Raw genomic sequence first — 143,755 nt, forward strand, 5'->3', positions numbered from 1 at the left:
CAGTCTAAAAGGGGAGTCTAAAAGGGGGAGTCTGGTGATAATGGCATTTATTAAGCGCTTACTAGAAGAGAAGCAGCAGCGTGGAGCAGTGGGAAGAACTCGGACTTTGGAGTCAATCAATCAATCGTATTTATTGAGCGCTTACTGTGCGCAGAACACTGTCCTAAGCGCTTGGGAAGTGCAAGTTGGCAACATACAGAGACAGTCCCTACCCAACAGTGGGCTCACAGTCTAAAAGGGGGAGACGGAGAACAAAACCAAACATACTAACAAAATAAAATAAATAGAAGTCAGAGGTCATGGGTTCAAATCCTGACTCCACCAGCTGTGTGACTTTGGGCAAGTCACTTCACTTCTCTGGGTTTCAGTTACCGCATCTGTAAAATGGGGATTAAGACTGTGAGCGCCCCCCCCCCCCCCCCACCATGGGACAACCTGATCACCTTGTAACCTCCCCAGCGCTTAGTACAGTGCTTTGCACATAGTAAGCGCTTAATAAATGCCATTATTATTATTACTATGTGCAAAGCACAGTTCTAAGCGCCGGGGGGCGGTGGGGGGGGAGTACAAGGTAATCAAGTTGTCCCACGTGGGGCTCACAGGCTTCATCCCCATTTTACAGATGAGGGAACTGAAGCTCAGAGAAGTGAAGTGTCTTGCTCAAAGTCACACAGCTGACAATTGGCAGAGTCGGGATTTGAACCCATGACCTCTGACTCCAAAGCCCGGGCTCTTTCCACTGAGCCACAATATTTACTGAGCACTTACTGTGTGCGAAGCACTGGGCTAAGCGCTTGGAAAGTACAATTAGGCAACAGAGACAATCCCTACCCACCAACGGGCTCCTCACCAGCCCCCCACCGCCTGCCCCGGGGCATCCCTGTCCCGGCCCTTCCCTGCTCCTCCGCCCCTCCCCACCAGCCCCCTTCCTCCCGACCCCACTGAGCCGGACCCGGGGGGAGGGTCGCGGGGGGCGCAAGGTTGGACCAGACAGACAGCCCCAATAGTCATAATAACGATAATAATTCCGCTACCTGCTAATCGCTTACCGTGTGCCTGACACTGCACTAAACACTGGGTAGATACAAGCAGATCGTGTTGGACCAAATCCCTGTCCCTCGTGGGGCTCACTGTCTCAATCCCCCATTTCACAGATGAGGGAACTGAGGCCCAGAGAAGTGAAGTGACTTCCCCGAGGTCACACAGCAGAACCCAGAACCTTCTCAGCGTGGCTCAGTGGAAAGATCACGGGCTTGGGAGTCAGAGGTCTTGGATTCTAATGCCGGCTCTGCCATTTGTCAGCTGGGTGACTTTGGGCAAGTCACTTAATTTCTCTGGGCCTCAGTTCCTTCATCTGTAAAATGGGGATCAAGACTGTGAGCCCCACGTAGGACAGCCTGATCACCTTGTATCCCCCCAGCGCTTAGAACAATGATTGGCACAGAGTAAGTGCTTAATAAATACCATCATTATTATTATTATTACCAGGGTGCTCTACCTACTAGGCCGTACTGCTTCCCTAACCCACCCTAATCTCTACAAAGCCTACCGGGGCACAGGTACAGGTGGGGAACTCACCTGAAGCGAACTCCTCTGGGAGGGAGGGCTGCCTCCAGAGTTGTGGAACAGGAGAGAGAATTCCTGATCCCAGAGTAGAGCCAGCCCTTCCTTTTCCCCATGGTATTTGTGAAGCAAGCACTGGAGTAGATGGGTACATGTAAACTAATCAAGTCGGACACAGTCCCTGCACCACATGGGGCTCATAGTCTTCATCCCCATTTTACAGATGAGATAATCGAGGAGCAAAGAAGTGAAATGATTTGCCCAAGGGCAAGCAGCAGAGTTCTCCCCCGAGACAGGTCGACTGAGGATGGAAGATGAAGGAGCATTGGCCCAAATGGACCTGAGACCCTGTCCTGAGCTCTTGCTGTGTACCAGGCACTGTACTAAGCGCTGGAGTGGATACAGGCAAATCAGGGGGGACAAAGTCCCTGTCCCACGTGGGGCTCACACTGTCAATCCCCATGTTGCAGATGAAGTCTCCGAGGCCCAGAGAAAAGAAAGGTCACACAGCAGACGAGTGGCAGAGTCAGGATTAGTACCCATGACCTTCTGACTCCCAGGCCCGGGCTCTATCCACTACGCCATGCCACGTGGGTCATGAGGCTGTGGTTCCTGAGATGGGAGAGAACTCAGCAGACACATGGAAGAGGGTGTGAAAGGAGCCAAGGTTTAGCCCACAGGGGCTGGTCTTTTGGCCATCCTTTGAAGTAACTGCCCATGAGATTGGTTGGAATCACCTTCCTCTTGCCCCCGAGAGGTCAATCCTCAGAAGCGGGGTCCAGCTCACAAGGCTAAAGATCGGGTCACTTCGGAGTAAGGATCCAAAAGAACAGATAGCAAACCCCATGGGCACATCCTCCGGAGCTCCCTTAATGTCTGTTTACGGGACACACACCCTGTTTTGGTTTCTGTAGTGCTTTGATTTTTCCCAAAGCACTTTTACATCAATAGTCTCCTTTATATCGTTCCATCATCCCTGTAAGGTGGAGTGAAAGCTAATTAGGGAGGCAAGTGCGATCATCCCCATTTTACAGACGAGGAATCTGAGTCGCAGTGATTCAGTGATGTTCCTCAGGACACACAGCAGGCCAGTGGCGTTAATAATGATAACTGTAATAGTGGACTTTGTTAAGCACTTGATGTTTTCTAAATGCTGGGGCAGAACCAAGATAATCAGAGCAGACCTGGTTCCTGTTCCAAATTTATTCATTCATTCAATCGTATTTATTGAGCGCTTACTGTGTGCAGAGCACTGTACTAAGAGCTTGGGAAGTACAAGTTGGCAACATATAGAGATGGTCCCTACCCAACAACGGGCTTCCACATGGTACCATTTAATGGGGGAGGAAAAACAGGTATTTTATCACCATTTTACAAACGAGGAAACTAGGCGCAGAGAAATTGAGTGACTTGCCCAAGGTCACTTAGCACTCAAGTGGCAGAGTCAGAAATAGAATCCAGTTCTCCTGATTCGCAAACCTGTGCTCTTCTGCCACGCTCTTTCCACTACACTACACTGCCCCCCTAGCTCTTTGATGGCCACATTCTGGGAGCGGTGGGTAAAACTGGGTAGGCTAGATGGAGTGGGCCAGAAGTTACCTGAACTAGAACCCTGGGGGTGGTTTGCATGCTTTTTGCCCTTGATAATCTTTCACACCCGAACCTTCACACACCGCAAATATCGGGGAATTGAAAACTCTGAGAAGGCCTGTTTGTGTGTCTGCTTGGCACTGAGTTGAAACAATCCAGTCTCCCTTTCCCAACCCCACCCCGAGCAGGCTTGGGACAAAAAAACTGTCCCCTTTTACCTGGGTGAGGCTTTCCGGCGGTTGACTCATTTTTCTAAAGGCAGGGTAGGCTGGGGTGAGGCTCTGAAGGGGAATCTGTGGAGGGGCAGCCCCAGGACTGGATTCAAGGTTTTGCAAGATAAAAACAGGCTCCGGGAGACTGTATCCACTGGAAATTTTTCAGTCTCGCCCAGAGACAACTGGTGCAGCCCTCCATGTGAGCGTGGACACAGCAGAGTGGACATACCCTCCTTTCAGAGAGTAGCCCTGACCGGAACATTATCTCTGATGGCAGAGTGCCCTTCCTGTATAAGGTGGCCAGTTGGCTGGATTTTATACTGGCCGGTCTGGTTTGTGGCTGGTCCGTTCCCGATCTGGGACGTACTTTGGTACTGGATGCTTTTAAGCCCGGTGTTTATATTTTCTTCTCTCAGCTTTCCTCCTGCTGCCGAGTTCTGTGGTTTGGGAGCTGGACCCATGTCCACAGGGGAGTGGGAAGGGAGCAAACTGACCTGGAGTGAGGTTGGGGGAGTGAGGTCCCCAGGAGAATCACATGGGGAGACTTGGACTTCTGCTAACTGGTGTGCATGATGCCAGCATGTTATGCTGTGTGTCCAGTGTCATTACATGTAGTATCATGTTTTTCCAAGTGTCTGGTGTGGCAAGCTCTGATGGTGGCCACTCTGTTCTTAGGCCTTTTGCCAGAGTTAAGCTGCCCCATGCACAGTGATGAGGAAGGACAGGAGGCTAGTTTCTTCAGAACCTGGGCACATCAGGAAAGCTGTTTTGGAAGTTTGAAGTGTCCAGAGTGCCCTGGACTCTGACTTGATTTCTGGTCTGGCCTCTGAGGGGTCTAGAATACTTCTAGTAGTAGAAGGACTTTGAACAGTGCTTGGCACAGAGTAAGTGCTTAACAAATACCATAATTATTATTATTACTAATAATTGTGATATTTGTTAAGGGCTTACTCTGTGCTAAGCACTATACTAAGGGCTGGGGTAGAGTCAAGGTATTCAGGTCGGACACAGTCGCTGTCCCACATGGGGCTCACAGTCTAAGTAGAAGGGAGAACAGTTATTGAATCCCCATTTTAAAGATGAGGAAACTGAGGCAACAGAGAAGTTGAGTGACTTGCCCAAGGTCACCCAGCAAGTACTGGGAGAGTCAGGATTAGAACCCAGGTCCTCTGATTCCCAAGTCTGTGTTCTTTCCACTAGGCCATGCTGCTTCTCCAGAAAATGGTCACAGACTACAGTGATTTTTTTATAGTATTTAAGTGCTTACATTGTGCCAGGCACTGTACTAAGTGCTGGGGTATATACAAGACAATAAGGTTGGACACAGTCCCTGTCCCTCATGGGGCTCACGGTCTCAGTAGGAGGGTGAGCATATATTGAATCCCCCACTTTACAGATGAGGAAACCGAGGCCCAGAGAAGTGAAACGACTTGCCAAGGTCCTACAGCAGGCAAATGGCAGAGCTGGGATTAGAAGCCACACTGTGATTTCCATACGCCACACTGCTTCCCAGGCTGATTCTGCTCCACCGTAACCCAGGATTTATTAGGGCACCTTAACATTCGTGCAATGACAGTAGCGTGTCGGGCTCTGTAGAGGACAGGCACCAACTTGGTCTTTGCCCTCTGGGAGTTTCCATTCTAAAAGCAAGCAACAGATCCCCCTCTTCATGCAACTCACCTTTCAAGGCTTAAATGCTTGCCAAATGCTGATCACCTTTCAGGATTCCCTTCAGGGTCTCATTTTGTTTTTTGGGGTTTTTTTAACATTTGTGTTTGTCTTTCTTGCTCAATCAGTGATATTTCTTGAGTGCTTACCATGTGCAGAGCACTGTATTAACTGCTTGGTGTTCAAGGTCTCTGCCTACAGGGAGTTTACCATCCGCTTGGGGGGACAGATTTTAAAACAGATTACAGGTAGAGGAAGCCACAGAATATAGTGATATGAACATAAGTACTGTGGGCAGGGGAGGGGGTGACTAACAAAGTGCTGAGTGGGTTTGGGTCCAAGTCTGTAGGTGATGCAGAAGGGAGGAAGAATAGGTTGGGGAGATGAGCGGTTATCTCTAGGCCTCAGTTCCCTCATCTGTAAAATAGGAATGGAGACTGTGAGCTCCACATGGGACAGAGATTGTGTTTATATTCACCCCAGTGCTTAGTATAGTGCCTCGCACATAGTAAGCACTTAGATGCCATAATAATAATTATTATTATTATTAAGGCCTCCTGGAGCGGGTGGGATTTTGGTAGGACTTTGAAGTAATCATTCATCTCCCTCCTACAATTCCTTCCCCAAATCCTTGGACTAGTTGTCTACACCTGCTGTCTCAAATTCCTCTTCTCCAATTCTCTCCTTGACCCTCTCCAATCTGGCTGCCACCCCCTTCGCTCAACAGAAACCGCCCTCTCGAAGGTCACCAATGATCTCCTACTTGCCAAATTCATTCATTCATTCAATCGTATTTATTGAGCGCTTACTGTGTGCAGAGCACTGTACTAAGCGCTTGGGAAGTACAAGTTGGCAACATATAGAGACGGTCCCTACCCAACAGCGTGCTCACAGTCTAGAAGGGGGAGACAGACAACAAAACAAAACATATTAACAAAATAAAATAAATAGAATAAATATGTACAAATAAATAAATACAGTAATAAATACGTACAAACATATACACATATATACAGGTGCTGTGGGGAGGGGAAGGAGGTAAGGCGGGGGGGATGGGGCGATGGGGAGAGGAAGGAGGGGGCTCAGTCTGGGAAGGCCTCCTGGAGGAGGTGAGCTCTCAGCAGGGCTTTGAAGGGAAGAAGAGAGAGTCAGAGGTCATGGGTTCAAATCCCGGCTCTGCCAATTGTCAGCTGTGTGACTTTGGGCAAGTCACTTCACTTCTCTGGTCCTCAGTGACCTCATCTGTAAAATGACAGCCTCTACTCCACCCTGATCCTCCTCAACTCCTCGGCTGCCTTCGACACTGTAGACCAGCCCCCTTCTCCTGGAAACATTATCTGACCTTGGCTTCACTGACTCTGTCCTCTCCTGGTTCTTCTCTTCTCTTTCTGTCCATTCGTTCTCAGTCTCCTTTGCGGGCTCCTCCTCTTCCTCCCTCCCCCTAATTTTGGGGGTCCCTCAAGGTTCAATTCTGGGTCTCCTTCTATTCTCCATGTACTCCCACTCCCTTGGAGAACTCATTCGCTCCCATGGCTTCAACTACCATTTCTATGCAGATGACACCCAAGTGTACATCTCTAGCCCTGATCTCTGTCCCCTTCTGCAGTCTTGCATCTCCTCCTGCCTTCAAAACATCTCTACTTGGATATCCTCTGTCTCCTCAGAGACAGGACTCTCCCCATCTTCAAAGCCTTACTAAAATCCTATCTTCTCTGACAAACCTTTCCAGACTAGCCTTAGATCATGAACCCCATGTGGGACAGGGACTGCGTCCAACCTAAGAATACGAATAATGATGGCATTTAAGTGCATACTATGTGCCAAGTACTGTGCTAAGCACTGCAACTGATTAGCTTCTTTAACTTGTATCTACTCTAGTGTTTAGAGCAGTGTTTGACACATAGTAAGCATTGAACAAATGCCATAAACAGAAACCTCTCTTTTTCCCTCCTTCTTCAATCTCCCTTTTGTGTCATGTATGCACTTGCACTGCTTGAGCACTTTGATAATTCACCCCATCTCCAGCCCTAAAGCACTTCCTACCATATCCTTGTACTCTGCCACTTCCTCTATCTATAATTCATTTTTTTTTCTGTCTCCCCCACTAGACTGGAAGCTCCTTGAGGAGAGGGATCATGTCTACTAACTATTGTATTTTACTCTCCCATGCACCAACTCCAGAGATCTGCACACAGTATGTGCTCAACAAGTACCGTCACCTGAGCGATCATTGGCTGATAAAACTAAATCAAGTGGATGTGTTGATCTCCAGGGAAACGGAAATAAAATATATGGTGATTGATCGATTTAGAAAAAGCAGAGGAATGGTCCTGTGAAAATAAGGACGGGATCCAGCGGGTAAAAGGTACAACTTGGTTAGGGCAAAAAAACTAACAAAACAAATTCATGTTGGGGATTTTCTACATAAAAGTACATGCTAGAAGCTCATTTATCTTCATAAATGCATAAATCCCCCCTTTACCTGCTATCTAGAAATTATTTTAGTTTCTGTCTTCCCCACATCTTGGTGAAAAAGATCATATCTTCTGACTCTTTCATACTCTCCCAAGCTGTCAGGATAGTGCTTGTTCCACGATACGTGCTATTGATTAACTGAGCAGGTGGAGAACAGGCCTCCAAACTGAATGGTAGTGAAAATAGTCAGTATGGTCCTGGGATGTGGATTAAGCAAGACATGTACAATCCCAGAAGCCATCCTTCAGCTTCACTCTGCCTTAGTCAGACCCTTATTATTGGCTCCATCTTGAGTCATCCTGTTAATCATGGCTCTGTCCCTAGTCTGCTGTGTGACCTCGGGCAAGTCACTTAGCATCTCTCAGCCTCAGCTTCTTCATCTGTAAAACGGGGATGTTATAACTGCTCCCCCCTCTTAGACTGGAAGCACCTTGTGGGATGGGGACTGTGTTCAAGCCGCCGATCTTATATGTAGCCCAATGCCTAGTGCAGTGGTTGGCACATAGCACACGTTTAACAGATTCCCCATGTGTGATTATTATTACATTAAAAAACAAGTGAGGGAACTGGAGAATTTCCAGAGAGGAAGGAAAGCAGGTCAGAGGAAGGAAAATGAAATGGATTGAGATAGTTTGGCCTGGCAAAGAGAATACCATGAGGGTGTATGATGGGTAGGGGTGAGGGAAGGATGCAAGTCAGTTGTCTGTGTCCCCAAGAGGTATTTCATCCCATCTTTGGTGAAGCTCTCCCTCTGCTTACACGACACTAGCCAGGTCAATCATCCCGATTCGATGGGGGAAAAGATGATAATCTTGATGGCTAGATTGACAAAACACAGGGCGCTGTTACAGAGGGAGGTGGCAATGTTTCCTTTCCTGAAGCTTTAAAGATGGCAAACTCTCCGATCTGGGTGAGTCAGGCCTTCACCTGCCCCTGGAGGCAGGGGGCTGGACCAGGTGTCCTCTCTCCAGTCGTTCCAACTCTGGAAGCGGGTGACTGAAAAACTCTGTCAGGCTGGCCCTGGGAAAACCAAGGGGGTGGGCAGGTCTCCAGGCTGAGGTCTGTTTCCTGGGTCTTCCGCACACTAAATCTCCTTGAGGGAACCGGGCACTGGAGAGTCAGGTTTAATTCGGTTCAGGAAAGTGAAGAGCTGCTGAGCTGGTTTCCAGCAACGCTCAACGGGAAAATCCAGTTAGGCCAGGGCCCATGTTTAAGGTGGATCTCATGCCTCCAAAATCTCTCCCTGAATCTCCCTGGTTAAGGCTTTCCTTGAATTCTTTAACCTTCTTCAAATCTTCCTGGTTAAGACTTTCTTCTAACTTTCTTCTAGTAGCAGTCAGTCAATTGTATTTATTAAGAGCTTACTGTGTGCAGAGCACTGTACTGAGCACTTGAACATTGTACTGAGTGAGAGCACTGTATTAAGCACTTGCGCACTGTCCTAAGCTCTTGGGCACTGTACTAAGCACTTGAGTAGCATTTTTTTAGTAGTAGCATTTATTGAGTAGTAGCATTTATTGAGTAGCAGCATTTATTGAATGCTGACTTGGTGTGGTGTATCGTACTTCTCAGCACTTGTCAGCACTTCTCAGAAGTGACACATTCTCTACCCACAAGGAGCATCCTTTCCAGTGGAGGAGATCTACATTGTAAATATATACAACTAGAGTGGCCAAAATCAATAATTAAGCACACATCTGTAAATGAGTGCTAGAGTTGGCTGAAAGGCTGACATTGCTCAGGGTTCCGGGAAATGAATTGGGGAAGACTTTTTTTAAATGGCGTTTGTTCCTTCATTGATTCAGATGTATTTATTGAGCACTTACTGTGTGCAGAGCACTGTACTAAGTGTTTGGGAAAGTACTATATAACAATAAACGGACACATTCCCTGCCCACAATGAGCTTACAGTCTAGAGGAGGACAGACATTAATATAAATAAATTAATCACAGTTTATTAAACATTTACCACATGCCAGACACTGTACTAAGCACTGGGTAAGCACAAGCTAATCATATCGGACATAATCTCCATCCCACATAGGGCTCACAGTCTTAATCTCCGTTTTATAGATGAGTCTCCGAAAAGCGAAGCCCAAGGTCACACAGCAGACAAGTGGCGGAGCTGGGTTTAGAACCCAGGTCTTCTGATTCCCAGACCTGTGCTCTTTCCACTAGTCCACCCCGCTCCTTGTCGGAATAGTTGGGATTTCGGGAGGGATTTGAATGTGTGGAGTGCTTCGGTCTCTCCAATGTGGGGAACGACAGAGTTCCAGGCTGAGGGAACAGCATGAATGAGGGGACGGAGGTGGGAAAGTCAAGCCAGGTTTACCTGGAAGGTTGGCTTGGGTGGAGGAGGAGCAGGGAGTTGGGAAATAGCAAGTGAAGGGAGCAGGCGGGTAAGGTGGGGCCAGAAGAAGGAGAGCCTTGAAACTGATTTGTAAGGCGTTTTTATTTGATGCAGACAGACAAGCACAATGCCTATGCATGGATCTTTGCTTGTGCACTTGGATCTGTACCCTGTAGGCATTTGTTATTCACCCGGTCCTCAGCCCCACAGCATTTACGTCCATATCCATAATTTATTTTAATGTCCGCCTCCCCCTCTATCCTGTTCTCTCCTGTTGGGCAAAGGATGTGTCTAACAGCTCTGTTATACTCTCCCAAGTGCTCAGTACAGTGTTCTGCACATGATAAGCATTCAATAAATGCCACTGGTGGACTGATGGGAAGCCAACAGTGGAGGTGAGGAGAGAGGTTTCAGGAAGGTGATCCGGGCAGCAGCGGTGTGAAGTATAGTTTGGAGGGGGGGAGAGGCCAGAGGCGGGGAGACCTCTGAGGAGGCTGATGCAATCAGCTAGCTTTGGGAAGACCAGAATTTGCCCCAGGCTGGTGAGAGGTCTGGTAGATGGGAGGGGCAGATCTGGGAGACATCGGGCACTGTGGTCCTCTGTGGGAAGTGGTTTTGCCTCGATAACTTTGGGGAACTTGAGACCTTAAGCTCGTCTCTAGACTGTGGACTGTAAACAGGGAATGTATCTTTTTATTGTTATATTGTACTCTCCCAAGCACTTAGTGCACTGCTCTGCAAACAGTAAGCACTCAATAAATACGATTGACCCCAAAAGGACACATCATTTTTAAGTCAAGGAAGTAATTGTTCCCCAAAGCCCTAAAAAGATGTTTCAGATGCCTTGCAATTTCTGGGGCATTTGGGAAAGTGTGACCAAAAGAAACTGATCTAAGTGAGGTAATAATAATAATGATAATTAGGGTAAACACTCTACTAAGTGCTGGGATGGATACAGGATCATCTGATCCCACGTAGGGCTCACGGTCTGAGTCAGATGGAGAACAGGAATTTAATCCCCATTTTGCAGATGAGGGAATCGAGGCACAGAGACATGAAGTGACTTGCATAAAGTCACGCGGCAGGTAGGTGGCAGAGCCAGGATTAGAACCCACATCCTCTGACTCTCAGGTCCTTTCCACTAGGCTAAGGTGAGATTCGGACTGCCTCCGAGCATTTTTCAAACCCCTTTTGGGTGTTTCAGAGAGGGGCACCTCTTCCTGACTGTCCAGTCAGACCTCCTACGATAAAGGGGACTGCATTCTTGAAGAATCCATGTTGCCTAGTGGAGAGAGCACAGGCCTGGGGTTCAGAGGACCTGGATTCTAATCCCGGATCAGCCAATCGCTTGCTCTGTGACCTCAGAGAAGCGAAGTGACATGCACAAGGTCATACAGCAAACAAGTGGCAGAACCAGCATCAGAACCCACATCCTTCCGACTTCCAGGCCCGTTCTCTATCCACTAGACCATGCTGCTTATGTGACCTCGGGCAAGTGACTTCACTCCTCTGTTCCAGGGTTCCCTTATCCCAACTGGGGCTGAAGGCTGTGAGCCCCACGTGGGACATGGACCGTGTCCAACCTGATTAGCTTGGCTGTAGACTAATGCTTTGTGCCGTGCCTGTCGCATAATAAGTGCTTAACATATACCACAGACAAAAAGTCACCCGGTAAGAATGGATGAATTAAAGCTGTTGGGGGTGGGGGGCAGTAGCCGAAAAGCCCTTTAATGGAGCCACAGGAGCTAATCATGGAAACCGTCTGAGTGGTGGAGACCAGGCCCGCCATCCACTCCCGTTTCGGATCTACAGCAGGCACCTGTGGTGCCTCATGGTCTGGATGGGCAAAGGAGCTGTGTGCCCACAGGAGTTTCTGACTCAGCATGAGGTCATGAAGAAAGGAGCTTGGTGGAGGGGGGAGAGGGAGGGGCTGTCCCCATGACATGCCAGCTCTGTTCCAGAGTCATGTCCCAGAAGCCTCCAGTGGCTCCTGCCAACCCTGCAGGCTTCAGGTGCTGGAGCCACCCCTCTGTAGCTCTCCCCACCCACCTTGGTGAGCCCTTCCCCTCGAGGCCGGGAGGGACAGGGATGGGCAAAGGGAGGACATGGCCACAGATCAATCGATTCTCCTTCATGGGTGTGGCGCTGGTTAGAGGTGGGTGGGAGGGAGGATGTCGAAAGGAGGAGTTCCTCACTTCCACGAGGGTTCTTTTTGAGAGCGGTATACTTCCCCAGGCTCTGCCCGTCCTGCCTGCCTCTGGCAGGAGACTGGATGCCACCCAGCCCCACGGAGAGGCACAGAGGGTTCTCAGGGGGATACCTGGGAAGGAAGCAAGATCCTGGGATTGCAGAGGGATTCCTAGCAGGTGAGTTTTCCTGAACCCCCTCTAGACTGTAGGCTTGTGAACAGGGAAGGTGTCTGTTTATTGTTGTCTTGGACTCTTCCAGGCACTTAGTACAGTGCTCTGCCCACAGTAAGCGCTCAATAAATACAATTGATGACTGACTGAACCCCCGTGCCAAACCTGAAGGTAGGGTGACTCTCCTCCTTGGGTTCCCTTCCCACTAAGGAAGGCTGGGCTTGGACGGCGGGGTCAACCAAAAGTTTATTGGGTGCCTACTGCTTGTGGAGTGCTGAACTCAGCAGAGAACACTGGCGGTTGAAGTCACGATCCCTGCCCTAAAAGGGCTTCCAGTCTAGTTAGTGGGTCATCAATCCCAGTGGGAGCCAGGCCGGGGGGCCCTGTCCTTCGGGCTGCTGTCTCCGATGGACATAGATGGACCGGCTTTGACTGACCCTGTGAGGGAAGCAATGTGGTCTAGTGGCTAGAGCTTGGGCCTGGGAGTCAGAGGACGCGGGATCTAATACCGGCTCTGCCATTTGTCTGTTGTGTGATCTTGGGCAAGTCACGGCACTTCTCTGGGCCCCAGTTCCCTCATCTGTAAAATGAGGATGAAGACTGAGAGACCCATGTGGGACAGGGACTGTGTCTTTTTTACTCTACTTCTTATTTTTATGTTATTCATTGACCTATTACTATTTGTCAATCACTGTTCTAAGTACTGGGGAGGTAATTAGTTTGGACACAGTCCCTGTCCTGCATGGGCCCCCAGCCTAAGTAGGAGGGAGATAATTCTATTGATTTATATTGATTCATGTTTACTTGTTTTTATGTGTCTGCCCCTCTCTAGACTGTAAGCCTGTTGTGGGCAGGAATTGTCTCTCTTTTTTGTTGTATTGTACTTTCCAAGCACTTAGTACAGTGCTCTGCACACAATAAGTGGTCAATAAATATGATTGAATGAATGAATGAATCCCCATTTAATGGTTGAGGAAGCTGAGGCATAGAGAAGTTAAGTGGCTTGCCAAGGATAGGCAAGCAGTTGGCAGAGCCTGGATTAGAACCTAGGTCCTTTGACTCCCAGACCCGTGCTCTTTCCAGTAGGCCATGCTGCTTCTCAACTGGATTATCTTGAATCTATCCCAGCACTTTGAACAGTGCCTGGCACATAGTAAGCACTTAACAAATACCCTAAAAAAATAGAAGAAGCCTTAGTTCTTTGCTGACTGCAGAGAAGAAGCGATAGTTCTTCTGCGCTGGTGGCTTTGCTTTTTCCTGGTTCGTTCATTCATTCAATTGTATTTAATGAGTGCTTTCTGTGTGCAGAGTACTGTACTAAGCGCTTGGGAGTGTACAATATAACAATAAACAGACACATTCCCTGCCCCAAATGAGTCTAAAGGGGGTGACAGACATTAATGTAAATAAATAAATTACAGGTATGTACATAAATTCTGTGGGATTTGGAGGGGGGAAGAACAGAGGGAGCAAGTCAGGGTGAAGCAGAAGAGAGTGGGAGAAAAGGAAAGTCAGGGAAGGCCTCTTGGAGGAGGTGTACCTTCAATAAGACTTCAAAAGAGGGAGAGTAATTGTCTGTAGGATTTGAGGATGGAGGGTGTTCCAGGCCAGGGGCGGGACGTGGGCGAGGGGTTGGTGGCGAGGTAGAGAAGATGGAGGTCCAGTGGGAAGGTTAACATTAGAGGAGCAAAGTGTGCAGGCTGGGATGGGGTAGGAGAGTAGCAAGATGAGGTAGGAGGGGGCCAGGGGATGGACTGCTTTAAAGCCAATGGTGAGGAGTTTCTCTTTGATGCGAAGGTGGATGGGCAATGAGGGGTCCTGGTCTTGCCCCTTCTGTCCCCTCTGCCACCCAGGGGGCCACCTCAAAGGGAAGTCCATCCATCTAAGTGGCCACATGGTGTTCCTGAACCCCTTTGGGGATACTGTCTTCTGTCTGATGGATGAGTGCACCTGTTGCAACATGCGGGGGGTTAATATTTCTTAAGAAAGGTTAATCAGACATCAATCTGCCCCAACCTTCTTCCCCCTGGAGGCTTAGCAGCAGGAAGAATTGGGTCCTCACTTTGAAACGACTTGTCAGTGTGGCCCAGTGGAAGGAGCCGGGACCTGGGCATCAGTGGACCTGGGTTCTAATCCTGACTCCGCCAAATTGTTGTCTGCATGACAGGCAAGCTGCTTAACTTCTCGGTCCCTCCTTTTCCCCAACTGGAAATTAGGGATTCCATGCCGGTTCTCCCTCTTGCTTAGACTGTGAGCCCCATTTAGGACAGGGACTGTATCCGAACTGATTATCTTGTATCTGCCCCAGTGCTTAGTGCAGTGACTGGCACATAGTAAGCACTAACAGATACTATTAAAGAAAAGGGGGATTGTGTCCAACCTGATTAACCTGAATCTGCCCCAGCACTTAGAGTAGCATTTAACACATAGTAAGCACTTTATAAATGCCATTATTAACTTAACTAGTGGCTGGCAAACTCTTTGCCGGACCCCCCCCATGAATGAGTTGAGGTAGTAGTTGTAGTGTATTCTTACTGAATGCAATGATCAATCAATCAGTGGTATTTATTGAGCACTTAGTGCAGAGCACTGTACTGAGCGCTTGGGAGAGTACAGTTTGGCACACACATCCCTGCCCACAACAAGCCTACAGCCTAGAGGGGTGCAACACATTTCACTAACTGAAGAATAGGGCTCCCACTGTGGGCAGGGAATGTGTCTGTTTATTGTTACATTATACTCTCCCAAGCACTCAGTACAGTGCACATAGTAAGCGCTCAATAAACACCATTGATTGAATGAATCTTTCCTGACTCTGTCAGTCTTCCTGGCTCTTTGACCCACCTTTTTCTATCATCATCTCCCTCAGGGCTCTGTACATAGTAAGCACTCAGTAAATAACATTGATTGATTGACTTTGGCTTCCCTGGTCTCTTCACTCTGAATCTCACTCTTTGCCCACATTCCCAGGGCTCCTCTTTCTCAGCCTTTTTAGCTTCTGTTTTTTTCTCTCTGCCTCACTCCTCCTCCTCCCTCTGTCTCCCTCTTCAATAAAACAATCAACCAATAGTATTTATCGAGCACTTATAGAATACCGTACGAGCACTTGGGAGAGTACAAAAGAATTCAACTGACATGATCCCTGCCCTCAAGGAGTTTGCAATCTAGCAGGGCAGGTAGACATGAAAATAAATTACCAGTTGGGGGAAGTAATAAAGATATGTATGGAAGTGCACTAGGGATTAGCATTCATTCATTCAATCATATTTGTTGAGCACTTACTGTGTGCAGAGCACTGTACTAAGCACTTGGGAAGTACAAGTCGGCAATATATAGAGACGGTCCCTACCCAACAACGGGCTCACAGTCTAGCAGGGAAGTACCTAAATGCTTAGGTACTTTGAAGTGGCACAGTGGGAAGAGAGGGGGAATAAACAGGAAGTGGAGATGAGTGATTAGTCAGGGAAGGCCTCTTGGAGGAGGTGGGCTTTCAGAAGGACTTTGAAGATGGGAAGAGCAGTGTTTGGGTATGAAGGGCACCAGCAAGGATCAGTGGTGGGAGAGATGAGATTGAGGCAACAGTGAGTAAGTTGCTTTAGAGGAGTGAAGTGTGTGAGCTAGCAGGGGAGAAGAGATATACTGGTTCGGATCTGATTATCTTGTATTTACCTCAGGGCATACTAATGTGCTTGGTACATATAGTAAGTGCTAACGCTTGTTATGGGCAGGAAGCGTATCTACCAGCTTTGCTGTATTGGACTCTCCCAAGTGATCAGTATAGTTTTCTGCATGCAGTAAATGCTCAATAGATACTATTGATTGATGGAAGGAGAGAGTGGGAGAAGAGGACATGAGGGCTTAGAGAAGACCTCTTGGAGGAATTGGGCTTTCAATCAGGTTTTGAAGGTGGGGAGATAGTCGGATATGAGGAGGAGGAGGAGGACGAGGATGTGGGCTAGAGGTCAGCAGCAAGATAGAGGAGCTCGAGGTACAGTGAATAAGTTGGCATTAGGGGAGCAAAGTGTGCGGAGTGGGTTGTTGTAGGAGAGTAGTGAGGAGAAGTAGGAGAGGACAAAGGGACTGACTGCTTTAAAGCTGATGGTAAAGAGTATCTCTTTGATGTGGAGGTTGATGGGATGTGCAACCACTGGAAGTTCTTGAGGAGAGAGGGAAACCTGGACTGAATGGTTTCACAGAAAAATGATCCGGGCAGCAGAGTGAAGTATGGACTGGAGTGGGGAGAGACAGGAGGCAAGGAGGTTGGCAAGGAGGCTGATGCAACAATCAAGGCAGGACAAGATAAGTGCCTGAATTAACATGGTAGTTTGGATGGACAGGGTGGATTTAGTGATGTGGCGGAGGTTGAACTGAGTGGATTTGGTGACAGAGTGAATACATGGGTTGAATAAGAGAGATGATCGAGGATAACACCATGGTTACAGGCCTGTGAGACAGGGAGGGTGGTGGTGCTGTCCACAGTGATGGGAAAGTCAGGGAGAGGACAGGGCTTGGGTGGAAAGATAAGGAGTTCTTTTTAGGGCGGATTAAATTTGAGGCATCGGCGAGATGAGAGATTTCCCGAAGGGAGGAGGAAATGAGAGAGTGCAGAGGGGAAGAGAGAGCAGAGCTGGAGATGTAGATTTAAGAATCATCTGCATGGAGGTGCTAGTAGAAGCGTTGGGGGAAACTGGCTGCGTCATACTGATTCAGCCCCGACTCTCTGTGGGTCCCTGGATGGTCAGGTGGCTTCTCTGGGCTTCATGCCTCATTCCTGTCACCAGCATAGCACCGCCTGCTCGCTAGGCTGACCGAGGTTGTGGATGTCTGAGACTCTTTGGAAGTTTCCACAATTAGTGTGAAGTGCCCGGCCTGGCATAGGGAAAGCCAGTCTGTCCATGCAAAGTCTAATTATTAACGGTAAACCAAAACCCTGGTCCCCACCCCTGTGGCCATTTTCTAAAGTGCAAATGAGTTGAAGTAGGCTCTCGCGAATCTGACTTGCAGGTGGGAAAACAGAGGGCAGAAGAGTGAGAGATTCGCTGTCTACCCAGTCTCTGATCTGGGACCCGGAGGATGGATGAGCCACTGATAACTAATCTGAGATCGGAAGGGAGAGGCAGCATGGCCTAATGGAAAGAGCCCGGAGAGTGGGAGACAGAAAATCCAAGCTCTAATCCCAGTTCTGCCACTTACCTGCTGTAGGAATTTAGGTAAGTCACTTCATTTCTTTGGGCCTTGATTTCCTTATCTGAAGAATGGGGTTTCAGTACTTGTTTTCCCTTCAGTCATTCATTCATTCAGTTGTATTTATTGAGCACTTACTGTGTGCAGAACACGCTACTAAGCCCTTGGGAGGGTACAAAAAGAAAAATAAAGAGAAACATTCCCTGCCCACAACAAGGTCACAGTCTAGAGGGGGAGACGGACATTAATATAAATAAATACATTATAGATATGTACATTCTTAGCCTGTGAATCCCACGTTGGTTGGAAAAATAGTAATAACTATTATCATGGTTCTTCTTAAGTGCTTACTATGTAGCAAACACTGTTCTAAGCACTGAGGTAGATTCAGGTTAAACAGGTTGGACACAGTCCCTGTCACACCTGGTACTCACAGTCATCATCATCATCATCATCATCAATCGTATGTATTGAGCGCTTACTATGTGCAGAGCACTGTACTAAGCGCTTGGGAAGTACAAATTGGCAGCATATAGAGACAGTCCCTACCCAACAGTGGGCTCACAGTCTAAAAGGGGGAGACAGAGAACAAAACCAAACATACTAACAAAATGAAATAAATAGGATAGATATGTACAAGTAAAATAAATAAATCCATAAATAGAGTAATAAATATGTACAACCATATATACATATATACAGGTGCTGTGGGGAAGGGAAGGAGGTAAGATGGGGGGGATGGAGAGGGAGACGAGGGGGAGAGGAAGGAAGGGGCTCAGTCTGGGAAGGCCTCCTGGAGGAGGTGAGTCAAAGTATAAGGGAGTAAGATTTAATCTTCGTTTTACAGATGGGGTAACTGAAGCACAGAGAAGTGAAGTGACTTGCCCAAGGTCACACAGTGTTTACCAACTGCTTAGCACAGTGCTTGGCACACAGAAATGGAGTCAGTATGGCCAAGTGGAAAGAGCAGAGGACTGGATCCAATCCGATAAGCTTGAAGCCACTTCAGCCGAGTCCCAGTTCTGCCATTTGCCTTGCTGTGGAACTTTGGGTTAGTTGCTTAACTTCTCTGGGCCTCAGTTTCCATGCCTGTGAAATGGGGATCCAATACCTCTTTTCATTCCCCTTTAGCCTGTGAGAATCCTGTGGAACGGAAATTGATTATCTTGTGTTTACCCAGCGCTTAGCACGGTGCTTGACACATAGGCAGTGCTTCATGTATGCCATCACTATTCTCAACATGTACCCCCATAACACGCTCTTGATAAATGGCAGTGAAAAGCACACCCCTGAAGAAAAGAGGAACCAAGGGAGGGGATTGGAGGGCTAGCTGTCTGGGAATCTCCCCACCTCTGCTACCCAAGACACCGTGCCCCCAAAAGCTTGAATTGAGCCCTCACATCCAGGGGAAGAGAGAATGAAATGCCAAATTCCAGATGTGCTGGCCGGTGATAGATCAACTCCATATTTGGGGTGGGGATTTGTGGGGTGGGGATTTGTAGGGTGGGGGTTGGGGAGGGGTGTAGAATGGGGAAGTCCCTTCCTCTGAATAAAAGAACTAGGCTGAGGCTACACATTCATGGAGTTGATTTCAAATGCCCCTAATTTCCTCTTTTCGGAATTGGCGATTAATGCATTTTGCCCAGATTCAGTTATTGCAGGAATAAATGACCTATCACAAATCAATGATTCCGGGCTCTCCCCATCTAGACTGTAAGCTAGAATGTGGGCCAGGAATTTGTCCATTGTAATAATAATAATAATGATGGCATTTATTTAGCACTTACTATGTACAAAACACTGTTTTCAGCACTGGGGAGGTTACAAAGTGATCAGGGTGTCCCACGGGGGGCTCACAGTTTTAATCCCCATTTTACAGATGAGGTAACTGAGGCCCAGAGAAGTTAAGTGACTTGTCCAGAGTCACACAGCTGACAATTAGCGGAGCCGGGATTCAAACACATGACCTCTGACTCCAAAGCCCGGGCTCTTGCTGCTGAGCCACGCTGCTTCTCTAATGGGGACTGTGTCCAACCTGATTAGCTTGTACCAACTCCAGTGCTTAGTACAATGCCTGGCACACAGCAAGCACTCAGTCGATCCATTGATTAATCTGCAACTCCCTTTCAACGCCTGGTCTAGAAATACCATGGTGTCTGACTCAGACCACAGTGTGGGCTGGGGAGGCGCTCTGGATTGTGGGCTTTTACCAATGACCAACTTTCGATTATCCAGCGGGGAACCCTATTGCTCTCTCGTTCGGCTCTCTGCTACGATTGCTCCTTTTGGCCAATTCCCTCCTCATAGGCTCTTCCATCGGTGGGGGAAAGGCAGTCCTGGGAGAGGGGTGAGAGAAAACTCAAATGTTGCCTCTTGGGATGGGATTCTGTGGGGAGAGGAGGCTGAGATGATGAACTCGGTTTTTGGGTTATCTTTGGATTTGCATTATCCATGCCTGTAGGGTCTTTGAAGGGAGGGAACCATTTATCCTCTGTGGTGGATCCCAGGCACTACTCAGTCCTGTGCTGTGCCTGCAGGGGGTGTTCAATAAATAGCCATTGGTTGAGCTGGTCTCTCAGCCTGGCCACTCCTTGCCCCTTACAGCTTTCTGTTGCCTAGATCATCATCAAACACCATTTGGTATTCAGCCAATCAATGATATTGACTGAGTGTTTCCTATGTGCAGAGCACTTTACTAAGCTCTTGGGAGAGTACAACATAACAGAGTCAGCAGACACTTTCCTTGCCCACAAGGAGCTACTCTCTCCACCCATCACCCATCTCTCTCACATCAAGTAGGGATTCCTCACCACTGGCTTCCAAGCTCTAATGGAACAGTAATAATAATGTTAGTATTTGTTAAGTGCTTACTATGTGCCAAGCACTGTTCTAAGCACTGGGCGGGGGGGATACAAGGTAATCAAGGTTGTCCCACGTGGGGCTCACAGTCTTAATCCCCATTTTCCAGATGAGGTAACTGAGGCACAGAGAAGTTAAGTGACTTGCCCGAAGTCACACGGCTGACAAGTGGTGGAGCCGGGATTAGAACCCATGACCTGTGACTCCCAAGCCTGGGCTCTTCCCAATGAGCCACGCTGCTTCTCTAATGGGGACTGTGTCCAACCTGATTAGCTTGTACTGACTCCAGTGCTTAGTACAGTGCCCAGCACATAGTAAGCGCTTAACAAATGCCATAGTTATTATTATCGTAGACTGTAAGCTCAGTCTGCTATGGCAGGGATCTTGTCTGCTAATTCTGTTATATTGTGCTCTCCCCAGTGCTTGGTACAGTGCTCTGCACGTAGAAAGCGCTCAGTAAATATGATCGATCGATTAATGGGGCTCCTTCTTCAGTGATTAACGGGGTTCTCTCAGTCTGGGGTTCATTGCTGCACCTCCACATACCCTTCTCCCCACTCTGGTCCTGTCAAAGGGGCTTGGAAAGCTGTTACTGGTGGGGGGTGGGGAGGGAAGAGGAGGATGAAGGGAAGGAGGAAGGGGGTCTGAGAACTGCCCCCATTGTGCTCGCCCAGTGGCAGGGGTCTGCAGCCCGGCTCGTCAGGTAGTGTTGGAGGAGGATTGTGAACTCGTTGTGGGCAGGAATGGTCTGTTTGTCGTTCTCTTGTACTCTCCCAAGAGCCTAGTATGGCGCTTTGCCCACAGTAAGCGCTCAATAAATACTATTGGATGAACGAATGAGGATGGGTTTGAATGTGTGGAAGGCTGTGGTCTTGTCTGATGACAGGGAGAGAGGGAGGGAAGAACTGCAAAGCAGGAGGGAAGAGCGTGAGCAAGGGGATGGAGGCGGGGGTGTCGGGAGAGAAGGTTGGCTGAAGATCAAGAGATCGAGAGTCTTCCTGCTCACGTTGCTGGGAAGCAGAGTCCCAGCAGGGCCGTTAGCCAGAGATTAGATTTGCCACAGGACCAAACCAAGTCAACCAATCTCCCATCCCCACCCCTGACCCCACACCCCAGAAAAGACCTGGGGTTGGATCCAATATCTTGGCCTTGGCAGGCACCTCACGCCAGTGAGTCGTAGAACCGAAGTCTGGAGAGCAAGCTCAGGGATTCTCCCCGGGAACAACCTCTCTCTCCGGGGTCTGTCCCAGGAGATTGAGGGGTGGTGGAGAGCAGCAGGCCTCAGAGACAAGAGGGTGACCTGTCCTCCTCTTACATTCTGGGTGAGGGCCATCCAGCTGTGGGTCCATTGTCGAGGGGCCCGGAACTTGTTATTTCTTCTCTGCCCTCTCCAAAGACCTCTGTCTCTGTTTCCCAGCCACGCTCTTGGCAGCGCATGTAAGCATTCCTCGGCTGGCGAGGTGGCCTGTGAACAGTCTGCCCATTTCACGCCTGGGAAGACCGAGGCCATGATGGGTGACTGATGTCCTCTCCCGGCTCCATGCTGGAGCACGCAGGTCAAGAGCACACCCGGACAGCTGGGATTCAGGGTTTCCGCCTCTCCGGCAGGGACCCTGCCCAACAGGCCACCTTCCCAGCCTACCTCCAGCCCTTCACCTGCCAGGCCGGAGCCTCCGGAGGGTCCTGAGGGGTGGGCGTGCCCAGTAGCTATTGCCCAGGCTGCCCTGTGGCTGGTGACAGAGAAGCAGCGTGGCCTAGTGGATAGAGCCCGGGACTGGGAGTCAGAAGGACCTGGCTTCTAATCCTGACCCTGCCAATCGTCTACTATGTGACCTGGGGTGAGTCACTTCACTTCTCTAGGCCTCAGATCCCTCATCTGTAAAATGGGGATTAAGACTCTGAGGTCCATGTTGGACAGGGACTGTGTCCAACATGATTTGCTTGTATCTACCCCGGTGCCTAGTACAGTGCCTGGCACATAGTAAGCACTTAACAAATACCATTCCCAAAAAGACCTGCTTCCCATCTGGACCATGTGTCCTTGATTCCCTCCAGTGGATCCTTACATTGCCCTCTCCTGTGCTCAGAGAAGCAGCGTGGCTCAGTTGCAAGAGCCCGGGCTTGGGAGTTAGAGGTCATGGGTTCTAATTCAAGTTCCGCCACTTGTCTGCTGTGTGACATTGGGCAAGTCACTTCACTTCTCTGGGCCTCAGTTCCCTCATCTGGAAAATGGGGATTAAGTCTGTGAGCCCCACGTGGGACAAGCTGATCACCTTGTGATCAGTGCTTAGAACGGTGCTTGGCACATAGTAAGGGCTTAACAAATACCATTATTATTATTATTATTATTATTATTCTTCATTCAGTCATATTTATGGAGCACTTACTGTGTGCAGAGCACCGTACTAATCACTTGGGAGAGGATGATACAATAATGAACAGACACATTCCCTGCCCGCAACGTTGAATGAATGAATGAATGACTGATGGGGGAGAGAGGACATCCAGACCTGTCCCTTGCTGGAGACTTGGAGAGCATGCCCCATCCCGGCTGGCAGAGGACCACCTCTCCCACGACCCTCCCCCCGCCGTCAAACCCTGGCCTCGTTGTCTCCCAGCTGGGGACGCTCCGTTCTCCTCCCACAATGGCCCTCTCTGTCCGCCGCTCGGAGATCTGATTCAAACCCGCTGATGCGTGGGTGGCAGAGGCGGCTCACCCGGAGCCCCAGACTCACAAATGGGTCCCACGGGCTCAGAGTCATAGGTCGGGATTGTTCCTGTGGGCCCAGGCTCCTCCCCCAAGCCTGGCATCCATACCCAGTCCGGGTGAGTTCTCTGTCCAGGTCCTTGCTACTAACCCAGCTGAGCCTGGCGCTGTGACAGCCAGGCCGCTGACTGAATTTTTGTGGAGATTGTCGCCGGTCCTTTAGAAGCCAAAGGACTTCATCCATCATGATTACGGTGAATACGTTTGAGCTTTTAATTATTAATAATCCCCAGATAATGCTATAGAAACACAAATATTAGACAAGCTAATCGGCTCTTAGTAGGTGCTGGGCAAACACGCAGGCTAGGTTCGGGCTTTATAGCCATTATTGTTACTCAGAAGTACGTCCTAGCTTTCAGGATGTATTCACTAGACCCACTGAGATCTACTAATGATTGGGGTATTTGTGATGTGCTCCCTATGTGTCCAGCACCGTGCTCAACCCTGGGGTGGATGCAAGATAATGGGATGGCACAGTATGCTAGCCGCCTGACCCTTGGGGTCCCAGGGGTGGAAAGCCCATGTGCCCGCTGTCCTCCATGGAGAAGCAGAGTGGCCTAGTAAAAGCACGGGCCTGGGCATCAGAGGACCTGGGTCCTATAATCCCAACTCTGCCAAATGGTTGCTATATGGCCTTTGGCAAGTCACTTCACTTCTCCACGCCTCAGTTCTCCTATACTTCCTCCTTAGTCTACGAACCCCGTGTGGGGACAGGGACTGTGTCCAACCTGATTATCTTGTATCTATCCCAGCACTTAAAACAATGTTTGACACATAGTAAAAGCTAAACAAATGCCATTTAAAAAGCCAAAAAACCCAAAAAACCCGGTCCCCATCTCCCAGGAACTTCACCATCTAAGGGGGAGGGAGGACAGGTTTTGCAACACCATTTTGCGAATGAGGAAACTGAGGCCCAGAGAAGGAAGTGACTTGGCCAAGGTCACCCAGGGAACAAGCGGCGGGTGCAGGTGGGATCAGAAGTGGGGTCTCCCACCTTCCAGGCCCGAGCTCTTACCACTAGGCCGTGTCAGTTCCTGCCCCCACGAGCTGGCCCGCGCTGACCCCCGACTCCCCGGGGCTGGGGCAGGGGGGCGGGCTGGGGAGGGGCGCGGGGCCTTGGGAGTGGCATGGTCCGTCCCCGGGGGCCGCAGCCAGCCTCTGGGAGTGCACACAATTGCGACGTTGTTCCCGCAGCTTTCTTTCCCTTCCATTTACTCATAATTATGCAGAGCGGCTCCGCCATCCGTTTTACAGCAGACCAGCCTCCCCTGCCTTGCCTCCGTGCCGCCAGGCCCGGGTAAGTCAGATTCTGGGTAATCATTAACGGCGGAAACGTTTCCCACGAATTGGAACGGACGCCCCGGACGGGCGATGATCCGCGGCCAGGAGCGATGCCCCCCGTCCCTCGCCGGGTCCCCCTCTCCCAGGGGCTGGCGGCTGGCCTGATTCCCCGGGGAGCGGAGACCCGGGTCCTTGGTCAACCTGGTCTGGTGCAGCCCACTGAGGGGCCTCAGTTCAACGTGGGGATCCAGTCCCTGGGGCAGCCAGATTCCCGCGGCAGGTGAGGTGGCTAAGAGAAAGTGGCCCGGGGCTCCGGGTCCACTGTGTCAATGGCTTCGACCGGCCCTCATGCCCACTGGGGCCCAGGGCTTGGGGTTCACGTTTCAGGGACCTTGGTTGGCCCTCGTGCTCACAGGGTACCGGGGCTTGGGGTCCATTGCTTTGTGGGCTTCGGCCAACTCTTGTGCCCACCAGGGCCTGACTCTCAAGGTTCACTATGTTGGGGGCTTTGGCCAGCCCTCATGCCCACCGGGGCCTGGGGCTCAGTGTCCATGGTATCTGGGGCCTCGGTTGGCCCTCCTGGCCACTGGGGTCCAGAGCTTGGGATCCACCATACTGGGGGTCAGCCCTTGCACCTGCCAAAACCCGGCTCTCCAGGTCCACCATGTCGGGGGCTTCAGCTGGCCCTCACGCCCACTGGGGTCTGGTGTTCGGAGTCTGCCATTTTGGGGGCCTCAGGGGCCCTCATACCCATTGGGTTCCAGTGGTCGGGGTCCTCCATGTTGGGGGTGTTGGCTGGCCCTCGTGCATGCCAGGACTGCAGCGAGGTGGGCAAGGACAGGCCATGGCCTCAGGGCTCTGGGTGGGTAGGGAGACAGAGTGCGGGGCCCGGGGCAGGGTGAGGATCAGCTTGTCACTGATCTGAGGGAGCCACCAGATGGATGGGTGGGCCCCTTGGGCACCGCCTGACCCCGAGTGGGAGCCGAGCCCACCAAATCAGCCTGGGCCTGGGAGTCAGAAGGACCTGGGGTCTAATCCCGGTTCTGCCGCTTGTCTGCTCAGGTGACTTTGGGCAAGTCACTTAACTTCTCTGGGCCTCAGTTGCCTTGTCGGTAAAATGGGGATGAGGACCTTGTCCAACTTGATTAGCCTGTATCTACCTCAGCGCATGGTACGGTGCCTGGCACACAGAAAGGGCTTAACAAATACCACAGAGAAAAAGGACAGAGGTGCCATGCTGCCCCACTCCCCCCGCCTGGGCTTTCCACAGAATTCCAGGCGGCTTTCCGGTCTACCTACTGTCCAGCTGCCCCTCCCGGGCATTTCCCCTTGCTTAGTGGGCCTGAGGCCACACCCCTTCCCCCAGCTCAGTTCATTCATTCATTTATTCATTCAATCGTTTTTCTTAAGTGCTTACTGTGTGCAGAGCACTGTACAAAGCAGTTGGGAAAGAACAATACAACAATAAACAGTGATGATCCCTGCCCATAATGAGCTCACAGTTTAGAGGAGGGGAGACAAACATCAACACAAATAAATAAAATTACAGATATATAATTGCAATAGCGCTGGGTTGGTGGGGAAGGGGAAGAACAAAAGAAGCCAGTCAGGGCAGTGCAGAAGAGAGTGGAAGATGAGTAAAAGTGGGGCTCAATCTTGGAAGCCCTCTTGGAGGAAATGTGCCTTTCATAAGGCTTTAAAGGTAGGGAGAGTAATTGTCTGGTGGATTTGAGGAGGGAGGACGTTCAGGCCAGAGGGGTGAGACAGGTGAGATGGAGGGACATTGAGAAGTTTAGCACAGGAGGAACTGGGTTGAGGGGGGAAGGTGGTGGACTGCTTTAAAGCCAAGGTTGAGGAGTTTTTGTTTGATATGGAGGTGGATAGATAACCACCGGAGATTTTTGATGAGGGGGGTGACATGTCCTGAACATTTTTGTAGAAAGATGATCTGGGCAGTGGAGTGAAGTATGGACTTGAGTGGGAAGAGACAAGAGGTTGGGCAGTTAGCACGGAGACTGACTCAGTAATCTAGGCTGGATAGGATGAGTCATTGTTATTAACCTGGTAGCAGTTTGGATGGAGAGGAAAGGGTGGATTTTAGTGGTCCTGAAGGTGGGACCAGCAGGATTCAGTGACGGATTGAAAATGTTGGTTGATTGAGAGAAAAGAGTCAAGGATAACGCCAAGGTTACGGGCTTGTGAGTCGGGAAGGATGGTGGTGCCGTCTACAGTGACGGGAAAGTCAGGGAGAGGACAGGCTTTGGGTGGGAAGATAAGGAGGTCAGTCACAGCTGTAGCCGTGACAGGGTTTATCAAGCGTCTTCTGCTCTCACAGCAGCTCTCAGTCACTCAATCATATTTATTGAGCACTTACTGCATGTGGAGCACTTTACTAAGCACTTGGGAGAGTACACTGTAACAGACACATTCCCTGCCTGCAATAAGTTTACGGTCCAGAGGGGGAGACAGACATTAATATAAATGAATACATTACAGATATTTACAAAAGATCTGAGAGAGAGGTGAATAATGGGAGCAAATCAGGGTGACTCAGAAGGGAGTGGGAGAAGGGGAAAGGAGGGTTTAGTTGGGGAAGGCCTCTTGGAAGAAATATGCCTTCAATAAGGCTTTGAAGGTGGGGAGAGTTGGATATGAGGAGGGAGGGCTTTCCAGGCCAGAAGCAGGACATAGATGAGAGATCAGTGGTGAGATAGAGATAGCTCTCCACAGAGGACACGCAAGGGGCTCACGCTCTAATAGGGTAGATGGACAGCGCAATCTCCACAAGGAGCGGGATCAGAATCGATTTGATTGGAGCGGAGACAAAGTGGATCCGAGCTCAGCCAAGAAGTGGCCTAGAGGCGATCAAATCCACGAGAATGAATTTTCTCCTCCGAACTGTGCAGTGTTGCCTGGTGCAAGTGTTCTGCTGAAATAATAATAATGGTGGTATTTGTGAAGCGCTTACTGTGTGCCAAGCACATGACACTGGGGTAGATTTAGACAAGATCCCATCCATGTCCCACACGGGGCTCAAAGTCTAAGTAGGAGAGAGAACAGGTTTTGAATCCCTATTTTCCAGATGAGGAGATGGAGGGGCAGAGATGTTAAGTGACCTGCCCAAGGCCACATAGTCAGGTCTTCTGGCTCCCAGACCCATGCACTTTCCATAAGGTCATGCATCTTCTCCAAAGTCTCATAATGCACTGCTTCCCCCTGGTTTGCAAAAGCTCCTTGGCTGTCCACACCAACCCGGGCAGCTGGGCAGACTGACACTTCGAAATGAAAGAGAACATGCCCCTTCCCTCCCCAGCTGAGGGGAGGGAAGGAGGATGGCAGTTAGTGAGTCAGTCAGTTGTATTTATTGAGTGCTTACAGGGTGTAGAGCACTGTTCTAAGCACTTGAGAGAGTACAGTATAACAAACAGTGGCAACCATATAACAGTAGTGGTATTAGAAGTAGTAGTAGCAGTAGTAGTAGTATTTACTAAGCACCCACTTTGTGCAGAGCACTGGATTAAGTGAGCGGGAGGAAGGAAGGCCTGGGCCCAGGGGGATGGGAGGGTCAGACATAGTCCCTGGCCCTCAGGGGCTCACAGTCTAAGGCTGTGAGGTGACGGTGGGGAGGATTGCCGACGAAGCAGGAGGAGACCCAATAAAACACTAAAACAGCATAAAAGTCGGGGGCAAGTACACAGAGTCGAAAGAAAAGGCAGTAATGTACTGCCAGAGGAGCAGAAGCACAGAGTGAAAGCCAACTAGGGCCTGGCTACTGACCTACCTAGTTAGGCCCCAGCTTTGGCCTCCTCTTGGTTGAGAAGCTTGTCCCTCACATGGGCTTTGGGGTCTGGGTGAATTGGACCAGACAGGGGCTGGAATCCCCCTGGGTCTGCTAGCATCCCACCTATTGAGGCTGTCAGTCCCCTCAGTAACCTTTGTCCTTTGCCCCCTGACCTGTGCCGGGCTGGAGCCAGATGCGATTCCCTCAGCCCGGTGGGGCTTGATGTGGGAAAGGGACAGGGGGAAGGGACAGGGGAGTGCTCTCGGGACCACCCCTCTGCCCCCCAACCCCGTCCCCACCGCCCCATCCACCACCACCAGAGAGAATTCCGAGTTCACCGATGAATTAGGCAGGAGGCGTCTTCGCAGGTTGAACAAATCGGAGCCGGGCCAAGTTTATGGAAAAACTCAGCACCGGCTGGGACTGGCTGCGACCAGCCGAGACCGGCCCTGCCCCAAGTCCTCTAGTGCGCTCCTCAGGGAGGCTCCTTCTGGAGCAGGGAGGAGCCGATGGGACCTAGACTCCCCAAATCCCTTTGGGCTTTGCCTGCCCCAGTCAGGTAGATTTAAAAAAAAAGCTTGGCAGGTGGAGAAGGGGAGATCTCAGGAGGGGCTGGAAAATATTGGGTTGTGGGACAGGGTAGCTTTTGCAAACGTGAGAGGCTGTGTTGCCCAGTGGGGAGAACACAGGACCAGAATTCAGAAGACCCTAGTTCTAATCCTCGGTCCACTACTCACCCGCTGGGTGACCTTGGTCAAGTCACTTGACTTCTCTGAGCCTCATTTTTCTCATCTGGAAAATGGAGATTCAATACTTTGTTCTCCTCTATCTCTCGGGCCGTGGTCCCTGAGTGGGACAGAGACCCAGTCTGATCTGATTGTATTGGATGGTACTGAGAAGCAGCAAGGCCTAGTGGCAAGAGCCGGGCCTGAGTGTCAGAAAGACCCTGGTACTAATTCAGACTCTTGTAATCATAATCATCATTATTATTGTTATTATTATTATTATTATTATTATTATTATTGCATCTGTCCCAGTGGTTGGTACCAGCCTAGTGGATAGAGGATAGGCCTGGGAGTCAGAAAGGCCTGGGAGTCAGAAGGACCTAGGTTCCACTCCCAGCTCCACCACTCGTCTGCTGTGTAACATGGGCAAGTCACTTCACCTCTCTGGGCCTCATTTCTCTTATCTGTAAAATAATACTACTACTAATAATTATATTTGTTAAACTCTGACTATATGCCAGGCACTGTACTAAGCATTGGGGTGGATAAAAATTGGGTTGGACACAGTCCCCGACCCACCTGGAGCTCACAGTCTTAAACCCTATTTTCCAGATGAGGTAACTGAGGCCCAGAGAAGTGAAGTGACTTGCCCGAGGTCACACAGCAGGTAAGTGGCGGAGCCGGGATTAGAACCCATGAACTCCTGACTCCCAGGCCCGGGCCCTATCTACTATGCCGTACTGCTTCCAGTGGCACAGAGAAGTTAAGTGACTTGCCCAAAGTCACACAGCTGATTGGTGGAGCCGGGATTTAGCCAGGGCAGATCTTGACTCACTTGGGTCCTGAAAAAACAGGTCAAGCTTTGTCCTGCTCCTATGTTACACTCCCGGTGCCTAGTTGAGCATGTACACACAAGCACACGTGCGTACACCCCCCCACAAATGCCCACTTCCCAGTTTAAACAGAATGTACCAGCCTTCCCTGGGCTAAAGCATGGGACATGGCAGAAGAAAAGCGTGACCTGACAGGAGCGGTTCATCTTCTGTAATCTAGAATGAAATCTCAGGGACTAACCAACTGGTAATGAGACGACCAAGATTACTTAAATTAATGTCTTACAGTCTAGAGGGGGAAACGGACATTAATGTAGGTAATCTATAATATATAATTTAAAGATATGTACGTAAGCAAGATAGGGAAGAACCTGAATGTTGCACAACCACATCACTTTGAAAGCCCTCCCCAAAACTCACCTCCTCCAGGAGGCACCAATCAATCAATCAATCAATGGCATTTACTGAACACTTAATGGTGCAGAACATTGGACCAAGCCTTGGGAGAGACCAGTGCAATAGAGCTGGTAGACATGATACCTGCCCGCAAGGAGCTAGCGGTCTAGAGGGGGAGAGAGACATTAAAAATAAGGGTAGGGGAAGCAGCAGAGTTGAACAGAAGTACTGTGGGGCTGGGGAGCAGAGTGCGTTACAAAGGGCTAAAGGGGTGCATGGGTGATACAGAAGACAGGCGAATAGGGTGGGAGATGACAGCTTAGTCAGGGAAGGTTTCTTGGAGGAGATGTGATTTTAAGAGCGCTTTGAAGATGGGGAGAGCCATGCTCCATTATAAATGAAACAAAATGTGGAATGTGAGCAGGGGGTTGATGGAGAGAGGGGAGACAAGACTGAGGAACAGTACGGGGGTTGGCTTTAGCAGACTCAAGCGCATGGGCTTGGTTTTAGTGGGAGATGAATGAGGTAAGGTAGGAGGGGAGAGCTGAGTGACTACCTTAAAGCCCAAGTCCAGGAGTTTCCGTTTGATGCGGAGGTGAACTGGAGTTTCTTGAGGAGTGGGGAGACGTGGCCTGAGTGTTTCTGTAGAAAAATGATCCGGGCAGCGGAGTGAAGTATGGACTGGAGTGGGGAGAGACAGGAGGCGGCGAGGTCGGCAAGGAGGCCGATGCAGTCGTAGAGACGAGATGTGATAAGTGCTTGAACCAGCGTGGGAGCAGTTTGGGGGGAAAAGAACCGACGGGCTGAACTCCAGGGAGATTTTGACATCCTCTCCGCCACGAGATGGAGAAGGTGTTGCTTGCCACACGTGAAATTGCGTCGCAGGGTGAATGAGCTGATGGTCAAGGCAGTTGCGATGTTTTGTGCCTGACATTAAGGACATTAAGGACATTAAGCGTGTGGCTGAGGGCGAGCTGACAGGAAAGGGAAAGAAATGTTTGAGCAGTCTGTTGCCTTCCCTTTCCCTTCTCCCTCCATTTCTCTTCTCTCCCTCCTTCCCCCCCTCTTTTTTCCTTTCTCTTTCCTCCATCTGTCTCTCTCTCCCTCCAGTCCCCCATCAGCTCTGTTAGAGCAATGGTAGCAGTAGTAATGGTATGTATTAAGCACTCAAAGTGAAGAAACACCATGGCCTAGTGGAAAGAGCACGGGCCCGGGAGTCAAGAGACCTGGGTTCTAATCCTGACCCCACCCCTTGCCTGCTGTATGACTCTTTTTTTTATGGTATTTGTTAAGTGCTTACTATGTGCCAGCCATGGTACTAAGAATTGGGGTGGATTCATTCATTTAATCAACCATTTATTGAGTACTTACTGTATGCAGAACAATGTACTAAGCACTTGGGAGAGTACAAGCTAATCAGTTTGGAAACAGTTCATAGCCCACATGGGGATGACAATATATTAAGTATTAAGTGCCAAGAACTGTACTAAGTACTGAAGTAGGTACAAGATAATCAGACTGGACACCATCCCTGTCCTGTTGAGCCTGTTGTTGGGTAGGGACCATCTCTATATGTTGCCAACTTGTACTTCCCAAGCGCTTAGTACAGTGCTCTGCACACAGTAAATGCTCAATAAATACAATTAAATGAATGAATTAGGGAAGCAGCATGATCTAGTGGAAAGAACATAGGCTTGGGAGACAGAAGACCTGGGTTCTACTTCCTGCTCCTCCACTGGGCTGTTGTGTGAACTTGGGAAAGTCACTTAACTTCTTTGTGCCTCAGATACCTCATCTGTAAAATGGGGATTAAGACTCTGAGTCCCACATGGGACACAGACTGTATCCAGCCTAATTATCTTGTATCTACCCCAGTGCCTGGCACATAGTAAGCACTTAACAAATGCCATTTTTAAAAAAGGGAGTAGGATTTCACCCTTACAGATGAGGAAACTGAGGCAAGAGAAGTTAAGTGACTTGCCCAAGGTCACACAGCAGACAAGTGGCAGAGCGGGGATTAGAACCCAGGCAGCGTAGTTTAGTGGAAAGAGCATGGGCTTGGGGGTCAGAGGTCGTGGGTTCTAATCCTGGCTCCGCCACTTGTCAGCTGTGTGACTTTGGGCTAGTCGATTAACTTCTCTGTGCCTCAATTACTTCATCTGTAAAATGGGGATTAAGACTGTAAGCCCCATGTGGGACAATCTGATGACCTTGTATCTCCCCAGTGCTTAGAACAGTGCTTGGCACATAGTAAGCACTTAACAAATCCTATCATTATTATTATTATTGTTCTAATTCCCAGGCCTGTTTTCTAGCCAGTAGGCCACTCTGCGTATTACTTACCATGAGCAGAGCATTGTGCTGAGACCTGGGAAAGAATTCACAGGTGAGAGAATTAGTCATGGGGCCACAGAAAGCAAAGCCCCTTAAACCCTGGGGGGTGACATCACATGTCTGAACCCTCTTTCTCCATTACTTGCCCATTCCCCTAGGGCAGCTTCCGCCATTTTCCCTCAAGGTGATGATGATGATGATGATGATGACAGTGGTATTGGTTAAGTGCTTACTTTGTACTAAGCACGGGGGTAGATACTAGATAATCAGATCAGGGCTAGTCCCCATCCCACATGTAGCTCACAGTCTAAGTAGGAGGGAGAACAGGTCTTTTAACCCCATTCTATAGATGAGGAAACTGAGGCCCAGAGAAGTGAAGTCACTTGCCCAAGGTCACACAGCAGACAAGTGGCAGAGCCAGGTTTAGAACCCAGGTCATCTGACTCCCAGGTGTGGGCTCTTTCCTGTAGGCCAGGCTGCTCTTCAGCCCATACTGATGACCGGACAGCCCACCGCTGCCCGACATGAGTCTCTGTGGCTCTTGGCTCCACCAGGAGCACTTGGGAGCTGATTCTGGGGAGGCCCTGCCATTTGGCAGCCGCAGGGCAGGAGAAGGAATTCTGGCATTGCCCAGGCTGACTATAGGTAGCCCAGGTGGGGCTACCGAAGCAGCCTGAACTGGTAGAAAGACCATGGGCCTGAGGTTCAGAAGAATCTGGCTTCTAATCCTGGATCTGTCACTTGCCTGCTGAGTGAACTTGGGCAAGGCCCTTCACTTCTGTGCCTCAGTTCCCTCCTCTGTAAAGTGGGGATTAAGACTGTGAGCCCTATGTGGGACAGGGATTGTGTCCTACCTGATTAGCTTGTATCTATCCCAGCACTTAGTACAGTGCCTGGCACATAATAAGTGCTTAACAAATACCATAGAAAAAAGACCATCCTGTCCCACATCCATGGCTGAAGACACATCCTTGTGCTTGTTCCCCTGCTCTCCCTAGGACCCAAGGAAGCGGGCCGGGGAGAGGACCAGATCAAACAGGCGTTGGCAGGCCAAGACCGGATCCTCAGGGAGAGAAGCTGGACCTCCTGAGGCCTTTACCCTGGCTACAGAGCTGTCCTCTGCTCGGACCAGATGGTTCCCAACTGGAAACTCCCCCGCTCCTTCAACATAGACCAGATGCCCAAGGTAGGTGGGGGTGGCAGGAACGGGGGTTAGGGGGACGGGGTCTCCAAAAAGTCTGCACCATGGCCCTGGCAATCTTCTTCGATCGCATTCCGCCAGTCAAAAGCACCACTATGTGGACTGCTCCCAGTCAGGATGGTATTCCACTAGTGGGGTCTAGTGAAAAGAGTATGGGCTTGGGAGGCCGAGGACCTGGCTTCTAATCCTGGCACTGCCACTTGTCCGGTGATCTGAGGCCTTGGATAAGTCACCTAACTTCTCTGTGCTTCAGTTTTCTCATCTGTCAAATGGGAATTCGATACTTGTTCTCTCTCCTTCTTAAACTATGATGATGATGATGATAGCATTTATTAAGCGCTTACTATATGCAAAGCACTGTTCTAAGCACTGGGGAGGTTACAAGGTGATCAGGTTGTCCCACGGGGGGCTCACAGTCTTAATCCCCATTGACAGATGAGGTAACTGAGGTGCAGAGAAATTAAGTGACTTGCCCAAAGTCACCCAGCTGACAAGTGGCGGAGCTGGGATTAGAACCCAGGTCCTAGGTTAGAACCCAGACTCACAGGCCTCAGTTCCTGTCCACAAGGAGCTTCCACTCAACTGTTATGGGGGAGACTGGACGTGGCCGTTGTCCTCAGGGGGAAGGATGATTTTTAAAAAAATCCCTTTCTGACCCTTCCATGAGGCTTAGGATGCAGTGGGTGGCAGGGATTCATTTCTAATCACCAGTTACATGTGACTGAAAAGCAGTCTTCTGGGAACCGCCCTTAATGGCTTCAAACTGCTCAGCAATGACTCAGAAAAGGTCGTCTTTGTAGTAGTTCATCTGCGCATCAGCCACACTAAACCTCAGTGTGAAATCACTCCACTAGAGCCAGCTTTGTGAGATGAGGGAACTTCTCACTGAATGAGGAAATGCCGTTTCAGCGCACTCAATTTCTCATGCCCCCCTCTGCTCCAGCTCAGGCAGCGAAAGCACTGAAACCCAGAGAGCTGGCTTAATCGTCACTGTGGTATTTGTTAAAGTGCTTGTTGCATGCCAAGCACTGTGACATGAGAAGCAGCATGGCATAGTGGAAAGAGCACGGTCTTGGGAGTCAGAGGACACGTTTTCTAATCCCGGCTCCGCCACTTGTCTGCTGTGTGACCTTGGACAAGCCTCTTAACTTCTCTGTACCTCAGTTACCTCATCTGTAAAATGGGGATTAAGACTGTGAGCCCCGATTACCTTTTATCTACCCCAGTGCTTAGAACAGTGCTTGGCACATGGTAAGCGCTTAACAAATACCATTATTATTCAGCACTTAGAACAGTGCCAGGGCTTAGAACAGTGCTTGGCACATAGTAAGTGCTTAACAAATTCCGTAATTATTATTATTATTATTGCTGTGCATTAGGGCAGTTACAGGTTAATCAGGCCAGACACAGTCCCTTTTCCACAGGGGGCTCACATCTGAGAAGAAGCATGGCCTAGTGGATAGAGCACAGGTCTGGGAGCCCGAAGGATCTGGGTTCTAATCTTGACTCTGCCTCTTGTCTGCTATGTGACCTTGGACAAATCACTTCACTCCTCTATGCTTCAGTTACCTCAGCTGTAAAAAGGGGAGTAAAACTGAGCTTCAGGTGGGAGAGGGACTGTGTCCAACCCGATTTGCTTGAATTCTCCCCCAGGTAATACAGTGCCGGGTACATAGCAAGCGCTTAACAAATATCACAATTATTATTATTATTAGGGAGGGAAAACAGGTATTTTATTACCATTTTCAGATGAGGAGAACAGAAGCACAGAAAACTGAAATGACTCACCCAGGGTCATGCAACAGGCAAGTGGTGGAACCTGAATTAGAAGCCAGGTCCTCTGACTCTCAGGCCCATACTCTTTCCACCAAGTCACACTGCTTCTCTCCAGACTTCTCCTAGGAGAAAACTCTGGGTAAAGGGGAGAAGAATAACTAGCCTGGAAGAATACTGGTGCCTTCCTCCTTCAAACTGCACCACTCATGTCCGCCGCAGCCAGGATATGAAGTCATCAGCCTCCCTAAAAGCCTAGAAAACTCGTTGATCTGGATAAGATGATGTTTTCAAGAATCGTGAGACGGGGAAGCTGACTTATGCCAGAATGCAGGGAGGGATTGTATCAGAATCACTCTAGATGATGAGCTAATTAAAACACAATCCAGGCTTCCAATTAAAATATAATTCCATTTAGATATCACAGTGGTTCAACCATCACTTTAACTTGTCTGTGGCATCTCAGTTTATGTCGGCTGCCCTCATCGGAAATAGATAGGAAATAGGATTCAGAAACTTGCCCGACACCTAGAGAAGAGGCAGTGACAGCTCTTCTGTGACATTTCGGTTCCGAAAGGGCTCTTTGGAGAATGCTTTGATGGGGCTGGGTGAAATGATTCCTTGACAAAAATCAGAGCTTGGTTTTCCCCATTCCAGTTTTTAATTGGAATCAAAGAACCAGATCCAGCACATCGCCTGGGGGCAGAATCCCAAACAAATTCCAGTCTAATAATAATAAAAAAGTAATTACTAGAATAATAATAATTAGCAGCATGGCTCAATGGAAAGAGCACAGGCTTGGGAGTCAGAGGTTATGAGTTCAAATCCCTGCTCTGCCAATTGTCAGCCGTGTGACTTTGGGCAAGTCACTTCACTTCTCTGTGTCTCAGTTACCTCATCTGTAAAATGGGGATAAAGATTGTGAGCCCCACGTGGGACAAACTGATCACCTTGTATCCTCCCCAGCGCTTAGAACAGTGCTTTGCACATAGTAAGCACTTAACAAATGCCATTATTATTATTATTATTGTTACCAAGTGCCATTAAAAGAAAAGAGGGAGGCAGTAGTATTAGAATTTACTGAGCGCCCACTCGATTCGGTGCCGTGGGAAATTGGAGTCAAGGAGTGACGCATTCTCCACTCCCGAGGAACCCGAGAGGTAGTTGGAAGCCAACCCAACAAAGCTCAATTTAGTGCCACACCGTGAAACTAAATTGGCCACACCCTTGGCCCAGGGCTGGGGCATAAACGCAGCCCCAAGGGCCTCTGGGAGACGGGACACAATGTCTAGGTGTTGGCTAGAGCTCAGGCCAGGCCCACGGGGGCAGGGAGAAATGCCAGTCAGTCAGTTTGGTTTCTGGCTGGCCGCTTCGGCAAAAAGAGGCAGAGACGAAGTGTGGTTGAAAGCTAATGGCTAATGGCTAGTGGATGCACTCATCCATTTCCTCCCGTGCTTGCAAAAAAATGTGTGTGGGCAGGAAAATGAGCAATAGGTCCATATTCATCGATGGGCTGGTTGGGTGGGAGCTAGTGCAGTCTCTGTCAGTCAGTCAGTCATATTTATTGAGCTCTTACTGTGTGCAGAACACTGTAATAAGCACCTGGGACAGCACAGTATAACAAGAGGACACATTCCCTGCTCACAACCAGTTTGGGGCTCCAAGGGGAATGGGCAGTGGCAGAGGGACGGATTACAGGGATGGTATTTATTCAGCATATACTAGGTGTTGAGTTTTGTACTAAGCGCTGGGCTGATAAAATAATCAGACTGGATACTTTTCCTGTCCCCAAATGGTGGAGGTCAGAAAGTAGCAGGGGGTGTCGGGGGGGAGGGAGAGTGGGGGAATAGCGTGGCCTAATGGAGAGTGCAAGGTCCTGGAGTCAGAGGACCTGGGTGCTAATACTGGCTCGACCAGTTACCTGTTGCATGACCTTGGGTGAGTCACTTCACTGTGCATCAGTTTCCTCATCTGCAAAATGGGGATTCAGTGCCTGTTCTCTCTCTTACTTAAACTGTGAGCCCCATGCGGGGCAGGAACTGGTGAACTTTTATCTACCTCAGGGCTTAGAACAATCCTTGAGACATAATGAATGCTTAAATACTATAAAAAAAATAATCTCAACCCCATTTTGTAGAGGAGGATGTTGAGACCCAGAGTGGTTAAGTAAACTGCCTGAGGTCACACAGCAGGCCAGTGACTAGGATTAGAACTCGGATCTCCCGACTGACTCCGAGACCCAGCGTGTTCTAGTGAAAAGAGCCTGGGCCTGGGAGTCAGAGGATCTGGATTCTAATCCTGGGTCCACCACGTGTCTGCTATGTGACCTTGGGCAAGACACTTCACTTCTCTGTGCCTCAGTTCCCTTCTCTCTAACATGGGAATTTAGACTGTGAGCCGAGGTGGGACATGGACTGTGTCCAACCTGACAAGCTTGCATCTACTCCAGCGCTCAGTACAGTGCCTGGCACGTAGTAATCAATGAACCAATCAGTGGTACTTATTAAGCACTTATTGTGTGCTGAGCACTGTATTAAGCTCTTGGGAGAGTTCATAACAGGCACATTCCCTTCATAACAGGCACATTCCCTGCCCACAATGAGCTTAAGCGCTTAACAAGTACTATGAAAAACAAACAAACAAAAAATTCCAACTGTCAGTCCTATGCTCCTCCTACTAGTCTGGTTATTCTTTTCCTGAAGGTGTTCCATGAACAAGGCATTATCTTTGGCTACCGACCCCCACAGAGTTCGGCTACCGACTGCCTCCTCAGCGTTTTCCAGTTGACCAATGAAACGCTAAACATCTGGACTCACTTCCTGCCCGCCTGGTATGTCCCATTTTGCCCCCGCAATGTCCTGCCTAATAGAGAGCAATGGAGAGGAGACGAGGGGTGGTGTCTAGAAGTGAGAAGAAGCGCACCCTAATAGAAAGAGCACAGGCCTGGGAGGCCCCGGGTTCCAATTCCAGCCCCACCACCTGCCTCCTGGGGGACCAAGCTGATTCACTTCTCTGTGCCTTGGTTTCCTCATCTGTCAAATGGGGATTCAATACCCATAGGCTGTGAGTGCCTTGTGTTTCCGACTTGATTATCCTGTGTCTATCTCAGCGGGTAGAGCAGTGCTTGGCACATAGTAAGCCCTAAATGAATATAAATTATTATTATTGTTGTTATCCCGGCTCCGCCAATTATCAGCTGTTTGACTTTGGGCAAGTCACTTAACTTCTCTGTGCCTCGGTTCCCTCATCTGTAAAATGGGGATTAAGACTGTGAGCCCCACGTGGGACAACCTGATCACCCTGTATCCCCCCAGCGCTTAGAACAGTGCTTGGCACATAGTAAGTGCTTAACAAATACCATCATTATTATTATTTCTCTCTGTTCCCAAAGGATAATTATAAAAGGGCCTTGCCATTTGAGGAGGAGAAGGGAGGTAGAAGATGGGGTGAGGAGAGGGCCTATCAAGTGGAATTCCAGGGAGCTTGCTTCTTGCTGGAGAGCATTATTATTATAATGCCTGAGGTGCTAGAGTAGAGCCCTGCTTGTGCGATTTTTCCAAGGTCATCAGATTGGACGGGTGGACTGGCGAGTGACCTTGGAGAATCAGACCAGAGGACAAAGTGACGGCACAAAATTGGAAGTAGAGGGGGTGGAGATGAAGAGCATAGGGGGCTGAAGGATCTCAGGCTGGGCCTTCTCCTAGAGATGAAAACAAGTTTCCTCTCAAGATGGGAGCAGATATTGTGGGCAGAAAAAATCTGGGATCCTAGCAGACCCCAAGCTGTGGGCCGGGAACGGAAAAGGAAGGCACGAAATCAGGCAGAATAAGGGAGGGAGTGGAGGCGGACGGGGCAGTGAGGTGAAACGGGGCCGGAAATGAAGCCTTCCATCCTCGCCCAAGGCAGGGGACCGGAGGGGCGGCCCGCTCCGCTCCGCCGCTTCCTGAAGACTACCGCCGTCTCTCAGGTACTTCCTGTGGAAGCTGCTGTCTACCTGGTGTCGGCTGGACTTTTGGAATGACCCCTACTCCTGGCCCCTGCTGGTCTACATGGTGACCAGCTGCGTGTACCCCTTTGCCTCCAGCTGCGCTCACACCTTCAGCTCCATGTCCCTCAGGGCCCGGCACATCTGCTACTTCTTTGACTATGGCGCCGTCAATCTGTTCGGCTTGGGTAAGAGTCGCGTGAACCCCATCCACCCAGCCCCCCAACCTTCCCATCATCCTGTCCATCGTAAAGCCTGGGCCTAGGAGGGCCAGCACTGGCTCTTTCTACTTCCTGTCCCAGCCTGGGGCCTCCGCTCTCGTCATTTCATTCATTCGTTCATTCAATCGTATTTATTGAGTGCTTACTGTGTGCAGAGCACTGTACTAAGTGCTTGGAAAGGACAATTCAGCAACAGAGACGTTCCCTGCCCACAATGGGTTCACAGTCTAGAAAGGGGGAGACAGACATCAAAACAAGTAAACAGATTTAGTCAGTCAGTCAATCATATTAATTAAGGAATGTCACTGTTCACTGTTCTATTATACTTTCCCAAGTGGTTAGTAAATATGCACTCAATAAATATGATTGGATGAATGAATGAATCTATTGAGTGCTCACTGTGTGCAGAGCACTGAACTAAGCACTTGGGAGAGTACAATAGAACAGACACATTCCCTGCCCAAGTGAGCTTAAAGTCTAGACTGGAAGGACAGGCATCAATCAAAATAAATAAATTACAGCTATTTCCTGCCCCCCCCCCCCCTTGCCTCCGGACTGCAAGGCGTGGCACGTGTATGCTGGGCACACGGCATCAGCATGGCATCACGCTATGCCGTCATACAGAGTCCACCTCAGTCTGCTTGAAACGCGAATGCCTGTCCCTGCCCTGACCCCCGCCCCACCCAGCACTCTCACCAGAGTCGGGGCATTCTCCCCACGGACCCCATAAATGCAGGCGCCTCTTCCGAGCCACGGCACTCGGGGGCAGGAGGCGAGGTGGAGGGAGGCAGGATGCCGAAAGTCAAAATACCGGACAGAAAGGTGGCCTGGACGGGAAGACGGACAAGCCGGAAACTGGGCCCCACTGGCCGCCCACCTTGTGGTGAGGATCCTTTCTCAGAGTTGTCATTACTGGGCCTCAGCAGGCAGTGCAGGGGTGGCCCAGCCCCACCCTTTCAAGGACTACTAACTCTCTGCAGAGAACTGGCATGGTCTAGTGGATGGAGCCCAGGCCTGGGACTCCGAAAGATCTGTTTCTAATCCCAGCCGTGCCACTTGTCTGCTGTGTGACCCTGGGCAAGTCACTTCTCTGGGCTTCAGTTCCCTCCTCTGCAAAATGGAGATGCATTTTGTGCCCCATGTGGGACAGGGACTGCATCCAACCTGATTGCTTTTATCTTCCCCAGTGCTTAGTAGAGTGCCTGGCACATTAACAATTACCACAGTTATTATTATTAATAATTGAAGCAGTGTGGCTTAGTGGAAAGAGCATGGGCTTGGGAGTCAGAGGACTCCACCACTTGTCTGCTGTGTGACCTTGGGACCTTTTCTGTACCTCAAACCTCATCTATAAATTTGAGATTAAGACTGTGAGCCCCACATGGGGCAACCTGATTATCTTGTATCTACCCCACTGCTTGGCACATTCATTCATTCATTCAATCGTATTTATTGAGCGCTTACAGTGTGCAGAGCACTGTACTAAGCACTTGGGAAGTACAAGTTGGTGACATATAGCCCAACAATGGGCTCACAGTCTAGAAGGGGGAGACAGGCAACAAAACAAAACATGTGGACATAGCATTTAACAAATACCATTATTATTATGATCAACAGAAATCAATTATTATTAATAATTATTATGGTATGGTGTTTATTAATAATGATAACTGGCCCTGAGTTCTGGGCCTGGGAGAACCCTGAGAACCATCACAGAGAACCTACCGGTCAAGGAACAAATTGGAACCTCTGCTCTGGGCGAGCTGCCCGGTGGGCTGACTCCCGCCGGATTTGTCACCCTCTTCTGGATGAGGAATTGGATTTCTGCCAAAATTGATCAGAAATTTCTCACAGAGCCCAGGCCCAGGAGTCAGAGGACATGGGTTCTGATCCTAGCTCTGCCACATATCTGCTGTGTGACCTTGGGTGAGTCACTTCACTTCTCTAGGTCTCAGTTACTGCATCTGGAAAATGGTAGAGTAAGACAGTGGGCCCCATATGGGACAGGATCTTGTGTCCAACCTGATTAGCTTGTATCTACCAAAGTGCCCAATGGCCATGACCTCCGAATGCTAGGGAGATTTTCCCGGTGTCCTGCCCACCGGCCTCTGGTTCCCAGGCAAGTGGGAGCCCTGTGGCTGAGCTCCTCCCTCACCCATTTGACACCCTCCCACCTCTGCCCCCAGGTTCCGCCGTCGCCTACAGTGCCTACGCCTTCCCGGACTCCTGGGTCCGGTCCGCCTTCCACCGCTGCTACGTCCCTCTGGCCCTGTTCAACTCCGTGGTCAGCGTTGGCCTCGCCTGCTACTCCAGGTAACGCCCAGACCCAGGCATCTGGGGAGCCTTCAACCCCTCCTCAGGGCTACATTTCCATGTGGACAGAGGCCATGTCCAGTTGTGAAGGAGTGTGGCCTGATGGAAAGCGCACGGGTCTGGGGGGCACCCATCTGTTGTACAGCCTTGGACAAGTCACTTCGCTTCTCCCTGCCCCAAATCCCCCATCTGTGAAATAGGGATTAAATCCTCCTGTTTAGACTGTGAGCCTGCATGTGGGACATGGACTGTTTCTGACCTGATTATCTTACATTTGTTCATTCATTCAGTCATATTTATTAAGTGCTTGCTGTGTGCAGAGCACTGTACTAAGTGCTTGGGAAAGTACAATTCAGCAATAAAGAGTGAAAATCCCTGCCCACAACAAGCACACAGTCTAGGCCCCCCTGCACTTAGTACGTTGCTTGGCTTAACAATGACCACATTATGATTATTATTATCTGATTATGTTCTTTCAATCAATCAGTGGTATTTATTGAGTGCTTACTGTGTGCAGAGCACTGTACTAAACACTTGGAAGAATACAGTACAACAGAGTTAACAGACACGAGTTTACGGTAATTATAATGGATCTCCCCCCGACCCATAGCAAACTTAGTTTAGAGGGGGTGATGGACATTAATGTGAATAAATAAGTAATTTCTCTATAGAGAAGTGAATCAGCTTGCCCAAGGTCACCTAACAGACTCCAGTTTACAGATGAGGAAACCAAGGCACAGAGAAATGAAGTGACTTGCCCAAGGCCACACAACAGGCAAGTAGCGGAGCGGGATCAGAACCCTTGACCTTCTGACTCACAGGCCCGTGCTCTATCCACTATGCCATGCCTTAATTATATTAATAAATAAATAAGGCTTATAAATAAGTCTCCTTCTCTAGACTGTAAACTCACTGTGGGCAGGGACTGTGTCAGTTTATTGTTATATTGTAGTCTTCCAAGCGCTTAGTACAATGCTCTGCCTAAAATGAGCACTCAATGAGAACTAATTGGCCGGGAGCCCCCTAGTGGTGTGATTCGTCTCCACAGCCCTTTCATTAGTAGGGTTTCTCCCCTTTCTCCTCTCCCCTCTCTCCTCTCCCCTTTCCCCTCTTCCCTCTTCCTTTTCCCCTCTCTTTCTTATAGGCCCACCCTGGCAGCTGAAGAGTCCCTCCTCCCTCTCTACCGGGCAGAAACATTCATTCATTGTCATATTTATTAAGCGCTCGCTATGTGCAGAGCATTCTACTACTACTACTACTAATAATAATGGCATTTATTAAGCGCTTACTATGTGCAAAGCACTGTTATCAGCGCTGGGGAGGTTACAAGGTGATCAGGTGTCCCATGGGGGGTTCAAAGTCTTAATCCCCATTTTACAGATGAGGTAACTGAGGCCCAGAGAAGTTATGTGACTTGCCCAAAGTCACACAGCTGACAATTGGTGGAGCTGGGATTTGAACCCATGACCTCTGACTCCAAAGCCAGTGCTCTTTCTACTGAGCCACGCTGCATCTTACTAAGCACTAAGTGCTTACTTACTTCTACTAAGCACTTGACAGTTAATTTAGGCCACCTTCCTTGCCGACCCCAGCAGAATTGACCACTGTCCTAAAAGATGCTCATCAGGGGCATGTCTTTTCCCTGAGCTCCCAGTCTAAATAATCCAGGACCACCTGTATCATAATAATAATTATTATAGTATTTGTTAAGTGCTTACTATGTGCCAAGCACTGTTCTAAGCACTTGGGTAGATACAAGGTAATCAGGTTGTCCCATGTGGGGCTCACAGTCTTAATCCCCATTTTACAAATGAGGTAACTGAGGCACAGAGAGATTAAGTGACTTGCCCAAGGTCACACAGCAGACAAGCGGCGGAGCCGGGATTAGAATCCACGTCCTCTGACTTCCAAGCCCTTGCTCTTGCCACTAGGCCATGCTGCTTCTCTCTTCTGTATGAAAAGCACAAATGATAACCACTACACCACAGAACAAATAATATTATACATATGCAGATATATATATAGTGGGATTTGTTCCTCAAAAATCTCTAGTGGCTACCAATCAATCTGCGCATCAGGCAGAAACTCCTCACCCTGGGCTTCAAGGCTCTCCATCACCTCGCCCCCTCCTACCTCACCTCCCTTCTCTCCTTCTACAGCCCACCCCGCACCCTCCGCTCCTCCGCCACTAATCTCCTCACCGTACCTCGTTCTCGCCTGTCCCTCCATCGACCCCCGGCCCACGTCATCCCCCGGGCCTGGAATGCCCTCCCTCTGCCCATCCGCCAAGCTAGCTCTCTTCCTCCCTTCAAGGCCCTATTGAGAGCTCACCTCCTCCAGGAGGCCTTCCCAGACTGAGCCCCTTCCTTCCTCTCCCTCTCGTCCCCCTCTCCATCCCCCCCTTCTTACCTCCTTCCCTTCCCCACAGCACCTGTATATATGTATATATGTTTGTACATATTTATTACTCTATTTATTTATTTATTTTACTTGTACATATCTATTCTATTTATTTTATTTTGTTAGTATGTCTGATTTTGTTCTCTGTCTCCCCCTTTTAGACTGTGAGCCCACTGTTGGGTAGGGACTGTCTCTATATGTTGCCAATTTGTACTTCCCAAGCACTTAGTACAGTGTTCTGCACATAGTAAGCACTCAATAAATACGATTGATGATGATGATGATTTGTTAAGCATTTACTGTGTGTCAGGCACCGTATTAAGCACTGGAGTAGATACAAGATAATCAGGTTAGACACAGTCCATGTCCCACATGGGGCTCATTGTTTTAATCCTCATTTTACAGATGAGGTAACTGAGGCCCAGAGAAGTGAAGTGGATTACCCAAGGTCACACAGCAGACAAGAAGCAGAGCCGGGATTAGAACCTGATTCCTTCTGAATCCCAGGTCCATGCCCTATCCACTAAGCCAAGCTGCTTCTTATAATAATAATGATGATAATAATAATAATGAGAGTTGAAACAATGAATCATCCCTGGATTATTGTGGGGATGGAGGAGAGGGATGGGCCAGTTTATAGATTACCCAGAATCCTCTCTTTCTTCACCTTCTTGACGCTCAAATCACGGCTCGGTCTCTGCTCATCTTCCTTCAGCAGGAGGGAAGGAACGTGAGACAGAACCTTGCCTGTTTTGCTCTTTCTTTGTCACTGAAAGAAAAGACTCAATGTAGGGCTGGGTGATGGCTTTAGGGAGAGAGGTTAGGCGGGAACAGAATGTGCAGTGGTGGTGCTAATAAAAGTAGTATTTATTAAGTGTGTGCAGAGCATTGTACTGAGTGCTGGTAAAAGCAGACACAGGTGGGAATTAGGCATGATCCCTGCCCCTCGAGGGGGGGGGCAACCATCCAGTAATAAAAAGGGGAAGAAGGACTAGATGACAGAACACATAGGGAGAGAGGAAACAGAAATGCTAAGGCAACATAGAGACCAAAACAAAGATCAGCAGATTTCTGTGGCAAGAGGGGCAGGATTTCAAACTCCTCACCTTTCTGAGTCCACTCCCAACTGTGGCCACAGTGTCCGCTGAAGAAGTAGCCTTCACAGTTCTCCTGAGGTTCTGTGGAGGCGGTGAAAAAAGGAAGTGAGAGAGGGCAAGAGTGTGTGTGTGTGTTGGGTGTGTGTGTGGAGGGAGGGGAGGGTGGTTTCCTCTGGAGAACTGGGGAAAACCACCACTTGTCTGCGGTGTGACCTTGGGCAAATCACCTCACTTTTTCCTTTTTTTAATGGCATTTCATTCATTCATTCACTGAATCGTATTTACTGAGCGCTTACTGTGTGCAGAACACTGTACTAAATGCTTGGAAAGTACAATTCAGCAACAGAAAGGCAGTCCCTGCCCACAATGGGCTTACAGTCTAGAAGGGGGGAGACTGACATCAAAACAAGTAAACAGGCATTAATATAAATAAATAGAATTATAGATATGTACATATATACACAAATGCTGTGGGTGGGGAGGGGAGTAGAACAAAGGGAGCGAGTTGGGGCAATAGGGAGGGGAGGGGAAGCTGAGGAAAAGGGGGGCTTAGTAAGCATTTGTTAAGTGCTTTCTATGTGGATGCACTGTATTAAGTGCTAGGTTAGATACAAGATAATTAGGTTGGACGGAGTCCCTGTCCCACATGGGGCTCATAGTCTTAATCCCCATTTTACAGATGAGGTAACTGAGGCCCAGAGAAGTGAAGTGGCTTATCCAAGGTCACCCAGCAGACAAGTGGCAGAGCTGGTATTAGAACCCTGGTCCTCCTGACTTCCAGGCCCAATCGATAACCGTACCTTGTTCTCGCCTGTCCCACCATCGACCCCCGGTCCACATCATCCCCCGGGCCTGGAATGCCCTCCCTCTGCCCATCCGCCAAGCTAGCTCTCTTCCTCGCTTCAAGGCCTTACTGAGAGCTCACCTCCTCCAGGAGGCCTTCCCAGACTGAGCCCCTTCCTTCCTCTCCCCCTCGTCCCCCTCTCCATCCCCTCCATCTTACCTCCTTCCCTTCCCCACAGCACCTGTATATATGTATATATGTTTGTACATATTTGTTACTCTATTTATTTATTTATTTTACTTGTACATATCTATTCTATTTATTTTATTTTGTTAGTATGTTTGGTTTTGTTCTCTGTCTCCCCCTTTTAGACTGTGAGCCCACTGTTGGGTAGGGACTGTCTCTATATGTTGCCAACTTGTACTTCCCAAGCACTTAGTACAGTGCTCTGCACACAGTAAGCGCTCAGTAAATACAATTGATGATGATGATGATGATGATAACAGTCCCTTTAGACTGAAAGCTCATTGTGGGCAGGGAATGTGTCTGGTTTATTATTATTATACTCTCTCAAGTGCTTAGTACAGTGTTTTGCACACAGTAAGTGCTCAATAAATATGATTGAAGGAATGAATGATGCCATGGATGGATTGGTTGTCAGGAGTGAAGGTGTTGGGATTGAATCCGCCCGCCCCCACTCAGGTCCCCGCCCTGCAGCTTTGACTTTCACCTTTTGGGGGTGGGGGGCTCCTGATGGCAAACACTTCTCTCTGTTCCCTGACCACATGCAGGTTTCTTGAGGTGGAGCGGCCTCGGCTCAGTAAGGCTCTCCGCACTTTGGCCTTCGCCTACCCCTACACGTGGGACAGTCTCCCCGTCTTCTACAGGGTACGCTACTTCTGCCACATCCCAGGGCTTGCCCAAGGACTCCTGGGTTGGGGGGCGAGGGGGGCCAAGGGGAGGGGACCAGGAGTTCGAGGGGAGGAGGGGAGGAAGGGGCTGCCAGATAAGGTTTTGGACCCTTGCCTTGAAAGGACCCGACAAACAGATGTTGCAGGACTGCTCCCGTTGGACTTTCCCCAGCGCTTAGTTCTGGGCACTCCACTCAGTCCTGAGCGCTTAGCACAGTGTGCCGTGCGCAGTCCCAAGCACTTAGTACAGTATGCAGCACTCACTCCCAAGTGCTCAGTAAAGTTCGCCGCACACCGTCCCACGTGCTTGGTACAGTCCCAAGCCCTTAGGACAAACACAGTCCCAAGTGCTTAGGACAATGCGCTGCAAATGGTCCCAAGTGCTTAGTACAGTTTGCTGAATTCAGTCCCAAGCGGTTAGTACAGCACGCCAAATTCAGTCCCAAGTGCTTACTATAGTGTTCCCCATTCAGTCCTCAGCACTTAGTACAGTGCACTGTGTTCAACAGGTGGCTTGATAAATACCATTTCTACTGTCATTGCTACTTTCTTCTCCAGCAATCCCAGTGATGGATGGATGGATGGAGTCCATGCAGGAGGTCTCCATTCCACACTTCTCGCTGAGCTTTATTAGGGGGAGAGCCAAGAGCGGGGTCAGTCAGGGCTCATCCTTTTCCCAGACACCCAAGAGCCGGCTGTCTCTTTTCCCTCCTCAGCTGCTGGTGTCATCCGGAGAGAGCGCCAGGGACGCGGCCAATGACTTCCACCTGAAGCACACGGCAGTGGCTTTCCTCACCTGCTTCCTTTATGCCTCCCATCTGCCTGAGAGACTCGCCCCTGGCCGTTTTGACTACATCGGTGAGCCCCTGGCCGGGTGAGGTTGGGAGAGGAGGTCTGGGATTACGAGTCTGATGTCCGAGAGTTACCGAAGGAGAGGTCCAAAATCTGTCCATCCCCAAGACTCCCAGGCCGAGCGGTTGAGGTTGTTCTTTTTTAATGGCATTTGTTAAATGCTGACTATGTGTCTAAGCGTTAGGGTATATACAACTTAATTAGGCTGCTCACAATCCCTGTCCCACGTGTCTAAATACTAATGTTAATAATGCTGATGATGGTATTTGTAAGCGTTTACTATGTGCCAGGCACTGTACTAAGCACAGGGGTGGACACAAGCAAATCGAATTAGGCACAGTCCCTGTCTCATGTGGGGCCCACAGTCTCAATCCCCATTTTCTAGATGCAGTAACTGAGGCCCGGAGAAGTGAAGCCACTTGCCCAAGGTCTCCCAGCAGACGAGATATGGAGCTGGGATTAGAACTCAGGTCCTCTGACTCCCAGGCCTGGGCTCTTTTCACTAAGCCATGCCACTTTTTAGCAGGGTATTTGTTAAGCACTTACTATGTGCCAGGCACCATACTCTACTACGTGCTGGACAGTTACATGCCAATCAGGTGGGACACAGTCCGTGTCCCACCTGGGACTCACAGTCTTAATCCTCATTTTACAGATGAGGTAACTGAGGCATAAAGAAGTGAAGTGGTTGGCCCAAGGTCACCCTGCACACAAATGGAGGAGCCAAGGATTAGAACCTAGGTCCTCTGACTCCCAGGCCGGGGCTCCTTCTACCAGGGAACACTGCTTCTCCTTGTAAACTGAAGCCCCATGGCCTAGCAGACAGAAGGACAGGCCTGAGAGTCAGGGAACCTGGATTTGAATCCCAGCTCTGCCACTTACCTGCTGTGTGGCCTTGGACAGGCTACTTAAACCTCTCTGGGCCTCAATTTTCTCATCTGTAAAATAAGGATTAAATACCTCTTCTCCTTCCCTCTTAGACTATGAACTCTGTGTAGGACAGGGACTGTGTCCAACATGATGGGCTTGTATCTCCCCCAGTGCTTAGTACAGTGCTTCACACATAGTAAGCATTTAACAAATACCACCATTGCTACTATTACTGGGTCATCGGAGTGAGGGGGTGGGAGGTGGCAGGACAAAATCCCCAGGTGATCATTCTAGCCCCAGTTTTCCTCTTTTCCCATTGGTCCCTTGCAAGTGCTATCTGCCATCTACAATATTGAACTGATTGACTGGACTGATTTGAGTTTCACTTCCTCTTGTAGCTTCCTAGAGGAAGGGGCGAGACCAACTGAGCCTGGAAATGGGCGAAAGGAGACTTCAGAGAGGAGGAGGAAGAGGAAGAAGAGCAGAGAGAGGTGCAGGAAGAGGAGAAAGAAGGAGGAAGACAAAAAAGGAAGGAAGAGAGGAGATGGGGAGAGAAGAGGAGGAGGAAGAACAGAGAGAGGTGCAGAAAGGAGAAAGAAGGAGGAAGATGGAAAAGGAGGGAAGTGAAGAGATGAGAGAGGAGGAGGAAGAGCAGAGAGATGCAGGAAGAGGGGAAAGGAGGAAGACGGAAGAGCAGAAAGATGCAGGAACAGGAGAAAGGAGGAAGATGGAAAAAAGGGAAGAGAAGAGATGAGGTGAGAGGGGGAGGAAGAGCAGAGAGAGGTGCAGGAAAAAGAGAAAAGGAGGAGGAGGAAGAAAGAAAAGGAAAGAAGAGATGAGGAGAAAGGAGGAGAGAGAGAGAAATGCAAGCCATCAGGACAATACTTATACAACTGAACAATTGAAATTTGGTTGTATATAAACTCCAGAGTCAAGCACAAGTTCCCCCAAGTATGTAGCAATATAGTCTTTTTCCTCAAGTGGGTTACCTCCACAAAAATCACTGGGTATGACTAACCTATGGCTCCCAGGAATCAAAAAACAGTCACAGAAGAACAGTCACAGAACTATTTTCCCACTGAGCCACCTAAACTAGTGCTGAGAAGGCCTATTACTGATGAGAACTCAAGGGAGATTTGGGAGGCTTTCCTGTTTGGCAGAGCGGTGGTAATTCTTGAACTCCTTGAGAAGCAGCATGGCCTAGCGGATAGAGCACGGGTCTGGGAGTCAGAAGGACCTGGGTTCATTCATTCATTCATTCAATCATATTTATTGAGCACTTACTGTGTGCAGAGCACTGTACTAAGCGCTTGGGAAGTACAAGTCGGCAACATACAGAGACAGTCCCTACCCAATAATGGGCTCACAGTCTAGAAGGGGGAGACAGACAACAAAACAAAACAAATAGAGGTGTCAGTACCATCAAAATAGAATTTATAGCTATATACACATCATTAATAAAATAGAGCAGTAAATATGTACAGATAAAATAGAGTAATAAATATGTACAAATATATACAAGTGCTGTGGGGAGGGGAAGGGGATGGGTGGGGGGGCAGTGGGGAGGAGGAAGAGGACAGGAAAAGAGGGGGGCTCAGTCTGGGACACAGAAGGGACTGGGAGAAGAGGAAATGATCACCACATGACAGGCCTGTGTCCCACATGTGATCGCCTGGGCCGCGTATGTGATTACCACGTCGTGCACGTGATCGCCCTGGGCCGCACGTGTGATCGCCACATGATCGGCCAGGGGTGTGCACATGATCACCATGTGACCGCTCCATGCCACACATATGATAGTTCCATGCCACACACATGATCACCCTGTGATACACACATGATCTCCACATGATCCCCCTGTGCCACACAAGTGATCATCATGTGACAGGCCCAAGTCGCGCACATGATCGCCACGTTGCATGCATGTGATTGCCATGTGATCCTCACGTGATCACCCCATGACCATCACATGCTGCTCACATTACTGTCACGTGATCGCCCCATGCCACACACGTGATAGTTCTAGGCCATGCATGTGCTCATCACTTGATCGCCCCGTGCCGTGCACGTGGTCGCCGCATGATCATCCCGGGCCACGCACGTGATCGCTATGTGACAGGCCCGTGCCATGCACGTGATCGACACGTGGCACACACATGATCGCCATGTGATCCTAATGTGGTGGCCCCGTGCTCGCCATGTGATTGGCCTGCGATGCACACGTGACCATGACGTGATCTCCCTGGACCATGCACGTGATCGCCCTGGGCTGTGCGCGCATGACTGTTCCCTGCCGCACACGTGACCGTGATGTGACCACCCCCTGCTGCGCACATGATGGCCCCATGACCACCCCTGTGTGACCTCGGGCCGCTCACTTCGCCTCTCTGGGCCTCAGCTCCCTCATCCATCGAATTTGGATTAAGACTGAGAACCCCATGCAGGACCGGGACCTGTCTGACCTGATTACCGTGTATCCACCCCAGCACTTACAACAAGGCCTGGCACATAAGAAACACTTAACAAACACCATTAAAAAACATACAACTAACAGTAGTGGTGTCTATTAAGCACTTACTATGTGTCAAGCACTATTCTAAGCACTGGGATAGAGACCGGGTAATAAGGTCGGACACAGTCTCCCGGGAGGCTCCCGGTCTAAGAAGGAGGGAAAACAGATATTGACTCCCCATTTTCCAGGTGAGGAAACTGAGGCCCAGAGAAGTGAGGCGACTTGCCCAAGGTCACACTGCAGGCAGGTGGTGGAGCTGGGATGAGAACCCAGCTCCTCCTGACTCGCAGGCGCGGGGTCTAGCCACTGAGCCATGCTCCTTTGGGGGCACCTTTGAGGGTCGGATCTTACAGAAAGGGGCTCCCATTTGTGTGTTTGTGTGTTGCAGGGCATAGCCACCAGTTGTTTCATGTATGTGGTATCGTCGGGACACACATCCAGATGGAGGCCTTATTCCTGGACATGACGCTGAGGAAAGAGTGGCTGTTGGCCAGCTCCATCCCTCCCTCCTTCGCCCACACCGTAGGCGCCCTGGGGCTCTGCTTCCTCCTTGGCGTCATTAACATCGGTTTCTTCTCAAGAAAGGTTCTCTACCGACCTCCTAAATCCCAGGGGAAAGAACTGAAAGCCAAGCAGTGAGCTTCCGGACACACACGACGGCTTGGTCGCTTGGTCGATGAGTCAGTTGATCAGTGGTCTCTATTGAGTGCTTGCTATGTGCAGAGCACTGGATGAAGCACTCAGGAGAGGACGATAAAACAGAGTCAGTAGAGTTGATGATGCCTTAATCTGACGTACTGCCTTGAAAATAAGGAGTTGTTCTCAAATTTTTGGCTTCAAACGAGAAAAAATAATCATCCAAGCAGAACCCACCTACATTTTAAAATCATTTTCTACATACGATCTGGTGGTTTTGAGAAGCGACAGAATGATTCTTTTAGTGACCTAGCCGATTCTGTCGCATCATCCCAATTAGAGTAGTAGAGAAGTAATAATAATAATGGTATTTGTTAAGCGCTTACTATGTGCCGAGCACTGTTCTAAGCGCTGGGGTAGATACAAGGTTATGAGGTTGTCCCCCGTGGGGCTCACAGGCTTCATCCCCATTTTACAGATGAGGTCACTGAGGCCCAGAGAAGTCAAGTGACTTGCCCAAAGTCACACAGCTGACAAGCGGCAGAGGTGGGATTAGAACTCATGACCTCTGACTCCCAAGCCCGAGTTCTTTCCTCTAGCATGGCCTAGTGGAAAGAGCAGGGGTCTGGGAGTCAGAGGATCTGAGTTCTAATCCTGGCTCTGCTGCTTGCCTTGTGGGAAACCTTGGACAAGTCAATTGGCTTCTCTGGGCCTTGGTTCCCTCATCTGTAAAATGGAGATGCAATTCCTGTTTTCCCTCCCCTTAGCCTGTGAGTCCCCTCTGGGACAGGGATTATGTCCGATTTGATTATCTTGTACCTGCCCATTAGATACGAGAAGATCCCCATGAAGCAGTGTGGCCTAGTGGATGGAGCCCGGGCCTGGGAGTCGGGAAGTCCCTCCTCCCCCACTTGTCTGCTGTGAGACCTTGGGCAAGTCGCTTCACTTCTCTGGGCCTCAGTTACCTCATCTGTAAAGTGAGGATTAAGATCATGAGCCCCATGTGGGTCAGGGACTGTGTCCAACCTGATTAGCTTGTATTTATCCCAGCGCTTAGGATAGTGCTTGACACATAGTAAGCGCTTAACAAATACCATCATCACTGTTATTATTACTGTTATTATTATTACCCCATTGCCTAGTATGGTGATTGGCTCGTAGCGAATGCCTAACAAATACCACAATTACTTGTAGTACTAGGAGAAGTAATAGTATTTATTAAGCACTTCACTAAGTAGTGGAAAAGACTACGTAAGTGAGAATTTGACAGTTTCCCTGGCCTCAGGGGGCTCACAGTCTAAGAATAAAGGGGGACAAGGGATTGGCAACAGAGAGCACGGGCCTGGGAGTCAGAAGGGCTTGAGTTCTAATCCCAGCCCACCACTTGTCTGGCTGTGTGACCTTGAACGAGTCACTTCATTTCTCTGTGCCTCAGTTATCTCACTTGTAAGAATGGGGAATAAGACTGCGAGCCTCATGTGGGATAGGGACTGTGTCTAACCTGATAAACTTGTATCTACCTCAGCGTTTAGTATAGTGCCTGGCACATAGTAAGTGCTTAACAAATGCCATAGAAAAACAAACAAAAACCCCCCACAAAGTCAACATAGGAGAGAAGGACAGGGATAGATACAGAAGTAAAGGTGGCAAAAGGAAGGAAGAGGGAGGAAAGGAACCCTCATTTTGGTTTCAGAGCAGCACTGAACAAATGGCAGTACTCTTCATGGAAAATGCCCCCTAATATGCCATTTGTCTCTCTCACGCTAACCATGTTGGAGTGGCGAATCTGCTTTTGGATGGGGATTTTTCAGTGAAGGGGATAGGGGTGGAAAAATTTCTCCATTGCACTGGTTTTTTAATACATGAATTTAAGGGTGGAGACAAGTAGAAGAAAATGGTTGTCAGGACAAATTGCTGATATATATATATATAGAGAGAGAGACTCTATATATGTATATATATGTATATATATGTACACACACACACAGTATGATATTTGTTAAAAGCCCACTATGTGCCAGGCACTGTACTAAGCGCTAGGGTAGATGCAAGCTAATCACATTGAAAAAAGCCCCTGTCCCACATGGCACTCACAGACTTAAACTCCCATTTTACAGATGAGGGAACTGAGGCCCAGAGAAGTGAAGTGACTTGCCCAAGGTCACCCAACAGACAAGTAGCAGATCTGTAATTAAAACCCAGGACCCTCTGACTCCTAGGCCCGTGCTCTATCCTCTAGGCCACACTGATCTATCTATCTATTTTAATTTATTTAGAAAAAAAAATTTTGTCTTTTCTACTGTAAGGTTTAAACATATTCCCATCTTGCCTCTGGGCATCTTTAGTTGCCAAATGGCAGGACTCTGTCTTGGGCAGGAGTCACAACTTTGAGCCATCTTGTCTGTTGGGACAAAGCGGAGAGGTGGAAAATGCAAGTTGAGTAATGCACCTTAAAAGACCCCTAGAAAGAACAACTCTTTGGATTAAGGGATAGAGAAGCCAAAGACCACCATTTCTTCCCGTACTTGTGGAAAGGCCTGGTCTTTATTCAATCAATCAATCAGTGGTATTTATTGAGTGCTTACCATGTACAGAACACCATACAGAGCCCTTGGTAGAGTTGGTATAATGTTCCTTGCCCACAATGAGCTTACAATCGCCCCAACTCCCCAGATAGTCAGAAGCTTGCCATGTGAGTCCAGTGACATCCAGTGACTTATGAAAGTATTTTCTTTAAAAAAAACAAACAAACACCCTGATCTTGGCTTAGAGTTGAGGTAGACAGGATGTTAGTTGTGTAATTAAATTAGCTTTTCCCCAAGGCCAGCTGAACAACAAAAAGTTTTCCATTCAGTCACAAATATTTATTGAGCACTTACTCTGCGCAGAGCCCCGAACTGAGTGCTTGGGAAAGCGGAATGGATTCAGTAGACATGGTTCCTGCCTTTCAAGAGTTTACTTTCCAGCAGGGGAGAAAGACATTAAAGTGAAATACAGGGAGGGGGAAGCAATGGAATTTAAAGACTTGGACGGTGAGCTCGTCATGGGCAAGGAATGTTTCTACCAACTCTGTTGCATTGGACTTTCCCAAGAGCTCAGTGTGGGGCTCTGTGCACAGTAAGTGCTCAATAAATGTGATCGATTGATTTGTATGTTATTGGGCCCGGCAAGTGGGGCACTTGCCCCTGGAGAGCTCTGTAGGGTGGAGGGTCCCTCCCAGAACCAGGCCCACCCCTTACCTTGACAAGTAGCAAGGCCTGGTGGAAAGAACACAGGCCTGGGAGTCAGAGGACCTGGGTTCTAATCACGACTCTGCCACATAGCTGTGTGACCTTGGGCAATTCACTTCATTTCTCTGGGCCTCAGTTACCTCATCTGGAATGTAGGGATTAAGACTGTGAGCTCCAGGAGGGACAGGGACTGTTCCCAACTTGATTTGCTTGTATCCACTCTAGCACTTAGTACAGGGCCTGGCACATAGAAAGCACTTAACAAATACCCTGAGCAAGTCTCTTAACTTCTCTGTGCCTCAGTTTCCTCATCTGTAAAATGGGGATTAAATCCTACTCCCCCCTATTTGGATTGTAAGCCCCCTGTGGGACAGGGACTGTGTCCAGCCTGATTATCTCGTAACTACCCCAGCGCTTAGTACAGTGCTTGGCACACAGTAGCACTTAAGAAAAACCACCATTATGAGGTGGGCCAGACCCAGGGTAGCAGGACAAGGGTGATGCATCTTTTGCTGGGCAGCTCCCCTGGGCACAGGAAGCAGTGTGGCCTAGTGGTCTGAGCAGCAGCATGGCCTTGTGGGTAGAACACGGCATTTGTCTGCTGGGTGTGACCTTGGGGAAGTCACTGTACTTCTCTGTACCCCAGTTCCCTCATCTGTAAAATGGGGATGAAGACTGTGAGCCCTATGTGGGACATGGACTGTATCCAACCTGATTAGCTTGTAACTTCCCAGGTGCTTACTACAATACCTGGAACATAGTAAGCTCTTATCAAATACCACATTTTTTTTAAAAAAGAGCAGGGCCTGGAGGTCAGAGGACCTGGATTCTAATCCCAGCTCCACCGCTTGCTTGTTGTGGGATGTAATTTCACTCCTCAGTGCCTTAATTTCCTCATCTATAAAGTGGGAATTCGAAACCTGTTCTCCTTCCTTCTTAGACTGGGGGTCTATGTGAGACAGGGACTGGGTCCAACCTCATTATCATGTATCTACTCCCCAGCGCTTAGAACAGTACCTGGCACCTAGTAAGTGCTTAACAAGTGTCACGGTTATTATTATCTCCTCTACACATGTCAGAAGGCTACCAGGGGAGAGAACAGAAGGGACAGAAATACTGCTATCCACCACCCCAGGGGGTGAATCGCTACTCTAGGCAGGCATGGTTTATGCAGGCTTCCTTTGGAGAAGCCATCAATCAATCCATGGTATTTAGTGAGCACTGACACTGTGCAGAACATTCTACAGGGCACTTGGGAAAATACATTAGAGGTCATGGACACCATCTGCCCTCAAGGAGCTTATAGTACAGCTGGGGAAGCGGACAGACTTTAAGCTCGTTGTAATCAGGGAACAAATGTATCTGCTAATTCTGTTGTGTCGTATTCTCCCAAGAGCTTAGTACAGTGCTCTTCTCACAGTAAGCGCTCAATAAGTCCGATTGATTGATTGATAAAATGAATGGAGGGAAATGAACCGCGTTGAAAGAGTTGTACATTGCGCTGTGAGGAGAGTGGGTGAGATGAGTATAGAATTGTTTAGGAGGAAACAGATTCTAGGGCACAGGGGAGGTGGTTAGCCCAGAATCGTGGTGGGGAGATGAGAGGTTTGTCAGGGAAGACTCCCTGGGGGAGGTGGGACTTTAGTAGGATCAGCCAGTCAATCATATTTGTGTGCTTACTGTGTGGGGTAGGGCACTGTACTAAGCGTTTGGGAGAGGACAATATAACAATAATAATAATGGCATGTATTAAGGGCTTACTATGTGCAATGCACTGTTCTAAGCGCTGGGGAGGATACAAGGTGATCAGGTTATTATAGCAATAAAGAGCCACCGCCCCTGCCCACATGGAGCCTACAGGCTACAGAGGGAGACAGAAACATTTTTATAAATAAATAAATGACAGATATGGACATGGGTGCTGTGGGTTTGGGAGTGGGGATGAATAAAGGGAGCAAGTCAGGACGGCACAGAAGGGAATGGGAGACGAGGAAAGGAGGGCTTAGTCAGGGAGGGCCTCTTGGAGGAGATGTGCTTTGAAGATGGGGAGAGCGGTGGTCTGCCTGATGTGAAGGTGGAGGGAATTTTAGGCAGGTGGAAGGTTATAGAGGCACAGTGAGTAGGCTTGTAGTCAGGCAGTCAATTGCATTTATTGAGCACTTACTGTGTGCGGAGCACTGTACTAAGCTCTGGGGAGAATACGATATAATAATAGACTCATTCCTTGCCCACAACAAGCTTACAGTCTAGAGGGGGAGACCAGCAAAGTGAGAAAATACTAAAAGAGGGAAGCAAGAATGAGGGTAGGAAAGTGGATGGAAGGTGTGTTGCCCAACACTTGGGGGCTCAGCGTTGTTAGGCAATGTAGAAATTTATAGACCCTCACTGTGCTAATTGCTTAATGAACCTCAGATCACACTGGAATCTGTGCCTTTTTGATCACTGTGACTTTTTTTTTTAATTGTTATTTTAAAACTGGTGCGTTGAGGGTGGGTCTGGTACTGTAATCTTGCAAATAGCCTTTGGTCACTTTTGGTGGGCTGCTCAACTTATTTACAAGGCTTTGTTGTAGGTAGCAGTTTTGCCTTAGGAGGGGGAACAGTCTTAAGGAAGTTCTATCTCTGTTCACAGTTACTCTAATTCAAAACCTGTAGAGAAAAAAAATTCAGTAGTAGAAATAATACCTAGAATATGCCAAAGATGCAACAGCGACTGTTGCAGTATTTTAACAGTTATTTAGCTCAGGAATTAGCCAGAAGACCATCGGTGATTTGTTTGATCGATTGTTGAACTATATGATGTTGGATGGTGTGATTTTTTTTTTTCATCTTGCACATGAACTTGTAAAAAAAAAAGTCAACAGTAAGAAATACCAAGTGTTTCATGACTCTCTGTGATTTGGCAATCTTGGTAAATGGTAACCTCACTGAGGTGTAAAATAAGCTTTTTGAAGATATTAAAATAAAGTTTAAAAGAATAAGGTTGAAAAATAATTTGCAGAACATATTTGGGAAGCATTTCTTTTACAAAGAAGTTCAATAGGAATTAACATCGATCAGTCAGTGGAATTTATTGAACACTTACTGCGCTCAGTACAATGAGCTTGGGTGGAGACAATAGAATGGAGTTGGTTCACCCGTTCCCTGCCCACAACGAGCTCACAGCCTAGAGTTTATTCCTCCAATATATACATATTAGTGATCTTTTGAAAATTAAAGACAAATTACCACGTGTACAATATAATAAAGATTCCATTTTACCCAGGTTTCAAAAAGAGCTAAGAAGAAGAGTAGATCGCTGATAAAGACTTTTATCCTATTTACTGTAATGGAGCTGAAAAGAAACTTCAATTTGATTTCAAGAGGTCATTCACCTTCCATCCAACCCCTCTAGACTGTAAGCTCACTGCGGACAAGGGAACCAACTCTCAAGCGCTTAGTACAGTGTTCTGCACACAGTAAGTGCTCATTAAATACCACTGATTGACTGATCCATCCAACTTCTCTCATTTGAGAGTTCAGTTCAGTGGTTAGTGAGCCACACTGTACTTTTAGTCAGAGCTCAGTACGTATTACTGTAGGTGAAATTAATAATAATAAATTAGGAAGGAACAATGATTCTTTTAGGTTTCTCACCTCCAGCAATTCAACTTCCTGAAGATATGAAGAAATTATAATTGGTAGAAGAATGCTTTGAGATTCTTAGATCCATAGTTAAATGAATTGGGTCAAACAGTTACCCCCTATATGCATAAATTAATCAAACGTCAATCCACTATTTTCCAGCCTAAAGATCCATATTCATTGGAGAGTAAAAACATAACCTCCAGTTTAAATCATGTTTTTGTGTATACTCTTCTGTATATAGAAAAAATAAAACTTTTTATTTATTATAATTAGTTTGATATCCTTCTTTCCTTTATAGACCCACTGACTTTCCTTCGCAGATTCCCTTGCAAACATCCTAGCAGCGTTCAGTAAGGGAAAATGAGCCCATGTTTTCCAGGAAATTCTGAATGGGGATATTTCTTGAGGGTTTCAATGTATCTCATTCTATTTTTAGTCAAACCGGAAAAGGGACCAACAATCATGAATATCGTAACTACTCGGGTTGGACAGAAATCAGACTAAAATTGTCGCCTTGACTCCATGCAGATGTAAATTCGTAAATTGTAATTTTGTAATTTGCAAAATTGCAAACTACAATTTGCAGTTGTAAATTTTGGCCCTTCTGTATGTTTTTCCAGATACTTTCTGGTCAATCAATCAACAGTATCTTTTGAGCACTTACTCTGGAGAGCACCTGTACATCAGAGGGTATAATAGAGCTATTTTATGGCCTTAAAAATAATAATAATGACAATAATAATAGTGGAATTTGTTAAGCACTCACTATGTACCAGGCACCTTACTAAGTGCTGGGGTGAATACAAGAAAATCGACTTGGACACAGTCCCTGTTCCACATGGGGCTCACAGGCTCAATTCCCATTTTACAGTTGAGGGAACTGAGGCATTGAGAGGTGAAGTGACTTGCCCAAAGTTGCACAGCAGACAAGTGGAGGAGCTGGGATTAGAACCCAGGTCCTTCTAACTCCCAGGCCCATGCACTTATCCACTAGGCCACAGTGATATTTGTGATGTGTTATTTGAGAAGTAACATGGCCTAGTGGAAGTGAGCATGGGATTAAGGGGTCAAACTGGGTTCTAATCTCAGCTCTGCCAATCAATTTCTTGCTGTGTGCCCTTGGGCAAGTTACTTAAAATCTCTGGACCTCAGTTTCCTCAACTGTAGGATGGGGATTAAATCTTCCTCCTACTTGACTCTGAGCCCCATGTGAGACAGGGACCGTGTCCAATGTGATTAACTTGTATCTACCCTGGGGCTTAGTATAGTTCTTGACCCATAATAAATGCTTAATAAAAAACATAATAATAATAAATACCAAAATAATTTTTGAAGCACTTAGTACGTGCCAAACACTGTACTAAACCCTGGGATAGATAGAAGATAATGAGGTGGGGCACAGCCTCTGTTCCACATGGGGCTCACAGCCTAAGGAGGAGGGAGAACAGGTTTTAAGCCTGTTAGACACTTTGTGTCTACAGCCTCAGCCCCTCCCTGCTTTAGGAAATAAAATGTAGCTTGACTTGAAACATGTTTCTTTTGTGATCTTTCTACATTCAGAATTAGGATAAAATTTCCCCAACGAGACCTGTGGACTAATCAGAGTGAGTGATTCAGGGGCCGTGCAAGGGATCAGGTAACAACTTTTGTTCCCCTCTGCCCCAGCATCTTTGTCAATCAATCAATCAATGAATGGTATTTATCAACCACTTTCTGGGTGCAGAGCACTGTACTGAATGCTTGGGATTGTACAATATAACAGAGTTGGTAGACACATTCCCTTCCTTCAGTATGCATGAAGTCCTTATCAATCAATGATATTTATCGAGGGCTTACTGTGTGCAGAGCTCACTACTAAAAATGTGGGAGAGTACACTGTAACAAGTTTGGTAAACATGTTCCCTCTCCATGAGTTTACGGTCCTTATTAATCTATCAGTCAGTGGTATTTATTGACCATGTACTGTATGCAGAGCAATGTACTAAGCGCTTGGGGCTATTCAATATAACAGAGTTGGTAGGCATGTTCCCTGTCCACAATGAGTCCTTATCAATCAATCGCTGGTATTTGTGGACTGCTTTCTGTGCAGAGCACTGTACTAAGTGCTTGGGATTTTAATAATTATAATTATGGTACTTGTTAAGCACTTAGTATGTGCCAAGCACTTTTCTAACCGCTGGGGTGCACTTCTGTACACAACCAGAGAAGCGGCATGGTGTAGTGGATAGAGCACGGGCCTGGGAGTCAGAAGGTCATGGCTTCTAATTCCGCCTCTGCTTCTTATCTACTGTGTGACCTTGGGCAAGTCACTCCACTTCTCTGTGCCACTTCTCTGTGCCACAGTTAGCTCATCTGTAAATGGGGATTGAGACTATGAGTCCCACATAGGACAGGGACTGTGTCCAACCCTATTTACTCGGCTCCACCCCAGCGCTTGCCTGGGCCTGGCACATAGTAAGCACTTGACAAATACCATAATAATAATAATTATTATTATCTGTCATTTCTTTATTTCTATTAATGCCTGCCTCCCCTCTAGGGCAAAAGCTCATTGTGGGCAGGGAATGTGTGTTATATTGTTCTGTTGTACTCTCCCAAGTGCTTAGTACAGTGCTCTGCACATTGTAAGCTTTCAAAAATTGTTGGGTAGTGACTGTCTCTATCTGTTGCCGAATTGTACTTTCCAAGCGCCCAGTACAGTGTTCTGCACACAGTAAGCACTCAATAAAGAAGCAGCGTGGCTTAGTGGAAAGAGCCTGGGCTTGGGAGTCAGGGGTCGTGGGTTCTAATCCCTACTCTGCCACTTGTCAGCTGTGTGACCTTGGGCAAGTCACTTCACTTCTCTGAGCTCGTTGTTGGATAGGGACCGTCTCTATATGTTGCCAACTTGTACTTCCCAAGCGCTTAGTACAGTGCTCTGCACACAGTAAGCGTTCAATAAATACGATTGAATGAATGAATGAATGGGCCTCAGTGACCTCATCTGTAAAATGAGAAGCAGCGTGGCTCAGTGGAAAGAGCACGGGCTTTGGAGTCAGAGGTCATGGGTTCAAATCCCGGCTCTGCCAACTGTCAGCTGTGTGACTTTGGGCAAGTCACTTAACTTCTCTGTGCCTCAGTTACCTCATCTGTAAAATGGGGATTAGAACTGTGAGCCCCCCATGGGACAACCTGATCACCTTGTAACCTCCCCAGTGCTTAGAACAGTGCTTTGCACATAGTCAGCGCTTAACAAATACCTTTATTATTATTATTATTATTATTATTATTATTATTATTTAAAATGGGGATGAAGGCTGTGAGCTTATGTCGGACAACCTGATCACCTTGTAACTACCCCAGCACTGAGAACAGTGCCTGGCACACGGTAAGCGCTTAATAAATACCACAATAATAATCTATCTCAGTGCTTAGAACAGTGCTTGGCATACAGTAAGCGCTTAACAAATACCACAATAATCATGAACCCCAGCGCTTAGAACAGTGCCTGCCTGGCACACAGTAAGCGCTTAACAAATACCAGAATAATAATCAGTGTGGCTCAGTGGAAAGAGCACGGGCTTTGGAGTCAGAGGTCATGGGTTCAAATGCCGGCTCCGCCAATTGTCAGCTGTGTGACTTTGGGCGAGTCACTTAACTTCTCTGAGCCTCAGTTAACTCATCTGTAAAATGGGGATAAAGACTGTGAGCCCCACATGGGACAACCCGATCACCTTGTATCCCCCCCAGCACTTAGAAGAGTGCTTTGCACATAGTAAGTGCTTACCAAATGCCTTTATTATTATTATCAACCCCAGCGCTTAGAACAGTGCTTGGCACTTAGTAAGTGCTTGACAAATGGCATCATCACTATGATGATCATCCCCCGGGCCTGGAATGCCCTCCCTCTGCCCATCCGCCAAGCTAGCTCTCTTGCTCCCTTCAAGGCCCTACTGAGAGCTCACCTCCTCCAGGAGGCCTTCCCAGACTGAGCCCCTTCCTTCCCCTCCCCCTCGTCCCCGTCTCCATACACCCATCTTACCTCCTTCCCTTCCCCACAGCACCTGTATATATGTTTGTACATATTTATCACTCTATTTATTTATTTATTTTACTTGTACATATCTGTTCTATTTATTTTATTTTGTTAGTATGTTTCGTTTTGATCTCTGTCTCCCCCTTTCAGACTTTGAGCCCACTGTTGGGTAGGGACTGCCTCTATATGTTGCCAACTTGTACTTCCCAAGTGCTTAGTCCAGTGCTCTGCACACAGTAAGTGCTCAATAAATACGATTGATTGATTGATTGATTTTATTTTGTTATAGGCTTATTTTATTTTATTTTGTTACATGTTATATGTTATATGTTATATGTTTGTTATATGTTATATGTTTTGTTATATGTTATATGATTGATTTTATTATATGCTTGGTTTTGTTCTCTGTCTCCCCCTTTTAGACTGTGAGCCCACTGTTGGGTAGGGACTGTCTCTATATGTTGCCAACTTGTACTTCCCAAGCGCTTAGTCCAGTGCTCTGCACACAGTAAGCGCTCAATAAATACGATTGATTGATTGATTTTAGTTATATGCTTATTTTATTTTATTATATGTTATATGTTTGTTATATGTTATATGTTTTGTTATCTGTTATATGATTGATTTTATTATATGCTTGGTTTTGTTCTCTGTCTCCCCCTTTTAGACTGTGAGCCCACTGTTGGGTAGGGACTGTCGCTATACGTTGCCAACTTGTACTTCCCAAGCGCTTAGTCCAGTGCTCTGCACGCAGTAAGCGCTCAATAAATACGATTGATTGATTGATTGTTAAAAACGATCGAATGAGCGAAGAAGAGTGAAGGCCTGGGGCGCCGCGCTCCGGTTGCCCCGGAGACGGATGACGCACTTTCGGTAGGGCGGGGCGCGCGCGCGCGCGCGCGCGGGGGCTGACGTGAACGTCCCGCCCCGTCCCTCTCTGACGTTCCCCCCGCGGCGTGCGTCGCCCCTCCTCGGGCGCTGATTGGCTGATTTGAAATCCGCGGGCCGCGGGTGGTCGCCGCCTCAGCCCCGCCGAAGGGACCGGCGACACACGACAGACCCCCCGAAACCAGCCATGAAGTCCGCGTGAGTAGCCCCCGGCGGGGCTCGCACTTATCATAATAATGATATTAACAATAATAATGGTATCTGGTAAGCGCTTATTATGTACCAGGCACTGTTCTAAGCGCTGGGTTGTGAGCCCACTGTTGGGTAGGGACTGTCTCTATATGTTGCCAATTTGTACTTCCCAAGCGCTTAGTACAGTGCTTTGCACATAGTAAGCGCTCAATAAATACGATTGATGATGATGATGACGATTATTCTGGTATTTGTTAAGCGCTTACTGTGTGCCAAGCACTTTTCTAAGTTCTGGGGTTGATGATTATTCTGGTATTTGTTAAGCGCTTACGGTGTGCCGGGCACTGTTCTAAGCGCTGGGGTAGGTGATTATTGTGGTATTTGTTAAAAGCTTACTGTGTGCCAAACGCTGGGGTTGATTATTCTGGTATTTGTTAAGCGCTTACCATGTGCCAGGCACTGTTCTAAGCGCTGGGGTTGATGATTATTCTGGTATTTGTTAAGCGCTTACTGTGTGCCAAGCACTGTTCTAAGCGCTGGGGTTGATGATTATTCTGGTATTTGTTAATCAATCAATCAATCAATCGTATTTATTGAGCGCTTACTGTGTGCAGAGCACTGTACTAAGCGCTTGGGAAGGACAAGTTGGCAACATATAGAGACAGTCCCTACCCAACAGTGGGCTCACGGTCTAAAAGGTTGTTAAGCGCTTACTGTGTGCCGGGCACTGTTCTAAGCGCTGGGGTAGGTGGTTATTGTGGTATTTGTTAAAAGCTTACTCTGTGCCAAGCGCTGGGGTTGATTATTCTGGTATTTGTTAAGCGCTTACCATGTGCCAGGCACTGTTCTAAGCGCTGGGGTAGGTAATAATAATAATAATTGGCATTTGTTAAACGCTTACTAGGTGCAAAGCACTGTTCTAAGCGCTGGGGAGGATACAGGGTGATCAGGTTGTCCCATGTGAGGCTCACAGTCTTAATCCCCATTTTACAGGTGAGGTAACTGAGGCCCAGAGAATAATAATAATAATAATAATAATGGCATTTATTAAGCGGTTACCATGTGCAAAGCACTGTTCTAAGCGCTGGGGAGGATACAAGTGGATCAGGTTGTCCCACGGGGGACTCACAGTCTTAATCCCCATTTTCCAGATGAGGTAACTGAGGCCCAGCGAAGTTAAGTGACTTGCCCAAGATCACACAGCAGACATGTGGTGGAGTCGGGATTCGAACCCATGACCTCTGACTCCAAAGCCCGGGCTCTTTCCACTGAGCCACGCTGCTAGATGATTATTCTGGTATTTATTAAGCGCTTACTGTGTGCCAAGCACTGTTCTAAGCCCTGGGGTAGGTGGTTATTGTGGTATTTGTTAAAAGCTTACTCTGTGCCAAGCGCAGGGGTTGATTATTCTGGTATTTAAGTGCCTACCATGTGCCAGGCACTGTTCTAAACGCCGGGGTAGATGATTATTCTGGTATTTGCTAAGCGCTTACCATGTGCCGGGCACTGTTCTAAGCGCTGTGGTAGATGATTATTCTGGTATTTATTAAGCGCTTACTGTGTGCCGGGCACTGTTCTAAGCGCTGGGGTAGGTGATTATTGTGGTATTTGTTAAAAGCTTATTGGGTGCCAAGCGCTGGGGTTGATTATTCTGGTATTTGTTAAGCGCTTACTATGTGCCAGGCTCTGTTCTAAGCGCTGGGGTAGATGATTATTCTGGTATTTGTTAAGCGCTTACCATGTGCCAGGCACTGTTCTGAGCGCTGGGGTAGATGATTATTCTGGTATTTATTAAGTGCTTACCGCGTGCCAAGCACTGTTCTAAGCGCTGGGGTAGGTGGTTATTGTGGTACTTGTTAAAAGCTTACTCTGTGCCAAGCGCTGGGGTTGATTATTCTGGTATTTGTTTAAGCGCTTACCATGTGCCAGGCGCTGTTCTAAGCTCTGGGGTAGATGATTATTCTGGTATTTGTTAAACGCTTACTGTGTGCCAAGCACTGTTCTAAGCACTGGGGTAGGTCATTATTGTGGTATTTGTTAAAAGCTTACTGTGTGCCAAGCACTGTTCTAAGCGCTGGGGTTGATGATTATTCTGGTATTTGTTAAGCACTTACTGTGTGCCAGGCACTGTTCTAAGCGCTGGGGTAGGTGATTATTGTGCTATTTGTTAAAGCTTACTGTGTGCCAAGCACTGCTTTAAGCGCTGGGGTTGATTATTCTGGTATTTGTTAAGCGCTTACTATGTGCCAGGCACTGTACAAGCACTGGGGTTGATTATTATAATGGCATTTGTTAAGCGCTATGTGCCAGGCACTGTTCTAAGCGCTGGAGTAGATTATTATCCTGGTATTTGTTAAGCGCCTACTATGTGCCAGGCACTGTATAAACTCTGGGGTAGATGGTTATTCTGGTATTTGTTAAGTGCTTACTATGTGCCACGCACTGTTCTAAACCCTGGAGTAGATTATTATCCTGGTATTTGTTCAGTGCCTACTATGTGCCAGGCACTGTATAAATTCTGGGGTAGACGATTATTCTGGTATTTCTTAAGCGCTTACTATGTGCCAGGCACTGTTCTAAGCGCTGGGGTACCTTATTATTCTGGTATTTGTTAAGCGCTTACTATGTGCCAGGCACTGTTCTAAGCGCTGGGGTAGGTTGTTATTGTGGTATTTGATAAGCACCTGCTGTTGGGTAGGGACCGTCTCTATATATTGCCAACTTGTATTTCCCAAGCGCTTAGTACGGTGCTCTGCACACAGTAAACGGTCAATAAATATGATTGAATGAATGAATATGTGCCAGGCACTGTTCTAAGCGCCGGGGTAGATGCAAGCTAATCAGGTTGTCCCACGTGGGGCTCAGTCTTGATGATGATGATGGCATTTATTAAGCGCTTACTATGTGCAAAGCACTGTTCTAAGTGCTGGGGAGGTTACAAGGTGATCAGGTTGTCCCACAGGGGGCTCAGTCTTAATCCCCATTTTACAGATGAGGTAACTGAGGCCCAGAGAAGTTAAGTGACTTGCCCAAAGTCACACAGCTGACAATTGGCAGAGCCGGGGTTTGAACCCATGACCTCTGACTCCAAAGCCCGGGCTCTTTCCACTGAGCCACACATCTTCACCCCCATTTTACAGATGAGGGGATTGAGGCACAGAGAATTGAAGTGGCTTGCCCAAGGTCACAGCAGACGAGTAGCAGAGGCGGGATTAGAGCCCCACGTCCTCTGATTCCCAAGCCCGGACTTTTGCCACTACAGCTGGACCAAGTCCCTCCCCTACGTGGGGCTCACAGTCTCAACTCCCATTTTACAGATAAGGGAACTGCGGATCAGAGAAGTGAAGTGACTTCCCCAAGGTCACAGAGCAGACGAGTGGCGGGATTAGAACCCAAGACTTCCTGGCTTCCAGGCCCGTGCGTTCATTCATTCAATCGTATTGAGCGCTTACTGTGTGCAGAGGGCCGTACTAAGCGCTTGGGAGGGTCCAATACAACAATAAAAAGACACATAATAACTATGGTGTTTGTTAAGCGCTTACTATGTGCCAAGCACTGACCTAAGCGCTGGGGTGGCTACAAGCAAATGGGGTTGGACAGAGTTCCTACCCCATGTCGGGCTCACAGTCTCAATCCCCAGATTTGCAGTTGAGGGAACTGAGGCTCAGAGAAGTGAAGTGACTTCCCCAAGGTCACACAGCAGATAAATGGCAGAGCCGGGATTAGAAATCCCGACCTTCCGACTCCCAGGCCCGGGCTTCATCCACTAGGCCAGGCATCCCATGCCCACAACGAGCTGACAGTCCAGGGGCCGGGAGACAGACAGGAATAGAAATCAAGAAATGAGAACTAGGGACATAAGTGCTGTGGGACTGGGGGGGATGAATAAAGGGAGCAAGTCAGGAAAGGGGGGCTTAGTCAGGGAAGGCCTCTTGGAGGAGGTGGGCCTTCAGTAAGCCTTTGAAGCAGGGGAGAGGAAGGAGGGAGGGCATCCAGGCCAGAGGCAGGGGGAGGGAGGGAGGGACCTGCAGTCCAGCCCCACTGTGTGGGGGCTGCCCTCTTCTATTTTTTTTTAATGCTATTTGTTAAGCTCTTACTATGTGCCAGACTCTGTACTAAACACTGGGTATATACAAGCTCTCCTGGTTAATAATAATGATGGCATTTATTAAGTGCTTACTATGTGCAAAGCACTGCTCTAAGTGCTGGGGAGGTTACACAGTGATCAGGTTGTCCCATGGGGGGCTCACAGTCTTAATCCTCATTTTACAGATGAGGGAACTGAGGCACAGAGAAGTGAAGTGACCTACCCAAAGTCACACAGCTGACAATTGGTGGAGCTGACATTTGAACCCATGACCTCTGACTCCAAAGCCCGTGCTCTTTCCACTGAGCTTCTCTGTTTGCTAAGCTCTTACTAGGTGCTGGGTGCTGTACTAAGTGCTGGGGTAGATATAAGTTCATTGGGTGATTGCTATTGATGGTATTTGTTAAGTGCTTACTAGGTGCCTGGCACTGTACTAAGCCCAGGGGTAGATATAAGATCATCGGGTGGTTGTTGTTGATGGTATTTGCTAAGCGCTTGCTAGGGGCCCCGGCATTGCACTATACAGTGGGGTAGATACAAATCATTGGGTTGTTGTCATTAATGGTATTTGTTAAGCACTTAATAGGTGCCAGGCACTGTACTAAGCGCAGGAGTAGATATGAGATCATTGGGTGGTTGTTGTTGATGGCATTTGTCAAGCACTTATGTGCCAGGCACTGTACTAAGTGCTGGGGTGGATACAAGATATTCAGCCCCCGTCCCGCACGGGGCTCACACCCTTAATCCTCATTTTACTGATGGGAGTAACTGAGGCCCAGAGAAGTGAAGTGACTTGCCCAAGGTCACCCAGCAGACAGGTGGCAGTGGTGGGATTAGAACCCAGGACCTTCTGACACCTAGGCCAGGGCTCTACCCACTAGGCCATGGTGTCTGCTCTTCTCCAACTGGGGGTCGCCCCCTTACTCAGGGGTTTGGTCCTCTGCAGCCCTGTTTTTTTCGAAGACCTTGAAAAACGACTCTCTTCACCTCTGGTTAGCGAACCCTCTGATAACCGTAATAATGCTGGCATTTAAGCACTGTGCTAAACCCTGGGGTGGCTCCCACATAATCAGGTCAGACCCAGGCATCTGGGGCTTCCAGCCAAAGGCAACAGGTTTCTTGTCTCCAATCACAGTGGTATTTATTGAGCGCTTTACTGTGCGCAGAGCACTGTACTAAGCTCTTGGGAGAGTTTACTGTAATGGAGCTGGAAGACATGTTGCCTGTCGTCATTTTACAGATGGGGAAACTGAGGCACCAAAGTTAAGTGACTTGCCTGTGGTCACTCAGCAGATAATGGGTGGAGATGGCGGTGGAACCCAGGTCTCCCGAATCCCAGCCCCGGGCTCTTTACATCGGGCCATGTTACTTCCTTATTTGCTCCTGGTTTACACCTCTTTAAAATGGAACCTTTACTAAGCACTGCACTAGATGCTGAGGAGAGTGTCGTTTTGCATTCAGTGTCTACTTATTCCTTTTTGATTTCCCACCTTACTGAGCATTTGCTAAAATCTCCAATTACATGATTGCTATTGTTAGGAGAGGAAACCCTCTCCTCCATCTCCCCCCACCGTTTTTTGGGGTTTTTTTTTTTTTGGTGATCCACAATGTCAGGGGTGTCTAATAAGCTTTGGTCCTGTTTGCAACTCATTGAGGAGGGAGGGTAGGTGTGGATGAGGTGCAGTTTCAGGAGAATGAGGGATTCTGCTTTCTCTGTTTTATTCAGGCTTCATTAGAGTGCTAGATCCTCTGGCTCAATCAGTTGATAGTATTTATTAGGTGCTTACCCTGTGCAGAACACTGTACTAAGCGATTGGGAGAGTACAGTACAGCAGATCTGGTAGACACAATCTCTTCCCACAAGGAGCCCTCTGTCACCGTTCCAGGAAAGTCAGCCATGTGTGTAATCTCACTGTTGTAGATTGTTATGACTTTAAACCCTTCAAACTGTGTGTTCCTGGGTATTTGCGGACTTCACACAAAATATTGTAAGATAGCTAGAAAGGAACATCGAATTTGGAAAAACATGGGGTTTTTTTCCTCAAAAGGGAAGTATGTCAGGCTATTTAAATCCTTTGTTTAGTGTATCTTTGAAGAGTGAAAAAGGAAAAGATTCAGTTTGTAGCTAAACTGCACAAATTGTACTCTCACCTTCTTAGTGATCAAGGAAGCTAGCGCTTTAGGAAATTATCTTAATTCCCCTCCTCTCAGTCACCACTTTTTGTTGGGATTTTCAAAGAGTTTTTGATATTTTTTTAAGGATGGAAATTCATTCATTCATTCATTGTCATATTTATTGAGTGCTTACTGTGTGCAGAGCACTGTACTAAGCGCTTGGGAAGTACATGTTGGCAACAACTTGATGGAACTAGCATTCTTCTAGAAACAATCATTCCTTTTATTGAAAATTGTTCTCTTTACACTATTTTCTGAGGTTAAATAGTATTTTCTGTGGTTCAGTCAGTCAGTGGCATTTGAGTGTGTACTCTGTGCAGAACACTGTTAACTCGCCAGCCTTTGTTTCAGGCTGGAATTTGCAGCGTTTACACCTGTTCCCCCATGGATGAGAATAGGCAGAGTTGCTGGTATTTATTGCTTGTTTTTTTTTTTCCTCGAAATGGCCGCATTTTGTTACTGATGTGGACAAATTCTCTCTTTTTTTTCCCTTTATGACCAGGAAAACTAAAACTCCCAGGAAGCCATTTCCAAAGAAAGGATCCAACACCAGTCTGAAAGATCCAGTTGGGGTAAGTTTTTTTTTGTGTGTGTGTGTTTGTATGTATGTGTGTCCCTTGACTTTTGTGTTGCTCTTTTGGAGTCAGTGGGGCAGCAGAGAGAGTGGAATTTAGAGCAGTGTACTTGTCTTTTGTCCGGATAAGGTGGGCCCTGAGAACGTAACGGACTCTCTTGCCCAATTCTGTTTTGGAAAACAGTCTTAAGTGCTCTGTGCGTGATGATGATGGTATTTGTTAAGCACTTACTATGTGTCAAGCACTGTTCTAAGAGCTGGGGTAGATCAGTCAGTCAATCATATTGAGCGCTTCCTGCGTGCAGAGCACTGTACTAAACACATGGGAGAGTACAATAGAACAATAGAAACATTCCCTGCCCACAACAAGTTTACAGTCTAGAGGGGGTGACAGACATTGAGAAGTAAATAATAATCATCAGGTTGGATCCAATCCCTGTCCCACATGGGGCTCACAGTCTTAATCCCCATTTCACAGAAGAAGCTCAAAGAAGCAAAGTGACTTGCCCTAGGTCACACCCAGCAGACAAGCGGCGGAGGCGGGTTTAGAACCCAGGGCCTTCTGACTCCCAGGCCTGTGCTCTACCCACTAGGCCATGCTGCATCACTGGGTATGGAATGTCTTTTCTAGAAGTTAGCCCGGTGATTCCACCGTGACTGCAGGTTGCCTAAGATATTGGGTGTGCATGAGTTCTGCAAAAACCCAATCCCCCCAGGAGATGGAAAAACTGGGCGTCCTGGATTTGCAAAGCACATAGGGGAAAGTAGGATTTGACGGTCATACTGTCCCCCAATCCTTGAACTTCAAAGAGAAACTGCATTTTTAATTGCAGCAATGTCAAAGTTCTATTTTTTTTAAAAAGCTTAATTGGATGAATTTGGCTTCCAGTTCTCATGAAAGATCAGAGGAAGGTAAAAATAATCCTTTAATTGTTTGTGGAAAGATTTTTTTTAATGGTGTTTAAGTGCTTACTCTGTGCCAGGCACTGCACTAAGAGCTGGGGTAGATATAAACTAATCAAGTTTATTATTGATTTATATACAGCCCTGTCCTACATGGGGCTCACAATCGTAATCCCAGAGAAGTGAAACCACTTGTCCAAGGTCACACAGCACACAAGTGGTGGAGCCGGGATAAGAACCCAGGTCCTTCTGGTTTCCAGGCCTGAGCTGTAGCCACTAGATCTCAGTGATTCTCTCCAGCAGTTTTTCTATAACCTGGGTGGGGATTGCATTTAATTAATCAATTGCATTTATTGAGTGCTTACTGTGTGAGAGCATAGTACTAAGTGCTTGGACAACACAGCAATATAACAGACACATTCCCTGCTCACATGAGGGGGGAGGCAGACATTAATAGAAATAAAGTAATAATAATAATAATGGTATTTGTTAAGTGCTTACTATGTGTGAAGCACTGTTCCAAGTGCTGGGTACTGATCTGGATAGAAGTGCTGGGGGCCTGGGAGGGAGGATGAATAAAGGGAGCAAGTCAGGGCAGAAGGGAGTGGGTAAGCTCTTTGTGGGCAGGGGATGTGTCCGTTTATTGCTCTATTGTACTCTCCCAAGCGCTTAGTACAGTGTTCTGCACCCAATAAATACAATTAAACGAAATGAGGGTTCAGTCAGGGAAGGTCTCCTGGAGGAGATGTGCCTTCAATAAGGCTTTGAAGGTAGGGAGATGGATCGCCTGTCAGATATGAGGAGGGAGAGCGTGCCAGACCTGAGGCAGCACGTGGGCGAGAGGGGTCACTGGTGAGATAGATGAGATCGAGTTTCGCTGATGAGGTTGGCGTGTCTTTATGTTTTGTAAAGACGTTGTTTTTTTTTGGTCACAATATTATCTGTTTCTTAGGTATACTGCCGAGTTCGCCCCCTCAGCTTTCAGGATCAGGAGTGTTGCATAGAGGTGATCAACGAAACGACAGTTCAACTCCATACCCCCGAAGGATATCGAATAAACCGAAATGGAGACTTCAAGGAGGTAAGCCTCTGTTCCCATTGGCTGTTTCAGTTTAATCAGCCACTTCTATAGTTGATAGCCATGTTCATGTGACAAAACATGTGACATGTTTTGTTGTCCGTTCCCCCTTCTAGACTGTGAGCCCGTTGTTGGGTAGGGACCGTCCCTATAGGTTGCCAACTTGTACTTCCCAAGCGCTTAGTAGAGTGCTCTGCACACAGTAAGCACTTAATACATATGATTGAATGAATAGCCAATTACATGGCCTTGATCTGTCCGTCAGCCAGTCAGTGGTATTTATTGAGTGCTTACTGTGTGCAGAGTGCTGTTCTGAGAGCTTGGGAGAGTACAATATAACAACCCTAGAATGTCAACCCTAGAATTTTTGATGCTGACCTGGGAAGGCCTGTGCACTTATGAAATTTTTAGGAGGTGACAGAGGCGGCTTCCAGCAGTGTGGTGGAGGTTGAAAACGTGGAATCGATCATTCAGTGGTATTTATCAGACACTTAGAGACACTCCCAGCCTCCCTCCCTGCAAGCCAGAAGCGGCACCATCCGAACGGCTCCGGAGCAAGATGGGGTGGGAATTGGGAGGACCCCCCACCTCCCCCCGCCCCTCCCTTCTCCGGAAGAAACGCTCCAGGTCTGACAATGATGTTGTCATAGCCAAGCTTCCCCTGATACTGTCATCTGGACTGGGGCTATACCATAAGCTCATTGTGGGCAGGGAATGTTTCTGTTTATTGTTGCATTATACTCTCCCAAGCACTTAGTTACAGCGCTCTGCACACAGTAAGTGCTCAATAAATATGATTGGCTGACTGGGCCAGATGGGGAATTTCTGCAGGTGGTCTGGTGACTCGTGTCTGGCCCACTGTTATACTACTAGTATGGTGCTCTGCATGCCCAAAAATGCTCAATACATGCCATTGATTTCATTTTAAGATGGTTCTTTTGGTTTGGGGGAAACATTTTGCTCGCTCCTCTGATTTTAGGAGGGGCTATGCATTCGTACCCCAAAATTGCTGGGGGGTGGCAGGGCTATAGGAGTGATAACCACAGAGGTTGTAATCCCTGCAAATTTCTGGGTGAGTAGAGGGATTTAGATTCCTGATTTTTTTGACCTTGAAATAATCACATTAAGTTGGCAAAGGACCTGACAAATACTGTCTGAGAATGGTTACCCAGTTCTTAGCCTTACCCTGCCCGGCATAGGGCCGACCACAGTTCTTTGAGCCACATTCCCAGATTTGCTCATCCCTGGTCTCCGAAAAGATCCGAGTTTCCAGTCAAGGTGAAAATGGTAGCTCTCTGGCTTACACATTCTGAAGCCCTTTCACCTCCCCATTCACATTCCCCTGCTAAAATTGCAGCCCACCTTTTTCCACCCCTGTGTTCAAAAGTGAAGTCATCCCTGCCACTAAGGGGCGATTTTAAAACTGCCAGACATCCATCAATTAATGGCATTGAGTGCTTACCGTATGCAGAGCACTGAACTAAGCACTTGGGGGGACTACGACATAACTGAGTTAGTAAACATGGAAGCAGCTTGGCCTAGTGGAAAGAACATGGGTCTAGGTATCAAGGGCCCTGGATTCTAATTTTGGACAAGTCCCTTCACTTCTGTGCCTCAGTTGCCTCACCGGCAAAATGGGGATTCAGTACCTGTTCTTCCTCCTACTTACTCTGTGAGCCTCCTGTGGGACATGGTTTTACTGTATCTACTTCAACGCCTAGTACAGTGCTTGGCATATAATAGGCGCTTAACAAATAGCACAATTACATGTTCCCTGCCCACAAGGACCTCATATCACCCCCAAAGCTGTACTCAAGCTCCTTGGGATACTTTTTGAAAGGCAGATAATGCTTGTGTGAATGTTGCAGACCTCTCAAAGTGGTGGTTTTTTTAAAAATGTTATTTGTTAAGTGCACACTGTGTGCCATGAACTATACTAATCATTCATTCAACTGTATTTATTGAACGCTTACTGTGTGCAAAGCACTGTACTAAGCTCTTGGGAGAGTACAGTACAACAACAAACTGACACATTATCTGACCACAATGAGCTCACAGTCTAGAGGGGGAGACAGGCATTAATATATATAAATAAAATAAATTACAGATATATACATATTTGCTTTGGGGTTGGGAGGGAGGATGTATGAAGGGAGCAAATCGGGATATTGCTGAAGGGTGTGGGAAAAGAGGAAAGGAGGACTTAGGGAAGGCTTCTTGGAGGAGATGTGCCTTCAACAAGGCTTTGAAGTGGGGGAGAGCAATTATGTGTCTGATAGGAGGAGGAGGGCATTCCAGGCAAGAGGTAGAATGTGGTCTAGAGGTTGGCGGCGAGAAAGACGTGGTTGAGGTCCAGTGAGGAGGCTGGCATTAGAGGAGCCAAGTGTGCAGGCTGGGTTGGAGTAGGAGAGTAGCGAGGTGGGGTAGGAGGGGGCAAGGGGATTGACTGCTTTAAAGCCAGTGGTGAGGCTTTGTTCAAACTGCTCCCCTCCTCCTGGGCAGCAAAATGGTTCCCAGGGGCTGAAATGCCCGGCAGGATAGCCCACCCTCTCTTTTTTTATGGTATTTGTTAAGCGTTTACTACGTGCCAGCCTACTACTTACCTACCTACTACTTACCTTACCTACTACTACTACTACCCCAGTATGTAAGTGCTGGGGTAGATACAAAGTCATCAGGTTACACACAGGCCTCGTTGGCTTCCTCATGGCACGAGTGCTAGATGGGTACTTCTCCACGTGGCTTAGGTACTCGAACAGGTTCTTGTTTAGGAAATAGAGGGAAGTGGATAGTGAGGCTCAGTGCTAAGATCTCCTTCTTGTATTCATTCGTTAAAACGGTATTTAATGAATACCATGTAGAATTTAAGCGCTTACCGTGTGCCAAGCACCGTTTTATGCACCGGGGTAGATACAAGCTAGTGGGGTTGGACACAGTCCCTTTCCCACATTGGGCTCAGAGTCTTAATCCCCATTTTACAAATGAGGGCACTGAGGCCCAGAGAAGTGAAGTGACTTGCCCAAGGTCAAACAACAGACATGTGGCAGAGCCGGTATTAGAAACCATGACCTTCTGACTCCCAGGCCCGTGCTCTGAATGCGTCTGTTGTACTCTCCCAAGCACTTAATACAGTGCTCTGTATACAGTCAGTGCTTAGTAAATACCATTGATTGATTGATTGACTGAGCAGATGTCTTCACCAGGCTTTTTGTCTCTCTTCTCAGATGCAGTATTCATTCAAACAAGTGTTTGGCACCCTGGTTTCCCAGAAGGAGCTGTTTGATGTTGTTGCCTGTCCCTTGGTAGATGACTTGATTCATGGGAAAAATGGTATGTGCTGTTTGGGGTTTGGCTTTTGAAAAATGTCTTCTGGGCTTCAGTGGCACTGGAGAGTTCTGGGTTTTTTTTTTTTGTTGTTGTTGTTGATTTGTTTTTTGGGTTTTTTTTTTTGGCTGACATCCCTGTTTTGTTCTGCCTAGCTTTAGTTTACACTTGAGATCTGGTGAGGAAAATTCATCTTCATTTCTTAAGAGCAGTACTTGAAATAGAGAAAATTAAGCTTTCTTTTTTTTGGTGGCGGGGGGGGGTGGTACAAGAGAGTAGCTCCAAAAAGACGTAGGAATGGGCCTGTGCCTGAAATAGATCGTTTTCCTGCCAAGACAAGTTCCCCCACCTGTGCCCCCTCACCCCTTCCTGACCGGCCACCCTCCCGCTCCCTTTCTTTCCAATTCCTTGGAATTTTTTCTACTGAACCAAATGCACAAGTTGAACTATTTCACTTTGGCCTGCCTCTTGTCCTCTGTAAGCTCTTTAAGGACAAGGAACGTGACTATTAATTTGGATGCGTTGTACTCTCCCAAGTGCTTAGTACGGTGAACTGCACATATCAGGCGCTCAATAAATACCATTAGCTGATGGACCGATCTGATTTTTTTCAGGTTTGAGGGGCTGGTTGTTTGCCCTGTGGGCTCTGCCCCTTAGGTTTTTTTTTTACTGCATGCCACCTTCTTGCCCCCAAGGGGAGGTACGTTATTCCTTGTTTGGAATTTCTTTAGGTGTCGTCTCCCTTCCCTTCCCTATAATAATAAACAGTAATAATTATGGTACTTCTTAAGCGCTTACTATATGAGGTAGATACAAAGTACTTGGGTTGAACACAGTCCCTGTCCCACATGGGGCTCATGGTTTTAATCCCCATTTCATAGATGAGGCAGCTGAGGCCCAGAGAAGTGATGTGACCTGCCCAAGGTCACACAGCAGACAAGTGGCAGAGCTGGGATTAGAACCCAGGTCCTTCTGACTCCTGGGCCAGTGCTCTATCCACTAAGCCACCCTGCTTCCCACTAAGCTATGCTGTAATTTTCTGGCCTCCCTGGGAGTCTCTCTCAGGTGGGTCAAGTTTGTTTCGACTCCTTTTCTTTCGTCACTGCCCTTCAGCCCCTGAGAGAACCCTCATCTTCAGCCCCTCTCTATTGAGTCAATCGATAATATATATATATATATATATATATATATATATATATATATATATATTAAATGGTATTTAAGCGCTTACTATGTACCAGCCACTAGTGCTAGGGCAGATCCAAGCTAATCAGGTTGGACACAGTCCATGTCCCACATGGCGCTCACTGTCTTAATCCCCATTTTACAGATGATTACAGATGAGGCAACTGAGGCCCAGAGAAGTCAAGTGACTGGCCCAAGGTCACACAGCAGACAAGGGGCGGAGCTGGGGCTAGAACCCAGGTCCTCCTGACTCCAAGGCCCATGCTCTATCCAGTAGGCCTCTCTGCTTCTCAGTTTTGTTGCCCCAGCCCTTCTGGCGGCTGAACTCCAGATTTTGAGAGGCTCTAGTTGTAGCGGTGTCGGTCTCTGTTCTCACCCTAGGGCTCCTTTTCACCTATGGGGTGACAGGAAGCGGAAAAACCCACACCATGACGGGCTCTCCCGGTGATGGCGGACTCCTCCCTCGCTGCCTCGACATGATCTTCAATAGCATCGGAGCATTTCAAGCCAAGAGATATGTGAGTTTCAGGGGCCCTAATTTAGGTTCCGGGATGACCAACATCCACAAGACTGAAGGGCGACAGCACAAAGCCTCCCGCTTCCATCCAATTCTTAACATTTGGTTGTGTCTGTTCGAATTTACTTTGAGGCAAATGGATGTGCTGCTGGGCTTTTTTTGTTTATTTTTAAATGGTATTTGTTCAGCGCTTACTATGTGCCATGCACTGTTTTAAGCCTTGGGGTAGACGCAAGCTAATCAGGTTGGACACAGTCCCTGTCCCACATGGAGCTCCCGGTCTTAATTCCCATTTTGCAGATAAGGAAACTGAAGCCCAGAGAAGTGAAGTGACTTACCCAGAGTCAAGAACACAGGTTTGGGGGTCAGAGGTTGTGGGTTCTAATCCCAGCTCCGCCACTTGGGAGCTGTCTGACTTTGGGCAAGTCACTTAGCTTCTCTGTGCCTCAGTTACTTCATCTGTAACATGGGGATTAAGACGTTGAGCCCCACGTGGGGCAACCTGATTATCCTGTATCTACCCCGGTGCTTAGAACAGCGATTGGCACATAGTAAGCGCTTAACAAATAACATCATCATCATCATCAGTGATATAGCTGGGGCTGGAAAGATCCTCTGACTCCCAAGCTCATCTCTTTCCCTTAGCAAACACTGCTGCCTTTTTTTTCCTTATGATATTTGTTAAGTGCTTACTATGTGCCAAACACTGTTCTAAGTGCTGAGGTTAGAAGCAGTGTTGCCTAGTGGTTAAAGCATGGGCGTGGAAGTCAGAAGGACCTGGTTTCTAGTGCCGGCTTCACTCGTCTGTTGTGTGAATTTGGGCATGTCACTTAACTTTTCTGTGCCTTGATTACCTCATCTGTAAAATGGGGATTAAGTCAGTGAGGCCCATGTGGGACAGGTACTGTGTCCAACCTGATTACCTTGTATCTACCCTAGCACTTAGAACAGCTCCTGGCACATAATGAGTGTTTTTAACAAATACCATTTGGGAAAAAATAAAGTTAACCAGGTTGGACACAGTCCCTAGGCCTATTTGGGGCTCATAGTCTAAGCAGGAGGGAGAACTGGAATTGAATCCCCATTTTGCAGGTGAGGAAACTGAGGCCCAGAGAAGCTGATGCCTTTCAATGCCCGACTTTCTCCCCTCCTCTCCCACTCAGGTCTTTAAGTCCAACGACCGGAACAGCATGGATATTCAGTGTGAAGTGGACGCTTTGTTAGAGCGGCAGAAAAGAGATGCCATACCAACGCTGAAGACCCCATCGAGCAAGTAAGCGATCGGTCACCATCTGCACCAGCGGTATTCAGTGAGCTCTTACTGTGTGCAGAGCACTGTACTAAGCGCTCGGGGGGAGTCCAGTACAACAGAGTTGGTAGTCACAGGCCCTGTCGACCCGGGGAGAACAGGCTGCCGTGGTCAAGTTACAAGCGCCGAAGTTAGCCGGCGCAGTGGCCCAAAACTGCCTCCTCCTCAGCCTCCGTTCCCTGTTTTCCAGACGTCCCATCGACCCGGAGTTCGCTGACATGATCAACGTGCAGGAGTTCTGCAAGGCGGAAGAGGTGGACGAGGACAGCGTGTACGGTGTGTTTGTCTCTTATATCGAAATCTACAATAACTACATCTACGATCTGCTGGAGGAAGCTCCATTCGACCCCATAAAACCAAAGTAAGTGACCGGCTTAGCTATCGTTCGTTCCCCGGAGGGACCGGATGCTCTTGAAATGGCAAGAATAAAGGGAAATGGGTGGCGATCTCTTATTTTTGCGGGGGGCGGTGGGGAGAGAAACTAAGGTCTGACAGTTTCAACGTTGCATTCGATGACTGGATCCGACTTGGACGAGTGTTGGATGTTTCAGGGGCGAATTACGGTGGAATAGCAGTCCATTTAAGATCGACCAGATGTCACCAGTTTTTTCGAGTCACCTCTTATCTCCGGATCACTTCGGAACAAAGTAACAGCTTTAACCGGCTAAACAGTGTTCCTCTTAGGGACGCCATAAATACTCCCTGAAGCCTGATTTAAGGTGAAAGGAAGATTTGACTCGGCACGCAATAAGCGCTCCATTAAATACCGTTGATTGACGCTACTGGGTTTCTTCTGCTAAGAGTTAACAATCTTGTCGGCCTTAGGCATTCTTTCTGACGTAGCTGAATGTCCAGAGGAGCTGGAAGGTTAGGGTTTAGGCTTGAACCTGGAGATCTTGCACACAGGTTTGGATCTGTGTACGCACGGTACCAAGGCTTAATTTTTGGAAGCTCACATTTGAGCAGTAGGTAGGCTGTGCGTTGGTCTGGATGCCTTCTTTGGTTTTCTTTGTTCTGAATTGGATGGGATGATTAAGAATTCCGTGGTTTCGGGATGCAGAAGGATCCAGGAAAACCAACACCTAACCAAGCATGAGCCCCTGGAGTTTATTTGAGATTTCTTCGTCATTCTCGAACTCTTTTTTTTCCTCTCCGTTCTTGGTGTGTTTCTTCAATGAAGTTTGGATGCTCAAATAAGACTTTCCAAAAAGGAATCATTCTTGCGGTGGAGCTTCACTGGACTACTATACTTTCCAAGCGCTTAGTACAGTGATCTGCACACAGTAAGCGCTCAATAAATACGATTGAATGAATGATGGATAAATAGATGAAAAGGAAACCTACAAAGTCTTGGTTTTTTTTTGTTGTTTGTGTTTTTTCTGTACTGCTTTACAGAAAGCACCCTCCCTTCATCCCTCCACCTTTTCATTCACACAGTCGTATTTATTGAGCACTTACTATGTGTAGAGCACTGTACTAAGGGCTTGGGAGAGTAAAACACAACAATAAACAGCCATATTTCCTGCCCATAATGAGCTTACAGTCCAGAGGCAGATATGTACATAAGTGCTGTGGGGCTGGGAGGAGGGGATGAACAAAGGGAGCAAATCAGGGTGATACAGATAGGAGTGGGAGATGTGCCTTCAGTAAGGCTTTGAAGAGGGGGAGAGTAATTGTCTGTCGGATTTGAGGAGGGAAGGCATTCCAGGCCAGAGGCAGGACTTGAGAAAGGGGTTCATGGTGAGCTAGGTGAGATAGAGGGACAGTGAGAAGGTTAGCATTAGAGGAGTGAAATGTGTGGGCTGGGTTGGAGTAGGAGAATAGCAAGGTGAGGTAGGAGGGGGCAAGTTGATTGACTGCTTTAAAGTCAATGGTGAGGAGTTTTCGTGATATAGGGGTGGATGGGCAAACACTGGAGTTTTTTGAGAAGTGGGGTGACATGTACTGAATGTTTTTGTAGGAAAATGATCCTGGACAGCAGAGTGAAGTATGAACTGGAGAGAGGAGGCTGATGTAATAGTCCAGGCAGGATAGGATAAGCGATTGTATTAATGGGGTAGCAGTTTGTATCATTAGATTCCACTTGGATTCATTTTGCTTTAGTTTCACCACTTACCATTTTCTCCCTTATCTAAATGGCAAAGGTGTTTTGAATGGAGAGTCTTATAAACCAGTCTTGTCTTATGGAACTTTCTTTTAAAAAAAATGTCAAAGTTCTAGACATTTTGGCACATGGTCTCTCTAGTTACTTTAGGAATTCTTTGGAGAGGTTGGTTCCTGTCTTTTTTGTGGTATTTGTTAAGTGCTTACTATGGGTCAAACACTGTTATAAGTGCTGGGATAGGTACAGGTTAATTAGGTCGGATCCAGTCCTTGTCTCAGAAGGGGCTCACACTCCACTTAGGAGGGAGAACTGGTATCCCCATTTTTCAGTAGAGGAAACCGAGGCACAGAAAAGTGAAGTGATTTGCCCAAGGCCACATAGCAAGCAATTGACAGCCGGGATTTGGACCCAGATCCCTTTGATGCCCTGGACCTGGGATCTAATCCCGGCTCTGCCACTTGCCTGCCGCGTGACCGTGGGCAAGTTGGTTCACTTCTCTGTGCCTCAGTTCCCTCATCTGCACAATGGGCATTCAAAACCTGTTCTCCCTCCTACTTAGACTATGAGCCTCATGTGGGAGCTGATGATCTTGTATATACCCGAGCGCTTAGTGCAGAGCTTGGCACATAGTAAATGCTTAACAAAGGCCACAGTTATCATCCCTATTATTATTACTGTCAGGAAGGAGTGACTCTATCGAGACAATAACATCTCCTCTATTCCTTTGGTAGGTGGAACAGTTGCAGCACTCCGGTGCGGAACACAGACTTTATGTACGTTGACAGTATTGTCTCGTTTTCTTCCTCTTGAGATGGGACCAGAGTCCCCCCAGCTGAATTTTATTTTCTGCTGTTGCCGTAGTTCGTTTCAGAGCCCCCTCCGCCGCTTCTATCTTGTACCGTTAGTCGAATGTTAGATGTCCTGTGCTTAGCCCGTGCATGAGACTATAGTGTCAACCCCTCACCCCCAGCCCGGGCGGGAAATCGTCGGTGAATTAGAATTAGAGCCAACCCGTGTGTTTACGCGATTCCTCAAAATGTGACTAACCTTGTTGTTGGGCGCCAGTCCCTCCTTGCTATCTGCTTCGCACCATCTTGGTAAGAGACGGCCCCACAGGCTTGACTTCTCCATTCTCCGAGCCTCAAGTCTTGGTTTCCCTGTTGGTATTCGACGAAGGCGCCGTCGCCCTTTTCACTCAAAGAGTAAAAGAGTTTTCTTCGTCTCTCCCCTCCGCCCCGCAGACCTCCACAATCTAAAATCCTGAGGGAGGATAAGAATCACAATATGTATGTGTCTGGATGTACAGAAGTAGAGGTGAAGTCCACCGAGGAAGCATTTGAAGTCTTCTGGAAAGGTGAGCCCCTCCCCCCTACCCCCACTCCATCACCAACCCCCGCCCCCTCCCTGAAGCTAAGTTTTTAAAAATTTCAAGTTAGAGGTGTGTGGTGTTGTTTTTTTAAATGGAATTAAAGCATTTACTATATGCCAGGCCCTGTACTAAACGCCAGGGTAGAGACAAGCTAATCAGGTTGGACACAGTCCCACATGGGGCTCACTATCTTAATCCCCATTTTACAGATGAGGGAACTGAGGCCCAGAGAAGTGAAGTGACTTGCCCAAGATCACACAGCAGATCAATGGCGAAGCCAGGATTAAATTAGTACAGTGCCTGGCGCGTAGTAAGCACTTAATAAAATGTTGTTGTTGTTATTATTATTATTATTATTATTATTATCCCAGATCCTTCTGACTCCTAGGCCTGTACTCTAGCCACTAGGCCACACTGCTTCTATACCTAGACTATGAGCTCACTGTGGGCAGGTAATGTATCTGCCAGCAATGTTGCATCGTCCTCTCCCAAGCGCTCTAGTACAGTGCTCTGCACACAGTAGGCACTCAGTAAATGCGATTCATTGAATGCACAGTCAAAAAGTTGCTACAATACTTACCACCCACACCATCCTTGTCCTAGTAGAAATAATGGATCAGAAGCCTCCACCTAGTGGATGTGACCTGAGAGTCAGAAGGGCCTGGGTTCTAGTCCCACCGCCCCCCCTTTGTGTGCTGTGTGACCTTGGGCAAGTCACTTAACTTCTCTGTGCCTTAATGACCTCATTTGTAAAAAATAGGGATTAAGACCGTGAGCTCCATGTGGGACAGGGACTGTTTCAAACCCGATTTGCATATATGCACCTTAGTGCTTAGTATAGTGCTTGGCACTTAAGTGCTCAACAAATGCTGTTATCGTTATTATTGTTTCAGAATTAACGGGGACTCTGTTGTCTCCTCACAGGCCAGAAGAAGCGCCGCATTGCGAACACCCAACTGAACCGGGAATCCAGTCGCTCCCATAGCGTGTTCATGATCAAACTGGCTCAAGCTCCTTTAGATGCTGAGGGAGACAACGTGTTGCAGGTAAAATGTCCTTCTGGATAGTCATTTATTCATTCATTCATTCGTATTTATTGAGCGCAATATTTATTGGTTGCAAAGCACTGTACTAAATGCTTCGTATCTTTTGTGCACTGTAGTAAACATGGGTAGGTAGGAGATAATCCGGTTGGGCAGAGTTCCCACCCCATGGGAGGCTCACAGTCTAATAGGAGGGAGAACAGGTATTTAATTTTTCTTTTATAGAGGAGGAAATTATGGCGAGAGACATGATGATGGTATTTGTCAAGTGCTTACTGTGTGTCAGGTACTGTTCTAAGCCCTGAAGTGATTTGCCCGAGGTCACCCACAGGCAAGTAGCCAAGGAAGGATTAGAAGCCAGGAAGGATTAGCGAAGCAGCGAGGTCTAGGGAATAGAGCACGAGCCTGGGAGTCAAAGAACCTGGGTTCTAATCCTGACTCCCCCACTTATCCTGCTGTATGACTTTGGGCAAGTCACCTTCCTCCTCCAGGCCTCAATTCCCTCATCTGCAAAATGGGGATTCAATCCCTGTTCTCCCTTCTACTTAGACTGTGAGCTCTGTGTGGGACCTGATCATCTTGGATTTACTCCCAGAGCTTAGTATGGTCCTCAGCATGCATTAAGCGCTTAACAAATACTACAGTTGTTATAATTATTTCTACCAGTCAGTCCTCTGGCCAAAAACAATTGAGCAAAAATTTATGAGGCATTGACCACGTCATACGTTTTGGAGGTAAGAATAGTCCATTCAGGCAGATCTTACCTCTGAATGATTCGTCCTGCTACTCGGCCCTATTTTGATATTAGAAAACCCCTTGTCGTTTGATTACAGGGTTTTTCCAGTTTAGATCCCTTCTCTTTCCCCTCCCTCCCCTCGGTTATCCTAGTGCCTTTTTGAAAAAGTGCATGATTAATTAGCTCACGGTTGTCATTTCCTATTGACATGAAGGCTGCCAGAGACAGATCATTTTCTAATTTAATTTAATTGTACTCAACCAATGCCTTTTTTATTATTATTATTTCAGGAAAAAGAACAAATTACATTAAGCCAGCTGTCCTTGGTTGACCTTGCTGGGAGTGAAAGAACCAATAGGACAAAAGCAGAAGGAAACAGACTTCGAGAAGCTGGTAAGAGTTTAGTTACTTTTGATGTAAAAATCTGGAATTATGGGCGTAGCGATGTGGGCTCTGAGCAGAAGGAAGTTTCTAGGAAAGTTGAATTGTTTTCAGTGTGCAGTGTTTCTTTTGTTTTTTTTTTGTTTGTTTTTTGTTTTTTTAGATACAACCTAATCATGTTGGATACTGTCAGTGTCCCACATGGGGCTCACAGTCTTAATCCTCAGTTTATAGGTAATTGAGGCGCAGAAATGTAAGATGACTTGCCCTAGGCCACCCAACAGAGAAGAAACAGTGTGGCCTAGTGGATAGAGCACAGGCCTACGAGTCAGAAGGACCTGGGTTCTAATTCCAGCTCCTCCACTTATCTCCTGTGTGGCCTTGGGCAACAAACTGACACATTACCTGTCTACAACAAACTGACACATTATCTGTCTACAACGAGTTCACAGTCTGGAGGCGAACTTACAGTGTAGAGCTATCTAGAATCATCTATCTTGTGTGGGCAAAAGTTTTTTTTTTTGTTTGTTTTTTAATTCAGACCCATTCATTTCTTTGTCTTGTCTTAATGCTGCTGAGTCATCTCTGACCCACAGCAACTCTGAATGTAGCTCTCCCAGAATGCCCCACCTCACCTGCAGTCATTCTGGTAGTGAATCCATAGAGTTTTCTTGGTAAAAATCCAGAAGTGGTTTACCATTGCCTCCTTCCGCTCAGTAAAATTGAGCCTCCACCCTCGACTCTCCCATACCGCTGCTGCCCAGCACAGGTGAGTTTTGATTTGTGGCAGATTGCCTTCCACTAGCTAGCCACTGCCCAAGCTAGGAATGGAACCGGTAGGCCTCTGCTTGACTCCCCCTCCCTTAGTCGAGACTGGTAGAGTACTAGAAACTCTTCAGGTGCGACCCTGAGAGAGGTATTCATTTCTTGAATGACTTCAAAAAATACAGCCCTGGTTTGAATTTTTAAAATGACAGGTTCCTGACTTATTCCATTTTTCTGCAGGCAACATTAACCAGTCGCTCATGACACTGAGGACGTGTATTGAAGTCCTTCGGGAGAACCAGTTATATGGAACCAGTAAGGTAAACAGCTTCTTATAGCAACCCTTCCCCCCTTTCATTTGTGTGATTCCGCTGGTGGAATAAATCTATTTTTTAAAAAATGAATTTATAGATGGTCCCATATCGAGACTCCAAGTTAACTCATCTGTTCAAGAACTATTTTGACGGAGAAGGCAAAGTGCGAATGATTGTGTGCGTAAATCCAAAGGCTGAAGATTACGAGGAAAGCTTGGTAACTGGATTCCCCCCTTTTTTACTCTCTCTTTAAAGTTCCCAGAGGAAAGCCCCTCAAGTTTTTATATTTTGTGTTGTTGTATAAGTGGTTGTCCTTCATTATCCAAGAAGACTTAGAGGTGAAGTTCCCCTATGAAGGAGGGTTTAATGCAACCTGATTATCTTGTATCTCCCGCAACGCTTAGTACAGTGCTTGGCACATAGTAAATGCTTAACAAATGCCATTACCATCATCATTAATAATAATAATGGATTCTCATCATTAATAATAATAGTGATAATAATATTGAGAAGCAGCATGGGCTTGAGAGTCAGAGGACCTGGGTTCTAATCCTGGCTCCTCCACTTGTCTGTTGTGTGACCTTTGGCAAGTCACCTCTTTTCTCTGTGCCCCAGTTCCCTTGTGTGTCACATGGGGATTAAGACTGAGAGCCCAAAGCGGGGCAGGGACTGTGTCCAACCCAATTCATTCATTCATATTTATTGAGTGCTTACTATGTGCAGACCACTGTTCTAAGCACTTGGGAGAGTACAATATAACAATAAATGGATACACTCCCTGCCCACCACGAGCTTACAGTCTAGAGGGGGAGACAGGCATTAATATATATAAAAAATGACAGATACATTTATGAGTGCTGTGGGCCTGGGAAGGGGGATAATAATAATTACGCTACATGTTAAGCACTTACTATGTGCCAAGCATTGTTCTAAGAACTGGGTTAGATATAGTTAATTAGGTTGGACATAGTGCCTGTCCCAAAAGGGGCTCACAGTCTTAATCCCCATTTTACAGATGAGGTAACAGGTCTAGAGAAGTTAAGTGACTTACCCAGTGTCACACAGCAGACGTGGCAGAGCTGAGGTTAGAACCCTGTTCCTTCTGACTCCCAGGCCCGTGCTCTATCCACTAAGCCACTCTGCTACTCAGTGAATAAAGGGAGCATGTCAGGGCGACTCAGGAGGGAGTGGGAGAAAAGGAAAGGAGGACTTAATCAGGTAAGACTTCTTGGAGGCGATAGATGTGCCTTCAATAAGTCTTTGAAGAGAAGGAGAGTAATTGTCTGTTGGATTTGTGGAGTGAGGGTGTCCCAGGCCAGAGGCAGGACTTTGACGAGGGTTGGCGGTGAGATAGACGAGATGGAGGTACAGTGAGTAGGCTGGCATTAGAGGAGCGAATTGTGCGAGCTGGGTTAGAGTAGGAGAGTAACAAGGCGAGGTAGGAGGGGTCAAGGGGATTGACTGATTTAAAGCCAGTGGTGAGGAATTTTTGTTTGCAGAGGCTGATGGGCAACCACTGGAGGTCCTTGGGGAGTCGGGGAACTTGTCCTGAACGTTTTATAGGAAAATAATCCGATGATCTACCCCATCGCTCACTACAGTGTCTGGCACATAGTAAGTGCTTCACAAATACCACAGGTATTGTTATTATTGCAGTGCTCAGGGCCAAATAAGCACTCATTAAGTAGCCCAGTGGGGTACTGTGGGGCCAGTGCAGGTTCCAGAGTCCAGCCACATCGGGCATACCTTGGGTCTTGTCATTGTTTGAGCAAGTGGGAATTGGAAGGTGGTAGTCGTGGCAACAGAGCAGCCGGCTCAGCTCCACGGTGCCAGCTTCCCCCTGTTTTTTGTGTGTGTATGTGTGTATCCTAGCAAGTGATGCGCTTTGCCGAGATGACCCAAGAAGTGGAAGTGGCAAGGCCAGTGGACAAGGCCATCTGCGGCCTGACGCCAGGCAGGCGCTACAGAAACCAGGCCTTCCGGGAGGAACTCACCCGCCGGCTCGAGCTCCGGGGAGGACCCATTGGCGACGGTGAGGAACGGAGCTTCTGTTTGGGATCTGTCCGGGTCTCATCCCCAACCCTCTGTCCCCACTTCCACCACCATATCCCACTTTCCCGAAAGCCCGGATTGTGAGTCTTTGTCACTCCATTGACTTCTTCAGGGAGCTGCGGAGTTGTGCGCTCCAGCTAGTGTATGTTATAAAAGCAGAAGCTCCCCGGAAGGCAGTTAGGAGGTGGAGTTCTGAGCCACCTCGGGCTGAAGGAAGAGGGCACGGGGGCATTTGGGAGCGGTGGGGGCTGGACTGTGGCAGCTATTTCCGACTGCATCGACAGTCCCCGTGGTAACTGGTGCTGGGTTGGGTTTCCAGAGCCTCCAACCTCCCCCCGACCTCTCCAGCCCCTCCACGTATTCCAAAAGTCCCACCTGGGTCACTCTGTGCTGCAATCCCAATGTCCGGAGAAGCAGCGTGGCTTAGTGGAAAGAGCCTGGACTTGGGAGTCAGAGGTTGTGGGTTCTAATCCCGGCTCCACCACTTGTCAGCTGTGTGACCTTGGGAAAGTCACTTAACTTCACTGTTCTTGTTACCGCATCTGAAAAATGAGGATTAAGACTGTGAGTCCCACGTGGGACAACCTGGTTACCTTGTATCTACCCCAGCGCTTAGGACAGTGCTTGGCACATAGGAAGCGCTTAACAAATATCAACATTGTTACTATCATTATTATTATTATTATCTGTGGCTCTGCCTCCATAGGGAGAGGTTTGGTGAGAGCGCTGGGCCTCTTATAAATCTCCCTCCAGGAAGCTGGGAGGGGATTAGGGAACTCTCCCACCCAACTGTCTGAGATTTCACTGCCCTCGGAACTGCATCTCCATTTTGGTTACGATTCGTGTGTTTTGCTATTCGTTCATTTGATCGTGTTTATTGAGCGCTTACTGTATGTGGAGCACTACTAAGTGCTTGGGAGAGTACAGTATAGCAAGAAAGACACGTTTCCTGCCCACAACATGCTTACAGTCTAGAGGGGAGAAAGACATAAATAGAAATATGTAAATTACAGACATAATACTACAGATAAATTACTACACCGTCTTCTTCCCAAACTTCTCTAGCAATGAACAAGTTTGAGAAAATGGATGGGTGATGATACCCTTTCATTCACTAATTCGATCAAATTTATTGAGCACTTGTGTGCGGAGCACTTGGGAGAGTACACTACAATAAACACACTTTCCCGGCCCACAGTGAGCTTACAGTCTGGAGGAGAGGGAGGCAGACATCAATACAATCCAACGAATTACAGATATGGGTACAAGAAATAGGTGATGACGATCGCTTTAGGTAACCGCGCTGTTCCCTTTGGAATTGCAGCTACAGAACCGTCCGTTACGGAGCTGCTCTTGCAGAGTTTCCCACCGTTGACCTCCTGCGAACTCTTAGACGTCAACGATGACCAGACCCTCCCGAGGCTGATTGAGGTCTTGGAGAAACGCCACCAAGTGCGGCAAATGATGACGGACGAGTTCACCAAGCAAGGTAACGTTAAGTGGGTAATTTCCAGTTACCGCGATGTGGCCAAGAGATGGAAGTTGCAGTTAGGGAAGCCCTGTTATGCTGGTCTACTGTCTAACCAACGCTCTGCTGTTGCATCTTAGACTCCCACAGGAGGGCACTGCTTACTGTTCATTAGTGGGGAAGCCCTTTCTAGTCTCGAAAATGAGATTAAGACAGGGTTGCCAAGTGAAAACGTACATCCATGCCCACACTTGATGCTTCTAGTAACCCCCTCCCACACCGCACTGATGTTCTATATTCCGTGAGTCCAGAGTTAATCGTATTTATTGAGCACTTACTGTGTGCAGAGCACTGCACTAAGCGCTTGGGGGAGCCCGCCATGATGATGATGGCACTTATTAAGTGCTTACTATGTGCAAAGCACTGTTCTAAGTGCTGGGGAGGTTACAAGGTGATCAGGTTGTCCCACAGGGGGCTCAGTCTTAATCCCCATTTTACAGATGAGGTAACTAAGGCACAGAGAAATTAAGTGACTTGCCCAAAGCCACATAGTTGACAATTGGAGCTGGGGTTTGAACCCATGACCCAGAGAAGTGAAGTGACTTGCCCAAAGTCACACAGCTGACAATTGGCAGAGCCGGGGTTTGAACCCATGACTTCTGACTCCAAAGCCCGTGCTTTTTCCACTGAGCCACGCTGTTTCTCATTAGGTACGAACTAATGAGGTTGGACACAGTCCGTGTCCCCACATTGGGCTCACAGTCTTAATCCGCATGTTCCTTGTGAGGTAACTGAAGCCCAGAGAAGTGAATTTACTTGCCCAAGGTCACCCAGCAGACAAGGGGCAGAGCAAGGATTAGAACCCAAGTCCTTCTGACTCCCAGGCCCCTACTCTTTCCACTAGGCCCCCTGGTTCTCCTGACACCACTCATAACTCGACAGGATGTTTCTTGACAGGTAACCTACGGTCAATGCCAGTATGTCCTCTGGTCCCGAAGGTGAAGGTGTCCCATGGTGTTTGTCTAAATCACCTCAGTGTGAAACTGGTCTCTCTCTCTCCTTTTATTCTAGTGAATGCTTTCAAAGCCATGCTGCAAGAATTTGACAGCAATGTTGTGAACAAGGAGAGCTACATTCAAGGAAAGCTCAATGAGAAAGATAAGGTTATTTCCGGACAGAAGGCCGAGCTCGAGCGCTTGGAAAAGAAAACCAAAACTCTGGAGTATAAGGTGAGTCTTTGGGGCAAGCCCCACCTCCCGGCACAGACTGGGAATGATTTAGAATTGGGAGTGTGAGGTTTTTCTTGGAGCCCGAAAGTCACAGGCAGGACTGTGTAGGGAAAAAGCATTAGCATTTGGCTTTCCAGTGACCTTTGCCTTACTGGCCCTATTGCAGCTCTCAGGGTACATAGCGGACCCCGTTGGCACCTCACTGCAACTTCTTCTCTCCTGAAGTTCTTCCTTACCTTGCAATAATAATAATAATTGTGGTGCTAAGCACTGTACTGAGTGCTGGAGTGAATGAAAGATAATCAGGCTTGACAGTCTCTCCCCCTGATGGGACTCACAGGCTAAGAAGGGAGAACAGATATCGAATCCCCATGAGGCAGATGAGGAAACTGAGGCAAAGAGAAGTTACTTGCCCAAGGCTGCACAGCAGGCGAGGGGCAGAGCCAGGATTAGAACCCAGGGTCTCTGACTCCCAGACATCGTCTTGATTTCCAAGTCATTTAGGGCCCTCTAGAAGGCAGGACGTCCTTTTTATATTTTCCTGAAAAGATGATGGGTGTGTAATCAATCCGCCCAAGTCCCACCGCTCCCCTCAGAGGAAGCGCAGAAAGATGAGCCACTGCTCCACTCCGCAGAAAGCACATGGGGTCGGATCTCCAAGCCTGAGGTCTTCTGCCTTTCCAGATTGAGATTCTGGAAAAGACGACGACAATCTACGAGGAAGACAAACGGAATCTGCAGCAGGAACTGGAGAACAAGAGCCAGAAACTCCAGCGGCAGTTCTCCGACAAACGGCGCCTCGAAGCCAGGCTGCAAGGCATGGTGACCGAGACCACCATGAAGTGGGAGAAGGAATGCGTGAGTTCTGACTGGGCTTCCAGCTTCCCCTGGGGGAGCCGGGGAGGGGGCGGGCCGTGGGCCCGGACCCTGGGGGAGCAGGGCTGGGCTGGCGAGGTCCCCATCATACGTGGTCGACCTTGCCGATGTCAGGAACGCCGGGTGGCGGCCAAGCAGCTGGAGATGCAGAACAAGCTGTGGGTCAAGGATGAGAAACTGAAGCAGCTCAAGGCCATCGTCACCGAGCCCAAGAGCGAAAAACCACAGAGGCCGTCGCGGGAAAGGGACCGAGAAAAGATCCTCCCACGATCCGTCTCTCCCTCGCCGGTACCGGTACGTCTCACCCTTTTGAAAGCTAGCACGAGATCGAGCCATAGGTGGCATTTAGACTTTTAGACTGTGAGCCCACTATCGGGTAGGGACTGTCTCTATGTGATGCCAATTTGTACTTCCCAAGCGCTTAGTACAGTGCTCTGCACATAGTAAGCGCTCAATAAATACGATTGATTGATTGATTGATTGATTTATCGAGTGCTTCCTTTGTGCAGAGCACTGTACTGAGCTCTTGGGAACGGACAGTAGAACTGAGTGGCTAGGCGAGAACTCTTGGCCACGAGGCGCTTACAGTCTCATTCGTTCATTCAGTTGTATTTATTGAGCGCTTAACGTTTGCAGAGCCCTGTACTAGAGAAGCAGCTTGGCTCTGTGGAAAGAACCTGGGCTTGGGAGTCAGAGGTCATGGGTTCTAATCCTGGCTCCGCCACTTAGCTGTGTCTTTGGGCAAGCCACTTAACTTCTCTGAGCCTCAGTTCCCTCATCTGTTAAATGGGTATTAAGACTGAGCCCCACATGGGACAACGTGATCACCTTGGATCCCCCCAGCGCTTAGAACAGTGCTTCACACATAGTAAGTGCTTAACAAATACCATCATTATTATTATTATTATTATTACTAAGCGCTTGGGAGAGTACAATATAACACACATTCCCTGCCCACAGTAAGCTTACAGTCTAGATGGGGGAGACAGACATTAATAGAAATAAATTACAGAAATGTACATAAGTGCTGTGGGGCTGGGGGTGGTGGGGGGGGTGGATGAATAAAGGGAGCAAGTCAGGGCGACCCAGGAGGGAGTGGGAGAAGAGGAAAGTGGGGCTTAGTTAGGGAAGGCCTCTTGGAGGAGATGGGCCTTCAATAAGGCTCTGAAGTGGGGGAGAGTCATTGTCTCTCTAAGGGGGTAGGATGGGTCATTTGTGATCCCAGTTTAATTGAAAATGTTCAAACGCATGTTACCTAAGTTGACTTTCCTTTTATATGTTTGTGTCTCCCCTCCTGTCCCTCCCCCCCATTTTTTTTTAGCGAATATCTTTTTTTATCCCAAAGTCCCCAATTATTATTTTCCTCTCCCTTGTAAAGCATAGAAGATAGTGCCCATCTCCTACTAGTTTGTCGCTCATTCTGATTTCTCTTTAATTTTTCTAGCCGCCTAGTAGCCATGGCGCTCAGCCCGCCAACAGCCAGCACCCCGCCAGCCAGCCACAGCCGCACAGACGCTCTAATTCTTGCGGCAGCATTTCGGTGGCTTCCTTCATCTCGGAATGGGAGCAGAAAATTCCTCGGTTCAGGACACCCTCCCATGCCCCGTCCCTCCCTCAGCACAGGCCTCAGGAGCCCGAACCCAAAAAGAGTTGTGTCGTAGCGACCAGAAGGAAAGGGATGTACTGGCTCGGAAGCGGGGAGGTGATCCCCACGGGCAGAGATGAGGTCTTAGAAGTAGAAGAGGATCCGTGCTGCAGGGTTAGTGCCGTTTTATGGGAGAGAAGTGGGGCTTCAGAAAGCTCGGTGAAGTTCGGTGTGTTCCGGTATCGCAAACCTTCTTGTCCCCGTGGTTCTTCCTGAAGGGGAGGTGGGCATTCGGGGCTCAAATGTCTCCCCGGCAGCTCATAGGCTCTACGTCCCTGGGACCGTCTCAGTTCAGTCGCATTTATCAAGCGCCGATTGTGCTCAGAGGGAGAATGTCCTGTACTCAGTGCTTGAAGAAGCATGGCCTAGTGGACAGAGCACGGGCCTGCATTCTGATCCTGGCTCCTCCCCTTGTCTGCGGTATGACCTTGGGCAAGTCACTTCTCTAGGACTCAGTGACCTCATCTGGAAAATGGGGATTAAGACTGTGAGCCCAGTATGAGACAGGGACTGTGTCGAACCTGATTACACTGTATTTACTCCAGTGCTTAGAACAGTGCTTGACACATAGTAAGCACGTAACCAATGCCATAATAATAATTAAGCACATTCCCTGCCCACAGCGAGCAGACAGTCTAGAGGGGAATGAGAGCCAAATCCAAAGTGTTGCCCCATTCCAAGCTCTATTCTGATGGATTGTCACAAAATTGCTTTAAAAATGTCAGTAGTCTATCTGGAGAATCCTAAAGATAGGGAATGATGCTTGCTTCTAGGAGAATCAGAATTGCTTGAGAATTGTCACTCAAAGGAGGCACTTTAGCAAGATCCTTGCATACTGTCCAGAAGCAATCATTAGGTCGAATCTCCATTTTGGGGGTGGGATGGTGATGATCTGAATTTCGATTTTTGTGACTATTCAAGTCTCAGCCTCCAACTCCCCAGGGGCCCTAGTTGGAAGTAGAAAGGTTTGCCATACCACTGTCACTCTACGTGATTTTCCACAACTTTGCTCCTAATGGGGGATTAAGGTAAACTGCTTTCTTGAGAATTCGAGTAAGTGTCTTAGCATCAAACTTTCACAAAAATCGATTCAGACCCCATCAGATGTCAACACTTTCCAGGGCCATTCGGAGAATGTGCTCACAGCACAAAACTCAAATCCATCCTGCGGTCAGTATTTGAACAGTGGTTCGTTTTCACCACTGCAGGAATCAGGACTTTCTGGAGCATAGACGGAGGCTTTCATTTTACCTTAATCCTCTTTTGGTAGCAAACTCGGACAAATGTCTGCGTTCTGATTAACACGGTGGGGGGACCCTCTTAAAACGGAAGACCCTAAAGTTCTTGGGGTTCATCAATCTATCGCATTTGTCGCGTGCTTAATTTGTGCAGAGCGCTGTACTAAGCGCGTGGGAGAGCACAGTATAACAGAGTTGGTAGATACGTTCCTGATCCACAATGAGGTGACAGTCTAGGGGCACATGCAACGGGCCTGGCTTAACTTTGGTCTTCGCTCCTGACAGCTTAACAGCGCACCGGCTCGACTCAAAAGAGACCTGACAGGGTGTACTGTAGAACCTTTGCTTCCTCAAATCTGAAACTGAAATCAACTCAGGATTTAGAAGTGCAGCAGAGAATTTTCCGTCGTTAGGGAGCCAGATGTTGTGGTTATGGTGGAGGGGAATCAATCGGCGGTATTAAGTGCTTACTGTGTGCAGAGCACTGAACTAAGCGCTTGGGAGAATACAATACAACACCAAATGCTGTATTTCCCCGATCACGGCTTCTTTCTCAGCCACATTTAGTACCCGGGGGAACTGAACTCTCCCAAACTGGCTGTGATGGAGTTAGGTGCTGCTTGAATGTTGTGGGAATTTTTTTTTCCCCTTCCTAGGACTCCAAATTCTTTTTTGAAAATTAGTCTGATGTGGAACTAGGTCATCTTGGTCATTCTAGTTTTGTCCTCCACAACAAAGCCCCTTCAATAAAATGGGGCTTCCCCGACAAGCTGAATTCCTGTGGCTGATGGAATTTTGTGCAGATGGGGCTGCTTTCTCGGAAGCTGTGGCTCAGGATCAGATGGGGTTGATCCCAAAGAAATGCACATTAGTGGGCTTGGGCTTTGGCGGGAAGACTCATTCTGTTTTGGGGAGAAGATAGGGCCCCCCGTGACTTTTTGCCCTCGATACGGCTGCGTGGGGAAGTGGGCTGGGTTAAGTGAAGGCTAAAGATCTTGTCAGTCGGTGGTATTTATTGAGCGCTTACTATGTGCAGAGCACTGTACTAAGCGATTGGAAGAGTACAGTTGTATAGAATTAGCTGACACATTAGCCAAAAGATTTAGAATCCCCCAGGCCCCTGGACCCACTTCCAAGTTTCTTATTGACAACCACTTTAGTGTGGACTAGTGGGTAGAGTATGGGCCTTGGGAGTCAGAATGGGCTTCGCTGCCTTATTCTGAAACCTTGTTCTGGGAGCAAGGATGCCCCAGACCTACTTCCCCCGGCCACGGGGTGGTCACGAGGCCTCAGGGCTCAACACGGGGCTCCTCGCCCCAAACATACACGTCCGACCGCTACGCTCGGTCCAGGCAGACGCTCGCTGAGGGAGAACACGGGTGACAGTGGGCCTGAGGGCACTAACCTCTTTTTGAACGTAGGGTTCCCGCTCTGAAGACTAGGTCATGCTCCGTTTCCCGTCAAAGCCCTACGAGATTCTGGCTTTACGCTGTGGGAAGGCAGGCATTTGTCATTCAGTCAGTAAATCCTATTTGTTGAGCACTTACCGTTTACAGAGCACTGTACCACCTGCTTGGGAGAGAGAATGATAGAACAATAAACAGATAAAATTCCCTCCCCACAACAGGGCATTTGCTTAGTCATCCAGAGATGGTCTTCAGAACTCTTCTCCCAGGCTCGTTTTACCACTATAGTCACAGAAGCACTGGGTAGCTCAATGAAGGGTTTTTTTGGTGTGTGTGTTCCAATATTTTCAATGTGAAGAAAAAATGAGCATTTGCATTTCTCAATCAAATTTATCAAGTGTTTACTGTGTGCAGAGCACTGTATGAAGCACTTGGGAGAGTCCAGAACAACAGAGTGAGTAGGTACGTTCCCTCCCTGCATCGAGCTTATGCTTCAAATACTTTTTTGAAACCATTTTGGGACAGACGGGGCTGGAAGAAGATTGTGGGGGGTGACAAAGGGGGGAATCCTTCTTGATGTTCTCAACCAAGTCTGCTGCACTTCTAAAAGACCCTCCGGGGAATTAATTCTGGGTTGTGCTTGTTTCTCAATTTCCTTCTCTGACTGGCTTAGAACGCGCCACCAATCCGTGTCCGCCACAGACGATCCCGCTCTGCCGGGGACAGATGGGTGGATCATAAGCCCGCCACTAACGTGCAGACCGAGACAGTCATGCAGCCCCACGTCCCCCACGCCATCACGGTGGCGGTGGCCAGTGAAAAGGCGCTAGCTAAGTGTGAGAAGTACATGCTGACTCACCAGGAACTAGCCTCCGATGGGGAGATTGAAACTAAACTCATTAAGGTAAAGAGGAAACAGACCCCACTGGGGTGGGGAGAAAAAAATCCCCAGAATGCACCGTTGAACTCTCCCCTCTCTTGGTGGTGATGGACAGAAGACGGACGACGGGAGCTAATTTCGGGGGGCCGCGGTATAGGGGTGGGTGTCGCATGTCATCTGAGAACACTTTCTAGACGGGCCAACAGAAGCCCCACCTTTGATCCGCGCAAGAAGCTATGCTTAGTGGAGTGCTCGCTTTGGCTGTCGAATTGGGTGGTGTGGGGAGTTTGCTAATGTGGCAGCGGATTAGGTTTACCCTTGGGAAGCCACTCGGTTTGGCTTGGCCCATCGATTCAAGGGGAAAAGCCTGCTGAAATTGTTTTCAAAGATGGAAACGATTCATCCCCATCGCTTAATAGCGGAGGTGGCCTCACTCACCGATGGAAACTCGGGGACGAGCCAGGAGAAGGGGCGGGCCTCCAAATTCTCGGGATTATTCCCTTCACAGAGGCCGCCCCAGCTGGGCGCAGGATGGGATAATGTAGGAAAGTCAGTCAGTTGTATTTATTGAGTACTTACTGTGCGCAGGCCACTGTACTAAGTGCTCAACCTAAGTGCTGTACTGAGCACCTGAAGGTGGAACTGGAAGGTTGTTCTGAAGGGGAGTCCATGACACGGGGGTTCCCCATCCTGACCTCAGCGGTGCTTGTCCTTTGAATTGTTGGCCCAGAAAACGGGAGGCTTCTGGGAGTCAAGAATGGCCTGGCACTTGCTTGGGCGGGAGGGGGATGGGAGAGTGTGTGTGCATGTGTGAACGTGTGTGCGCACTCTGCCTAAAGGGTGAGAAAATGGGAGGTTCAGGAAGGAGATTTGCGGCCACTGCTGACCAGTCAACCCTCAAGGCATTGACCACCTCTCCTTCCCTGCCCATTTTCCTCTCTCTGGGCTTCAGGGTGATGTCTTCAAAACACGAGGTGGTGGACAGTCCGTCCAGTTCACCGACATCGAGACTTTAAAGCAAGAGTCACCTCCCGGGTGAGTAGCCTCTCTGGCCCTGCCTTTGAGGAATGGGGGCGGGTTCCCTTGCCTGCTTTCGCTGCGCCCCTTGGCATGGAGCAATGGACTTGGGGTCCCGCTCTCTCTCCCCCTGGCCTCACCAAAGGCTGTGCCCACCCGCTCCCTATTTGTGTTGGGTAGCTCCGAGGGCTCCGGAAGTGTAATGAGCGATTCATTCTCCCCCTTACCCCTCTCTCCTAGTCGAAAACGCCGGTCCTCCACAGAGGTCCCCGCCCATCCCGAACCCACTACCGAATCAGAGTGGACGGATGTCGAGACCAGGGTGAGTTTTAGAGAAGCGAGGAGCGGACTGAGTGGGGGCCTTCGGCAGACCCCAGACCCGGGAAGGGGGTCTCCCAGTCAGCTCCTCTGGACCCTTCAGGCAGAGCTACACCTGGGGGTCCCAGGGGCTCGTCCTGACCGAAGGAGGCAACTGACATCCCTTCTCCCCCAAACCTTCCTCTTTGACCACAGTGTTCGGTGGCCGTGGAGATGAGGGCGGGGTCCTCTCTGGGCCCAGGATACCAGCACCATGCACTCCCTAAGTAAGTACCACACAGCAACATCACCTGTTTCCGTGAGTAACAGACGAGGGGAAGTGTCCGACGGCAAACTCCGGGTGGTTGAATCCAACCTATCCCCCCAATCCCCATAGCTGCACCATGAGGATGAGAAGAGACCTTTTGGCTTGGGTAGAAAAAGCAAGCATGTGTAATGACCCTGGGCAGCTGGAAGGGCCTCCTGGAAGTGGTGCGTTATGGTAAAGGCAAACGACTCTGAAGAAGGCAGAAGGGTGACACTGGAGATGATCCCAATAAGAGAATAAGGGACCCAAGTGCTCAGGATTTCTCAGCTCAGAGACCAGTGAATCCATGTGGGATTAAATTGCATGGTGGAGGATGTTTTTGGGAGGGAAATTGCAAAGGAACCCTCTCCCTGGTCCTTCAATTTGGAATCCACTAGAAAGGATTCTGTTATAGTCTCGGAGTCTGGTAGGTGCACATACGGGCTGGGGTCAATATGCTATGCATCTCAAATCAAATGGGTCAGTGGGGCTGGAAATCTTAGAGGAGAAGAGCAGAGTTCTTCCACCACACAGGGAAGGGTTGGCTGGCAGAATCCCCTGGCGCTACCCTACTTCACAGCATGCCACGCCCAGCTCTGCCCATTATCTCTCCTCTGCGGCCCATCCGTCTCCTGTCGACATGCGCGACGGGAGAAACAGGAATTCTCCTGTGGAGAAACGCACCCGGCTCCAACTGAAACGTGGGTCTTGTGTTCCAGGCGCCGGAAACCGTGAGGCGACGACGGCCAACGGGAACGAGGGCCTCGAGCAAATGAGGATTCCTTCAGAAAGAGTCTGTGGCCACTGCCGTCTCCTCTCTCAGCGTTGAAGCTCTCCCAACTGTCGGTTCCTGCCAAGGAGAGGCGAAATGTGTGATAGGCTCGTGCTCTCTGGGCACCATCATGCCTCTCTCCGCTTTCAGGAAGAAAATGTCTTGTTTGTATAGGAAAATTTCTCTTTTTTTTTTAATCACGCGTGCGCTACTTTGTATTTCTCATACTCTCGTGGACTCTCAAAGGCTCTGCCTTGGGATGGGTCGGGGCCAGGCTTGTATTGACACTGTCTCCAGTTTAGTCCCAAGCCCCTGGGATGTCCTCTTTTTTTAAAAAAAAAACCAAAAACCAAAATAAGCGCTGCTATTTAGCTGTAAGGATGCACTTTAAACACGTTGGACTGTGCGAATGAAATTCAGTCATTAGCTCAAGAGCTATCTGAGAATGAAAACGAATGGCTTTTGTATTCTGTGTTTCTCCCGACAAACAGAATCAGTTGTCTGGCACTGGACTCCATCATCCTACCCTAGAACAGAAATATGATGTGAGGCATAATATAATGGACTCACTGTAGATACCCCGGGCGTGGGTAAAAAAAGCTGAGAGGATTATATTTTAAAATATAAGGGAGAACTATACTAAATATGGAGCTATCAACTTAATAAATAAATATATTCCAAGAATGTCTGAAATACTCTAAATGCATAAGGGAACAAACTCGAAGTACAAAGGTGGGTCTTGGTTCTGTGTCAGAGTCCTGGAGGAAGTCTGGGAGTCCAGCCCTTAGTACAATGCCTGGCATATAGTAAGCGCTTAATAAATACCATTTTTTTTTTAAGAAAACAACAAACCTGGGTCTAATTGTGACAAACCTATGAAATATTGGGCCCCTTGTGAATTTTTCCTTTAGTTTTTGTAGTGGCAAAGGAAAAAGTATATTTTGAATTAGCAACAATAAGCAGTGTGCTCTAGTGGAAAGATCATGGGCCTGGAAGTCGGGACCTGGATTCTCATCCCAGCTGTGCGTGCGGGTTCGTGCATGCGTGTTCAAGTGTGTATGTGTGTGTGAGGCACTTAACTGTGTCTTCTGTCTCCCGGGCCCGTACTCGTTCATTCAATCATATTTATTGAGCATTTACTGTGTGATCTTGGGGAAGTCGCTTCTCTTCTTTGTGCCTCAGTTCCTTCATCTGTATTGAGTAGTTTATAAAGAGCAGTGTACTAAGCTCTCTTGGGAAAGTAAAATACAGCAGCTCATAGACATGTCTGGAAGGATTATCTGATTTTCTTGTACCTCCCCCTGCCTTACTACCTGCCTGCCTTCCCTCCTCATATCTGACAATGACTCACCCTGCCTTCAAAGCCTTAGTGAAGGCACATCTCCAGGAGGCCTTCCTAACTAAGCACTCTTTTCCTTTTCTTCAACTCCCTTCTGTGTCACCTGGACTTGCTCCCTTTATTCATCCCCTTCTAGACTGTTGGGTAGGGACCGTCTCTATATGTTGCCAACTTGTACTTCCCAAGCGTTTAGTACAGTGCTCTGCACATAGTAAGCGCTCAATAAATACGATTGAATGAATGAATCCTCCCTCCCAGCCCCACAGCACTTATGTCCATCTCTGTAATTTTATTTATAGCAATGTCTGTTGCCCCTTATAGACTGTGCACTTATGGGAAAGGAAGATATCTGTTACATTGTATTCTCCCAAGCACTTAGTACAGTGGTGTGCACACAGGAAATGCTCAATAAATTCATTCATTCATTAGTATTTATTGAGGCTTACTGTGTGCAGAGCACTGTACTTAGTGCTTGGAAAGTACAATTCATCAACAGTTACTATGCCCACAATGGGCTCACAGTCTAGAAGATGGGGAGACAGACATCAAAACAAGTAAACAGACATCAATAGCATCAACATAAGTAGAATTAGAGCTATATATAGTAATGATGGCATTTGTTTAATGCTTACTGTGTGCAAAGCACTGTTCTAAGCGCTGGGGAGGATTCAAGGTGATGAGGTTGTCCCATGTGGGGCTCAGTCTTAATCCCCATTTTACAGATGAGGTAACTGAGGCACAGAGAAGTAAAGTGACTTGCCTGAAGTCATAAAGCTGACAAGCAGTGGAGCTGGGATTAGAACCCATGACCTCTGACTCCCAAGCCCATGCTCTTTCCACTGAGCCACTGTGCTGCTTATGTAGGTGATATATGCACATCAGAACAAGTAAAACAGGCATTAATACGAATAAATAGAATTATAGATATGTACATATACATACAAGTGCTGTGGGACTTGTGGGGGTAGAGCAAAGGGAGCGATTTGGGAGGGAGAGTTGAAGAAAAGGGAGGCTTAGTCTGGGAGGTCCTCCTGGAGGAGGTGAGCCTTCAGTAAATATGCTTGAATAAATCCCCTAACTCCCTCAGGCTGAAATACCCAACTGTTTCAGCTAGATCTGTTATTTGGACAATGCCCACTAGATGGTATCCCTGTTGCAGTGGGAAGGGAATTTGACCTCAAAAAGTCCTCATCAATCAGTTCTATCTACTGAGCACTTACTATGTATACAGAGCTGTACTAAGTGCTTCGGAGTGTACAGCGCAACAGTTGGTAGACACGTTCCCTACCCCCAATAAATCTATGGTATTTAACAAAGGCTTCCTATGTGCAGAGCGCTGTACTGAGCACTATCAAAAGAAGTAGCAGACGTTCCCTGTCCACCATGAGATTACAGTCTAGAGGGGGAGACAGGCAGTAATAAAAATAAATAAATGACAGATATGGACAACTGCCGTGGGGCTGGAGGGGGGAAAAGCAAATGGAGCAAGTCAGGGTGACACAGAATGCAGTGGGAGAAGAGGAAAGATGGGCTTTGTAAGGGAACCTCTTGGAGGAGATGGGCCTTAAAATAAGATTTTGAGGGGAGGAGAGTAATTGTCCATCGGATATGAGGAGGGAGGGCGTTCCAGGCCAGAGGTGGGATGTGGGTGAGAGGTCGGTGGCGAGACAGACGACTTAGAGGTATAGTGAGAAGGTTGGCATTAGAGGAGCGATGTGTTTAGGGTCTGTGAAACCATCTGAAAATGCTAGGTGCCAATATTGGCAACCCAGCAGTGTGGGATAAGGACTCTGTCTGATCTGCTTATATTGCATCTTCATCATGGCTTAACAATCATGGCATTTGTTGTAAGCACTTACTATGTGCCAGGCACTGCAGTAAACGCTGGAGGAGATAGATTGGCCACAGTCCCCATGAGACAACGTGCTCCCAAACAGGAGGAGAAGTACAGTTGGAAGATTGTAAGCACTTAACAAAATTTCACAATTACTACGCATGGTGTGATGGATAGAACACGGGCCTGGGAGTCAGAAGGTCATGGGTTCTAATATCACCTCTGCCATGTGTCTCCTGTGTGACCTCGGGCAAGTCACTTCACTTCTCCGGGCCTCTGTTACCACCTCTGTAAAATGGGGATTGAGGCTGTGAGCCCCACGTGGGACAGGGATTATGTCTAACCTGATTTGCTTTTATCCACCCCAGTGCTTAGTACAGTGCCTGGCTCATGGTAAGGGTTTAACAAATACCATCGTTATTATTATTTATTAAATGAAGAGTAGAGAAGGGGCCTAAGGAGAGTGTTGAGTGGAGTGGCTTTGGATGCCTCTTTTCTGCTTTCTGAACAAGAGAAATTAGGCTCTCAGGGAGAATGAGGATTATTATGGCTTCCTCCATTTCAGCAACTTCTGTCAATTAGTCAAATTTATTGAACGCTAACTGTGCGCAGAACACTGTACTAAGTGCTTGGGAGAGTACAATAGAACGATAAGTGGACACATTCCCTGCCCACAGTGAGCTTAGTCTAGAGGGGGAGACAGATATTAATAGAAATAAATGACAGATATGTACGTAAGTGCTTTGGGGCTGGGAGGGGGAATTCATTCATTCATTCATTCAATCGTATTTATTGAGTGCCTACTGTGTGCAGAGCACTGTACTAAGCGCTTGGGAAGTACAAGTCGGCAACATATAGAGACAGTCCCTACCCAACAAGGGGCTCACAGTCTAGAAGGGGGAGACAGACAACAAAACAACATGTGGACAGCTGTCAATTCGTCAGAACAAATATAATTAAAGCTAAATGCACATCATTAAAATAAATAGAACAGTAAATATGTACAAGTGAAATAGAGTAATAAATCTGTACAAACATATACAGGTGCTGTGGGGAGGGGAAGGAAGTAAGGCGGGGGGATGGGGAGGAGGAGAGGAGGAGATGAATAAAGGGATTCATAAAGGAGGGGTGACTTAAGGGAGCAAGTCAGGGTGAGGCAGAAGGGAGTGGGTGAAGAGGAAAGGAGGGCTTAGTCAGGGAAGGCCTCTTGGAGGAGATGGGCCTTCAGTAAGACTTTGAAGTGGTAGAGGGTCATTGTCTGTTGGATATGAGGAGGGAGGGCATTCCAGGCCAGAGGCAGAATATGGACGAAAGGTCTCAGATATGATTACTCTTACTATTATTATTTGTTGAGTACTTACTATGCTCCAAGCTCTTCAGGAAGCACTGGGGTAGGTAAAAGATAATCACATCACTCAGTTAATTAATTATATTTATTGAGTACTGACTATATGCGGAGCTCTGTACTCCTATCCCCTGAGGAGCTCACATTCTAGGGGGAGAGGGAGCACAGATATTTAAACATCATTTTAGAGATGAGGAATCTGAAGCACAGAAAAGTGAAGTGACTTGTCCAAAGCACGCAGCTGACATGTGGTGGGGCCATGATTAGAACTCAGGTCGTCTGTCTCCCAGGCAGCGTGGTTTAGTGGCAAGAACACGGGCTTGGGAGTCAGAGGATGTGGATTGTAATCCCGCCTTCACCACTTGTCTGCTGTGTGACCTTGGGTAAGTCACTTCAGTTATCTGTGCCTCAGTTACCTCATCTGTAAATTGGGGATTAAGACTGTGAGCCCCACGTGGGACAATCTGATTACCTTGTAACTACCCCACTGCTTAGAACAGTGCTTGACACATAGTAAGCACTTAACAGATACCATTACTATTATTATTATTATTTTATTATTCCACAAAGACACCCTACGTCTTTCAGACTTGGATTCCAGTTAAGTCTCTCTTCTGCTCTGCTTTTCTCTTCATTTACTCTCAAGTCCAGCATCAATCCTGTTTACTCTGTCAAGATTTCTTTAAGACCAGGCTAAGCCTGCCAGTTTACTCAGCTAACAGGTCTTGGCATTTATGGAGGGTATTGTTGTTGACTCATCATTCTTTAGCCTCCTTTGACATTTGGTGGGAAATGTTAATACAAACAGAAGTCCATGCTGTAAGGGCTTTTTGCCCCGAGCACTTTTCTAGGCAAGTTTTCTCTCTTAAGGACGTCTCTCCTTGGGTGTGGTGAGGGGTAAATTCTCATCGCACGTCTTTGAAAAGGCATTGAAAGCATTCCTTGATGAATGACACCAGAAGCTGGGGTTATCAGCCATTGATAGCCATCATCCATTTCCTTTGGGCAGTGAGAAGCAGCATGACCTATTGGAAAGAGCGGGGGCCTGGAAGTCAGAGGACTCGGGTCCTCCCCCCAGCTCTGCCACTTGTTGGCTGTGTGACTTTGGGTAAGTCACTTCAGTTCTCTGGGCCTCAGATTCCTCATCTGTTAAATGGAGATTACATATCTGTCCTCCCTCGTGTCCTAGACTGTAAAGTCCTCAGGAGACAGGAATCACTTCTGTTCTGATTATCGTGTACCTTCCCCAACGCTTAGTAAAAAGCTTGGATCATAGTAAGTGCTGAGTGACCTTGGGTAAGTCACTTCTCTGTGCCTCAGTTTTCTCATCTGTAAAATGGAGATTGAATCTTACTCCCTCCTATTTAGACTGTGCGCTCCACGAAGGACAGAGACTGAGTCTGAACCGATTATCTTGTATCCACCCCTGTGCTTGGCATACAGCGAGCACTTAACAAGTACCATAGTTAAATCAATTTTGTTTGAAGAAAAACTGATGATACTCCTTGGTGGGGAATAGGTGAGGATTCTGTCTTTCTTCCCCAAACCCCATTCTGCTCTTCTCACCTTCAGAGCCTTATTGAAGGCATATCTCCACCAAGAAGCCTTCCCTGACTAAGTCCTCATTTCCTCTTCTCCCACTCCCTTCTGGGCCTCCCTGGTACTTGGATTTGCACTCTTTAATCACCTCTCCCTCAGCCCTTTAGCACTTATGCACGTTTCCATAACTTATTTACTTTAACATCTGTAAGCTTGTTATGGGCAGGGAATGTATCTGTTTATTGTTCTATTGTACTCTCCCAAGTGCTTAGTACAGTGCTCTGCCCACAGTAAGTGCTCAATATATACTACTGATGGCTCTGGCTATGTCTTGCGGACCTCCTGGCCAGATGGAACTCACTGTACAGACTGGCAGCTCACCTCCTCCAAGAGGCCTTCCCAGACTGAGCCCCCTTTTTCCTCTCCTCCTCCCCATTCCCCTGCCCTACCTCCTTCCCCTCCCCACAGCACCTGTATATATGTTTGAACAGATTTATTACTCTATTTATTTTCCTTGTACATATTTACTATTCTATTTATTTTGTTAATGATGTGCATTTAGCTTTAATTCTATTTGTTCTGATGACTTGACACCTGTCCACATGTTTTGTTTTGTTGTCTGTCTCCCCCTTCTAGTCTGTGAGTCCTTTGTTGGGTAGGGACCATCTCTGCCAACTTGTACTTCCCAAGAGCTTAGTACAATGCTCTGCACACAGTAAGTACTCAATAAATGCGATTGAATGAATGAATGAATGGCAGTTCCACAATGGCTCCTAGCATCCGAACAAACAGACACCAAAATCAAAGAACAAGTTTCCTGTGTGGCTTCCTCCCTCTGCCCTCTGTTTGCCAAAGGAACAGCTTAGCCAATCTTTCCAGGTGAGGTGACTGTATGTTTGATTTGCCTTTGTTGCCTGGAAACTGTTGACATCGGGTGACTTTGTTTCCTGAATTGGGCAATGAAAAACCGATTATGTTTTTGGTCAACAAACCAGCAATGCAAGCTAGCCTTGGTCGGGAATGGGCGGGGAGGGTTTACTCTTTGATTTTTGCTTTAAGGCTGTTTTGGATTTTTTTTTTTTTAATGGTATTTGTTAGGCACTATATTAATCGCTGGGGTAGATACAAGCTCCTCAGGTTGGACACAATCTGCGTCCCACCTGGGGCTCATAGTCTTAATCCCCATTTTCCAGATGAGGGAACTGAGTCCCAGAGAAGTTAAGTGACTTGGCCCTGGTCACACAGCAGACAAGTGGAAGAGCACACATTAGAACCCAGGTCCTTCTGACTTCCAGGATCATGTTTTATCTACTAGGCCATGCTGCTCTGTTATCATGGGCTAAGTAGTAATGTGGCTTAGTGGAAGAGGGAATGTGTTAGGTCTGAATATCTAAGCTCATTATAGGCAGGGAACATGTCTGCTAATTCTATTGCATTGCACTCTCCCAAGCACTTAGCTCAGTGTTCTGCTCCGTAAATAAGTGCTCCGTAAATAACACCAACTGATTGATTGATTATCTGGTTACTACTCCATTAGTTAGTACAATGCTGGAACATAGTAAGCAATTAACAAATACTATAATTATTATTACTATCCTGGGAAAGACTTAAGGGGAAATGTTCATATCCCAAATCCCAATCACTCCACCAGAGGGGAGTGTTGTCTAGGGTCTAAGGGAGAGGACATGGAATCCGGACGCAAGACTTGGAGTCGCCACTGTCATTCGCTTCCTGTGTGGCCTTAGGAAACTCACTTGACCTCGCTGAGCCTCCAGTCCTGAAGGAGAGGGATAATCAGAATCATAGCTTTCTCAAGGCTCCATTCCCTCAACCCTGTAATCCAGTCCCTCAACCAGATGGCTGTCATTTATTCACTCATTCATTCAATTGTATTTATTGAGTGCTTACTATGAGTAGAGCACTGTACTAAGTGCTTGGGAGAATGCAATACAACAATAAACAGACAAATACCCCACCCATAATGAGCTTACAGTCTAGAGTGGAAAGAGCACGGGCTTTGGAGTCAGAGGTCATGGGTTCAAATCCCGGCTCTGCTGCTTGACAGCTGTGTGACTTTGGGTAAATCACTTAACTTCTCTGTGCCTCATTTACCTCATCTGTAAAATGGGGATTAAGATTGTAAACCCCACATGGGACAACCTGATCATCTTGTATCCGGCCCAGCACATAATAAGCACTTAACAAATACCAAAATTATTATTATTATTATTGTAACCTCCCCAGCGCTTAGAACAGTGCTTTGCACGTAGTAAGCACTGAATAAATGATGATGATGATGATGATGGCATTTATTAAGCGCTTACTATGTGCAAAGTACAATAAATAAATCAATAAATCAATAAATAACAAATCTATCAATAATTAATAATAATATTAATTTATTAATTATAGTTATTAATTATAATTAATTTATTAATAACAAATTTATTAATGATTGATAAATTAATAAATGCCATTATCATTATTATTATTATTAGAAGGCTTTCCAACCTGGGGAAGCAGTGTGGCCTATTGGAAAGAGCCTGGGCCTAGAAGTCAGAGGACCTAGGTTTTAATCCTGGCTCCACCACTTGTCTGCTGTGAGACCTTGGGTAAGTCACTTTGCTTCTCTGGGCCTCACTTTCGTCATCTGAAAAGTGGGGATTAAGACCGTGAGCCCCATGTGGGATAGGGACTGAGTTCAGCCTGATTAGCTTGTATCTATCCTGCCATTTGGTGAACCTCTTAATGACTGACAGGCAGGAGGGCCTACTCGGTGCTTTCCCAAGTCTGGATTTTGTTTCCAAATACGTGTGGTGAAAAGTGTGCTGTCCAACTCAGTTCCCCAGATGGGGAACTGACCCAGTTTGGATTCAAAGCTGACATTTGACGGGACTCTTCCTGTTGTGATTCTCAGCTAGCTGGCTGGATGGATAAACTTCTCGATGGCAGGAATCATGTCTAATCATTCTGCTGTACTCTTCCAAGGGCTTAGTGCAGTGCTCAATAAATACTATTGTGAAGCAACACAGCCTAATGGGAAGAGCTCGTGCCTGATAGAGAACCTGGGTTCTAATCCCGGATCTGCCACCTGTGAGCTGTAAGACTTTGGGCAAGTCTCAGTGTCTCTGGGCCTCAGTTACCTCATCTGTAAAATGGGGATTCAATGCTTTTTATTACTAATTATTATAATAAGCATTGAATCCCCATTTTACAGATGAGGTAACAGAGTTAGGATTAGGGTTATTATTATTATTAATTAATTGATAATACAATATGATAATGATAATGGTATTTACTAATGCTTAATATGTGTCAGAGAGTGTGCACTCTTACTAAGACTGTGAGCCCATGTGATGCTCTCAGCATCTTACTACCTCAATCTATCAATCAAAGGCAGCAGTTTGGACTGAGTTTGTACAGATGGAAGGCCCCATCCCCTCCTCTCCCCTCATCCCAGGCCTTGGCTGCACAAGGACATTGGGGAAATCAACTTGTCAAATAGGTTGGGTGAAAGAATGAGGATTGAATCCCCATCTGCAATATGAGGATTCAATCCCTGTTCACCCTTCTACTTCGACTGTGAGCCCCATGTGAGACCTGATGATCTTGTATTTACACCAGCGCTCAGTACAGTGCTTGACATAGAGTAAGCTTTTAACAAAAAAAAGTATTATTATTTTTGTTACCTCCGAAGTGCATTAAATCCCAAACAGTGTGTAATTAACTTTGTCATTTAAGCCCCTTTAGGAACACAGTGTTAACATTAGCTGTGAAATAGGGGAGAGCTGCTGTTTCTTTGGTCAAGTGGGGGTGTGTGTGTCAGGGGGAAGTCTCTGCTTCTGAAGGAGAGAAGAAGGAGGAGGAGGAAGAGAAGGAGGAGGAAGAGAAGGGAGGACTGAAAATAAATAATTAAATCTTGTATGTTCAACCTTCACAACGTAGCTAAAGTCTGCCCTCTCTTCTCCATCCAAACTGCTACAACGTCAATCCAAGCATTTATCCTTTCCCACCTGGATGACTGTATCAGCCTCCTTGCTGACCGTCCTGCCCCCGTCTCTCCCCCCTCCAGTCCGTAGTTCACTCTGCTGCCCAGTGCTTAGTACAGTGTCTGGCGCATAGAAAGCTCTTAACAGATACCATCAGAACAAAACAAAACAACTGGAGATTGTGTGCTCTCCTTCCAGCGGCTTTGAGACAATTCCCCCAACCTTACACTTCCTCTCGAATTTCAGAGAGCCCCCGTCATCCCACCGGACAAAGAAATGGTGGCTCTTGGGAGCAGAATCTCCTGTGGCTGAGGAAAAAATCTTGCCAGGACAGGATATCAACTTCAGCTGAGGCCTGGCCCTCTGCATCGCTGCCACAGTCACATTGTGAAAACACTGCCACTAAGGGGCATCTCTGCCCAGGCATCCTGCTACAATATTGACTTTATCACACCTCCACTTTGTTCTCCGCTCCTCTGACAGGACAGCCATTTAAGTGCTGGTCAAACAAACATCACGTGTCCCCCAACTCCTCCAAGACTGGAATCAAACACTCTAATAACTGCTTAAATACTCTCCCAGCCTGGCCTGCTGTTTGCTTTAGGACATGGTGGCGGCAAAGCGGTGATTAGACAGGCGCAGTAGATGGTGCAGGGCCCTGGGAGGAATGGGATGGAGGTTGGTTTTTTGTGGGGGCAGTAGTGTGGCCTAGTGCTAGTGGAAAGAGCATAGGCCTGGATTCGAGGAGGGAGGGCATTCCAGGCCAGAGGTAGGACACGGGAGAAAGGTCGGCAGCAAGATAGATGAGATCGAGGTTCAATAAGAAGGATAGCATTAGAGAAGCGAGGAGTGCAGGCTGGGCTGTAGTAGGAGAGTAGTAAGATGAGGTAGGAGGGGGCGAGGGGATTGAGTGCTTTAAAGTTTTAAAGGTGAGGGGTTTTTGTTTGATGCAGAGTTGGATGGGCAGCCATTGGAGTTTCTTGAGGTGTGGGGAAACACGACCTGTATGTTTTTGCAGAAAAATGATCTGGGCAGCAGAGTGAAGTATAGACTGGAGTGGGGATAGACAGGAGGCTGAGAAGTCAACAAGGAGGCTGATACAGTAATCAAGGGTGGGTAGGATAAGTGCTTGGATTAGTGTGGTAGCAGTTTGGATGGAGAGGAAAGAACAGATTTTAGCAATGTCGTAAAGGTGGAATTGACAGAATTTTGTGATGGATCGAATATGTGGGTTGAATGAGAGAGAGGAGTCAAGAGTAACACCATAGTTGTGGACTTGTGAGACGGGAAGGATGGTGGTGCCGGCAACGGTGATGGGAAAGTCGGGGGAGGACAGGGTTTGGGTGGGAACATGAGAAGTTCGGTTTTAGCCATATTAAGTTTGAGGTGACAGGAAGACATGCAAGTAGAGATGTCTTGAAGGCAGGAGGAAATGTGAGCCTGCAGAAGGGGAGAGAGATCAGGGCTGGAGATGTAGATTTGGGCGTCATTCACATAGAAATGGCAGTTGAGCCATGGGAGCAAATGAGTTCTCCAAGGGAGTGGGTGTAGATGGAGAATAGAAGGGAACCCAGAACTGACCCTTGAGGGACCCCCACAGTTAGGGGGTGGGAGGCAGAGGAGGAGCCTGCAAAGGAGACAGAGAACGAATGGCCAGAAAGATGAGAAGAACCAGAAGACAGAGTCAGTGAAGCCGAGTTTGGATAATGTTTCCAGGAGAAAGGGGTGGTCCACAGTGTCGAAGGCAGCTGAGAGGTCGAGGAGGATCAGGGTGGAGTAGAGGCCGTTGAATTTGGAAAGAAGGAGATCATTGGTGACCTTTGAGAGGGTGGTTTCTGTGGAGCATAGGGGAAGGAAGCCAGATTGGAGGGGGTAAAGGAGAGAATTGGAAGACAGGAATTTGAGAGTGGGTGTAGACAATGCACTCTAGGAGTTTGGAGAGGAATGGTAGGAGGGAGATGGGTAGAAAGCTGGAGGAAGCCATAGGGTTAAGGGAGGGTTTTTTTTTTTTAGGATAAGGGAGACTTGGGTATGTTTAAAAGCCGTGGGGAAAAAACCACTGGAGAGCAAGCCATTGAAGATGGCAGTTAGCGTCCATAGACACATATAAATTATAGAAGACCAACTACTGGGGCTGTCTGTCTGGCAGATGGGCTAATCAGTGAGGTTGTCTGCCCGGCAGAACACCAATCAAGATGGTCTACCTGGCAGAAGGACCAATCAGTGAGTCTGTCTGCTTGGCAGAAGGGCCAATCGTCTCCCAGAGAAGATCCAATTCCTGCCCTGGAAGCACTGGGAGATGCTGTGTCCTCTCTGGAGAATGTTTAGATGGAAAATCAGTACCTGAAGTGTGTGGGATTGATTTCGAATAAATTTTATAGCCCCTGGGCTGCAAGCGCTTGTCAATATCCCTGGACGGCTGGTAGATAAAATAGATTAAAGAGAGGGGAGGCGGGCATGGCGCTACTGGGTCCAGAAATAAATCTCAGCCTCCGGAAAGGTTCAAGGTGTCGATTTCACAGCAAATTCTGTGGACTTCAGGTGAAAGCCTCCCTCCTCTGGAGCTCATTGTCTGCCTTGTCAGGTGGTGACCTTCTGCTCAGCAGCCAAAGGAGGAGGAGGCGGAGAAGGGGAGAAGAGGGAAGAAAGAGCCACAGAGCTAGGATGAAGAGGAGGAGAGACAGAAAACCTCCATTCACCCCCACATTCAACAGAAACTCCTCACCCTTGTTTTTTTTTTTAATAGCATTTGTTAACTGCTTGCTATTTTCCAAACACTGTACTGAGCACTGTGGTAGACACAAGCTAATCAGGTTGGACACAGTCCCTGTCCCACAGGGAGCTCTCAGTCTTCATTCCCATGTTACAGGTGAGGTAACTGAGGCCCAGAGAAGTGAAGTGACTTGCCCAAGGTCACACAGCTGACAAGTGGTGGAGCCGGGATTTGAACCCATGACCTCTGACTCCAAAGTCCGGGTTCTTTCCACTGAGTCACACTGCTTCCCTGCCTTACCTCGCTGATTTCCTAACAACAACACTTGGCTTCTCTAATGCCAACCTACTCCTTATACCTTGATTTCATCTACAGCACCTGTATATATGTATATATGTTTGTATGTATTTATTACTCTATTTTATTTGTACATGTTTATTCTATTTATTGTATTTTGTTAATATGTTTAGTTTTGTTCTCTGTCTCCCCCTTCTAGACTGTGAGCCCACTGTTGGGTAAGAACCGTCTCTATATGTTGCCAACTTGTACTTCCCAAGTGCTTAATACAGTGCTCTGCACACAGTAAGCGCTCAATAAATACAATTGAATGAAAATGAATGAATCTACCTCACTGCGGACCGCTCATCCACATCCTGCCTCTGGCCTGGATGATGATGATGATGATGACGGTATTTGTTAAGCACTTACGATGTGCCAAGCACTGTTCTAGGTGCTGGAGTAGATACAGGGTTATCAGGTTGTCCCACGTGGGGCTCACAGTCTTAATCCCCATTTTACAGATGAAGTAACTGAGGCACAGAGAAGTGAAGTGACTTCCCCCAAAGCCACACAGCAGACAAGTGGCAGAGCTGGGATTAGGACCCATGACTTCTGACTCCCAAGCCTGGGCTCTTGCCACTAAGCCACAGAACTCCCTCCCCCTTCTTTTGTGACAATCCCCCACTCCCCCCACCTTCAGCACCCTCCTAAAATCACATCTCCTCCAAGAGGCCTTTCCAGACTTAGCCCTCATTTTTCTTATCCTCCCTCCCCTCTGCAATCAATCCATCAATCAAGCAAACATACTTATTGAATACTTACTGTGTGCAGAGCACTATACTAAACGCTTTGGAGAGGACACTATAACAGTTTTATTATTGTATTTGTTAAGTACTTGCTAAGTGTCAAACACTGTTCTAAGTGCTGGGGTAAGTACAAGGTCGGAAAAATGCAATGCAAAATAATTGGTGGATATGTTCCCTGCCCACAATGAGCTCAAGAGGGGGAGACAGTAATGGATCTGTACATATAAGTTACTCTATTATTACTCTATTTATTTATTTTATTTGTACATATTTATTCTATTTATTTTATTTTGTTAATATGTTTTGTTGTCTGTCTCCCCCTTCTAGACTGTGAGCCCGCTGTTGGGTAGGGACTGTCTCTATATGTTGCCGACTTGTACTTCCCAAGCGCTTAGTACAGTGCTCTGCACACAGTAAGCGCTCAATAAATATGATTGAATGAAAGAATGAATGAATGAATAAGTGTTGTGGAGCTGAGGGAGGGGTGAATAAAGGGGGCAAATCCAACTGCAAGGGTGATGCAGAAAAAAGTGGGCTAAGACTGTAATCAACTGCATTTGGCAGAATACTCCTGAAGCACTATGATACTCACCCCAGCCCCACAGCCCTTATATATATATATATCTCCTTATTTTCTATTTCCTTTAATCTGTAATTTCTATTAATGTCTGTCTCCCCCAGTAGACTTAAAGTTCCTTGTGGGCAGGGAGTGTGCCTATCAGTTCTGTTGAATTCTATTTTCTCAAGCACTTAGTACAGGGCTCTGCACACGTAAGTTAAATACCAGTAACTGATTGAGAAATGGGAGACAAAAGTGAATGGGGGCAAGAGGAGGAGGAGCTACAGTTGGATGTCATTAAAATAATAATAATGGCATTTATTAAGCCCTTACTATGTGCAAAGCATTGTTCTAAGTGCTGGGGAGGTTACGAGGTGATCAGGTTGTCCCACGGGAGACTCACAGTCCTAATCTCCCATTTTACAGATGAGGTAACTGAGGCACAGAGAAGTTAAGTGACTGGCCCAAAGTCACACAGCTGACAATTGGCGGAGCTGGGATTTGAACCCATGACCTCTGGCTCCAAAGCCTGTGCTCTTTCCACTGAGCCACGCTGCTTCTTCATTCATTGTCTTATTTATTGAGCGCTTACTGTGTGCAGAAAACTGTACTAAGCTCTTGGAAAGTACAATTCGGCAACAGATAGAGACAATCCCTACCCAACAATGGGCTCACAGTCTAGAAGCAGCATAACCTAGTGGCTAGAGCCCAGGCCTGGGAGTCAGAAGGTCATGGGTTTTAATCCCAGCTCTGCCACTTGTCTGCTTTGTGACCTTGGGCAAGTCACTTCACTTCTCTGGGCCTCAGTTCTCTCAACTTTAAAATGGGGATTAAGACCGGGAGCCCCATGTGGGACAAGGACTGTGTCCAACCTGATTATCTTATATCCACCCCAGTTCTTAGAACAGTGCCTGGCACATAGTAAGTGCTTAACAAATGCCATTTAAAAAATTGCTAAAGGAGGAGGGGGGAGCTCAGGTAGCCAAGTTAGCCATGAGCTAGACCAGACCATTATTGTATTCTTGCCAGGGGTGGGGAAGTGACCGGAGCCTGGGACCGAGCCAAACCATTTCACCTCCAAATCTTAGCGTCTAGTCAGAAAACAGAAAGAGTGGCCTCATGGAAATTGCCCCAGGCAATTGTGAATCAGAAGATCTGAGTTCTAATCCAGCCTTTGCCATGCACCTGCTGTGTGACCTTGGGCAAACCACTTTATTTCTCTAGGCCTTAGTGTCCTCATCTGGAAAATGGGGATTCAATTCCTGTGCTCCCTCCAACAGACCGTAAGCCCTAGTTGTCTTTTATCTACCACAGCCTGTGGCACAGTTGTGGGGGTGGGAAGTGGGGGTAGATACAAATATGGCAATTATTGTTACTATTATTTGGAGACTACGATCAATAAAGAAGCAGCCGAGCTTGAAATTCTCCCTGCTCAGTAACCATCCAGTCAACTGGAGAGTCCACCATTCTAAAGACCCTCTCGGGGGGCCAAGGATCTTTGATCCTGGTCTTGTTGGGGCATCATAAAATAATCCCGAGCCCCTCGCTGGCACTATATTGTAGCATTTTCTACCTTGCCTCTCCACTCAAAAGCCACTTATAGTAAATGTGTTTGCTTTTGTTCTGGATTCCTCCCAGGGCTGCCAAGTATAGCCACGCCAGCTGTTAATTAGAGTTTAGCTTTTTATTACCCCAAAAGTCGGCTCTGTTGATACGGAAAATGGGAATAAAAAGTCATTTAACCTATTGTGATGTGAAAATAAATGATGACTTGTTGGTTTAATTAAGGAGTCTATTTTTCCAGCTGTCAGAATGTTTGAACATACATGAGATGGTGAATGAGCCTCTGGCTTCTCTTCCCATTGCCCGAACTCTCTCTGTGGTTGAAGCGGCAGCGGTGGACTGATGTACAGTGAAGGCTGTTCGCTTTGTAGTTTTCTCCTCTGCACCTACTCCATCCTCTCTGGAGCTGGGATTTGAACCCATGACCTCTGACTCCAAAGCCCGGGCTCTTTCCACTGAGCCATGCTGCTTCTCTACCTTTGAACCCTTCTCTCCTCTCTGCCCTCTATTTTGGGAAGCAGTGTGGGCTAGTGGAAAGAGCACAGGTCTGAGAGTCAGAAGACATTGGTTCTAATCCCGACTCTGCCTCTTGCTGCTGAGTGACCTTGGGCAAGTCACTTCACTTCCCTGGGCTTGAGTTTACTCATCTGGGAAATGGGGATTCCGTACCTGTTCTCTTTCCCCTTTCGACTCAGGTCTGGAAGGGACAGGGACTGTGTCTGATCTGTTTGTATTTAGTCCCAGGGGTAGCACAGAGCTTGGTGAATCTAACCCAGATATCAACTAATAATAATAATGATAATTGTGGTATTTGTTAAGTGCTTACTATGTGCTAGGCACTGTAGTGAGTGCTGGGGTGATTACAAGCAAATTGGGTTAGACACAGACCCTGTCCTGCATGGGGGTCACAGTCTTTATCCCCATTTTACAGATGAGTGAACTGAGGCCCAGAGAAGTGAAGTGACTTACCCAAAGCCACACAGCAGACAAGTGGCAGAGTCGGGATTAGAACCCACGACCTTCTGACTCCCAGGTCCTGGCTCTATCCACTACACCATTCTCCTTTTTATTTTTATCAATCAATGGTAGTGCACTGTACTAAGAGCTTAGGAGAGTAATAATAATTAATAACTTTGGTATATGTTAAGGGCTTACTACATGCCAGGAACTGTATTAAGCGCTGGGTTGGATACAAAGCAAATTGGGTTGGACACCATTCCTGTTCCTTGTGGGGCTCACAGTCTCAATTCCCACTTTACAGGCAGGGTAACTGAGGCACAGAGAAGTGAAGTAACTTGCCCAAGGCCATACAGCAGACATTTACAAGAGAGTTGGTAGACAGGTTTCCAACCCACAATTAGTTTACAGTCTAGATTCTACAATCTCCTTCCTCTCTCTCTTGCTCTCTCCCCTCCAGTGAAGTTTAAGAGACACAATAGCATCAGGAGCCCAGCAATTAACCCTATTTATTGAGTGCTTACTGTATGTAGAGCACTCTAATAAGTGCTTGGGACAGTATAATATAATGATAAAACAGAGTTGGTAGACTTATTCCCTGCCCGCAACTAGATTACAGTCTAGAGGGGGAGACTGACATTAATACTAATAAATTAATTATGGATATGTACATAAACGCTGTGGGGCTGAGGGAAGGGTGAATACAAGAAGCAAATCCAAGTGCAAGGGTGATGCAGAAGGGAGTGGGAGAGGAAGAAAGGAGGGTTCTGTCAGGGAAGGTCTCTTGGAGGAGATGGGCCTTTAATAACATGTCCAAAACTGAACTCCTTATCTTCCCACCTAAATCCTGTCCTCCCCGTGACTTTCCCATCATTGTAGATGGCACCATCATCTTTCCTGTCTCACAGGTCCATAATGTTGATGTTATCCTTGACTCCTCTCTCTCATTCAACCCACATGTTCAATCCATCACTAAATCCTGTTGGTCCCACCTTTATGACATCCCTAAAATCCACTTTTTCTTCTCCATCCAAACTTCTACCACCACATTAATACAATCACTCATCCTATCCCACCTGGATTATTGCATCAGCCTCCTTACTGATCTCCCAGCCTCCTGTCTCTCCCCACTCCAGTCCATACTTCACTCTGCTGCCAGGATCATTTTTCTACAAAGTGTTCGGGACATGTCACCCTGCTCATCAAAAAATCTGCAGTGGTTGCCCATCAAACAAAAACTCCTCACCTTTGGCTTTAAAGCAGTCCACCACCTCATCCTCTCCTCCCTCACCTCGCTACTCTCCTTCTATAACCCAGCCGACATACTTTGCTCCTCTAGCGCTAACCTCCTCACTGTGCCTTGGACTCGCCTGTCTCACTGCTGACCTCTGGCCCACGTTCCAACTCTGGCCTGGAACACTGTCTCTTCAAATCTGACAGACAATTACTGCCTAATCCCGTCTCTGCCGAATGCTTGCTGTGTGAACTTGGGCAATCCACCTAACTTCTCTATGCCTCGGTTCTCCTGTTTTCCCTTCTACTTAGACAGCTGGGGGGACAGGGATACTTGGAGTCAGAGCCAGTGCTCCCCCAGCTCCTTCGTTTTTAAACCTTGGGGCCCCATCCGGCTCCAGCAGAGACAGCTCTCCCTCCCTCTCAGCACAGGGGAAGCCCCGAGATCCCCTTCATCCCAAGGGGTTTCCATGAGCAGGGGTGCAAGGAGGAAAGAGCCAGCATGGCTGCCGCGATCCTCCTGCCCACCGGCCTCACAGAAAGCCCTTGCCGCTGTCTGAGGAAAGCCCTCGCCCTCTCAGCGTGCTGCCCGGCTGGCGCAGCGATCCCAGCCTGGGCTCTCTCATCTCCTCAGGAAGGCCGGTGTTTGCCAAGCCAAGCAATCTGCTGCAGGCCAGATTCCTTCTGGAGCAAGGAAGTGGCCAAAGGGCAGAGCCTCTGCGTCTCCCATTAAGGGCTCGGAATGAGGGGTTCTGAGAGTCAGCTTGGTCTTCAGGGTGTGAAAAAGCCAACTTGGCTATATGAGCTGTGTTGTTCTAAGCTAATAACATCTTGGCTTAGGAAACTCAATAGCTCATGCTACTTTACAACTTGGCTTTACAGATGACAGGTGAAGGGAATGTTGCCAACTGGGGTTTAAGGCCCATGCTCCTTCCACTGGGCCAACCTGTAGTCCTGGAAGCGGATGCAACTGGCTGGCCCAGAGAAAGTAAGTGACTTGCCCTAGATCACACAGCAGACAAATGGCAGAGCCAGGTTTAGAACTCATGACCTTCTGATTCCCAGATCCAGGCTCTAGCCACTAGGTCATGCTGCTTCTCTTTACACAGCGAAGCTGTTCAATGTTGCACCACACAGCAAAGCTAGTCAATATTGCATTGCACCAGTCCGGGGGGTGGGGGGTGTGGGGAATTGAAGGAGAAGGGGCTGAGGGCCTGGGGGGTCAGCTGAGCTGGGCACATGATGTCTGCTGGGGGAGGGGCGGGGAATGCCGGCTGTGCTAAGCCCTGACACAGAGCTGCAGAACCAGAGCCAGGCCAGAACAAGAATAACTGTGACCTTTGTCACACACTAATTATTTGCCACCAGAGCGAAGCAACGTGGCCAAGGGAATACAGCCTGGGCCTGGGAGGTGGAAGGAAGATACAAGGTTGGACAAAGTCTATATTCTACATGGGCTCACAGTCTTAATTCCCATTTTACAGATGAGGAAACTGAGGCCCAGAGAAGTGAAGTGATTTGTCAAAGGTCACACAGCAGACACAGGGTGGAGCTGGGATTAGAACTCAGGTCCTCCTGACTTCCAGGCCCTGGCTCTATCCACTAGCCCACACTTCATCTACTCTACTCTTTTATTAAAGCCAGGGTTACGGAGATCCTGCAGGCTATCCGCCTCTCAGTCACTTGGTGGCTGAAGCAGAGATTGGAATCCATCTATTTAAATAAAAAGGGCTGTGTGTGTGTGTGTGTGTGTGTGTGTGTGTGTGTGTGTGTGTGCTAGTTAAAGAACCTCTGTTCTGACCTAATCAAGCTTTCTCTCATCATTTTAAATTTAACCAGCTGGACTTAGAAGCAAAGGCTGGACTTGTTAAAGTTGGAGTTCGAACTTCAAATCTACCAGAATGAAAGTTAGGACTCCATATTTCGCCCTGACATGCTCCCCTTATTCATCCCTGCGCTTCCCCACCAGCCCCACCACACTTATGTACTTATCTGTAATTTATTTATTTATATTATGTCTGGACTGTAACCTTGTGGTGGGCAGGAAATGTGTCCATTTATTACTCTACTGTACTCCTTGAAGTGCTTATTGCAGTGCTCTGACCACAGTAAGTGCTCAATAAATATGATTGACTGAATGAATGAATATTTGAAGATCTTTACCTTTTTATTTTTCACAAGTACTGATGAAAGGCAATTGTGTTTCTTTCTCTCTCTTTGTTTCTAAATGAAATTTAAATACAATTCCCAGGCAAGAATTCCAGAAAGAGAGAGCTGGCTTTGGCTATTAACTGTACTTCATTTATAATATGAATAACTGATAATTTTAATAAAAGTAATATTTATTGAGCACTTACTGTGTGCAGAGCACTGCACCAAGCTGGTGGGAGAGTACAATGCAACAGAGTTGGTAGACATGTTCCCTGCCCACAGTAAGCTTAGAGTCTAAAGGGGGCTTGTATAATAGCAATAATTAGACTGTAAACCCCATGTGGGGCAGGGACTATGCTGACCTGATTAATTTGTATTGATCAATCACTCAATCAATCAATATCTACTGAGTGTTGGTTGTGTGCAGAACACTGCTTGGGTGAGTACAATATAACAGAGTTGGTAATCACGTTTCCTGCCTCCTCTAGAGTCTTTAGGAGAAGATAGACATTAATATAAATAAATAAATTACAACCATGTACCTAAAGTTTCTGAGGGGCTGAGAGAGGAGTGAATAAAGAGTGCAAATCCAAGGGCCAGTGCTTAGAACAGTACAAGACACATAGTAAGGGCTTAATAAATCCCATAATAAAGAAATAAATAATAGCAAGTACGACAATAGTTTTTTAGTTAATATTATGTTGGTATTATTAAGTACTTTCAATGGGTTACCCATTGTCCTAAACATTGGAATATATGGAAGATAATCAGGTTAGGAACAATCCTTGTCCAATAAGGAGTGCAAAGTCTTAAGAAGTGCAAAAAAGGAGCATTTATAGGTAGAGATTTTGACCTCTCTTTGGGCTTGCACCCAATTTGAGATGGCAAAAAACACTTTGGGGATGTTGAAAATATTTTATTACTACTACTATTAGTAATAATAATAATAATAATTGTGATATTTCTTAAGTGCTTACTTTGTGCCAGGTATTGTACTAAGCGCTGGGGTGGATACAAGCAAATCAGGTTGGACACAGTCCCCGTCCCACATGAGGCTCACAGTCTTCACCCCCAATGTACAGAAGAGATAACTGAGGCAGAGAGAAGTGAAGTGACTAGTCCAAGGTCACTTGTCCCAGCAGACAAGTGGTGGAGCTGGGATTAGAACCAATGTCCGCTCTCAAATGCAAGCTGATATGAACATTTTTTTTCCCACTGGGACTGGAGAGTGAATATTTATTCAAGCTAATTTTAGTTTCTCTTTCTGGTCCTTTGTGATACAGCTTATCACAAACTACATTTATCAAAACATCTATTTACTTAATTCCTACCCCCCCCCCCCCCACATTTTGCTAGTGAGGTAGCCCACATAATTTTATCTTAACTCTTGGCTTTTACTTATGCTTTGGTCCTACACAGACTTCTTCTGTAGCCGGACAAGATATCTTAAGGACCATTAGCTTAAGAAAGGGAAAAAGCAATTCTCCCTAATCCCTATTTAATAACCCAATGTGAGCAGGTAACATGTTCAGTATGGCAAAGAATCTGCAGCTCCAGGTCAAAGGGTTAGCTGGAATTTTTTTGCAATAAACAAAACCTGCTTTTAATTACTCCTGAAAATTGCTTGATCCAGGCATGATTAAATATTCATTATGTATTGCCAGGGCCTTTCTTTCTATATAACTCCTTATTAAATTTAGCTGGTATCCTCCAGGTCTAACACATTTAATAAATTTCCTGTAATGTGCTTCAGCTTTGATTGGGTCCTCTCAATCTCACTCCCCCTTTCTCCTTCCTTTTCTCTCTCCCCTTATCCTCTCTCTCCTCATTCTCTCTTTCTCCCTTTCAGTCACACATTCTCTCTTCCATCCTTCTCCCCCTCTCTCCCTCCCTTTTCTCTCTCACTCTCTCCCCTCACCCTTTCTCCCCTTGCCCTCTCTATCCTCATTCTCTTTCCCCCTCCTAGTGCTTCTCTGTTCTTCATCCTTCTCCCTTTCTTTCACACCCCTTTCTACTCTCTTCTCTTTCTCTTTCCCCCAGCTCTTTCTTCCCTTGCCCTCTCTCTCCTCATTGTCTCCCTCCCAGTTACTCTCTCTTTCCCCACGGTGCTTTTTCCATTCATCTCCCTTTCTCCCCTCTTTTTTCTCCCTCACTCTCTCCCTTCACTTTCTCCCTTTGCCCTCTCTCTTCATTCTCTCTCTTTCAGTTAAATGCTCTCTCTCCACCCACTTTCACTCCATCCTACTCCATCTCTTTCCCCCTCCCTTTTCTCTCTCACTCTCTCCTCTCTTTCTCCTTGCCCTCTCTCCTCACTCTTTCTCTCCATCTCAATCACTCTCTCCACCTTCCCCCTCCATCTTTCTCCCTCTCTCTTTCCTGCTCTTTTTCTTTTCTCTTTTCTCTCTTTCCTCTCACTCTATCTCCCCTTGCCCTTTCTCTCCTCATTCTCTCTCCCCTTTCCAGTCATATGTTCTCTCTCCACTCCCTCTCCCCATCCTTCTCCCTCAATCCTCCTCCTTTTTTCTCCTCCCTTTTCTCTCTCTCCCTCCTCCCCTTATTCTTTCTCCCCTTGCCCTATCTCTCTCCCTTCGACACAGGCACTCTCTCTCTCTCTCTCTCTCTCTCTCTCTCTCTCTCCCCCCCCCCCCCACCTCCCTCTCTGCTGTCATTTATCCCAGGAGTTTCTGTCAGCATTTCTTACCTATCAGGCCACAAATGGGATCTTTTTAGAAAAGAAAGTGATGGCATTTTGGGGGAGGCATGGGAAAAATCAACAAGTGGAGCCATCAGCTGGGGATTTGCTATGGAAAAAATGAGTCTTGAACCTTGTTTTTCACAGCTTGCCAGCTAACTACTTTGGCACAGCGTGAGAGAGTGAGGGGGGGGAGTGGAGAGAAAAAGCCATCCTTTTAAAGTCAAGCCAGAACTGATGTAAATATTTATGGAATATTTTATTACAATCTGAATTTACTTCTTGATTGGAAACATTTCCTTGAGACCTTCTGGAAAATTAAATTAATATGTAATTCAAGTTTCCTGCCATCTTTTTTTTCCCTGTTTGCGTGGCAGTCGCTGCCTGAGTGCTTGTTTAGAGACGTGCAGGGCAGAGGGTTTGGGCTGTAGGGGAAGGAGGAGTTTTCTGGAACTGATCTAATCTGGAATAGGGGATGAAAGTTCTGGGGGACTCGTGGCTGAGAAGAAGCTGAAGCTGGTCAGCTTTGCCGATGACTGTTGTCTTTTCTTGTCTTGGGTTAATAATAATAAATAATAATGATGGCATTTATTAAGTGCTTACTATGTGCAAAGTACTATTCTAAGTGCTGGGGAGGTTACAAGGTGATCAGGTTGTCCCACAGGGGGCTCACAGTCTTAATCCCCATTTTACAGATGAGGTAACTGAGGCACAGAGAAGTTAAGTGACTTGCCTGAAGCCACACAGCTGACAGTTGGTGGAGCCGGGATTTGAACCCATGACCTCTGACTCCAAAGCCCGTGCTCTTTCCACTGAGCTGGTGGCTGAGGGATCTTTGGATGTACTGCAGTGCTCAGTTCAGTGCCTGGCACATAGTGCTTCACAAATGCCATTATTATTATTACTATCCCGCCTATCTCACTACTGACCCCCAGACTCCCTGTTACCACTCTGTCTAAATAAATCCCTTTTGTCTGTCAGTCTCCAGTGAAAGCTTCCTGGAGGACAGGAGAAGGGTTTCTGGTTTCTGGCATCTTCTCCCAAGTGCTTAATCCACTATTCCGTGAAGATGCTCGATTGAGAGACTGACTGAAGCTGTGTGACCTTGGGCAAATCACTTAACTTCTTGAACTGGGTTCGACCTGATTATCCTGGATTTTTCTTTCTACTCTAGTACTTAATACAGTACTTGGCACCATTATGACCTTAACAAACACCACAATTAGTGTTAATTATTATTGTGGGAATATGGGGATATGCAGGGAAAGGTTGATAGCGGCAAGCCCTCTATATTTTTTTAATGGGGTAGATACAAGTTAATCAGGTTGGACACAGTCCACGTCCCACTTGGGGCCTGCAGTCATAATCTCCATTATAAAGATGAGGTATCAGAGGCCCAGAGAAGTGAACTGACTTGCCCAAGATCACAGAGCAGGCAAGTGGCAGATCTGGGACTACAGCCCAGGTCCTTGTGACTTCCAGGCTGGGGCTCTATCCACTAGGTTGCATTGCTTCTACATCTCTGGGCCTTAAATCCAGATCAAAATCTAACATCATGGAATTTGGGACTCCTCTAAGCTGTAAACTAGACTGTAGACATCAGCTACTTAATCTTTAAGCTACCCAGACTCTGGACTGTAAACTCATTGTGGACAGGGAGTGTGTATAACAGGTCTATTGTATTGTACTCTCCCAAGCGGTTAGTACAGTGTTCTGCACACAGTAAGGGCTCAATAAATACGACTGATTAATTGAGAGATTCTTCGACCAAATGAATGTGAGATTTCAGTGAGAAAAGTAGGACGGCCTAGTGGATAGAGCAGGGGACTGAGAGTCAAAAGGACCTGTGTTCTAATCCCGGCTTCGCTATTTGTCTGCTGTGCGATCTTGGGCATCTTGCTTCATGTCCCCGTGCCTCAGTTACCTCATCTGCAAAATGGGGATTAAGAATGTGAGCCCTGAGTGGGACAGGGACTGTGTCTAACTCTACTAGCTTGTGTCTACCCCAGCGTTTAGAACAGTGCCTGGCACATAGTAAAGTGCTGAGCAAATATCACTATTATTATGAGATTCCTTGACAGGGACTTACCCTAATTTATATACCTTCAAAGCAACAACAAGAAAACTTCCTCACTCCAGACAAAAATCCTCAAGACCTTTGAATCTTGAATGTATTCACTAGAACTAAGAATAAACATGACTCTCCCTCCCCCACCCCCTTCCCAGATTCCTCAGGACATCTTTGAGTAGTTTGGAATTTAATTTGAAACCCAATGTTTCTAAAACTAAATGTGTGATTATTACCTCAACCAGGAAACAAACAATGCAGCTGTCTCTCGAAGAGGGGGAGGTAGGAGGGGAGGAACACTGCCCCCCAGAAGAGGTCGTTATTATACCCTAAAGCAGGAGAAGGAGGAGGAGGTGCCGAGAAACAGGCGTTCACACCACTTAATATATCTTCCGTGCCAGTGTCAACAGTTCACCGGGATGAATGCTGTTCCTTTAGACAGGTCCCTCTAGCAGGTGGTAGTTAGCATCTGAATGTGAGTTTCATAGCTGATCCTGGGCTTGAGAAGCTCTCTTGGGCATTGGAACGATTCCAGAGTTTATAATATGAACAAAAACAAAAGGAAAACGCGAACTCAAGTTTGCATCAAAATATGCCCCCAGGATGGACGAGGGCAGGGGCTTGTCTTCTGCTCCGTAATGGCTCACAAATCAGCAATCTTCTTTCATTCTACTTCTGACAACTTCTTTTTATTTTGTAAATGTTGTTTTCCATTCCATGTAGGGAATCCCAAAATCTTGTTTTTTAAATAGTATTTTTTTAATTGCTTTCCATGTGCCAAGTGCTGGGGTAAATACCAAATAATCAGGCTGGACACAGTCCGTGTCCCATTTGGGGCTCACAGTCTTAAGCTCCATTTGACAGATGAGGTGACTGAGGCATGGAGTGATAATAATTATGGTATTTGTTAAGTGCTTACTATGTGCCAAACACCGTTCTAATCACTGGTATAGTTACAGGGTAATCAAGTTGCCCCATGTGGGACTCATAGTCTTAATCCCCATTTTACAGATGAGGTCACTGAGGCCCAGAGAAGCGAAATGAGGCCCAGAGAAGTGAAGTGGCTTGCCCAAGGTCACAAACAACACAGAAGTGGCGGTGCTAGAATTAAAACCCAGGTCCTTCTGAACCCAGGCCCATGCTCTATCCACTAGGCCACACTGCCTCCACTAGGCTACTCACCTGCTGTGTGATCATGGACAAGTCACTTAACTTCTTTGGGCTTCACTTCCTCATGTGTAATATGGTGATTCAACACCTATTCTCCTTCCCCTCCCTAGCCTATGAGCAGAGTGTGGGGCAGGGATCATGTTCTACCTGATCATCTTGTATCTATCCCTGCTCTTGTACATAGTAATAATAATAATTGTGGTATTCGTTAAGCACTTACTATGTGCCAGTCACTGTACTAAGCACTGAGGTGGTTACAAGCAAATAGGGTGGGATGCAGTCCCTATCTCACGTGGGGATCACAGTCTCAATCCCCATTTTACAGATGAGGTGACTGAGGCACAGAGAAGTGAAGCGACTTGCCCAAGGTCACACAGTAGACAAGTGGCAGAGCTGGGATTAGAACTCATGGCCTTCTGACTCCCAGGCCCACGCCAGCTTCTCTACACTTATTCACATACCCATAATTTATGTATTTATATTGTCTGCCTCCCTTTCTAGACTGTGAGCTCCTTGTGGGCTGGGTATGTGTCTACCAGCTCTGTTATATTGTAAAAGGCCTCAAGATTGTGAGCCTCATGTGGGACAGAGACTGTGTCCAACCCGATTAGCTCTTATCCACCCCATTGCTTAGTACAGTGCCTGGAACATATTAAGCACTTAACAAATACTATTATTATTATTATTATTACTATTATTAAGCTCACCTTCATCCCATCCCTGTCAGTAGAGGCAGAAGTAGGGCTCCCTACACTCACTTTATGGCATGAAGTCCTCTAGATTGTGAGCTCACTGTGGACTCCTCACAGCACTTGTATATATTTGTACATATTTATTACTCTATTTATTTTACTTGTATGTATTTACTACTCTATTTTATTAATGATGTGCATATAGCTATAATTCTATTTATTCTGACGGTTTTGATACCCATCTACATGTTCCGTTTTGTTGTCTGTCTCCCCCTTCTAGACTGTGAGCCCATCATTAGGTAGGGACCGTCTCTATATGTTGCCGACTTGTACTTCCCAAGCGTTTAGTCCAGTGCTCTGCACACAGTAAGTGCTCAATAAATACGATTGAATGAATGAATGAATGACAGGGAACGTGTCTACCAACGCTTAGTACAGTGCTTTGCACACAGCAAAGCGCTCAATAAATATCACTGATGATGATGATGATGAGAATGATGATGAGGCAGATCATTTGAGGAGAGGCTTCCCCTCCCTGGACTTCCCCTTCTCTTCTCCTCTTCCTCCTCTTCCTCTCCCTCCCCTGCTTCACCCCCCGTTTCCACTGCCTTCTCCAAGGAGTTCATAATGAACCGTCAAGACACCTCTGTGCCTCTTCTTTCTTCATTAATCCATTTTAATTGGAAAGTTATCAGAATGCAAGCTCCCCTTGGTATTGTTTATATTTCTGTATTACGTGAACTTCCTCAGAAAATGAAGCTTGCTCTTGCAGCAAGAAGGTAGATAAGCTGCTCCCTTGCACTGATCCAGCTGTGAGGTGGACTCTCAAAGGGCCGGTGTGATTTTCTCATGGGTTGGTTCCTCTCTCACTATCTTTCCCAGACATCCTTTCTCTTGTGCATTATCTCTGTCTTTGGATCTATGACGTCTGGGCATTAGCAATCAGCCCCACCTTCAACCCCATAGCACTTATGTCCTTATCTTGAAATTCTTTTTTATGCAGTACTTATTTAATAATAATAATAATAATAATGATATTTGTAATGTGCTTACTATGTGCCAAGTATTACTGTCTGTCTCCCCCTCTAGACTGCAAGCTCACTGTGGGCAGTGAATGTGTCTGCTAACTCTGTTATATTGCACTCTCCCAAGTGCTTACTAATAATAATAATAATAATAGCATTTATTAAGCACTTACTATGTGCAAAGCACTGTTCTAAGTGCTGGGAAGGTTACAAGGTGATCAGGTTGTCCCACGGGGGGCTCACAGTCTTCATCCCCATTTTACAGATGAGGTAACTGAGGCACAGAGAAGTTAAGTGACTTGCCCAAAGTCACACAGCTGACAATTGGAAGAACTGGGATTTGAACCCATGACCTCTGACTCCAAAGTCTGTGCTCTTTCTACTGAGCCATGCTGCTTCAATACTTTGCACACAGTAAGCGCTCAATAACTACGATTGAATGAATGAATTAATACAATGCTCTGCACCCAGTAAGCACTCAATAAGTACCACTGATTGTTTGATTTTCCCTCCCTGGGCTTATGCCTCAGCCAGGAATTTCTTTTTCCCTGCTCTGCATCTCAGCCTTGGCCCAAGGGTTGGTTTGGTCAGATGCTCGTATAATAATAATGATAATAGTAGTAACAGTGATAATGGTACTTACTCTGTGCCCAACACTGTCCTAAGCACCGGGTAGATACAAGATAATCAGGCCAGACACAGTTTCTGTCCCACAGAGGGCTCACAGTTTACATAGGAGGGAGAATAGTTCAGTCCTCTGCACACGGTAAGTGCTCAATAAATATGATTGATTGATTTCCCCTCTTTAGGATTGTGCTTTGATCAGGGCTTTCTCCTTCCCTTCTTAGTTCCTCAGACTTGGTCCAAGGATTGTGGTATTTATTAAGCACTTACCATGTGTCAGGCACTATGCTAAGTGCTGGGGTGGATACAAGCAAATCGGCTTGGACACAATCCCTATCCCACATGGTGTTCACAGTCTCAATCCCCCATTTGACAGATGAGGGAACTGAGGTCCAGAGAAGTGAAGTGAGTTCACATACCGGGAAGAGGAAAGACCTGAAAAATCTGGACTATCCAGTATAAAACTGGACCAATGACCACCCTATCCAGGGTAATGATAATGACAATGATAATAATAATAATGATAATAATGGGGATTAAGATTGTGAGCCCTACATGGAACAGGGACTGTGTGCAACCCAATTTACTTGTATCCACCCCGGCGCTTAGTATGGTGCCTGGCACATAGTAAGCACTTAACGAATACCCCTAAACACCACAATTAAAAATGATAATAATAATAATATTTATTAAGTGCTCACTATGTGCCAAACACTGGACCAAATGCTGGGGTAGATAAGAGATAAACAGGTCTGCCACAGTCCCTGATCCACACAGGGCTCACATTATAAGACAAATATTGAATCCCCCCTTTTACAGATGAGGGAACTGAGTCACAGAGAAGTGAATGACTTGCCCTAGGTCACACAGTGGACAAGTGGAAAAGAGGGATTTGAACCCAGGTCTTCCAACTCCTAGGCCTGTGGTCTTTCCACTGGACCACACTGCTTCTCATTAAGAAATACTGTCCCCTCCACGGAAGGGGTAGTGGCCATCTTTGTATCTTGGTCTCTGGTTTCATCCTCGTTCAAACCCTGGCTCCCTTCTCTCCATTCCCCTCCGTCTCTCCCTCTGCCATTTTCCCACTTCCTCCACTCTCACCTCCCTCAAACTCCCCTTCCCTCCCCTGCTATGTTTTGAGGGAATTTTACACATAAAATTATCCTGAATCCACTGAAAATGTTGCTCCTGTTTCATTTCTTCCGCAAACCTCATTACTGATGCTGCAAATTGAATGAAAGAGCTACCCGGTTACAAATTAATAACAGATTTGTTTGTCATTAAGGCAGCATTGTTTAATAAAATTAGTTCAGCTGAATATAATTACCTTCCTACAAAACTCCCTTAAAAATAACATTGATAAATCCAAAGCCAATTATATCTGAAAACAGATCAGCAAAACATCCTCTTCGGCTCTCTTTCTCTCCTCCACATGGCTCCCTAGGCACCAGGCCTTGGGGCTGGAGTGTTTTGGCTCTCCTCTTTGGAATGGACACATGAGGCTCAAAGCACTCCTCTGGCTGGCTCGATGGTCTGGCTGTGTTGCCTAAAACCGGCCTCTGGGGTGTTTTTTTTAAAATGGTATTTAATAACAATTAATAATAATTACGGTATTTGTCAAACACTTACTATGTGCCAGACACTGTACTAGGAGCTGGGGTGAATATGTGCAAATTGGGTTGGACACAGTCTCTGACCCGCATGGGGCTCACAGTCTTAATCCCTGTTTTATAGATGAGGTAACTGAGGCACAGATAAATTAAGTGACTTGCCCAAGGCCACACAGCAGACACATGGCAGAGCCAGGATTAGAACCCATGACCTTCTGACTCCCAGGTCTGTGCTCTATAAGCACTTGCTATGTGCCAGGCACTGTACTATACGCTGGGGTAGATATAAGCTACTCAGGTTGGACATGGTTCGTGTGCCTCATGGGCTTCACAGTCTTAATCTCCATTTTCCAGGTGAGGGAATTGAGGCCCAGAGAAGTGAAGTGACTTGCCTAAGGTCACACAGAAGACAAGTGGCAGAGAAGGGATTAGAACCCAGGTCCTTCTGACACCCAGGTTTGGTCTCTACCCACTAGGCTGCGCTGCTTCTCTTCCAACTCCCACGTTGGGAGGTATTGGTGTTGGGTAATGGGTGACCCTGTTACCCGCTTCTGCCTGCTCTGATCCTCAGCAGGCGATAGCAGCAGGTCAGCAGAGGGAGAAGAGCACGTCCTAGTGGATAGAACCCAGGCCTGGGAGACAGAGGGACCTGGGTTCTAATTCCGACTCTGCCACTTGTCTGCTGTATAGCATTGGGCAAGTCACTTTACTTCTCTGGCCCCCAGTTCCCTCATCTGTCAAATGGGAATCAAGACCATGAGCGTCTTGGGAGACGGGGACTGCGTCCAACCTCATTAGCTCGCATCAATCCCGGTGCTTAGTATGGTGCCTGGCACACAGTAAGCACTCGACAAGTACCACCATTTTTAGGAGAGAGGCAGGGCTGGCTGGAGGCGGTAAGCGAGTAGGCCAGCGGGCTCAGGGCGAGTTGTCAGAGGTAAGAGTGGAGATCAGAAAATGTTGAGGCACTTGGGATTCACGGGGTCCTGGGAGGGGAACGCTGAGGTCTGGGGTGAAGGGAGATCAGGTGTCCCCCTGCAGAAATGCTTTACGTTTTGGGGGTTCGGCAGACTTCCATTCGAAATCCATTCTTGCACTGGCAGTGTGACATGATGTTGTACAAGTCGAGAAGTGGCCATAAATTTTTCCCCACTGGAGGTCTAAAGCCAGCTTTAGGAGGGAAACCCAGTGGATAGAACATGGGCCTGGGAGTCAGAAGGCCCTGTCTTCTCAGGCAAGCTCTGCCACTTGCCTGTTGCGTGACATTGGGCAAGGCACTTCAATTCTCTGGGCCTCAATTACCTCATCTGGAAAATGAGGATTAAGACTGTGAGTCCTCATGGATTGTGTCCAATGTGATTACTTTGTACCTACCCCAGCAGTTATTACAGTGCCTGGTACATAGTAAGCACTTAATAAATACCATAGTCAAACAAACAAAAAAAGAAGGCTGCATCCACATAGTGAGCGGGTCATTCTTTGGGTGACTTGGCACAGTTGAATGCCACAAAACTCTGCGGCACCAACAGTGTGGCCTACTGGAAAGAACACAGGCCTGGGAGTCGGAGGACCTGTTTTCTAATCCTGCCTCTTCCAATTCCTTGCTGCGTGACCTTGGGCAAATCTCTTAATTTTTCTGTGCCTCAGTTTCCTCACCTGGAAAATGGGGATTCAATAGCAATTCTCCCTCCTGCCTAAGCTGTGAGCCCTATGCAGGACAGGAACCATGTCCGACCAGCCCCAGTGCTTAGAACAGTGATTGACACACAGTAAGCGCTTAACAAATACCATTAAAAAAATCACAACAGTGCTAGGCTTTGCATGAGCATAGCATCAGAAAACTCACCCTCCAATAGCATGAGGTTTATGTTCCCAACATATCTTTCGTTAAGGAAGACTTGTGTGGCAACACACACTTGGATACAACCCACCATGCTCTATCCAGAGAGAAAAGTGCTGTTGGAAGAATGTTCCCTAACACCTCAGCAGTGTTCCATCCAAAACATGCAGTAAAAAGATGAAGTAGCATGGCCTAGTGGAAAGAGCATGGGCCTGGGCATCAGAGGACCTGAGTTCTAATCCCAGCTCTGCCATGTGCTTGTTGTGTGACCTTGGCCAAGTCACTTCACGTCTCTGGGCCTCAGTTTCCTCAATGGCAAAATGATGATTTGATACTTGTTCTCCTTCTTACTTAGATGGTGAACCCAACGTGGGACAGGGACTGTGTTCGAGCTGATTAACGTGTACCTAACCCAGAGCTTAGACAAGGGCTTGACACGTAGAGACTGCTTGACAAATGCCATAAAAAAATATGCATTATGGAAGAACCGAAGGTTTATGGAACAGCCAAGGGGAAAAGATCCCATCTTTGAAACCCCACCATTTTTGAGGGGATATTTGTTAAGTGCTTTTGTCTTGTCTTATCTTTCAAGTCTTAGTACAGTACTAAGCGCTTAGTACAGTGCTCTGCACACAATAAGCACTCAATAAATAAGGTTGAATGAAAAGTCATCCCCGACCCATAGCGACTCCATGGACACATTTTTCCCAGAACGTCCCACCTCCATCTGCAATCGTTCTGGTAGTGGATACATTGAGTTTTCTTGGTAAAAATCTGGAAGTGGTTTACCGTTACCCCCTTCCATGCAGAAAACTTGGCTCTCCACCCTAGACTCTCTCCCGTGCCACTGCTGCCCAGCACAGGTGAGTTTGGACTTGTATCAGATTGTCTTCCATTTGCTAGCCACTGCCCAAGCTAGGAATAGAATGGGTAGGCCTCTGCTTGACTCTCCCTCCCATAGCCGAGACTGGAAGAATACTGGAAACTCTTCAGATGTGATCCTGAGAGGGGGAAAAGGGCTCACTATGTGCTAAACACTGAATTAAATGCTGAGGTAAATGCAACACAACCAGATCAGATGCAATCCCTGTTCCAAATGGGCTCAATATCCTATAGGAAGCCTTCCCTGATTCATTCCTAACAGCCCAGGTCTCAACACCCATCCTTTGCACCTGTGTCCCTTATTCTTATCTTCCACACTTAGGAACATGTGCATAGTTTTGTTTGTCTATTTAGTCCTTGTACAATTCTGAATTCCAGAGTTAATGTTTCAGGTGGACCCATTTCCAAGTTATAGATCTCTTGAGAGACATCATCTTTTCCTCCACTGAATTTAACTGTATTGGAAGGTAGGCGCCATTATCCAATGAGCCATGTCTCCTTGGATTCACCATATCAGGAAGCTTGGACTTGTAATCTTAGCTGGAAGTGGATTTTTCCAGGAACTCCCTCTCCTTTCATATCCAACAAACCACCACTTTTCCCATCTTTTAAATTTTTATTTTATGGTATTTTTTATTAACAATGATAATAATAATAATGGTATTTGTTAAGTGCTTACTATGTGCCAGGCACTGTACTAAGCACTGGGGTGGATATGAGCAAATGTGGTTGGACACAGTCCCTGTCCCATATGGGGCTCACAGTCTTAATCCCCATTTTGCACATGAGGTAACTGAGGCACAGAGAAGTGAAGTGACTTACCCAAGGTCACACAGCAGAAAAATGGTGGAGACGGAATTTGAACCAAGGTCCTTCTGACTCTCAGGCCCGGGCTCTATCCACTAGGCCACAGTGTTGCTTTTCCTCCTGCTCCCACTATTTGTAAATAATTGTTGTTTATCCATTCCATTAGATGGTAAGCTCCTGGAGGGCAGGAAACATGTGTTTTGCTTCAGGGGGACTCTCCCAAGTGCTTAGTACAGTCCTATGCCCTCAGCAGGTGCTCAGTAAATGCCAATGATGATGATGGCGATGAACTAGGGAGACTCATGAGATAACCCATAGCCTTGGAGAGAGCATTCAGAAAAGCGGGCGGGAGAAACCAGGATTCCAACTGGTGAAATCTTCTTACCCAGCACGAAGTCAGCTCCCTGAGAAACAAATTCTAAAATAATTCTCGCAGCCCTAATGAGTAGCAAGCCTCTACCGAACCGTGGACACACCAATTAGCTCGCTTAGAAATTAGCATGAAAGTCAAGCTGAACTTTTTAAAGATAATTGCTTCTTTTAAAATGTGGTCATGTTCGTCTGGGCTTGTTTCATAAATATGCATGCCGTTGTCTTTTTGAAGACACGGTCATAAGAAGGGATAATAAAAAGAAATATGGGCAAAGTTTTTAATGTTTCTCCAGCTAGGGGCATCAGGGAATAGTAAAGAAGATTATGGTATGTGTCCCGTCTCCTGATCTGCTTGACTGAGTCCTCTGGAATCTAAGGACAGTTCAGCCAGAGTCTGGAAATCACTCAGTTCATTCAACCGGATTTATTGAGCACTTACTCTGTGCAGAGCACTGTACTAATTGCTTGGGAAAGTACAATACAACAATAAATAGTGACATTCCCTGCCCACAAAGAACTCACAGTCTAGAATCCCTGATGGAATCTAGAGAGAAACTCTAATTAAAGTCTGCTTAAAGCCCAGCACGGAAATCCTTGCCTCTGTCATATAATAATAACAATAATGATAATAATTATGTGATTTGTTAAGTGCTTACTAACTGCCAGGCATTGTACTAAGCGCTGGGGAAGAACAAGGTAATTGGGTTGGACATAGTCCTTGTCCCACATTGGGCTCACGGCCTTAATCCCCATTCTCCAGATGAGGTAACTGAGGCAGAGAGAAGTGAAGTGACTTGCCCAAGGTCACACAGGAGACAAGTGGCAGAGCCGGGATTAGCAATTACGACCTTCTGACTCCCAGGCCCGGGCTCTATCCACTATGTCATGTTGCTTTATGATAACACCATAACAATAAAACAGACACATTCGCTTCCCACAATGAGCTTAAAGTCTAGAGGATTCTCCTTCTGGCTCCTCTACTTGTCTGCTATTGAGTGACAGAGGGCAAGCCACTTCACTTCTCTGGGCCTCAGTTACCTCATCTAGAAAATGGGGATTAAGACTGTGAGCCCCATATGTGACAAGGACCACGTCCAACCTGAATAGGTTGTTCCTACCCCAGCGCTGTTTACAGTGCCCGGCACATAGTAAATACTTAACAAATACCATAAAAAAGACTGGCTTTAAGGCTGAAACAGACAGGTAGTTATTGTAGCAGTAGTAGCAGTGGCGGTAAGTAGTAATAGTAGCAGTTGTAGTAGTAACAGTAATAATAATAATAAAAATAATGATGGTATTTTTGTTAATTACTATGTGCCAAGCACTGTTCTAAGTGCTGGGGTAGATACAAGGTAATCAGGTTGTCCTACATGGGGCTCACAGTCTTTATCCCTATTTTCCAGATGAGGGAACTGAGCCCCAGAGAAGTGAAGTGGCTTGCCCAAGGTCACATAGCAGACAAGAGGTGGAGCTGAGATTAGAACCCACGTCCTCTGCCTCCCAAGCCTGGGCTCTTTCCACTAAGTCATGCTGTGATAGAAGCAGTAGTAGGAAGAGTACCTAGTGCTTAGTATAGTGCTCTGCACATAGTAAATGCTCAATAAATATGATTGATTGATTGACTGATGGTAGTGGCAGTAGGAGTAACAGTAATAGCAGTATTAGTAATAGTAGTGATAGTAGTAGTAGCAGTATTAGTATAATAATAATTCATTCATTCATTCAATTGTATTTATTGAGCACTTACTGTGTGCAAAGCACTGTACTAAGTGCTTGGGAAGTACAAGTTGGCAACATATAGAAACGGTTCTTACCCAACAATGGGCTCATAATAATAATGGTATTTGTTAAGCACTTACTATGTGCCAAGCACTGTTCTAAGCTCTGGAGTAGATACAAGGTGATCAGGTTGTCCTATGTGGGGCTCACAGTCTTAATCCCCATTTTACAGATGAGGTAACTGAAGCACAGAGAAATTAAGTGACTTGCCCAAGGTCACATAGCAGACAAATGGCAGAGTTGGGATTAGAACCCTCGTCCTCTGACTCCCAAGCCCATGCTCATTCCACCAAGCCATTCTGCTTCCCTAGTATCAGTAGTACTAGCATTAGCAGTAGTAGTAGTAGTAGTAATAGTAGTAGTAGTAGTAGTAGTAGTAGTAGTAGTAGTAGCAGAGTCACAGTAGCAGGAGTAGTAGTAGTAGTAGCAGCAGTAGTATTATTCATTCAATCGTACCTACTGAGCACTCACTGTGTGCAGAGCACTGTACTAAATGCTTGGAAAGTACAATTCAGCAACAAAGAGAGACAATCCCTACCCACAATGGGCTCACAGTCTAGAAGGCGGGGTGGGGGGGAGACAGACATCAAAACCAGTAAAAGGGCAATCAGTAGCATCAATATAAATAAATAGAATTGTAGATATATATACACATCAGAACAAGTAAACAGACATTAATATAAATAAAGAGAATTATAGGTATGTACATATATACACAAGTGCTGTGGGGTGGGGAGGTGGGTTAGAGCCAAGGGGGCAAGTCGGGGCGAGTCAGGGCGATGGGGAGGAGAGGGGGAGCTGAGGAAAGGGAGGCTTAGTCTGGGTAGACCTCCTGGAGGATGTGAGCCTTCAGTAGGGCTTTGAAGAGGTGAAATATAGTAGCAGTAGTAGAAATACTTGTATATATTTACTATTCTATTGATTTTGTTAATGGTGTGCATATAGCTTTAATTCTATTTGTTCTGACGATTTTGACACCTGTCTCCATGTTTTGTTTTGTTGTCTGTTTCCCCCTTCTAGACTGTGAGCCCATTGTTGGGTACGGACCATCTCTATATGTTGTTGACTTGTACTTCCCAAGTGCTTGGTACAGTGCTCTGCACACAGTAAGCACTCAATAAATATGATTGAATGAATGAATAAATATGATTGAATGAATTGAATGAATGAATGAATAGTAGCAGTAATAGCATTAGTAGTAACAGTAGTAATAGTAGCAGTAGTAATAGTATTTATTAAGCTTCCACTGGATGCAATGCACTATACTAAGCACTTGGGAAGTACAAAACAAGCAAGTGGACACTATCCCTGCCCACAAAGAGCTTCCATTCTAATGAGGGAGATGGAAAAAAAATATGCACAGTGGTCAGAATAAATAACTGAAGAAACTGAAGAAAGGGAAGAAAATATCTCTTGGAAGTGCTTGGACGAAGCTGGGAAACTGTTGTTATTTCTTTGAACTCTCAACCACCTACAGGGTGTTTGGTTGCATTTTCAATTTTAAATAGTCACATCTTTTTCCTCTGAAATGCTCAAGTCTGCAAGATCCCTCGGTCATCGAGTGACTCCTGCCCCGGCTGTGAGAGGAGGGGATGATTCCTCCCATGTCCTGTTATCGGAATGGGAAATGTTGATGGATCCAAATGTCCGGCATCCTGGAGAATACGGCCAGAAGGGCCCAGGTTGCCCAGAATCTGCCCACGGCAGCTGCCCTGTGGCCTCGCCAAACCCCTCTGCTCAGATGGCTGCCAATGCCACTGTCTCCAGCCTGGAGGCTTGGATTCCACAGCTGTCAGATCAGCCGTCACTGGGAGATACTTGGCGGCCTCTCGCTCTCCCCTCACTTACGGTAAATTCCGCTCGAATGTCCAGCCTGTTCCCAGCCGAGCCCCAAATCTAGTTGATTGACAGGCCTCTGCTGCTGAGTTCTTTCAAGATGAGCCTTCACAGCTGCGTGCAGCTCCTGACTGGATCTTTTTTTTAATGGTATTTGTTAAGCACTCACTATGTGCCAGGCACTGTACTGAGCGCTGGGGTTGATACGAGCTGATCAGGTTGGGCACAGTCCCTGGCCCCCATGGGGCTCACAGTCTTAATCCCCATTTTACAGATGAGGCAACCGAGGCACAGAGAAGTGAAGTGACTTGCCCAAGGTCACCCAGCAGACGAGCGGCAGAGTTGGATCTGGGCCAAAAAGGAGCCAGTATAGCTTTGGGAGAAGAGCAGGGGGTTGGAAGTTGAAAGTCTCTTGTCTGAGCTCTACTCCTGACTGTGAGCCCGTTGTCGTGTAGGGACTGTATCTACATGTTTCTGATTTGTACTTCCCAAGCACTTAGTACAGTGCTCAATAAGTATGCTCAAGTGAATGAATGGCCAGCTGGCTAAGTTTGGGCAAGTGACCTAACCTCTCTGGACCTCTATTTCTTCTTCTGCAAAATGGGGATAGTAATGCCTGCCTCACCCTACATCACAGGGATGTTGTGAGAACAAAATAATAAAATGTGGAACAGTAAAGTTCTATGCAAAAAATAAGGTATTCTATTATAATTATATATCTATATCTCTCTATATATGATAATAATAACCATGTTGACTCATGGCATGATAGTACTCAGAGCAATATTTTACTCTAGGGGTTTGGAAATGGAACCTCTCTTTGTAATGTGCTCATTTTGCTTTTTAGGGTATTTTTAAAGTGGTTACTATGTGTCAAGCAATGTTCTAAGTGTAGATATAAGATAATCAGGTAGACTGTTAGCCTGTTGTTTGGTAGGGATTGTCTCTATTTGTTGCTGAATTGTACTTTCCAAGCACTTAGTTCAGTGCTCTGCACACAGTAAGCGCTCAATAAATACAATTGAATGAATGAATGAAATAGTCCCTGTCCCATGCAGGGCTCACAGTCTTAATTCCCATTTTACAGATGAGGATGTGAGTAATAACTCAACAAATCTGTTGTATTCATTCATTGATTCATTCAATCGAATTTATTGAGCGCTTACTGTGTGCAGAGCACTGTACTAAGCATTTGGGAAGTACAAATCAGCAACATATAGAGACAGTCCCTAGCTAACAACGGGCTCACAGTCTAGAAGGGGGAGAAAGACAACAAAACAAGTAGACAGGTGTCAATACTATCGTACTCTCCTAAGTGTTTAATACAGTGCTCTGCACACACTAAGCACTCAATAAATCGATTAATTGATTTGTCAAGCACCGTTTTTGCACCAAGCACTGTATTAAGCCTGGGGTAGGTACAATATAAGCAGGTCAGGTGCAGTCCCAGTCAATCAGTGGTATTTATTGAGTGCTTAATGTTGTGCAGAGCACTGTATTCAGTACTTAGGAGAGGACAATAAAACAGAATTGGTAGAGTTGTTGCCCACAACAAACTTAGTCTAAAGAGGGTGATGGTGAGGAGTTACAGTCCTCCACAGGGCTGGCTCTAAGTGGGGCAGAGAACAGATATCGAATTGCCGTTTTAGAGATGGGGAAACGGTGTTCCAGGCGAGTGAAAAGACTTGCCCAAGGTCTCACAAAAGGCCAGCGGAGGAGCAAGACCTAGAACCCAGGCCCGTCGACTCCCAGCCCGAGGTCTCCCCTGACCCGTGGCTAGGCCTGGTTTGTCTGGACAGCCAGCTCTAATTGTCCAGTTTGTCGGTCGGTCTATCATATTTATTGTCCAGCACCTGCTTCTCATAGCTGCCAATGCAGCTTTCATCAGGAGCTCCAAACAGCAGCCTTTCTGACAACACGCTGACTGTCCTTTGGCAGGGCAGTCCGGGGTGGGGGGGAGAGCTAGGGATGGGGATAGAAGCTGCTAATGAGGGAAACTCCGGAGCCATTCCAAGCCCTAATGGCCAGATTAGCAGAGATCTGGGGGCCCGGAGAGGCTGAGGAAGAGCTAGCGGGTGTTGGCCGTTAGTGTCTTGCTGGGTGATTGCAGAGAAGTAGCCTGCAGCATTCGGAGGGGAAATGTCACCATCTGACCATTCACTAGACGGTCTGAGGCCGCCCAGAGCCAGGTGGTCAGACATCACTCTTCTGCTGGGGGACTCAGAGATGGTAACGGGCAGCTCTCCGGGGAGTGAGGTGACCCATGGGAGTGCTTTTTTGAGATGTTTTAATGGGCAGCTTCCCAAATAATGAGTGACCCACAGGAAAGCTTTTTCAAGTACTCTAACAAGCAGCTTTCTGAGTAGCAAGGTGACCCACAGGAGAACTTTATTGAGGTGCTCCAATGGGCAGCGTGCCGGGGTGTGAGGTGACCCACAGGAAAGGGCAAGGGCTTGGGAGTCAGAAGGTCAGGGGTTCTAATCCCGGCTCTGCCACCTGTCTGCTGTGTGACCTGGGGCAAACCGCTTTGCTTCTCTGGGCCTCAGTTACCTCATCTGTAAAATGGGGATTAAGACTGTTAGCCCCATATGGGACAACCTGATTACCTTGTATCTACCCTAGCGCTTGGAAGAGTGCTTGGCACATAGTAAGCTCTTAACAAATACCATAATTATTATTAGTATTATTATTGAGGTGATCTAATAGGCAGCTTAGGGGGTACTGAAGTGACCCTCAGGAGAGCGTGACTGAGGCACTCTGGCAGGAAGCTTCCTTCTATTTTATTCTGATGATTTTGACACCTGTCTCCGTGTTTTGTTTTGTTGTCTGTCTCCCCCTTCTCGACTGTGAGCCCCTCGTTGGGTAGGGACCATCTCTATATGTTGCCGACTCGTACTTCCCACGTGCTTAGTACAGTGCTCTGCACACAGTAAGTGCTTAATAAATATAATTGAATGAATGAATGAATGAGGTGACCCACAGGAGCGCTTTATTGAGGTGCTTTGACGGGCAGCTTCCCCACTAGTGAGGTGACCCACAGGAGAGCTTAATTGACCTGAAGCTGGTTTTACTTCAGATTCCTTAATGGAGCAGTTATGGAGCATATGCATTGTGGGCAAGGAGCATATCTGTTCATTCTGTTGTATTGTACTCTCCCAAGCACTTAGTCCACTGCTCTGCACATAGTAAGTGCTCAATAGATACCACTGATCGATCAATTGATTGTTTTCCCCATAGAAAACCTCAGACTAGATAATTCAAGTGCAAAATCAAGCCCTCATTAACAATCGTGATGTTTGTCTATTTACTTAAATTAGGATCCCTATTCTAGTCTCTGAGCTTGTTGTGATCTGGGGACATATTTATCAGCTCTATTGTGTTGTCCTCTCTGTATATGGTACTCCGCACACAGTAAGTGCTCAATAAATACCATCGATTAATTGTTCTGCGCTCACTATGTGCCAAGCACTCTACTAAGCGCTGGGGTTGATACCAGACAACAAGTCAAATACAGTCTCCTGTTCCCCATAAACATATTACCACCCTTATTGTATTATCCTCTCAATAACTTAGTACAGTGCTCTGCACATAGTAAGCACTTCATAAACACTACTGATTGATTGTTATGTGCTCACTGTGTCAAGCACTGTATTAAGCCTTGGGGGTAACACAGACACATTAGCAACTCTATTGTGCAGTGCTCTCCCAAGCTCTAAGTACTGTGATCTGCACACAGTCAGTGCTCAATCAATATGACTGATTGATTGAACTCTTTAATGGAGGGAAATAAGTGCAGTTGTAATCTTCCAAGTGCTTGAAAAACACCACTTTCAGAGAGTGACAGAGGGGATTCGTTTTCTGTTCTTCTTCTGGTCTTTATCAGGAAAATAAATTCTTGCGATGCCATTTCCCCATCTCATTTCAGGCTTTGTTAAGGAAATGAACTGCTGAAATTGGCTGTCTTTTGTATTCAGTGCATTGTAGTAGCCTGCAGAACACTTTGGGTAGCTTATAACATTGCATCTGCTGATTTTGCCCTACCCACCTGCGACTGGATTCATTCATTCATTCATTCATTCATTCATTCACTCAATCATATTTATTGAGTGCTTGCTGTGTGCAAAACACTGTACTAAGTGCTTGAGAGAGTACAATATAACAATAAACAGACACATTCCCTGCTCATGATGATATGCAGAGTAGGAGGAGGTAGGGATTTTTCATCTCAGCATTCTGGAATCCCTTCTGCATTCCTGGAGCAACTCAAATTTCCTGAGGGGGAGATGGGACAGGGATCTCAAAGCAGGACAACCAGAATGGGCAAACAACAAGGCTTTGAGCCTCAGCTGTTAGAATGAACCAATAAAGCTGCATGAGAAGCAGCGGAGCCTAGTGGATACAGCACACACCTGGCTTCTAATCCCCCTCTATCAGTTGTCTGGTGCTGTGTAATCTTGGGCCAGTCATTGAACTTCTCTGGGCCTCAGTTTGTTCAAGTGGAAAATGGGGATTCAACACCCATTCTCCCTCCTTCGTAAACTGTGAACCCCAAGTGGTACAGATCTGTCCAATCTGATTAACCTGTATCTACCCCAGTGCTTAGAATAGTGCTTAACATATATTGAGCACTTAACACATGCCATAAGAAGAAGAATCAATCAGACATTACTATTTGTTGAGGGCCTAGTGTGTGCAGAACACTGTACTAAGTGTCTGGGAGAGTATAATGAATCAATCAATAGTCTTTTCGAGACCTACTGAGACTTAACTTCTCTGGGCCTCAGTTACCTCATCTGTAAAATGGGAATTAAGACTGTGAGCCCCATGTGGAACAACCTGATAACCTTGTATCCCCCCAGCACTTAGAACAGTGCTTTGCACATAGTAAGAGCTTAACAAATACCATCACTATTATTATTATTATTACTGTATGTACAGCATTGGACTAAGGCCCTGAGAGAATACAATCAATCAGCCAATCAATCAGTCGATCAATATATTTACTGAGCATCTATAGTGGGAAGAATACTGTGAGTACAGTGCCTGGCACGTAGTCAGTGCTTAACAAATACCACAATTTTTATTATTATTTTTAATAGTTTTTTTTATTATGTGCAATGCTACAGTCTGGGGGGCAAGGCCACTAATCAAATTTTTGTTCTGGGGTTTGGATTACTTTCCTGACATTTCTTCTAGGAGAACTTGGCTCAAACAGCACCAAGGATTTTTCTGAACCCCCCACCCCATTTTCATGGGAACCACTAGTGGTCTCTCCAGATGTAGCTGGGCCTTCCTTCACTTCAAAGATGGAGTTGCCAACCCTGAGATCTCACCCACGACAATGAATGTCTTCGAGAGGGACTGTCTTACACACTTGCACACTTTCTCCGTGAAAATACTCTCGTCCACCTCTTTTGGGCCCTTGCCATTTGGGTGAGCGGTGGTTAAGGGGGGAAAGATGTGTCCTACTGAGACGAGGGTATGTGTTTGGGTTGCTTTTGCCATAGCAAGTGTTGGTGGTTTGCCCTGAACCATCCTCACTCACTGGACTGTTTTCCCTGTGCCCAGAGAAAGCATTAAGAGTTGGCTGGGAGGGAGAACAGGGGTGGTCTGTGGTTCCAGAGAAAAATCTCTCTGGGACATCAAAAGCAACTGTCACCATGGCACTGCCACCCTTTTTGTCAACCTTGCTTGAATATGATATGGAGTTTGTCTGGGGGGCGGGGGCAGGTGTGTGTGTGTGTGTGTGTGTGTGTGTGTTGGAGAAGGGGGCCTTTTCACCAAATTAAAGTGGCCTCATAGTTTGCAAGGTTTGAGTAAGAAGTACCTGGGTTCTAATCTCGCCTCTGCTACTTGTCTGTGGTGTGACCTTGGGTAAGTCACTTCACTTCTCTGGGCCTCAGTTACCTCATCAGTCAAATGGGAAACAAATGAGAGACATGGACTGTGCTCAGCTGTATTAGCTCATATCTACCCCAGTGCTTGATACGGTGCCTGGCACATAGTAAGTGCTTCTGTGGAAAGAGCATGGGCTTTGGAGTCAGAGGTCATGGGTTCAAATCCTGGCTCCACCAGTTGTCAGCTGCGTGACTTTGGGCAAGTCACTTAACTTCTCTGTGCCTCAGTTACCTCATCTGTAAAATGGGGATTAAGACTGTGAGCCCCCCGTGGGACAATCTGATCACCTTGTAACCTCCCCAGCGCTTAGAACAGTGCTTGGCACATAGTATGGGCTTAATAAATGCCATTATTATTATTATTATTATTATTATTAACAAGTGCCATAAAAAAGTGTGTGTGGCTGACTTTCCTATGGAATGGGATGAGAAATCCGTGAACATTTGGAATCTAAGAGGTATTGACTTTGGCAGCATTACAATACACTGCTACACTGCACTGGGAATGCACAGTTATTTTTAGAGGCTTAGACTACATTTCATTTCCTCATTGTTCCCAGTGATATGGTTTGCTAATTCTGACACAGGGTAATTTGTCAAAATATAATCTATTTGGGTGGGGGATTGCGAAATGTTTTTGTTATATGGTAAAAACAAAAATAGCCAAGAAACTCATGCTCAAGGGTTACCTACCAGAAACAGGATTTTATTCAAATCTGATTGGGTAAATCAACCTCTGTTTTTCCTTTCTATTTTTTCAATGGTATTTGTTAAACACTTACTATGTTCCAGGAACTGTACTAAATGCTGGGGTTTGCACAAGCTAATCAGGTTGGACACAGTCCCCCTCCCTCAGGAGGCTGACAGTCTAAATCCTCATTTTACAGATGAGGTAATTGAGGCACAAAGAAATTAAATGATTTGTCCAAGGTCACAGAGCAGGCAAGTGATAGAGTCAGGATTAGAACCTAGGTCTTCTGACTCCCAGGCCCCATGGTCTTTCCACGAGGCTGTGCTGCTTCTCACACTGCTGAGTTTTCTGAAGACTCTTATTGCTTTATTTTAGCCCTGGTCTGACCTACTAGACATCTCTACCTTGGGTTTATTCTCCAATTTAAGAAGGGTGTAGAAAGCTTGTGCAGGGAATAATAATAATTATGGCATTTGTTAAGCGCTTACAATATGCTAAGCACTGTACTAGGCTCTAGGGTGGATA

The 143,755-nt window shown here is 47.2% G+C and overlaps 2 protein-coding genes and 2 non-coding genes across 7 annotated transcripts; 2 read left to right on the plus strand and 2 right to left on the minus strand.

Annotated features, from left to right (window-relative positions):
- Nucleotides 1-17,392: 17,392 nt before the first annotated feature.
- PAQR5 (progestin and adipoQ receptor family member 5) lies at nt 17,393-52,308 on the plus strand. 2 transcript variants are annotated; one of them, XM_038767054.1, is made up of 8 exons: nt 17,393-17,431; nt 33,380-33,567; nt 38,058-38,185; nt 39,323-39,528; nt 41,748-41,874; nt 46,947-47,043; nt 47,783-47,924; nt 51,689-52,308. In XM_038767054.1, the coding sequence occupies exons 2-8, from the start codon at nt 33,514-33,516 to the stop codon at nt 51,937-51,939; spliced, it is 1,005 nt and encodes a 334-aa protein (XP_038622982.1). In that variant the 5' UTR covers nt 17,393-17,431; nt 33,380-33,513; the 3' UTR covers nt 51,940-52,308. The 2 variants fall into 2 exon arrangements, with proteins under 2 accessions (XP_038622982.1, XP_038622983.1); XM_038767055.1 differs by lacking the exon at nt 17,393-17,431 and adding an exon at nt 18,418-18,456.
- Nucleotides 52,309-63,839: 11,531 nt separating this feature from the next.
- KIF23 (kinesin family member 23) lies at nt 63,840-99,744 on the plus strand. Of its 3 annotated transcripts, XM_038767051.1 has the most exons (24): nt 63,840-63,893; nt 70,652-70,721; nt 72,579-72,707; nt 75,929-76,034; nt 77,595-77,731; nt 78,894-79,003; nt 79,230-79,400; nt 81,875-81,916; nt 82,385-82,497; nt 83,437-83,558; nt 84,582-84,684; nt 85,678-85,757; nt 85,849-85,968; nt 87,624-87,783; nt 89,128-89,292; nt 90,343-90,500; nt 91,185-91,358; nt 91,491-91,670; nt 92,821-93,135; nt 96,339-96,569; nt 97,498-97,580; nt 97,803-97,884; nt 98,076-98,146; nt 98,886-99,744. In XM_038767051.1, the coding sequence occupies exons 1-24, from the start codon at nt 63,883-63,885 to the stop codon at nt 98,899-98,901; spliced, it is 2,949 nt and encodes a 982-aa protein (XP_038622979.1). In that variant the 5' UTR covers nt 63,840-63,882; the 3' UTR covers nt 98,902-99,744. The 3 variants fall into 3 exon arrangements, with proteins under 3 accessions (XP_038622979.1, XP_038622981.1, XP_038622980.1); XM_038767053.1 differs by lacking the exon at nt 92,821-93,135; XM_038767052.1 differs by lacking the exon at nt 81,875-81,916.
- Nucleotides 85,452-85,589, minus strand: LOC119946241. The gene has a single exon (XR_005456349.1). It is a non-coding gene; the product is annotated as a small nucleolar RNA SNORA7 (small nucleolar RNA).
- Nucleotides 99,745-131,839: 32,095 nt separating the features above from the next.
- Nucleotides 131,840-131,977, minus strand: LOC119946296. Its single transcript, XR_005456402.1, has one exon. It is a non-coding gene; the product is annotated as a small nucleolar RNA SNORA7 (small nucleolar RNA).
- Nucleotides 131,978-143,755: the final 11,778 nt, after the last annotated feature.

This window comes from Tachyglossus aculeatus, chromosome 26 (genome assembly GCF_015852505.1).
Source record: "Tachyglossus aculeatus isolate mTacAcu1 chromosome 26, mTacAcu1.pri, whole genome shotgun sequence".
Lineage (NCBI taxonomy): Eukaryota > Metazoa > Chordata > Mammalia > Monotremata > Tachyglossidae > Tachyglossus > Tachyglossus aculeatus.

Bases quoted from the DNA above. Each gene is read 5' to 3' on its own strand.
- PAQR5 (XM_038767054.1), top strand. From the start codon at position 33,514: ATGGTTCCCAACTGGAAACTCCCCCGCTCCTTCAACATAGACCAGATG. The intron at 41,875-46,946 runs GTAACGCCCAGA...GACCACATGCAG, and splicing joins GGCCTCGCCTGCTACTCCAG to GTTTCTTGAGGTGGAGCGGC. The intron at 47,925-51,688 runs GTGAGCCCCTGG...TGTGTGTTGCAG, and splicing joins TGGCCGTTTTGACTACATCG to GGCATAGCCACCAGTTGTTT.
- KIF23 (XM_038767051.1), top strand. The intron at 77,732-78,893 runs GTGAGTTTCAGG...TCTCCCACTCAG, and splicing joins CATTTCAAGCCAAGAGATAT to GTCTTTAAGTCCAACGACCG. The intron at 84,685-85,677 runs GTAAGAGTTTAG...ATTTTTCTGCAG, and splicing joins AAACAGACTTCGAGAAGCTG to GCAACATTAACCAGTCGCTC.